Source organism: Sesamum indicum, linkage group LG8, assembly GCF_026168435.1.
Source record: "Sesamum indicum cultivar Baizhima isolate 11 linkage group LG8, ASM2616843v1, whole genome shotgun sequence".
Lineage (NCBI taxonomy): Eukaryota > Viridiplantae > Streptophyta > Magnoliopsida > Lamiales > Pedaliaceae > Sesamum > Sesamum indicum.
The window spans coordinates 1,179,571-1,323,749 of record NC_142664.1 but is presented as its reverse complement, the minus strand read 5'-3'; the positions used below and the strand labels follow the sequence as shown (position 1 = coordinate 1,323,749).

The window sequence follows — 144,179 nt, the reverse complement described above, 5'->3', positions numbered from 1 at the left end:
TTTTTAAAGTCTTAGCACATTATTTTAAATTAATCACATCGCATCACTAACATCTTATAAGTTTTATAATTTTATTTTATTTAAATACTTTATAAACTTATTTTTAAAATAAGAAATAATATCGTATAAACTCTAGAAATATTTTATAAGATATATGACCCTATAAATTTTTGTAATTAACATTTTTTCGAGGGTAAATTACATTTTTTATCCCATAAGTGGACCTGTTTTTAATTTGGTCTCACACTCAGGCCAATTCGTACATTAAGTTCCATATGTGGTTTTTTTTTTTTTCAATTTGAGGACTATTGAGGAATTTTCATCCAATTAATAACGGCAGTTGCTCTCTCCGTTAGTCAATACAATCAAAATAAGAGTAAATTATATTTTTTATCTCATAAGTGGATCTGTTTTCAATTTTGGTCCCACATGTAAATATGCAAATTGACCTGAGTGTGGGTCCAAAACTGAAAACAGGTCCACTTATGAGACCAAAATTGAAAACAAATCCACTTATGGGACCAAAAATACAATTTACCCTTTTTTTTTACGCCATGAGTATTTTTTGTGGGTTTCAGATCCTAATAAAACAGTATTAGCCTGAGTGTGGGTCCAAAATTGAAAACAGCGGCCTGAGTGCATGACCAAAATTGAAAACATGTCCACTTATAGGACCAATATTGGAAATTGGTCTCTTTCCACTTATGGGAACAAAAATGCAATTTACCCTTTTTTTGACGCCATGAGTATTTTTCGTGGGTTTCAAATCCTAATAAAACAGTACAACTGTAAATACAGTATTTTGAAAAAGGATTTACGTATAATTTATAAAACTTGAGGGAGTAAAATATAATTACATTATCTCATAGGAGGTTTAATTAAGCCTAAAATAGAACACAAAATGAAATATCATTGTCAAATAATTCACTTTGACTGCCAGAAAATGGCGACCCATACACATACTTCATTTCCCTGTCAACCAACTCTTGCAAGAGGTTTTATTACTGAGAAACAACCAACCATCACAAATATTTAATGCAGAAAGCTGTATACCCTTTTAATGTTCCCACTGCCCTACTACTCCAGCAAACTTGAAAGCAAGTGTACATATATGCCTTCAAACGGAAACAGGTGAAGAGATTGATGATGAGTTTCCAGCTCTCACATGTTCTTGCATTAAATGCAAGGTAAATTTATATTTATGGATTAATTTTTTTATAATAAAAATACCTTACTATTTACGTCTCCGAAAATATGTCGATTACAATCATTCTCTTAAATATAATTTGAATTATTATAAATTTTTACTTAAAATGAATATTACTCAAAATTTATGATTTTTATACTGAGAATAGGATCTGTATAAACTCAAAATTTTATACCTTTGATAGTTTTTACATAACTGGTAAAAAAATTTATATAATTTTTGCTTGTATTGTTATATATATTGAATTTTTTTAAAAAATAAATTATCAATAAAATTTTAAAATATTACATCGAACACGCATATATATACCCTGTAAAATATACAAATCTATAATTTAATTTATCTATAATAATCTATAATTTTTTTAGAAATGATGAGATATAATTTATTACCATTATACCTTAAAGGGTGAATGCAACTATATATATATATAGAGTTCAAGTGTGCAAAATGTATTTAACCCTTATATTTACTCCCCGAAAAGGCCTAATTACAAACAGAAAAAATAGTATTTTTTCTCCCATAAGTTAGGCCCATTTCACTTTTGGTCCGATTTATTACGGGATTAACATTTTCAGTCCTGTAGTTTATAAAAATTCAGCACTTTTGATCCTCTTCTACTTTTTTATCTATAATTTAATGGTTTAGGTCATGTGGGCAACACTTTTTTAGGACAAGATAAACCACAAGAGAGAAATCCCACTTTTTATGTCTTAATTTCTTTCAAAATTTATTTTTTTCCTCCAAAATCTGATTATATTTTTCCACCAAAAAAGATTCCAAGCTGGAATACGCGTCAAATTTTCTTCCAGCTAAAAGAATACATAGCTCCACATGTTGGGCACATGACTTACACTGTTAAATTATAAACAAAAAAATAAATGAGGATCAAAAGTGCAAATATTTATAAGTTACAGGACGGAAAATGTTAATCCCATAATAAAGGGGACAAAAAGCAAAACGAACTTAATTTATCTGCACCCGAGGTTAAATCTAATTATAAAAACAACATATCATTTATAAAATTACACTATCAAAGATTATAATCTATAATTTAAATCGACACTATTTTAGTGACCATAAATTTATATAGCCGCTTTTTCAAATAAATTGGAATATTTGTGTGATTAAACCTATTGTGGCGACTGTCAATGTGAGTTGCTCTCAATGGCTGCTGGAGCATGTGACCTTTGTCATGAAAATGGAGCAATTGAAGTTAATATTTGTGTTGGTGCAAAAAAAGAGTGTTTGGTAATTCATTTTCATTGTGCTTTTCAAGTTTGCTCCGACATGGAAATATTACACAAAGCTACTCAACTTTCTTGAGACCATGTTGTTTGCATGAAATGTCTGAATCAGTTGCCTAAATATATAGCTTTTCCCACTTGTTTTTCAACACTAAAATTCAAAAACAACATTAAAATATATATAGACTTATCTTATTTTTTCTGGAAAAAGCCTAACTATGTAACTTTTTTTCTAGAGAAGTGAGTACATATCAGATATATAGATGATTAAATACCATGAAAATTGTTTCTTCTGTAGGATAGTAGCTGCCATAGCACCTTATCCCTACGTGCATATAATAAATAATTTTTTTTTATTTTTTAAAAATATATTATAAATAAAAATAAAATATATAAACCAACACATCACGTTTCAAGAAAGAAAGAAAGAAAGAAAAATCAATTTAGGGTATGATCGATACACCTGAAAAAATTGATGTAGTTGTGTCACAAATAGACATTTAAGAGTAAAATAAATATTTTTTTTGTTTTTTATACTAGCAGTCGTGGCACACTGTTCCTGTATACATATAGTAAATAATATTTCACGTTGTAAAATATATTACAAATAAGAATAAATATATAAACCAATAAATCACATTTCAAAAAAAAAAAAAAAAGGAACCAAAATAAAATCAACTTAATGTATTATTGACACGACAAAAAAAATTGATGAAGCTGTTAAAATGACGTGGAGTGACTTTTGTTTAGAAAAAAAGGTAATTATAATTAATTTTTAAAATTATCTAATTAGGAATGTAATTGTCACATTTAAAAGTTGGTGTTGTGGCGTCATTAACTACTGTTTGTGACTGTAGATGGTCTTCTTTTTTTATAGACTAGCCGTCATAACACAACGTCCCCACATGCATATAATAAATAATATTTTATATTTTAAAATAAATTATGAATAAGAAAAAATATATATAAACTGATACATCATATTTCTAGAAAAGGAAAAAAAGAAAGAAAGAAAGCAACAAACAAAAAAAAAAAAAATCAACTTAAGGGTATTATTGGCATAACAATAAAATTGGTGTTGCGGTGTCATAACCGTCATTTGTTATAGAAAAATGCATTTTCTTTTTATACAATATAGATAGAGATTAGTTTGATATGTAATAGTTTGCATATAGACTTTGTAATTTACATATCACTACTTTTCAATATCGCCATTTACGGAAAGTGTAGTACAATTATTGTGTGATTGGTCAAGGTAAGTGACCTATTGTATAACAAATATATTATACTTATTGTGTGATTGATTTGATTCGAGTAAATCTGATTTGGATCAGAATTCCCCATAACATGGCAAAATTCGTGCTCCTTTTCTTTGGGTTGATTTAAGGGTGAATAACAATTTACCCCCCTGTGATATTGAAAATGAGTACATTACCCCCTCTATGAAAAAAAATATAGCAATTTACCTCCTTATACAGGGAGGTAAACTGCTTTATTTAAAAAATCATAGGGGGTAAATTATTGTATTTTAAAAAATATAAGGATGTAAATCACTATTTATTTTTTCATAAGGAGGTAATTTGCTCATTTGCGATATCGCAAGGGGATTGTTTACATTTTTCCCGTTGATTTATTCCGAACTTGATCCAATCATATATATTGATCTCTACGATAGTTTGATCAAATTGGATCGGTTTTCCGTAATGAGTCATACAACTTAGTCATTCCTATAGATATATAGTTCTTATATGTCAATTATATTTTTTAGACTATATTTAATACTCCCAATGTTCACATCGTGTCGGCCTTGCTTATTTAGGCATCAAAAAATTGTAATTGAAGTTTATTTAATGTCAAACTATACGACTCGATTCACATTCGATCTAACTAATATTGGTCTTATAAGTTCATATTCATATTAATCAAACCAAAATTGTAGAAATTCGATAGTGATTCAAACAAATTTAAATAATAATGCATTCAACTTAATTCGATTTGTTTGCAGCCCTATAAATACTCCCTAAATGAATGTACATAATTTTGTAAAAAAAAATATTGATATTTTGGTAATTAAGTCTAATTTAAGGAGTGCCAATATAATTTAGGATAAATTACAATAAGTTTTCTGAACTTTAACATAATTATAAATATTCCCTCACTATTTCAAAAGTTTCTAATATACTCCCCTGATCTTAATGGTTTCTACTAAATTTTTTTTGATAAACTGACCAAAATGCCCTTATGAACTATGATTTATAAATTTATTTATTTTTTAAAAAGTTTTAATTCTTGTATGAACTAAGTGGATAATTTTTTTATATTTTTCTAAATTCTTTCATTCACCTCGTCCCGATTCTTTTGAAAATTTTAAATCTTTAAAAAAAATTACAACAAGGGCAAAATCGATAATTTCATATCACCATCCAAAAATTATATAATTTTACTCATCATCAAGAAGACATTTATAATTTTTTGAAAAATGAAAATATATTTATAATTTATCCTATAATTTATTAAGAATTTAATCCCAAATTGGAACCCAGATCAGATCAGGGCTGGACGATTCCGTAGGATTGAAGCTATTCGTTCAAAACCACTCCCTTCAATTATCCTAAATTAATTGGTTGGACCATTAAATATTTTCTCTGTGAAATGGAACAGTTGGAGCATTCAAATTTCATGCATTTAATTTACTTACCTAAACGTCTCAACCACCCAATGCCTACAATCAGAAATTTATTGAGGACGATTAAAGAACTTAATTAAACCTTGGGTCAAAATGTTTGACTACATATCAATTTTCATTTATTTTTTTTTATTTTTTTGTTAATATCAGTAAATTCGATAATTTTGACAACTTCGGAGGTGCTAATGTAAATTTCTCAAACCACAGGGAGTTACGTGTAATTACAGCAAATTTGAGGAGATGAAAGTTTAATTATCCCTTTACATAAACTATTTTTATTTTTTTGCTACTAGTGTCGGTTTATATAATTGTGCAAAAAATAAGAATAATTTTGTATAAATACATCATAGATGAGAGATGTAAATATAATTATTTTAGTTAATTCTTTTACATAAATTTATGTTAATCTTTTGCACCCTTCATTTTAATCGGGGTAAATTACATCGTTATCCCCTGAAATTAATCTGATTAACACAAATACATTATTTCTTTTGAAAAATTATATATACACCCCTCAAAAGATTGTAATTGAACTTTGCACCCACACCTCATCAAGAAATTTACTTCTAATTTTGGAAAAAAAGGTGCCTATGCAATTAGATCTAATTTTGTAATTAATTCAACTTTAATCTTTTATATTATTAATGTAGAAGGCTGGAAATTAATTAATGTACCTTATGCTACCAACTAGATGTCCCTCTATTTAAAAAATTGAAAGCAATTACATCTTATTTAAAAATAAATTAATTAATAAATATATTCAATTTTAAATAAAACAAGCAATGGAAAAATGAAATTACCATCACATTACATTCAAACTTTTTGCACCCCTTCTTTTATCTTTGAAAACGCTCTCGAGTTTTGATTTTATTATAAAATTATAAATTATTTGTATAATTTTTTAACGATTTAAAAACACACTAGAAAAAGTTTGAGTTTTCTTTACATTATAAATAATCCCTATTTAATAACCGTGGCAAATCAATATTATTAATAATAATTAAACAAAATCAAAGCAAAAACTTCAAATTTTTACCAAGAGTAATCACTATTTGCTATGGTTTCCGGCCATAATCAAAATATTTACTATAGCTTTAGCTATGACTCATGTTTTTGGCACACTTCTAGAAACAACGGCTAATAGCTGTTGTGAAGCTGTGGTTGGTTTGTATTTATCACGTTTTCTTTTTTTACTATAATAATTAACCGTGGCGAAAAATTATATTTTTTCTAAAGATATTAGCCCCTATTAAATTAAATATTGCAAAAAATTACATAGATATATGGAGAGAGAGAGAGAGAGGGGGGGGGGGGGGGGAGAGAGTTAATCTTCTTCAACTTTATACATGCACCTACAAATGAAGTTAGTACAACATCGAAAATCTCCTTATTACTCCCCTAATACAAAATAACCTAAAGTTAATATTAATAATCTCACTAATAAAAGCCAAAATAAAAAATAAAGAATTAAGAAAAAAGAGGGGGGAAAAAATAAAAACCCACTTCTGCCCTTCCCCTCCACTAATGAAGTTACCGATATGACCTCAAAATGGCACCACAGAAAGTGCAGATAATAGCCCTCCAGTTCTTCCAGTAGAAGGGCACATAGCAGAACCTGGTGGCAGTCTTCATGTCCGCCACGCTAGCTCCGCCGCCGCACCGGGAGCATATTCCGGCCGCCGGCTTGCTCTGCCTTACCTTCCTTGTTTGATCAACCAGGAAACAGAAGAACACCATTTTCTTGTTTTGGTTGTATGAAGAAGCTGAGTAAAAGGGTTTAGAGGTGGTGAGGTTTTCACAATGTTTGTTGGAGTTACAAAGAGAAGAGAGATGTGAAGCGTATTTATAGGCACGAGGAGGGGTTGTGTGTGTGTACTGAATACTGCTGGTTTCTTGATGACATTTTTCCAATATTAATTTTTTATTAAAATATTTGAACCCTACGTACCATATATAATATTGTTTGGTGTTGAATATTTTAATTGAATAGCTTTCTTGAAAATGAAAAGTCAACACCAATGTAAAAACTTTGACTATATATTATTTATTTTTTTAAAAAATGACATTATATTTAAACTCTATTTGTAAATATATATATATATATATATATACCGAAAAACAAACACTATTAAGAGAATATGTTGTAAGCCTTCAAAATATTTTATAGAGATAATTGCACTTTTTTTTTTTAAGATTTGGTATAATTATACGTAGATTTCTTGTGGTTGGAGAAATTACATCTAACACACCTAAGGATTGCTTTGGTCTAACAAATAAGTCCCTTCGTTAATCAAAATTTAGTGCATTTGCTAGTATTAACAAAAAAAACTGAATGAAAATTGATATTTACCCTCAATTGACTTCTGACTCATAGCAAGTTAAACAATTTTTTTCTGACTAATAACTATCTTTATTACAGTGAAGATTTACCTCCTCATGTGCATTAATGAGTGAAGACGTATGAGGGTAATTTAATTATAAGAAAATTTATTTGATCTGTAATAAATCAGTAATAAGTCAATTATTTGATTGCCGTCGCCTCCCCACACCTTCCCCCCCGTCCCCGTTGCTGTTTCTTTCTCTCTCTCTATATATATACACACACACAACTATTAATTATATATAATATATATTCTGATATATATTTGATTTATATTGTATAAGATTATATATTTGTTTAAATATTAACCGTTAATTGAAATAAATCAAAATATGGACCTCAGATTTACTAGTTCAATTTGGACCTTATATTCAAATTAGATCCAATGGTTATTAAATAAGGCTAAAAATATAATTTCATAATAAAAAATAAAAAACGAATACATGAATTACACGATCTCGTGTGAGGGGTATAATTGCTCTATTTTTCTTTTTACAAGGAGGTAATTTACTATTTTTTTTCACAAAGGAATAATTTGCTCTTTTTTCTCTAAAAGGGTAATTTGTTCATTTGTTATAACATATCGTGGTAATTTGAATTTAACTCTTTTAAATTCTATTGTGTATGTGATTCTAAGAAAAAGTTTCATAACTTACAAAAATTTCTTTAGAAAATTCAAGGAAAAAACCCACTTACAAATCATGTAGCGGTTACATTTTCTAGGCTTGGCAGCATGCATGAGTAAGACGAGTTGGAGTGGACCCAAGATCCACCCGATCAAAGACCCGTTAGGGTGTGTCTGACCCAATTTTTTTTTACTTTATTTTATTTTTTGTTTGTTACTAGCGTTAAATGAGCCCTAAGCTAATTACCATAATTTCTCAATTTAAGAACAAATTTATATGCATCAAAAGAGTAACTAAGTCAGACACCTCTAGGTAATGCCGCGGAAAGAACAAAGGTGCGAGGGAGCTGAAACAGGTGGGCACTGGCGCTGCAGTTTGATTGACCGAGAGAGAGGGAAGTGCTGGGGGAATTTGGTTGGGAGAGAGAGAGACAGGGTAGCCAGGATTTAGGTAGGGCACCAGGGAAGGAACTCAAGGGAAACAATATAATTTTTCTACTACTATTTCGTATTATCGATGAACATATTTATAAAAAAATAGAATTTGTATGCGGTCTTGGGGCGGATATGCATGAACCCAAGACCCGTTTCGATTCAGGGCGAATTTTATTAGTCAGGATTTCCTACCTATTTTGTTACCCAATTTTTGGATTCAAATGTAACCGAGATCTGGAAAAATTGGATTCATTGCCAAGCTTTATTCTTTTAAAATAGAAGAAAACAATTATATATGTGATGTGCATAAAAAATAGGTTTGTCCATAAAGCTCCAAGCGATCCAAAAAGATAGAAGAAAAATAAGAGACTCATAACATCCTACAAGGCCCAAGTCATGAAAGGCCCAAATCATGAGAAGCCCAAGAATGCTTAATAGGCGGTCTTGGCGGGTGCCCATCAAAAAATAGATTGGCAGACGGTCGTGGGGGGAATCCCCCAGAAAACAGATTGACAAAGGGAGGAGGCTGAAGCATCCCTCGGACTATGTTCAAAGCCCAACAAATATTTGGCCCAAAAGGCCCACACACGGGGCAGCCTATTCTCCTACGTGGCATCTCGTCCACAGCCACATCGAACCACACTCCCTAGGAGGAACCCCCCTGGTGGCTGAGATTCCTCACATGTGAAGGGTCTCCCAAGACAAAGCAAGTAAGGAAAGACTCCTTGATGGCTGGGACTTCTCACAGATAAAGGAAGACCCTCCAAAGCCCTGGACTCCTTAACAATTTGGACTCCCTAACGGTTAGGAGTTCTTGCTAATAAAGAATACCCCCAAACTCGGAGTAAAGGATTCAAAAGCACTTCTACAGAACATATGATCAAATTGTGGCATATCCAAATGGCCTTCATCCACTTTTCCCGAAAATGGATGAAACGTGCACAACCCTATCAAAAGAGGGCACCCCCTTATAAAAACAGGTTTACTCTTTCAAATACCTTCATGAGACACTCTAACGTCTCTCACACCTCTTTTATTCTCTAAATCATCTCTCTCATTCTCTAAACACTTTTCTAACACTTTCTAAACATTTTCTATGCACTCCACAAAAATAATATAAAGTGTTCTTAAACTTTTCACCGACTTCATTTATCATATCTTGATTCCACTTACATTTATTTACATTTTTGGCATTATTCAATCTCACATCAGTTAGTAACTTGGGCTTTGGAGTGCTAATGCCCTTTTTGTAGGTCCCCCCTTCAGGATTCACGTTCGCTTCGGTCCAAGTTTTGATAAGAGTCCATATCAATTGGACTCATGTATTTTTTGAACACGTCATTGGAACTATCTGTGTAAAACTTGAGTTAAAGACGTGAGTTACCATATAAACCCTCAACAATCTAGCAAGCAAACAAAGGGTTGTGGAGTCACCTGACAACAATCAAACTTTGCAAGTTATTGCAAGAACACCCCTGCCCCCCACCAGTAGGGTAGCCCCCGCCAGTAGAGTGATAGTCCTAGGACCCCCAAAACCTGCTGACCCGTTAACTAAGTCTCCACACCGCAGTCCCTCCTCAGATACCTCCTTGGGGGGTTCCCCCCGGGACTCCTTGCACCATATAACAAATGATTACGATGGCCATACGGGAGCAAATGACTACACTAGTCCCAGCCCTTGCAGTAACTCCATCAAACGTGGATATCCCTAAGGAAGAAAGTCAAAGGGTATGCCCTACCCCTGTACTGCCGATAGCAAGAGACCAGGGAAACCCCTTGTAAATCCAATTGGACGTCCCTCCTTAGTAGCTCGCATGTCTAGAATGCCTGCAAAAAGGCCTCCAAGATGTCCAATACTAAATTATGGGAACGCCCTTGGAGAAGAAGCAATGTATCCCCTTTAGTGAAGAGATCATGGCAGACGAACTCCCCCTCAACTGAAAGGAGCCTAACCTGCCAAAGTATGGCGGAACCACGGATCTGCAGGAGCACCTCTCATACTTTGACATCGAAGGAGCCCAACCTACCGTTACACTACTAGGTTAAATACCGTGTGTTCGTAACCACCTTCACACGGTCGGTCCAACAGTGGTTCAATCAATTGCCCTCTGGATCCGTCTGATTATTCGGAGAATTTCATTCTCTCTTTCTTCATCAATTTGCCAGCTGTAAACGATGTTAAAAGACAATTATGAGCCTTTTCTCTTTACAACAAAGAGAAGGGAGACCACTAAGGGAGTATGTTCAATGCTTTAGAGGTCCTTACTAAAACATCCAATACACTAATTTGTGCTTTTACGCAGGGATTACAAGATGGAGATTTCTTCAAGTCCTTACTAAGAAGCCCCCTCGCAATTTGTACAATCTCCCAGCAGTAGTTGAACAATGCATCAACTTGGAAGAGGCTAGAGAGTACAAGAATGCTATCCTCAGTGAAAGAAAACAAGGAACAAAAGGACGAGGACTTACTCCACCCAAATGCCTTCTAAGAATAAGCCCTGCCCCGAGGCCCCATTCACCTAAAAGAAAAAAAACATCATACAGCAAGGAGGCATCCACCTCAGAAGATAAGCACTGATTCAAGGGGGCATCCCCACTCACCGAATAAATCTTTACATACAACCTTCCCTCAAGGAGTATCTTTAATATTTTAATTTCATAATTTTGAAGGTTTATTTTACCACCTTAGATATGTTAACATGTGCTCCTAGGGGTTTCACGAGGAAGGCATCCAATAAAAAGCCCTTGTCTTCCACACAGGCACAGAGTCCCTTCTTCAGGCAGGTACTTAGGTTCTGCTTTGGGGGACTTGTAAAGTCTTGTCTCGTGTAGGCACATAAGCCCTCCTCCGTGGAGGCATCTAAGCCTGCTTCTGGTGGATACCTTATTCTTCTTCCGGTGAGGTTCCTAAGTTTTGCTCCAAGAAGAGCCCCCCTCTCCCTCCTAAATAAGCCCTCCTCCAAAGAGGCACAATAATTTTGCTCCGTGCAAGATCTATTCGTAATATATACATGTCTTTGTTATTTAATAATTTTTGGAGAAAAATAAAGCCCTAAAACGAAGTAGGCACAAAAGGAGCCCGTTAAGCCCTCCTCCATGAAGGCACTCTCCTAAAAAGTCCTGCTCCATACAGGCACGAAGTAAGCTCTCTTTTTATTCTAAACATGCTTATGCTACTAACAATTTTTGCAAGAATTCGCAAAAAAAAAAGGAGAAAAGAAAAGTTCATTCTTCAGACCCCATCTTTGAAGACTTCTACTCTAATAAATATCTAAATCTCCACTTATTAGTGTGGGGGGGGGGGGTTTGATGTGCATAAAAATTGGCTGGCCCACAGAGGCTCAAACGATCCAAAAAGAAGAAAGAAATGAGAGATCCGTAACATCCTAGCAGGCCCAAGTCATGAAAGGCCAAAATCATGAGAGGCCCAAGAACGCTTGATCGGTGGTCTTAGCGAATGCCCCAAGAAAACAGATTGGCAGGCGATCGTGGAGGGTGTCCCTTAGAAGATTAGCAAAGGGAGGAGGCTGAAGGCATCCCCTTACTCGGACCATGATCAAATCCCGAAAAATATTTATCCTAGAAAGCACACACACGTGACAACCCATTCTCCTAGGTGGCATCTCGTCAACAGCCACATTGGATCACATCAGCCCTAGGAGGACCCCTCTGGCGATTGAGACTCATCATAGGTGAGGGGTCTCCCAAGACAAAGTAAGTAAGGAAAGACTCCCTAACGGCTAGGACTCCTCACAGACAAAAGACTGGACTCCTTGGCAACTTGGACTCCCTAGCGGTTAGGAGTCCTTGCTGATGAAAAGTCCCCTCAAACTCAGAGATAAGATTCAAAAGCACTTCTAACAGAAGATAAGATCAAATTTTGACTTATCGAAACGACCTTCATCCACTTTTCCCGAAAATGGTGGAAACGTGCACAATCCTATTTGGAAGAGGGTAAATTCCTATAAATACAGGTTTACTTTTCCATATTGAGAACACTTCCAAACTTTTTCGTGAGACCCTCTAACGTCTCTCACACCTCTCTTACTCTCTAAATCATCTCTTTCGCTCTCTAAACACTTTTTAAACACTTTCTAAACATTATTTGAGCACTCCACAAATACATTATCAAGTGTTCTTATACTTTTCATCTACTTCATTCAACATATCTTGATTTCACTTACATTTGTTTACTTTTTTTAACTTTATTCAATCTTAAATCAGTTATTGATTTGGCGGTCGGAGAGGTAACGCCTTTTTTGCAGGCCCCCCTTTAGAATTTGCATTCGCTTCTACCCAAATTTTAAGCATAATTCATATCAATTAGATACATGTATTTTTTGAACGGATCAATAGGTAACTTGCATGTAATTTTTTCTATCAATTTTATAATAGAAACTAACAATTCCAAAGAACTATAAATAAATTTGTATCAATTTTTAATGTCGCACCTAATTTTTCGTAACAATATTATTTTCTTTACATCGTGACAATCCCAATAAGTATAGCTATATCCATACTGAATCATGTTTTTTTCATCCTATTCGTATCCGTACATCATCGATTACTTCTCTGCTCTTTATTTTTATCTTATTTCTTCTATTTTTGTTTTTAGAAAACAATTGATCAAAGCTGATTCCGTATCCTCCATGAAAACCCATGTCCTATCTTTTACATATTTTCTTAACAATTGAGTGAATAAAAAAGAAAGAAAGAAATGAAAAGAAGGCAAGAACCAAGTAAAATTCATTTTAGTCCCCAAACACTTTTGATTGCAACATAGTCCTCATGTTTTCATTTCACTTCAAATTAATCCTTTTAGTAGGTAATTTTTTCATATTATCCTTGTAAAATAATTATTTATTTTTAATAGAAAAATAGTTTAGTCCCTCAATATTCATTTTCAATTTGATTCGTCGCACATAAATTTAGAAAAATAACCATTTTAATTAGAATAATTTACTATTGAGCAATTATTTAGAGAATAACTTGATAAATGATATAAATATACGAGTTAATTACACTTAAATTCCCTTCGAAAATATGAAATTATACTTTTCTCAAAAGAAGTTTAAAAATAACGCTTACATCCCCTCCAAAAACTCATTGTTCACACATGACTCTTTCTTCAGGATTTGGATGAAAATATTGACTTTTTAGCAAAAAGAAAAAATACATAAATTGTTAATTTCATCCAAATACTAACAAAAGGGTGTCGGGTGTAGAGAAAAAAAAATTTTGGGTGGGGAGGCGGGGAGTATAGTTCTAAAACTTTTTTGAGAGAAAATTTAATTTCATATTTTAAGAAGAGATCTAAGTATAATTAACCCTAAATATAATTTATGCATATGGCCCAAAGAAATTCGACCCAAGAAAGAAGAAAGGAGCCCTTAGCAGCCCAATAAGGCCCACAATGGTAGAAGAAGGAAGAAGGCTTGCAACACTTATGAAGGCGGCCCAAAAAATGATCCAGCAAGAAAGAGTCGACCCAAAAGAACCATATCCGGGCACCCCGTGGCATACACTTGGATCACCAAACTTACCTCTCAGCCAACTTGGAAGGACGTGAGTCAGAGGAGGTTCCCTCGAGACCCTGGACTCTTGAATGAGAAGGACGCCTCGTTGATTAAGAACTCCTCTTCCATGCAGAATCCCCCTCAATGTGGAGATAAGCTTTCATCAACAGAATTAATAGAGGATAAGAGTCGATTACGTCTTATATATACAACTTTTATCAACTTTTTTCAAAAAATAGAGGAAACGTGCAGAATTCCACCGAAGAGGACACCCCTCTATAAATAAAGGTTGGGTCCCCTAGTGAGGACACCTTCCAAACTCTATATATTGCTGTCAAACTTTTATTTTGCACTCTAATCGCAGTCTTATCACGAATTTGATCACCATATCACGACTTTTTATTTCCATTTACTTCGTACGGTTATTTTCTCTTAAATCCAATATTGACTTGAGGGTTGGAGTGCTAACATGTTGTTTTTGTAGGTTTTGTTTCTCAAGTTCTTTGATGTCTCGGCCAAGGTCTAAATCCAAAATTCAAGCTTATTGGACTCGTGTTATTTTCGTACGCATCAATCGTAGTCATCTGTGGGAATAAAAATTTAAAGATGTGAGTTATAATGGAGACTCCTAGTAACACCGAGAACAAGCAAAAGGCTATCGAGGCACCTGGAAACATTCAGGCTTTGCAAGATGTTGCAGGGACATCCCTGGCACCAACATGTAGAGGATCCGCCCCAGCAACTCTAGCATCAGTGCCACCTCCCCCAAGACCTGTAGGTCCTGTTGCTGACACCCCAAGACGTAACACTTCCTCAGATACCTCCTCGGGTTATCCCCAGCCCTGTTGGGAGCCATTAAGCAAATAGTTTCAGCAGCTATTTGAGAACAGGTGGTAGCACTGGTCCCCACACACACAACCACTCCGTCCAATGTGGACGTCCCTAAAGAAGAAGCTGAGAGAGGCATCCTTGTACCTACGCTTGCTCCATCAATGGTTGAAAGACAAGGGACTCCCCATTTGGATCCTCAGGAGGTCCCCTGTAGGGGCTTGCGTGTTTGGAATACTTTTAGAAGGGCTGTCCAGTACCATATTATAGCCCCCCCCCCGAAGATTTGCAGCAAGGTGGACCTTCACGAATACGGTGATGGCGGACGAACTCCTATCAAATTGTCGTACCCCAATGATTGCTGAATACAATGGCACTACTGACCTGTAGGAGCATCTATCGCACTTTGAGAATGCAGCCTCTCCTCCACAGGTACATAGATGGGATCAAGTGTCGTGTTTTTTTCACTACCTTCGCCAGGGCAACACAACAGTGGTTTAACCAACTGCAAGCGGTGCGAGAGGAAGTTTTCAAGAGTTTTAGTCTATCTTTTGCATCAGTTTGCTTAATAACCGAAAGTTTCGAAAGATGGAACTTATTAGAGCCTTTGAAGGAGTACCTCCAAAGATTCAATTCGGCTACCTTGGACATGCCTCTGCTACCGAAGAATAACGCTAGTGTTTTTTCATAGGGGCTCTTGGATGGAGATTTCTTTAAGTCCCTAACCAAGAATCTCGTATCTAAGTTTAATGTCTTTCTAGTTCGTGCTGCAAAATACATCAATATGGAGGATGCCCAAGCCTCCAAGAGGGAGAGCCGTGGAGAAAAGAGGAAAGAAACGAAGGAGAAGATCTCCTCCAAGAAATTGCAAACTGGTTTCAAGATAAAAAGCCATCATTCGAAGAAATGAATGCGGTGTACACCCTGTTCACTATACCAATCACCTAAGTTCTCATGGCACTGGAAGAAAAAGGTTTATTGGCTTGTCCTAAATCATGGGAAGGGTGGCCCCAATCACCCCAAACCTGACAAATTCTGCAGTTTTCACAATGATTATTGTCACAACACTAAAAACTGTTGACACCTCAAAAATATAATAGAGAGACTTATCCAAAATGGATACTTGCAGGAATATGTGTGTTGGGAAAAGGCTCGGGGAACAGGACCCTACCAAAATCAAGAAACTGATAAATCAAAGAAGGCAAAAATTTCCATCCCAGAACCCCTCCCTAAGGAAGGATCCAGACATGCTCCTGGAAACAGATTTGAGGTTAGTGACCCCCCTTACATGGATATATTTCATAACATAACATGAAAATTAACCTTGTTCTTGAGAACACAAAATGCAGGAAGTTAAAAGGAGTGACCTTCACGAAGGGTATCCCTCATAACAGGCCAAACGGCCCCTTCAAGCAAGGCACAAGTACTCTATGAGTTAGAAAAGGTAGAGAAACAACATGACACAGATTCCACGGTAGATATCAAGCATGAAGTAAAGCAGAAAATGAGGATCATCACATTATGACCCCCGATCTAAAACATGGCAAGGGACAAATTAAAAACAACATCTAACAAAAAGAGTAAATTGTTTCATCCCCATTTCTAATGGGGGAAAGAAGACCCGAATTAACAAGTAAATTATTTCAAAAACAGGAGGGAGGAGTCAAGTACATTTTCATTTTTTCTCCCCACAAGCAGGGTCTTCCTTCTCTTTTTCAGCCTAGTTCTCAGGAGCAGGGGTAACAGGGGGTCCTTCGTTCGTGGTCAGAGGGGTATCTCCTTCCTTTGGCTCTGGGGTTCTTTCACTTGGTATGTCCCTACTATAGGATCAGTTTCTGCTTCAAGAAAGGAACTCTTCACCTCAACCTCGACGTCCCCCAACAGGCTATCCAAATCTTCTTCTGCAAAATTTTCTTCAGATCAGCTTGGAACAAAGCATACTTATAATCAACCAATGGAAAGAAAGAAATAACCTAATTCAGGAGAGAGGTTTTCGCTTATAGGAATTGAAGGTCCAGCAAAGGGGTCTGGTTCATTACCCATGGTAGCCCTAAGATTAAGAAAAGAAGGCTCCTCCCCAACTGGGGGTGCCCCTAAGCAAGGAATTGTTCCTTGCAAGCCACAAACCCATATTCGAAATAGGGTTCGACAATCTTTGCCACCTCCTGCTAATAATCTATATATGTTTTGAAATCATCAAGGTGGCTAGCCCAATACTCTTAAGTAACATTGACCTCATCGGTATTGGGAAAGTCAAGCATAGCTTTCTCAATAGCTTTCGCAAGTGCCCCTTCATGACCAACAATCTCTTTATGTAATCTCTTCAAATGTTTCTCTAATTCCTAGAAGTAGTTAGTGGCCTCTTTCTTCCCCTCCTTGAGCTTAGCATTCTCGGCGCTCAAGTGCTTCACCTTCTCCTCCCATTTTCGCCTCTAAGTTTCACTTTGGGGAAGGGGGGGTTCGCCTTAGGATCAGGATAAGAGCTCCTCACATATGAAAATTGCCTGCAGACAGAGGAGATATCAAAAAACACTTTAAGAGAAAGGAAAATTTGACAATCCAAAAGGTGTACCTCGACCATGTATGAAGAAACTATCCCCTCCAACTCTTCCTCAGGCATGGAGGCCAAGAGGTGTTTATCCCCTGGGGACAGCACCCCCTCATGTTTCCAGCCACTGATGGGGAGTTATTCCCCCTCTCTTGCTATAAATATTGGCGTGTGTACAAGTTGGAAGAAGCGTGAGAAAACTTCAGAGGGACACCTCTCTCATCCTTAAGAAGGAGGGAGGGGGGAGGTCCAAAGGAAAGCTTTGTGGAGTTGGTCGGGGGAGTGCCAAAGGAACTATTCTAACTTTTTGAATGAACCTCCAGATATAACCACTGGTGAAGGAGAGACTGACCGTTTTCCTTTAGACTTACTGGATGTAGGGGTCCCCATAGGAGATCTGGAAGGAGGGGTCCCCCCAATATGGTTCCCAGTAGCATGATCACGCATCAACTTACTGAACATTATATTTTCTATCAAGAAAAAAAAATACAATATGCGAGACGATTGAATAAAATGATGAAACAAAAAGAGAAATATAAGGGAACCAAGGAGTCCTCCAAAGGCTCCACCCAAGGACACAAGCCAAAGTGTCGCAGAAGTCTTTAATCAATTAGGGACCTACAATCATAAAGGCTCGCATTCAAAATGGTCAGCAAAGAAGACAAGGGAGCAGGCCTTGTTTCGTCATCCATAGAAAGAAGAGCCTCATGTATCCAATAATCTGGGAAGATCTAAGGAGAAGAGGGCAAGACAAAAAAGAAACTATTTTTTCAATGCTTTGTGGGTTGGTGGCAGGCAGGAAGGATGCCCCCAATGGGGCATAAAATGAAAAAAAAACCCATCTCAGCACGTTTCAGACGGAAACATTGGGCAAATGTGCTAACCACAATAGGGAACCCATGTAAGCAAAAAATCATGTAAAAACTATCTAACATCCTAAAAGAGGTAGGGACTAGTTGATTCAAAGGCACGTAAGAAAGATGAATAACGTCGGAATAAAAAAGAAGAATGGGAAAATCTAAACACGATTGCATTTGAGCAGAGAAAAAACACAAATAGTTCTGGTGAAGGGAATGGGGGCGACTAATAGGGGAAGACGTAGAAATAGCCAAAGAACGAGGAGCGTGGAATTCACTTATCAACTAATTAACACCGAAGGTTTTGAGACTGGAGGATCCCCAATCCACTGGCAATTGGGGGAGGAAGATCCTTCCCCTTCACTCCCTTCTACCCCCTCCTCCTCATCTTTCTCATCTATTAAATAGAGAGCAGCAGCCGCCGCCTGCCGTAGACTTTGCTTCTGGCCACTCGGGGGCCTAGAATAGCCAGGGCCTGTTCCTCTTGAAGTGGTCTTCGAGATTGTCTGGGACGGTTTCCTTAATGAAACGGACAAATTCATGTGAGGATGCCATGAGAAGATGCCTAGAAAAAAGATCGTAAAAAGTTATGAAGTAAAAAGAGGGGATACTTACTGAGTCTTTAAGAAGAAACCTTTAGTTCTTCAAAGAAGGAATGAGGAAAGAAGATGAAAGGAAAGGAAGCTATAATATGATTAAGAACATGAGGAAAGAAGTTAACTCATGTTCCCGTCTTAGCCACCCTTGATTGGACGGTAACTTTGCACTTTGGGCGCGTGGGAAGGGGCGGTTATCAAATACCCCCCTTGCAGCAGTAATCATGCTGGCTAGGCATAACCCTAACCGTCATTTCTTCACTGACAGGCAATCGGGCGCAAGATCACAGATCCCAAAAAAAAAACAAACAAACAAACAAACAAAAGGCAAGAAAAGGAGCAAGAGTAAATGGAAGAGGGGCGCCTCGAACCAATGGTCACACCGAGATACCCCCCCCCCCCAAGACGTAGCAAGGACTCCTACTCTAAAGAGGAGGGGTGTCTAAGAAGGAGTTGGGGACACCCCTCCTCCTTAGAATGGCGGACTGAATGATGCATATGGCTCAAAGATATTCGCCCCAAGGTAGAATAAAGGAGCCGTTAGTAGCCCAATAAGACCCACAACGGTAGAAGAATGAAGAAGCCCTGCAACACTTATGAAGGCGACCCCAAAAATGATCCAGCAAGAAGGGGTCGACCAAATGCGCATTTTCGAGTACCGGAACGTGGCATACCTGGATCACCAAACTTACCTCTCAGCCAACACGGAAGGACGCGAGTCAAGGGAGGTTCCCTCAACACCCTGCACTTTTGAACAGAAAGACTCCTTGCTGATTAAGGAGTCCCCATCAATAAAAATCCCCCTTAATGTGGAGATAGACTTTCGTCAACAGAATTAATAGCGAATAAGAGTCGTTTACGTCTTATCTAAACAAATTTTATCCATTTTTTCCTAAAACGGAGGAAACATGCAGACTCGCACCCAAAGGAGGATACCCCTCTATAAATACAGGTTTAGTTCCCCGGTCGGGACACCTTCCAGACTCTGAATATTGCTGTCAAACTTTCATTTTGCACTCTAATCGCATTCTAATCACAATTCCTCTCATGAATATGATCAACATATCACGATTTTTCATTACCATTTACTTCTTATGATTATTTTCTCTTAAATCCAATACTAACTTGAGCGTTGAGGTGCTAACGTGTTGCTTTGCAGGTTACATTTTTCAAGTTCTTTTATTTCTCGGCCCAAGTCCAAATGCAAAGTCCAAGATTATTGGCCCCGTGCTAATATCACACTCATCAATAATTATTAGAAATTTAATAAATTTGAATTTTTCAAAATAAGGAGCACTTGAATAAATACGGTAGAGAAAAAAGTTTAAATAAAAAAATACAGCACATATATTTAAACAAAAAATCTTCTTAAATAGAACATAAATAAAAAAATAAAGATGTCAGTTAAAATATGAAGAATGAGGCATAATTTCAAAGAAGATTTTTGGTTAAAAAAATTTACTCTAGTTTTTATTTAAACTTCTTTTCTCCATCTTTCTTCAGGTGTTTTCTTTTTTTTAAAAAAAATTAAAAATTGCAAGAAGTTCCTTATATTTATAAAGGTTATGTTTATATATATTATCAATCAAGTTCTCATTTGAAATAATTTTCAAATTATAAATACTTCCAACTAAAAACGATTCATATTTTTTAAAATTATGCTTAAGGGATCAAGTTGCAATTAGAAATGAAAAATGAGGATTCAAATTATTTTTTGTAAAAATAAAATGTTTTATTAGGATAATAATATGAAAAAATTATTCACTAAAGGGACTAATTTGAAATATAAAAATATAAAATTATTTTAAAAATAAAACTCAAATATCGAGAACTAAATGAATATTAAAAGTGTCGAAAATCAGCAATACTATGACCTGCATTAATGTCTTGTTTTCCCTAATGGATAGGTTATTTTAGTATTATAAGTGGGAGAAAGTCGGCCAACAGCTTTTCATATTTAAGAATACAAATACCGTTGGAAGTTGACAACGTTTGTGCAACGGACCATTGACCATACACTTGTCTAAATATTATTAATTAGCACACCTTTTCTCTAGTTTTCTTCTTATTTTTTATTTTTAAGTTCCATGAAGAAAATAATGTCGTATTCACGAATTCATACAACTAATTCAAACCCCACTTCAATAAAAATAGAGAAAAATGCATACAAGCCTTGTAAATAAATAAATTATTTTTTTTTTTGAAAAGGATAGTAATATACCTCTTTATTCTTTTAAAAAAATTAAATGTAATTTATCCTATGTGGTATTTGAAATAAACAAATACTCCCTATAAAAAAAGAACTAGTATTTGTATTTAAAAAAATGAAGCAAATTACCCCTATTAATTTATGAAAGCAAAACTGTATTTCAACCACAAATCTAGTTTAAATCTGTCTTTTCGTTTTCTTTTTCTTTCTTTCTTTCTTCCTTTTTTTTTGCTAAGATATATTTTACCCATCTGTATTGCTGAAAAAGCTAACAATCTCTCTCTGTTTTTGAAGAAATAGGTTAAAACCCCCCATGTATTTTATAAAACGCAGCAAAAAAATCCCTTCCATTAGTAATTAGCGGAAGGTGCATTATACACACTCTTTGTCCATTTGGGAATATTTTTTTTTAATTATTCTTGGCCTTTTCTGTGGGTAGTTTTTTTTTACTAAACTATCCTTATGGTATTTATATATTTCAAATGTATATTTTTTACTTATTTTGAGTTTTTTTTTTTTTTGTACTTTCATCTATTACTTAAAAATATAATATATATATATATATATATAATAAATTTGAGCTATTTAACTAATTCAAATGGATATAAGCCCTTGATTTGTATATCAAATATACACTGTTGATTTAAATCAAAAAAATATAGACCATCGATTTATTTATTAGATCTAGACCATTGATATATACAAACAAGATCTAACGGTTTATGAAAGGTATAACAGTCATTTTTATAGCTAAAAATGAAGCAAAATCGCACGCCACGCGTGTGACATATGCTGCCTACGTGAAGGGGGTATTTTGCACCTTTTCTTAAAATTTAGGATGGTAAATTGCTATTTTACTTTTCAAAGGGGAGTTAATTGCCTATTTTTTATATCATAGGTAGGTAAACTGAAATTTATCCCTTTTTAAAATTATAAATACATTCGATAAGAAATGTCTATGTAATGTACTCCAAAAGGTATTTGTGTAATTTTTTTTTTCAGTAGCTGGTAAATGTAAATTATAATTACAACCTCAAAGGTTGTATTCATAATTTTGCAAAGAACATAAAATACTATTTGTATAATTACCTAGTTTTAGAGTATCGATGTAATTTACTCTTATAAAAATACTAACACAAATGTGCAATTACGACGCCTGGTGGGGCTCGGGCTCCTCCAATCAACACTATATAAATTCGTCATGGATCGAAGAATGCCTAATTCATTTTTTATATCTGGTTAATTATTCTCACAGATACAATTATTTTAAAAAAAAACTACTTTATAAATATATATACATATATAATAAATATGTATATTCTCAAAAATAAATAAATATCTTGGCATCCTAATAATCAATAATGTAGTGCTAAAATACAAAAACAGTTGGGAGTTAAGAGCCGTGTCGAAGTGATGGGGGAATACAGGTAACATTGGCCACACACTTTGCATAACATTTCTATGTGTTGCAATCAACAGATGTTTGCATGCTGTTTTTGTTGAACTGGAATTTGGTGTCAATATGGGCCCAAGAGTGTCTTTATATATAATTTCATTGCATGGTCACTTTCTTATTCACCTAATCCTATAACTTGTTTGATATATGAAGACCTGTCCGGGTAATATTTAAAATTTAAATTCATTATAATAGTTACCCAGATTTAAACCAAATTAAGTATTTGGGTATTGGTAGGCCCTAAAATACCCGCGAGTATGAGTATTAAATGGGTAAAAATTAATAGGGAAAAATGCAAGCAACCCCCTTGTGATATTGCAAACGAGCAAATTATTCCCTTATGAAAAAATAAATAGCGATTTACCTCCTTATATTTATTAAAATACGACAATTTACCCCCTATGATTTTTAAAATGAAGCAATTTACCTTCCTATATAAGAAGGTAAATTGCTTCATTTTAAAAAGTACAAGGGGGTAAATTGTTATATTTTTTTCATAGGAGGATAATGTGTTCATTTTCAATATCACAGGGGGATAAATTGCTATTCACCCAAAACTAATACGCTAAATATTCATATTTCTCCATTAACTTAAAAAGTCGTATTTATGATTTTTGATAAATCAATTGACTCGATTTATTTATGATCTAAAATATTTAATTTTTTTATATAGAGTATTATTTTTCTTTAGTAATGATATTTGAAAAGATCTGTTAGAGATTTTTATTTTTATTTTGGGAGTAACAATTCCAAATTAAGTTTACAATAGGATTAATTTAAATGTCAAGTGATAGTTTAGAAAAATAAAAAGTACATAAAAGAATTAGATTAGTTAACTCGATTAATATATAGAATTAAAAATTTGTTTGAATTTCAAGTTTTAATTCTTTTATCGATCGCAAGTTCATAAAATATTTTTAATAAATAAATATAGTAATATGTTATGATAATATCACTATAAAAAAAATATATAATTTTTTTATTAATTTTAACATGAGTAAGGCTCAAATCGTAAGACCCAAACTGAACCTAATTATTTTAGGTATAATATAGGCAAAACCTAAATCAGACCAAATTAAACTAGGTATAACAAGGATAAGACCCAACGGATATTTTACAAATAGGGTCCGAATAGAATATATATGTAACAATCGAGTATCAATTGGGGTTGGGGCAGGATAGGGTAATATCCACCCATTTATAGATCTACATACATCATTCAAAGTATCAGACATTGCCCAAATGGTTGATTGATTAGTTGTATACACCTTTAATGGCTATGGATTAAAAGCGTCATAAATAATTATTATTTATAGTTAGATAAAATTAATATAAAAACTTAGATTATTCACTATGAAAAAATACTTTTTGCCATAATTATGAGTTGTGACAAATATTTCTGTAATTGTGATTATAATTATTTCTGTAATTATTACACATATATACCTTGTTTGATAATTAAGAATGTTTCTTAATGCATTCTATTATCTACAAGGTATATTTATCTTTATTCCAAATAAAGAATTTTCTAAAATGACTAGAATTGCAGCTTCCAAAATATAATTTACTAGCCATTATTTCCTTTCGTGGATTCTCCATGGGCTCAAAATTAGTGGGCTTGCCCGATTTTTACCTTTAAAAAAAATCGCAAGCCCAATGAATTTTTATTTAAATCTAATTTAATAAAAATTCATTTAATTGAGCCCAACTTGTATTTAATTTAATTAAACACATAAGCTCAAATTATCCTTATTTTTTGGTAAGATCTAACTTATTAAATTATAAGGACAAGTCCAATATAAATTAATGCCATTAATTTATTCTTGTAATTTTTTTCATCCAATGGATCTCTCTTTATAAGTAATCTAATTACAGTGCTTCTAAATTAATTCCTTGTTCCTTTTCGTATTTGTGTGTGACTCTTTAGGTTCACCTTTCAGCTAGACTTGGGCTAGTGTCTAACACTATTATTAATTAAATTTAATTTAATTAATCCACAATCAAGAAAGCACTTCACCATGGATGGCCGTTTAGCAATGGTCTATGGCACTAGAGACTAGCTGAATTACCATATGAACATTTAGGTTCTCGAGTCTATACGGGTGCGGTCCTTCCATCTACTGTCTCTAATCATAGTTTAGGGCATGGAATTAGGTGTCGTTTCACATCCTGGACTAGTCGGCTATGCTTAATACTTGAGATCGCATCACGATAAGTTTCTCGACATGGGAACCTCTTTTTCCTATTCGATCAACGATTGTGGCCGCAGATTCATCAAGCATAAACACATCTCCAAGTGCATAGGAGAAACCTTTGTCACATACTAATAGGGGACGAATCCTCTTCTTAGAACTCATCGTCCTTGCTACATACTCCAACTGCACTGAACAAAGCTTATAATGATCATGTCTGTGACACAATCACCTCTCGCACATATCCAAGATACAGTCATTGTATGCACGTGACTGCCGTGATTCCTCAAGTCTGAGGACTATTTTCTTACTATTGAAGTCGGGGACTCAAGTCATATCGACCAAGCCTCTAAGGTTCCATATTATGGTCCCTGCAAGTTAGTTTAGTTAGTTGACCATCTTGTTAACTAACCAACTCCAGGGTCTGTCACCAATGAAATGCGGTATTCATTCAATGAATGTCAATACTCAGTGCAAGTTTCAGTAAGACCCTCGATGCCTAGTCTCGAGATCCTCGACTTGGAACATTTCAGACCAACCCTCAGAAGTTGGTTTCATAGCCACAATCTAATGCGCAGCCCAACTACATGGGTTATAAAGTGGTCTGTGGGCATTTATTGTGATGTCAAAGTAATGCTTGACTTAATTTGGTAAGCACAACAGATACATGTATTAGAGACAAATACTTACCATATTCATTGAGACAATATTACTTAAATAAAGATTGCTTGAATGGTTCTCAAAACCGTCAATTTAATTGACTTTTGGTCACCTATTCCAACAAATTGAGTCTAAACTGCATGTTACTCCTGGCCCGCATGAGTATAAACTGTGCACGGCACCCCACTTGTAATAAAGAAGAAAAAAAAATCCATTCTTTGAACTATGTTTTGACTTGATCCCTTCACGGAGTACGTAGGTAGGTTGGGTATATTCTCTCAAGTTCAGTCATATCTTGAAAGGAAACTGGGCCCTCTCTCTTTTTTGAATGAGAAAAGAGCGATGCAAATTAGGTAGTTTTGCCCAAATTAAACAAGTGTTTGAGTTTTGATTGATTGTGCAATGTGCGTAGCAATTATTCCCGGCTTAGACAACATAAATTGAAAACAAGATGCTACACGGGATTCCAGAAAAGAAAGTAAAGTTAATGATTATATTAAGATTGTCACTTTTTTTTGTTGCTGATCTTTTAAATTTTTATAATGAGAGTCATGTCATGTGGGGAAAATCTGAGTGATTTGAGATGGCATTATGCAAAATTTGTATAGCAGGGACGACAAACATCTAACAAAAAAAAAATGTGGCAAAGGGTAAAAAAATGTATAGTTGGAATGACAAAGTTATTTTTTTTCCTTTAATTTATCAAATATCAATTAACATCCTTCTTACCATCAATAAAATATTCCGTAATTATTTCAATTGTCTAATCTTTTGAAATTGTAATAGTTCTTTTTTATATCTCATTTTTAATTATAGTCTTTAATATATATAATTAGAAACTTAATATTTTTTTAAAAAAAAACTACTGATTTTAATTAATAATTTTCCGTCATAATTATGTTAATATAATTAAACTTTTTATATTTTAAAGGAATAATTACATTCCTCTTCTGGATTTGGTGTGATTACATATAGACTTCCTATGGCTTGAAAAATTATATTTAGTGCCCCTGAGGTCTGCTCCGTCCAACAAATAGGTTCCTCCATTAAATAAAATTCACTGAATTTATTGATATTAACAAAAAAAAAATTGAATAAAAAATTATATTTATTCTCGATTGACTTATTACGGAATTATTACAGGTTAAACCATTTTTTTGTGACCATACCACCCTTATAACGGTGAAAAATACCTCTTCACCGTATGAATTTTTATCTTGATCTTTTGTTACTATCATGAAATTCGATAAATTTTAACTAACAAGAAATTTATCTGTTAAACTAAAATAAATCTCAATAGTACTAAATATAATTTTTTAAACAAAAATTATATATAATTACATCAAAATTGAGAAAAGGAGAATACAATTACCCCTATTTTAAACAAACATGGACTGCCGAATATAACAAATCCACTTTATTAGTGTTAGCCTCCAATTTGACGAAGACATCTCATGGGCTCACTTAGTTGGGTAAGGACTCCTTTTCTTCTTTAACTTGGGTCAGCATGCAAATGGGCCTATTCACTTGGAATCCATAAACCGGGTTTTTTTTATATTAATCCAATCTAAATCATGTACTTTTAATTTTTTTTTCTTATATTTTATACATATATGAAAAAATATGTATATTTTATTTATACTTTGATATAATAAATTAGTATTTTATGAAGTAAACTAATGATATAAAATGGTTTATGGAAGTTTTAATGCATATATAAGTTACTTATATTTTTAAAACTTCTAATGTTTTAAAAAAAAATTAACCTTTCGATAATATTATTTGTCTCCCGTGGTAATATTATTTTTTAAAGAATATATCTATATTTAATGTTTTAAAATTTTTAAATTGATTGAATCTCACGTCTTAGAATTGGGGTCGGGGCAGGTCTTGGAATTCTGCAACCCCCCCCCCCCTGCACACACTCGATTCATTGCAATCCCTACATGTATTAGTCAAAATCTCTATAGCTAACATACTTATGTGTCGAAAAGGATCCCTATAACTAATATACTTGTGTATTAAGCAAAGTCTCTATACCTGATTTATTAAAGAATATATTTATATTTAATGTTTTAAAATTTTAAAATTGATTAAGTGTCATGTCTTAGGATCCGGGTCGGGGCAAGTCCCGGAATTCTGCAAACCCGCCCCACACCCAATCATTGTCATTTTTACACGTATTAGTCAAAATCTCTATACCTAACATACTCACGAACTAGCATACTTGTGTATGTGCATGCGCCTTGTTTATCTGTTCAGTATTTATAGCTGACGTACTGTAGTTAAGAATCAAAATGTAACTACGTGAAAATTAAAACATAAACCAAACATACATTTTGACAGAAATTTGAACTCCTACCATAGTCGTGATAATATTGAATCTTAATTATTAGATCACAACAATTCATGATGAACAAATATAATATTTACATGTCGAAAGACTAATTAAAATTAGACTGTTTATCAATGGAAATGGTATATCCTCAACATATACTGTTTTTCAATAAAGACATTATTCATTTCAACCTCATACTTCTTACAATTGACAAAAACAAAACATTAAGAAGGAAACTTCTTACCACAATTGACACACACGCAACTTGAATTTCATCTACTCAAGCAACTTGCCTTTGCGTGGAGTGTTCTATCTCACCATTGAATCAACATTCCCAGAATGGGAATTTTAACGCAATTTTAGTTGCAACTACACATTATGTTATTACATATACGGGGAAATAATATTTTTGGTCCCTTAAATTAGGTTTGTTTTACTTTTGGTATTATTCGTTACAGGATTAGTATTTTTAGTCCTATAACTTATAAAAATTAGCACTTTTGGTCATCATCCACTTTTTTGTCTACAATTTAACTATGTAGCGCATGTGATCGTTAAGCATTTTTGGTTGGAGAGAAAATTGGTCTGTTTTCCACCTTGAGACCATTTCTTAGGAAAAATATAACTATATTTGAGGGGGAAAAATAAATCTTGAAGAAAATTAGGGAAAAAAACATAGCGATTACTCTCTTCTCTCACAAAAATTGAATCTTATCTTCCCATATATCTATAAGTTGAAGCCAAATAGAAGCAACACAAAAAATCATGTCTTCCACAAGTGGATCAAGTAGGCCAAAGATGCTACTATTGAAAAAAGGATCAAGTTTTTCTCCAATAAAAAATACTTAACTGCAACGTGCCAGGCACGTGACCTATATCGTTAAATTATAGATGGAGAAGTGCATGAGGACCAAAAGTGCTAATTTTTTTAAGTTATAGAACTAAAAGTGATAATCTCCGTAATAAATAGAACCAAAAGTGACTTGACATTGCCTAACTTATGGGACTAAAAATACTATTTTCCTTTACGTATATATATACATTGAGAGAAGAAAATCATTTATAATAAACAATTAACAAAGCATATATTAATACTAAGGATCGTGTGGTAAGTAGTACTTGTGACCTATGACCAATTTACTCTATCTTCTTTGTAGCCAGAAACATACAGACAAGTTTCCAATCGTATCTTTTGTCGCTAGCTCCTTTTCTCCTTAAGATGTGAGTTTCTCTTGCGGAGGCTTTTGGGTCCTCAGGATTGGTCAAAATCTTGATTTAAGCTAGAGTTTAAGGGCGACTATCCTAAGCATATAACCGAGTAGATACTAAACAGATTTTAAAAAATAAAAATTAATATACAATTAAAATAGAGCTGGTTATACGTGAGAGCAGAGGATAAACATGATAGCATAATAGCAGCTATGCTATGAATACACGAAAATATTAGCTACTGAGTCTTGATGTGAAAAACTGAACCTACTAATGAGGTCTTGACTTGATGGTCGAGGTTGATGTTTTATAAACTAAAATGAGGTCATGGGTTTTCGACTCTTACTGCATATGACTATATTAGTAGTCACAGTCGATTTGTGTTTTCTAAAGTTTGTTATTCTCTTCTTGGGGGGTGTTTTGGAGAGTTTATAAGATGTTTGAAACCTTATAAAACGTTGAAAAGTATTTAACAAAAGCTTTATAAAATCTAAAAATAATATGTTAGAAACTTATAAGCTCGTCTAGAAATATAAAGAGTTTCAACTTCAGAGGGTATTTCGCTGAACTCATTTACAATATCTTATAAGTTCATACCTTTTATTTTCAAATATGAACTCTTAAAATATTTCGATATTAAGTAATATTATAGAGTATATAAGGTTTTACTAATGGCAATTTTGTAATTAATACAATAAAAATAGAACGAGTCCATTAAAACATTAAAAATAAATCAGAAATTCCATACTTTTTTTTTTAAAAAACAAAAAGAGTTATAAGCCCCTACAACTTATTTTTCGATTTTATAAGCTCCATGTCTAAAATTTTCTACCGAACTATTTTCCAAACATCATATAACCTCGCAAACATCTCAAACAATACAGTGAATTATCACTAGATCGTCACGATACATATGTAACCAATTATTTTTAGCGTAATTTTATACATAATTTTTTATATTAATTTATACTAATAACAATTATTTAAAAAAAAAAACAGTAACCATTCAAACTATAGAATTTATTACAATCACAAAAACAAAAATTCTTATCACTAAACATATATAAGCACAGTTTGTTTTGCAGAGTATATCAGCAATTGTTTGATAGTTATGCATCAAATGTTATTACATACATACAAATGAAGCAAAGGGCTCCACTACAATACCCCACCAAACGTTGTCACAGATTTAAGCATTAGGACAATTTTCTGTTATTGGGTGCAGTTCGGATTGGCTCAGAACTTTATTAAGGTTTCTCAGCTGCTTAAGGGTTAAGCTTTTGAAAATGATCCAATGAATATGACCTAAGTCTATATATCTCAATCAATTAATTATTTGTTTTGGCAAAAGGGTTCTTTTCTCTTTCCTGAATTGACGGAAATGCCCTTCCAGATTTCCTATCTTCTCCAACTTCTCTCACTCCACCTTTAGACACTCGTGCAACCATAAAGCGCACTACAACAAAAGATAATATTAAAAGACAATTGCATCTTTTTCTTATTAGATTTTGTGTAATTATACATAAATTATTTATAATTTGAAAAGTTATATATAATATTTTTGAAGTTTTATTTTCGTTCAACAAATAGATCCTTTATTAGTTAGAATTCATCAAATTTATTGATATTAATTAGCACAAAAGATAAATGAAAATTCCATATTTAGTTTTGGTTAACTTGTTACTGACTTATTGCAGGTAAATAAATTTTTTTCGATCAAACTATCCTTATACATCTTTCACGCGCTAACGAGGAGGTACATCTTCACCCTTAAAGGATAGTTTGGTCAAAACAAAAATTTATTTGACCTGCAATAAGTCAATCGGGGGTAGATTTGAATTTTATTCAAGTTTTTGCTAATATCAACAAATTTTGTGAATTTTTTACTAATAGAGATATCTATTTTTTGGACGAAAACACATGCTGAAGTCTCAAACAATAGGAAATCTACATGTAATCACACCAAACCTCAAGGGAGCGGAGCGTAATTATCCCTAATATTAAAGACAAAATATATATCATATGATAATTTTTGAAGTTCCCACCTCAAGTTATATATTATTTTGAACATAATTTTGATCTTATCACAACGTAGTTATTAGTGACAAGAATTCACTGTAAAAGACAGAAAGAAAAAAAAAAAAAAAAAGATTAGCAACAAAAAATACAAAATGACAATTTAAATACTATCACTAATATATATCTATTTTAGTGATAAAATTTTTTGTTTCATCTTAATAATGAATTTTATAATTTTAATAGTGACTATTATTTTACAAATATTACTATAGCAAGAATTAATTATAGAAAAATATGCATTAAGTTGTCACTAGAAACAATCAATAACACGTATATAGTGACAATAATTATTTGCTTCATTATATTGTGTTATCACTGTAGATGTGTCATTAATTATTTATTGTAATACCTTTGTGCACGATCTTTGTTACTAATAATCATACAGTGACAAGATTAAAATTATTGTCACTTAATATATAATTTATTTGATAATCGTAAAATTATCACTTGATATTTAATCACTAATATTATACTGTATTGTAGTGATTTGGATAAATTATTATTATAAATAATTAGTAACATATTTAGAATAATTGGTTGTCCTTAATTATTTTTTGTGATAATTTATACATAATTTTGTGTGACTAATTTCTACTAATAATAATTGCTACTAAAATTATAAAATTCATTATTAGGATAAATAATTTTTATCATTTATACATATAACTAACAATAATTTTGAAATTATAACTTATTTTATCATGATTATTTATTATTATTATTATTTCTTTCTTTAGGTAGTATCTTTGGTTCAAATAATAGTTAGTGTTGTCCCATGCGTGAATAGCAATTTACCGCTTTGTGATATTGAAAATAAGTACATTACCTTTTCATGAAAAAAATATAACAATTTATTCCCCTGTAATTTTTAAAATAAAGCAATTTATCTTCTATACAGGAAGGTAAATTGCTTCATTTTAACATCATAGGAGGTAGATTTGTTGTATTTTTTAAAAAATACAGGTAGGTAATTCGCTATTTATTTTTTTATAAGAAGGTAATTTACTCATTTATAATATCATAAGGAGATTGCTTGCATTTTTTGCGTTGTCACCATATAAGATTGTTGGTCTTGGAATAGATGGTCACTAAGTCAAAGGACAATTGAAAAAGGGGGTCATGAACAAGAAAGGGATAAACACAATGTTAACATCATTTTAGTCAAAACAATTTTTTTTTATTTTTTTTAAAATATTGATATGATTGGTCATATCACCATGACATTATTAAAAAATCTATGGGTGTTTATTTGGAAAAATCAAATAAAAATTTCAGTAGACTAAAAATTTGTATGTAAAATTGATACCGAATACTGAATTAAATTTATCGATTTTGGTTTTGGTACCTGTCGATTTTTTTTTGTTGAGTAATTAAAAGTTAAATACTAAAATTATAATTATACATTTTACTTGTGTTTTTTTTATTTTGATAAGTAAAAAAATAAAAATAATTAATTAATATAATAATTATTATTGAAGGGGACTAATTTAAAATTAATTAAAAAATTGAAATAATTTTGAAATCGATTTGAAAAGTTGGGCATGAAAATAAATTTTTACCCATAATTTTATAAGGGGAAAAATGCAAGCAACCCTCTTATGATATTACAAATGAGCAACTTACTCCCTTATAAAAAATATAAATAGCGATTACATTTTTGTATTTTTTAAAATACTACAATTTAACGCTCTATGATTTTTAAAATGAAGCAATCTACATTCTATACAGGGAAGTAAATTGTTTTATTTTAAAAAAGTACAAGGGGAATAAAATTGCTATATTTTTTTTATAAGGGGTTATATGCTCATTTTCAATATCACATGAGGATAAATTATTGTTCACCCAATTTTATAGTATACAGCTAAGATAAAGACAAGACCAAAGATGGAACACTGCACTGGATTCCCACATGCAATGGCCCTACAAGAATCAATTCCTCTTTGAAAATTCATCTACTTTGTCTTTTTTTTATTTATTTATTTAGATTGATTTTTTCTGTGTTGTACCCAATATTCCTCGTCCTATGGACCTATTGAATAAAATTAAAAAAAATAGAAAAAATAATATTGTATATATTTATATAATTTAAGACACTAAAAGTATTTTTCTTGATATTTGTTTCGTTTTTTTCTATTAATTAAAAACTATATACCGAAGAATAAATTACTAAATCGAGTCAAAATAGAAAGAGTAGAAAAGGTGAGACTGTTGGGAAAATGCAATAAATTATACGGTAAATTATATTGGCAATATTTGATGTTAGGTCAAAATACATAAATATTTATTATTTTTTATAAAATTATAAATATACCCCTTGAAGTTATAGTTGTAATCACATATATATTCTCTATTCAGAGGAAAGACTTACGTAAATACCTTTGAAAATATTACCGCTACAAAGAATATGATATTAGTGATAAAATATTAAGTGATAATTTTAAAATTTATCACTATATATATATATATATATTAAGTGACAATAATTTTTATCATGTCGCTATATAATTATTAGTGACAAAAATCGTGCACAAAGTTGTCACTAAATGCAATTAGTGATACATTTATAGAGACAACTATTATTTTTTGTCACTAGGTCGTCACCATAGATGTGTCATTAATAATATTTAGTGACGATTTTGTGCATATTTTTTGTCACCGATTCTTGCTAATAATAATTTTTACAAAATAATAGTAATTATTAAAATCATGAAATACATTACTGTGTCAAAATAAATATTCTTCGTCACTTGATTTTTTTATTTTTCTTTTGCCACTAATTTTCTATTTTTTTTTTTGTAGTGTACACTAACACTTCTCATGGGTATAGTTGTAATTTCACAAAAAGGCAGAGATTGATTATATTATTTATCTAAATTATATTAACAGCTCACGAGGTTGGGTCGAATTATACAAATATTATAAGTACACTCGTAAAGGAGATCGAAATGATGTACCTAAGAATTTTTTGTGCATTTTTTTCTTGATAGTATGTTTGTCAATTACAATAATACCCTTAAAAACCGTAATTGTAATTATATAAAATATAATAAATATTTATATAATTAAATTTAAACTCAAGGAAGACCAATGCAATTTACCCTTACTTCTAAAAGTGGAACAGACAGACAATTAGCAGTAGGTTTACTGTATGGCTATGGCAGCTCCATATTTCTTAAAATGGGCTCAAACAGCATTAAATTCTGATTGGGTATATATTCAAATTAAAATTTTTATTTGTTTCAGAAATTGTAACAACCAGATAAAAGTTTGTAAAAAAATTAGTATTTTTTTTTATTTTCTATTAAAAAAATCCAATGAACTATGAATGAAAAATTCTGTGAATTCGAGAATTGAATGAAGAATGAAGCATGAAGATAGATTTAAGTTTAGGGGCTAGGGCTTATAATAAAAAAATAAATTTTAATTTTTCTATAAATAAATCTGTATTTAATAATGAATATTTTAATTACTTATTTCTATATATAATATACTTTTTATCGAAATTTCAATTTTGATTTTAGTTCTGTTTGGTGGGTAAAATTAAATCGTAATCGCTGGTAAATATAGGTAAAGAGTTCACGCCTTTCATTATCAATAGAGTCGGCCCAATCCTTCCGATCCACTAGCAACTTAACAGTCCAGATGGTTCGACACGTGAACAATAGATGCGACTAATCAAAGCTTATAAACACTGATGTATAAATGATTTTCAGGTCGGAGTGTTTTCGTTACGAGCTCGCTCAACACCTCTAAAGTCTATGTTGATTTCAAATCTTACTTCTTGCATGTCTTGCACGACTACACGACTTCAGTCGATATCGTACCATATCATATTTGCATATTAATATATTTTTTTAAAGTGAAAGAGATGAACTATTATTTATTGAACAAATCGATTACGATCATCAATATAAAAAATTTATATCTAACAACAACTCACACATAACAATCATATACTAAGCATAAATATCAAAAAACTATTAATAAAGTAGAACGAGATCAACTATTAAAGTAGAACTACATTCCCATACGTTGGTGGGGTTTAAACCCATTTTTAAAATTATGAAGCCTAAAATTTACCAATTAAAATAGGAAAAACTGCAATTTACCCCCCCCCCCCCCCCCCCGCGGCGCCCATGAGATGAGAAATGAGTAAAAAACCTCCTGAGTTGACTACATACTAGGATGAACTTGTGGAAACCCAACGCTCTATTAGGGTGAATGTCTTAGTTTAAGTGTTTATCCTTATGTGGGACGTTTAAATTAACCTGAAAAAACTTTCTCTAGAAAATAAAATAGCATATCATCCTCTGTGTTTTGGAAAATGAAGCAAATTACCCCCTATCCAAATCATTGATAGGAGGCAATTTGCTTCATTTTGTTGAAACACAGGGAATAATAGGAGTAATTTGCTTCATTTTTCAAAACATATGAGAATAATTTGCTAATTTTTTTTTTTTTACAGGAGATATTTACTTATTTTACATGTTACAGGAGTAAATTGTATTTAACCCAATTAAAATAGGCATTTGTATTTATACATCATGAGCCAATGAAGAAAAAGCTGGTGAGATTTGGCTCATTGTGCATCCAATATCAAATAGATTCATGAAGGATAGAGTGTTAGTTAAAAGAGATTCTCTTCAGTCTTTTGAAAAGAGAGTCGTCTTCTTTGCTTTTAGAAAGTATCCTTTTTAACCATAAATAAAAGGGATAATTATACTTCCCTCCCTGGAGATTTGGCTAATTATACGTAGATCTTTTGTGGTTTAGAAAATTATATTTAGCACTCCTAAAGTTTGCTTCCGTCTAACAAATAAGTCCTTTTGTTAGTTAAAATTCACCAAATTTGCTGATATTAAGAAAAATATTGAAAGAAAATTGATATCTACCCTTAATTGACTTAAAATTGACTAATTATAGGTTAAACAATTCTTTTCGGATGATACTACTCTTATAACTGAAGATATATCTCTTCACCTGCATTAATATGTGAAGATGTATGAGGGTAATTTGGTCATAAAAATAATTTATTTGACCTACTATAGGTTAGTAATAAGTTAATCGGAATTAAATATATTTTTTTTTTCATTTTTTTTTGTTAATATCAGCAAATTCGGTGAATTTTGACTAACGTTGGACTTATTTGTTAGACAAAAACAAACCTCAGGGTGCTAGATGTAATTTCTCAAACCACGAGTCTACGTATAATTATGTAAAATCTGGGAAGAAAAGTGTACTTATCCCTAAATAAAATAAGTTAGGAAGAGGTCATACTTATTGCCTTAATTATAAATAATTATTATATATATTTGAGTAATTACACTTAAACTCCTCTAACATTGTAAAATTACACTTTTTTTCTAAAATAATTTTGAAATTACACTTACGCCAGTAGAAAAATTCTCCATTCACACCTGACTCCCTTCCTTTTAAACTTCAGACTTTGAAAACCTTGATATTAGCAAAAAGAAAATTTAATAAATTTTTAATTTTATCCTTTATCTGATATTCCCACGTATATTTTTGTACTTATAAAGGGATAAACGTAATATATCTATATACAGAGTAAGGTTAACATCACTACATTTTTCTCCTTTTTAGTAAAAAATTACTACATGAGAACGTCAATTAAGGGTTAAAATTAAAAATTTATATAATTCTTTTGCTAGTGTCAATATTTTTTTTTCAAACCCTGATAAAAAAAGAGGACCAAGTGCAAATAGTGAATTTTTAAAGGGCCCATAAATATAATTTTATTTTTTTTAAAAAAAATATAACTTTATATTTTTAAAGAAGGTCAGAGTATAATTAACCCAATATCAATATATACTGAGAAATGAGGGTTGTCCTTAGGGGTGTCCAAATCGGTTAACCGAATCGAAAATTCGGTTCGGAGTTTTGAAAAATCGAAAACCGAACCGAATTTCATTGGTTCGGTTTGGTTAAAACCGACCCAAATTCGGTTTTTCGGTTTAAAAACCGAAAAAAAATTGTATTTTTTTTAAATAATATATTTTGATATTTTAAGGCGAAATTGTAATATTTTTTTAATTTTATCCAAAAATACAAATACCAAAATCCCAAAATTAAATTCTAATTTAATAGTACAGGTCACAAGTGTATATATTAATAATATAATATTAATATATAATTATATAATATTAATATGTGTAAAAATATATTTTATTGATTTTATTATTTAAAAGTTCGGTTGTTCGGTTCGGTTCGGTCACCGAAACGGTGACCAAAAACCGAATTTTTTTCAAAGAAAAACCGAAAATCGAACCAAAAATTTTGGTTCGATTATCGATCCGAACCGAAGTTTTTGTTCGATTCAATTCGGCCGATTTTTCAATTTTCTGCACACCCCTATCTGTCCTCCTCATTGATAAATAACCGGTCAACTCCAAGTCCTTGTTTTTTCTTTTTGTTCCCAGTTGAGTTTATATCACCACTGCTTGCGCGAGTGTCAGTCACTCAAATAGGGATGTTTGGTGGCTAAATCCAATCCAATCAAAATTTGATAAATTTAAAATTCGATACATCAAAATGTTAAATCAAATTAATTGGTTCCGTTAGATAATTATCATTCTTTTTATATTTTAATCCGTACTCGATAAATTGAATTTTTTGTTAAAATATATTAAATTAATAAGTATATATTATTTATTTATTATTGTTTATAACTAAAAAAATTAAAATATATATATATATATATAAATAGATTATAGTATTACTGAGACGATTCAATAAATCAAAATTAAAGATCAAAACAGAATTGAATACTGAATTTTCATAAAAATAAAAACCAAATGGCGAATCAAAATTTACGGGTTCGATTTTGGTATATATTGAATTTTCATTTTTTTTATTTCATTTAATTTATCGAATTGTCAACACCTCCACACTCAAATACCGATCAAAATTGCTCGGCTACAATCTAAATTAATGAACATGGCATAAGAAAAGGATCATATCTTAATAGTGACAATTTTAGTGGAAAAAAAAAATGTGCATAAAATTATCGCTAAAAATAATTAGTAATTCATGCATAATGATGATTTAATAATAACAAATAATATATATAATTATATTCTATTGTCGTTATGGACGTGTCGTAAATTATTTATAATAATTATTTATATACAATTTCCATCATTAATAATTATATTGACGATAGTATTAAAATTATTATAATTCAATATATATATATATTTAATAACAAATTTCAAATTTTCATGTAGTACATCTTTTTGTTATACTTTTAATAGTATTATGGATGGAAGCTTTGGTATATTAACTTGATGAGGATATGTCTGGAAAAGTAATAGAAAGACTAAACTACCCCTCTTCCCTATAAGTGCAATTACCCCAACAGGACAAGGATCTATTGATTTTAGAGTATCCACACGGATAGACGGATTCTATCCGTAAATTTGGAATTATGACCATCAATCGCTCCATACTTGAAGGCTAAGATCACGCCATGTGAATTTGTATTCGTATGGATAATTAGCCCTATAAATATTCAAAGCTATTTCAGACCAATATAGTCATTTTAGCTTAAAGAATACTGTCCACCTTTCAAATGCATCTCGCACTCAACTGACTTAAATATCGAAGGTTTTTAGTTGGAAACCTCCTAAAAAATTTTATTGATCTGATCGTCTTTCGTAGGTCCCAAGCATGTTGGAATCAAACTACCTAAGGGTAATCTCAACCACCGACCCCAATCAAAAATTTTTGTGCAAAATAATTTTTAAAATACATAATTGATGCATAATTTATAAGCATAATATATATAAGTATATAATACATATATAAGAATGTAATATATTAAGTAAAAAACCATTTAATAATTAAAATTAATGTATTAATTTTTTTTTGGATCTTTTTAAAATGTGAATTTCCTTCCCATTTTATTAAATATTTTTTTTATTATCTCAATAAAAGAAATATTGCAATATTAATAGTTTCCGACCATTATTTTAAGGATGAAAATAATATATAATTGAAATTAAACTTTCAAATACCAGATATATTTTATTGCACAAAAAATTACACGGTTGAGGCTGGGATCACACTCAAACATCCTAAAATGGCATAAATGTTCTTACATTGCTACTTAGTATTTAAAATCGCCTAGGATTCGTGCCGCTCTTACTTGATTCGTACCGATCCGGTCTTGAACATGACTACCTAGTTAATTATGTCGTAATAGTCCATTTATAATTGTATCGACCCGATCTTGAACATGGCTGCACAATTGATTCTGTAGCAACAGTCCATTTATAGTTGTACCGACCCGGTCCTGAACATGGCTACACAGTCAGTTCTGTAGCAGTAGTCCATTTATAATTGTACCTACTTAGTCCTGAACATGGCTACACAGTTGGTTCTGTAGCAGTAGTCCATCTATAATTGTACCGACCTAGTCCTGAACATGGCTACACAGTCGATTCTGTCATATTTATAAATACTTCTTCAATTTGGTGCATTTTTTGCTGCGTTTACCTATTTCTTACAAGCTCACTATGTCCTTTACAATTATACTGACTTAAATATCAGAGGGGTATAATTGGAATTCTCAGTATTGTCCTGACGAGCTCCTCCTTGCACATAATTCAAGTGAATCTATGGACGTGCCTAAGTATTTAGAATCTCTCCTCATACATAATTAACCTATTAAACCATTCATAAATTCAAAAACAGAACAACCTTCAGATCTCTACAATATACAAATATATTATCAAATTTTTTATTTTTTTCTGTGTTATTTTTTCAATTTTGATATAGTAAAATTTTCCAAAATCGTCATCTTTACGAAATAGTTTAATGTTATTGAAATACTTACATAGATTTTACTTAATTGCGGAGTCAAGATTTACGTCTTTCACATTTGGATCGTATCGATTTGGCCTGACGGTTCGAACCCGCATGTATAAATTTATGATGACTATCCGATTTAATCTTTCATTCATATAAACTGCAACTCAAGAAATTTACAAAATACTAATCCCCGTATTAAAAGTGCAACTTTTGATAACTCATAGTTGCTTCGATTTTGATTATTACTTATTTACGATTTCATATTGAAAGGTTACAATCAAGATTTTTCTGACGTGATTCTTACCATTTCTTTACTTATAGCTTACGTTTTTTAAAATTCAGACTTATAAAGTATATTTATCTCTTTTTCTATGCAAATTTGACATAGATAAAACTTTCTAAATTTGGGACACTCATAAAGTCTAAAGAAAAAAGGTGTGTAATTGGTTAGTAGATAGGAAGATGGGATTTTCTTTTATAATAATATTAAAAAAATAAAAAGAAAGACTTAGGGAAATTGTAAGAATAATAAAACAAAAGCTGCACACAGAAAATCACAGCATATGGGTCTTTGCGTATGCTTTAGGCAGTATATGCCAATACGAATTCCCCGTTTTACCCCCCACAAATCCCCAAATTTGTAACAGTGGCGGCTATTTTTTACTCATTGTTGTCCGTAAAATTCCAAAATTCAATAAACACATGAACTTACGCGCCGTGCGGCCGACTCAAATACACGCTCTCTAAAACTGACCGTTAACGACTAACGACAGGAGCATAATCTGTCAGTGCAATTAAAAATGAAACCCACGCGCAAGTATGTGCGCGTGGTATTTAAGATTCACCTCAAGCATATAGCTGTGTATGACTTCCACTCACTCTCACTCACATTTGCTCGAGCTTTTTCAGAGAGAGAAAGTGAAGAGAGAGAGAGAGAGAGAGAGAGAGAGAGTTCCATCACAGCTTCTCTCTCTGCAACTTTCTACATTTCTAGCTTTTTTCCTTATTTCCAGCTAAGTGTAAAGGTCTGGTCTTTCTTTTCGTTCCCTCTCTCTTGATTTGCTCTCAGAGTTCTTGAATTACTGGTACTTCAAACCTTCATTAAAAGCCCACATGCATTATTTATCAAGACTTTTCTTGTTATCTTGGATTAACTGCCATAATTGAAATCATTGCTTTACTGGGTGTCAATTTCTCCATGAATGCTATTTTCCATTCTTGGGATGCCATCATTTTCTCATGATTTTCTCTTAATGTTTGGTAACTCTTTAAGTGGTGAAGTTCTTTTCTTTACTAAACATTAGAAAACTGTTTAAGTTCCGTTTTCTTTTTCTCCAAAGAATTGTTCTAATTGTGGGTAATAATGGTGGTCTCGGGAAGCTACATTTATTTCACTCAATTATTGGTTTCGCAGAGATCATTCTGATTCTGGGTTTTTCCTTTTCTTTTTTTGAATCTAATTTTTGTGTGCTTTTGCTCTTTCCCTTTTGCAGATTGGAGGGTGTTTTATGTATTGGCTATGCAGAGTGTTTGTCCAAAGAAAGAGTAGATTGAAGAAGCGGGTGGTGTTTTGGACCAATGGTTGGGAACAGATCTGCAGTGAATTTCTTCAGTTTGGAGATCCTCTTGGGATTCGCTTTAGTTTTCACAATCAGAATTTCCCTGGGATACACAAATCCTAGTGATGGTGAGTCCAAATAAAAGTAATTTATGTTTCTCCCATGTTTTGTTTGCTAAATTGTTAGACTGAGACAAGGAGAGTAAGCTAATTTCTTGTTTTGCTGTATCTTATTTGCCAGTGAAACTCAACGCATTACTTATATGGCTAGTTTTCTGAAATAGTAGATTAATCTAGTGTTAACTGCTGTGAATTTTTACTGTATACTTATCGAGAAAGTGTATTGACGGAGTATTTATTTCTTGATGTACGTATTTGCTAACTAACATTTCTACTTAAATTAAATGTTCGCGAGCAACGTTGCTATAAATTGCATTCTCACGAGGGTTGTTTAAATTTTCACTTATTTAGACTTTAAGAGATTACTTGATGAATAAGCTGTTGCATAGCTTCTTCATTTGTGGCACCATTATTTCATCCTGCTTTGCTGGATGAACCTATCATAAGCTGAGTTAGATGCTGAATGTTTATTTTGTTTTTAATGTTCAATTACTTTCTATGTGCATGTTCTCATTCCACAGTGTGAATTCTTTCTATTGGTTAGTCTGACAATAGTTCTCCCCACCTATCTGCTTTTGTTTTTACTGGACTAGTTGCTGCTATCAATAGCTTATACGTTGCATTGGGTTCGCCGTCTCTTCCGGGATGGGTAGCCAGTGGTGGAGATCCCTGTGGTGAACTTTGGCAGGGAATTGTATGTGAAGATTCATCCATAAGTTCAATGTATGGACCTTTTCTTGAAACTGAACTGTCATGGATGTTTGTTTGCAATTAAACGCTTACGGTAATCTTACCTTGTAGAACATTGATTGGCGCTAATTTGGGCGGGGAATTGGGTGACAATCTTGGAGGATTTTCTTCTATCAAATCGATGTGAGTACCACTCTGATAATCAGCATCTGTTGTTCATTAAAATGAGTAATTACATGCAGTAGGTTTGCCCCAATGGATTATGTTTGCGTTTTCTCTCTTTTGAGCTAACCATGACTTTATTTGTGGCAGAACACTGAGCAACAACCTTATTGGGGGTAGCATTCCGACCGATTTACCAGCGACATTAGTCAACTTGTACGTTCCAAACACTTCCTTAATGAAACCAAACTAAAATAAAAACAGGATATGGGCTTGTGTAGCTTATTTGTGATGCTTACTAAACTGAGACATGTGATAGTGTTTCTTTACCTTTGGCAGTTTTCTTTCAGATAACAAACTGACAGGAAGTATACCTAGTTCCTTATCGTCTCTAAGTCAATTATCAGCTATGTAAGTATTTACAGCCACAAACCTGTATTAGCTCGTGATTGCTCTGTTATTGTTTTCCTTGACTGTTGACTATTCTCTTCAGGTCCCTTAACAAAAACGAATTAACTGGAGAAATTCCTGATGCTTTTGAAGGGCTTCCAGCTTTGATTAATTTGTATGAATTCAATACTGAAGCATTTTTAATTGCTAAAAGTCATACTATCCTCTAGTCAATAACTTCTAGGGGCATTTATCTTTTTTGCAGAGATTTGTCCAGTAACAATTTGAGTGGGCAGTTGCCACCGTCCATGCAAAACTTGTCAGGTCTCACTACCCTGTGAGTATTTACATACATGTTTTACTTAAAAATCTTTCTTCTTATCCATATAAAGGCAACTAATAGTCTGATTGACAGTCATTTGCAGAATAATCAGCTATCTGGAACTCTTGATGTTTTGCAAGATCTTCCTCTTATAGATTTGTACTAATCTTACCCATATTATATTCTGATATATTCATGTTTTCAAAGGATTGAGCCACTATTTTATATGACACCTCTCTCTCTCTCTCTCTTTGCCAGGGATATAAGAAACAACCTATTCTCTGGACCAATACCTCCAAAGATTTTGAGCATACCCAATTTCCGGTTGGTCTTAATTGCTCAAATTCTTGTTTTAGTCCTTACTTTGGATGATGAATATGTATGACTTTTGCTCTTTTCAGTATTTACTATTGCTGATCTCTGCGCGTTCGTGTTACGTTTGTGCACAATTCTTTTGATTTTTGGAAGATATGTGACTGACATAGGTCATTGTATAGTTTGCTGTTAAATCTTATGTGATGGATGGAAAAATTGTAAGTCATAGTTATTTGTAAACATGCTGGTGCTGATGTGTGTGTAGGCACAGATGTACTAAGCAGTTCAAGCAATTGGTCTTATCTGCAATTTGATATTCTATGGACCAGCAAACCATAGCCTTCAAAACTGTATTGTTTTTATCTTTCACCTTCAACTTTAAAAGTAACACAACCTCCACTAATAGAGCTTGAGCTGTTAGAAAATTGCAAACATAGATTATGAAACACTCTCAAAACTAGAATGGTCTATTTACATGGCCGCTCAAGTTTCTCTTACTGGGATAGAGTATTTGTACAAGTACAGTAGATTTACACTCATGAATTATATATAATTTGGGCCCTTGAATACATTGCAAATTTACGAATTTGCCTCTGGAACTAGAATGCGTGCCAAAAAATAAAAAAAATTCCTAACTGGACCCTAGAGATCAGTGGAGAAGATCTACAGTACCCTTGATTACGCACCAAATTTCTCTCTGTTTGTGACCTAACACATTACATTCAATAATTCCAGCTGCTCACTTTTCCTACCACAAAAGAACCTTGTTCACTCAAGTACTTGATGTCTAAATGCATATCTCACCACTTAGGCCGTATCAAAATTGAATATGGAAACTAAGGTAAATGAGTATTTGTAATTTTACTACCGTATGGTAGTTCTAATGTCTGTGGATTGCTATTTCTTTCTCCCTTCCTCACAAACAAGAGTACTTCAAGAACCTTGAAATATCTCTGCCTTGAGCTCTATACTTAAATAAATTTGGGGTCAACCTACTAGCACAATCACGTCCCTTTTAGTTCCGTATCACACCAAGATTCTGAATACCTTGTAACTATTGTATCCTTGAAGAATAAAGGGTAACACTTCCGACTTTAAGAAAAGATATATTGACAAAAATTTATATAATATGCTTGCTAATTTTCATGTCTGACATGTAGGAGAGATGGGAATCCGTTCAACTCTAGTGCTGCTCCCTTACCTCCACCAACGTCCTCGGGAACACCGCCACCTGGATTGCCATTTTTTCCAGGACCAGCTTCTGAACAAAGACCGCCACCGCCTGGACGAAGACCGTCAAGACAGGCTGATGGACCATCAACAACAGAAGAATCAAACCCTGAAAGATCAAGGAAGTCCTCGAATACAAAGAGAATTGTATGGATATCAATTGCAGCAGTGCTGTCTTTCATAATATTGCTATTAGCAATCCTACTTTTCATGCCAAGATGTCTTAGGGAAAGAAGAGAAACATACAGAACACCAAAACGGCATGAAATAGCCCCATACATGGGCGCTAGGGAAAATCCTAGAGATGGTGGTTCCTTGGTCCTACCAAGCCATGATGAAGAGAAAGGTATTGGAAGTTTCTACAGTTTCTTCGAAATCACTTCCTTCCTTCTAGGACCCCTTTTTTCCCCGATGATTAATGTAATGTTCTTCTTAATTTTGTAAACAGCTCCTCCAGTGGCTGTTGTGAGGACTAAGGAAGAGAATCGACAAAGAACAGCAGGTTCAATACCCAAACCACGAAATGAAGAGGAGATAAATAAGCAGCCAATGAGTGGAGCACCTAGGAGGAATCAATACGAGATAGACATGAGCAGATTCGATATAGATATGATGCCACCACCTCCACCACCACCTCCACCACCGCCTCCTCCTCCACCCCCTCCTCCACCACCGCCTCCGCTTCTATCAGAGAAGGTTATTGTGAATCCAATTGTAGCACCTGAAGCAACTTCAACCAGACCTTTGATGGGACATATTCCAAAAACTTCTGTGAAAGCTTACTCAATAGCATCTCTTCAGCAGTATACAAATAGCTTTTCACAAGAAAATCTTGTTGGCGGTGGAATGCTTGGAAATGTGTACAGAGCAGAGCTTCCTGATGGACGGGTATGATTTTGAAATCTATTTAAATTGACTAATTGATAAATTGATCTTAGATCCCCATACTGCGATTTCTTATTCTCCGTTTCCCATCATCGTTGTTCCTTTTGAATTTGTATTTGCTGGTACTTTGAAGTCCAGGGACCTATATCTCTGCTTTTTTCCCTCTTCATATACAGAAAATTGAAAAAAGATCTTAATACATGCTGAAAAGTTTTGTCTGATTTCTTAAATCCAGAAATTTCACTTGTTTTCTTCTGCGTCATTAATCATGTTACCACTGATTTCTCTCAGGATAGAGATGTCTGGCAGATGTTATATGTCTATTGTATAGAAGTGTTAAATCTTACTCCTTTTTGTTACAAGAGTGAGAACTGCTTAGAGATCCAATTTTGTAATGTAGGTATACCTTAGCAGCTCGGATAAGGAAGTTCAATCTTTGAACTTGTAATGTTTGTACTAACAAGAATATCCATCCCCCACCCCCTCTCTTTCTCTTTCTAACAAAAGATAAGTAAATCCCTTTTTTTGCCTAGTATGTATGAAAGCATTTCGATCCTGACAATGTTCCACATGCATCTGTCACTGCCATTTGGAAGAATACTGAATTCCAGGTAATAAGAAGATTTTATTCTGACATTTAGTCCTTTTTTATGGTTCTGTAGTTACTTGCAGTCAAGAAATTGGACAAGAGAGTGTCAAACCAACTGAAGGATGACCAGTTTATTGAGCTTGTTAATAGTCTTGATCAAATTCGCCATGCTAATGTGGTTGAGCTCATGGGTTATTGCTCTGAGCATGGCCAGAAGCTTCTCATATATGAGTATTGTACTAATGGAACCCTGCAAGATGCCCTGCACTCTGATGATGAATTTAAGAAAAAACTCTCATGGAATACTCGTATCAGGATGGCGCTTGGAGCTGCTAGAGCACTAGAGTAAGTCAAATTTATGCATGTACTGTTGCTGACCAGATTTTGATTTTGCCTCTTAATGTATGCAAGTACTGTTGCTCCCAAGGCTGTAGGATACTTCTGCTTATGTTGTGCTGAGACTCCTCGTTCGGTGTCTGTTGCTATAGCCTGAGTGCGAACTTTCTAATCAAAGCTTAGAAAATGCATGCATCAAGTTTCTAACTTTGTCAAAACTGTTTTTTGTCAGGTATCTGCATGAGGTCTGTGAACCGCCTATAATCCACAGGAATTTCAAGTCAGCTAATGTTCTCCTCGATGATGATCTTTCTGTCCTTGTCTCTGACTGTGGTTTGGCTCCGTTGATATTGTCAGGGGCTGTAAGTCAGGTAATTATAATTCTACTATTGCCAAAATTAAAGTTTCTAATTGCCTTGATACTGCAAATTTGGTGGATGCAAGGACCTTGGGTTTTAAGCTTTCCTCTGTATCTAGATAGATTTTGTTAAGCTTTCCTCTGTATGTAGATAGATTTTGTTAAGCTTTTTTTAAAAATCCTTAATGGTTGTCTAGTTTTCAATTGTTACAACACGTAATACTATTACATTCTTAAACATATGCTAAATAAGAATGTTTCAGGTATGTACTGTAAGAAAGATAAGTTTTAGCTACCCTGCCCTCGTCATAGTTGATTATGTGCTTTACCCTTTCTGTGAGTTCGTACAGTGCAGGAATCAGTTTTCATGGTTCACACGAGTCTTGTTGAATGTATAAGTTGGATGCTCTTCCTAATGATTTTCATTTTTTATCTTCGTATCTCCTTAAAATTGGTTGTGTGATCCTACCTGTGTGATCTAATTTTAACAGATGACATTCTCACATGCCGAAAATTTCTACATTTCTGAGTTGTTAATTAAGGTCTTGGAAATTGTTGTTTGCAAGCCTTTGATGGTTTTTTGTTTTTATCCTACAAATGATCTACCTTATAGCTCGATATTAACTAGTAGTCGATATTAAAATTATCAGTACACAGATTATTATAGAAGTTGATTGTCATTTCATCTATGAAACTGTGATGGGCCAGAAAAATAATACTTCCTTTGATCCTTCAATAGCAGATGGCAAATGTTTTTACCAATGCTTTAGGTAGATAACAGATGTTTCTTCCAAAGCTTTGAGGACAAAGCAATTTAAGATTTTGCATAACCAGCTAGCACATACGCTCCAGCTTGCGGCGGGTTGTTCCATATATTTGTCCAGATATTATTGCATACTATGTTTGTACTCTAACCTAGTATCATAACTACTACATAAATGATGGCCTATTGCTATCTCACCAATATAATGAAAATCGGTGACATGTTGAACGAAGTTTTCTTTCCAGCGTCTCAATTGGTTGTCACATTATGACTTCTTCTTAAGCATAACCACTTTTTGGAGGATACTTAGATCAATTTATATACATAATTTAGGAATGGCACGTGGAGACTCGTGAACAATAGTATTTGCTGTACTTTAGTTCAAGTACTAAAAAAATACGAAGTGAAATCAACCATGGTGTGGAGGGTGTTTGGCCAAGCTTATTCAAAACATCTTATAAGCTTATATATTTTATAAGATGTTTTTTAAACTTATAAGATATATCTTATTTTAAAAATAAGCTTTTGAAGTGTTTGGATAAAATAAAATTATGGAGATTATAGAATGTTAGTAATGACAATTTTGTAAATAATATGATAAGAATTGGAGGAGTTTGTTTAGATTTTAAATTAAGTTAAGAACTCCTTACTTTTCTTAAAAGAAGCTGTAATTTCATAACATCTTATTTTCTTATAAGCTCCTTCTTGGAAAAAATTACCAAACACTTTTGAACATTTTATAAGTTCTCAAACATCTTTTAAGATGCTTTGAAAAGCTTATAAGTTCACCCAAACACCCCCTTACATTCCATTTCCTTTTTAATGTCAGCATGCGTCATTACAGGTTGTAAGCTGTCTCTGTGATTCTGTGTATCCATTGTACGAATTAATATGATAGGATAATACTATTTCTTTTTATTATTCAGTTGTCGGGACAGCTTCTCACAACCTATGGCTACGGTGCCCCTGAATTTGAGTCGGGAGTATATACTCCCAAGAGCGATGTCTACAGTTTCGGAGTGGTGATGTTGGAACTCTTAACGGGAAGAATGTCATACGACAGGTAGTACATCATGATATAACTGTAACTTTCTGACGGTATCTTTGTCAACCATCTTCCTCTTATTCTTAAAGTAATGTTTAGGACACGGAGTCGAGGAGAGCAATTTCTGGTCAGATGGGCAATCCCTCAGCTTCATGACATTGATGCCTTGTCGAGAATGGTTGATCCTGCGCTGGATGGAAACTATCCTGTTAAATCATTATCACACTTTGCTGACATTATTTCCAGATGTGTCCTGGTAAGTCTATGCTGCTATTCTCATTCATTGGTTGCGCTTAAGATCCACGTTTTGTAGCATAATTCAAGGTTCGGTATCAGTCATATAAGATGCTAAAATAATTTAGAAAAATTAGTGCAATTATAATATATAGGGTAAATTACGATGAGCTCCTATGAAGTTTGACATAATTACAAATACCCTCTTGTTGTTCGGAAAATTACAAATACCTCTCAGATGTGATGAAATTATATAATTTTTGGATGGAGGTTTGGAATTGTCAATCCCCTATTGTTAGATTTCCTTTTTGTTTTTTTTAAAATTTAAAAAATTGTAAAAATAAATCAGACGAGGTAGATGGAAAATTTTGAAAAATTGTATAAAAAATTTATCCACTTAGTCTATAAAAAAATTTTATTTTTTAAAAGTAAATAAAATTATAATTCAAGTCCACATGGGTTTTTGGTTAGTTGACCCGAAAATTGGATGGAACCCCAATGGAGACTAAAGGATTTGGATGGTTGTTAGATGTCCGTTAAAATTAGTGGAACGAGGGGGTGTTTGTAATCATGCCAAGCTTTTAGTGTTGTTCGTTGTAATTTACCTTAAATATATATAACATAAATTACTACTCATTACTGTGTAGAAGTTTTAAAACAAAATTAAATAAATCACTATTGTGAAACTTGAATTTGTGACAGAAAATTTTATTAGCAATAGAAGTAAGAAAATAGTCATTGTATATAGTAATAATACATCAAATAGATCACATACAAAGTGTCTCCAGAAATGAAGTGTTAAAATTCATTAATGAACGTAGCATTTGCAATTAAACGGGTGTTATTAGATATTATCACCGGTAATATCATGTTATTGGTATGTAATAGATATCGACGGATATTTTCAGCTACATCCAGATACATATTAGCCGACATTATCGAACATTGGTGAACACTTTGAACCACGGCTGTATCTGTAAATTGCTCCCCTAATATACATACATGTTGTGTGGATTTTATGCCCGTAATATGTATACATGAAGTGGAGAGAATACAAGATAAACACCAATTTTAAGTAAATGTTTCAGAATCCTCGGGTTATGACAGTGGAGAGGGGCCACTTATCAACTCTGGCAACGAAATGTTTTGCCAATTTTGGACCTTTTTGGGAACAACCTATTTTGTTTTGTACCTTGAGGATGGCGACAGGCCGACATTTTTCCAACATGAAAACATGTTAAATCTAAATCTAAATTGGTCGGCGGTGACAATTTTTCTATTTTACATTGGAGAAATTGCTCACGTTACTGCATTTTGCTTATGCAGGCGGAGCCTGAATTCAGGCCACCGATGTCCGAAGTCGTGCAGGACCTCATGCAGCTGATACGGAGGGAATCTCCAAGTAGATCAGACAGGGACTAACTTAGCATACAGTACTCACAAGCGGTGAAAAACAGGTCACTAGGAGCAAGAATCATGGGATACACAACATGAGCACAAAAACCAAACAAGCTGCGGAGCTGATGCTTTCCTTGCACTAACCTGACTCGGATTCAGATGTTTTCTCGTGTACAAGGTCGTACGTGCTCAAGAAGAGGTTTATATGGCAATCGATTCACGACCCTTTTGAGATGTGATCGTCCCAGGTTCTTGTCCGGTGCTCATTGTTTGTGCAATTCTAATATTGACTTAAACTGTTTGGAGGCACGCTAACCCGATTATTGGATGGTTATCGATTCTTGGTCTTGAAGTGTTTGTGTTTCTATTCATGATTCTTTCTTTTAAGGACCTGTTTATGGCTTGAGCATAACTGGATCATGCTAGGCGAAGATGAACTAATGTTGGGTGCATAGTTACATTTTTATTCTTACAATTTCCACCTTTTTGGGTCGTTGCTGCTCTCTGTCCTAACCACCTATTTAACATGAGTTAAAATATGATGGAATATTCTAAAATAAATGTGTAGCAGTAATATGGTCTTGAACTAAAATGTCTCATAATTTCCTATTTAGTATTACTGTTGTATAAGGCTACTTTACTTCCACGATACGATAGACATAATAATAGATAAAATTATGATTAAAATGGTGACAACTCGGGTTGAGATCAGCTAACAATACCTTTACTACTTCAGGACAAATGGTATGACAGCCTTTGAGTTTTATGACAGCAATGTTGAACGTGCGTGCACATGTAAGTAAATGTATACCAGTTACTGAGGCTGAATGTCTTAAGGGTTCGTTTGTTCAAATAAGAGGATAAGAGGAAAAGAGGAAAGAGGAGAGGAAGTGAAAGAATAATATGTTTTTGTTAATTTGTTTGGTATCATTGGAAGGACAATAAATTTTAAATACGCTTCCATATTTGGTACTAGTAAAATAGATTGACAATTAATATAAGGTATTTTTTATGCTATTTCCCCCATCTTTATATATTTAACACCTTTTTTTTTCCTGGGATATTACATTTGCATCTTCTAATTTGTGATTTATTTATATAAATTATTAATATTTTTTGAAAAGTTATATATATACCCATAAAAAACATCGATACAGTTTACTATATTTTTTTAAAAGAATTTATACACACTCTTCGAAAATGTCAACAACATTAAACAAATTATAATTGCTTTTTGGTTACCAATGATGGTTTTTGTAAATTCACAAAAGACGGTGGTTTGTATAAATAGTTCATAAAGCAGGGTACTTATTATTATTATTTTTAACTTCCTCCAATTTCTTTTATCAATTATTGAATTGTAAGAACTTTGAAGTATTTTATAAAATGTAGTAGCACACATGGAAAAAAAAAGATTATTAATATTTAAGAAATTATTATCCACAATCCAATAAGTTTTACTGTATTCTGTATTTATTTATTTTTCTTAGTCAATAATCTAAAATGCTCATCAAACACAGAACAGAAAAGAATTGTTTAATTCTGATAGAAATTTATGACGGACAATCCGTCGAAAATAAATAAAATATTGTGTTGAAATTTCAATCGAGAAGGAAAATAAATAAAAGTTTGTGACGAAAAATATTTCAATTAAAAAAGAACAACGTCACGGATGAGTTTGGTTGCAAATGATTTTGCGACGAAATTGTATATCGTCCGAACTAATTGAGACGGTCAATTCTTCATAAATGTAGTCAAATTTTATTTAGAACAAAATCAATAGTTTTATGATAAACTTTGCATTGCATATGATTGAGGAACATGTACTATTGTGATGGAATTTTCATCGTATTTTACCTTTTTACCATAAACATCGTATTTTCATCGTAGTTTTATCCCTCACCTATCCCTATTACATGGCTAGGATTAAATGATCAAAACTATTTCAATAATTTGCTACATTAGAGTCGATTTGGTAAGTCAGTCTTTTCTTTTTCTTTTTCTTTTGATTTTTTTTTATCTTTCAAGACCTTCCTTTTTCGAGAGTGTTATGTTTACTTCTTCAACAACTTCATTTTCTGGGGATGTAAACTTTTTCTTTCTTTATTGATTTTTTCCTCCATCAGCAGCCCCCCCAATTCCTGAATTTTCTTAGGATATTTAGGAATTCAGTCGGATCATGGCTCTTCCATAGGCCTGTTCTATCTTAAAGCACCAAATGAGAATAATTTCAAAATAAGTTTGCTTGATCATCGTAACTAAATCCATTATAAAATAATAGTCATAAAAAAATATTGCTTCCTTAGAAGACAATTTTATTAATTTGATTTTAGCGAGACCACAATTGCAAGGCTTAGCCTCATTCGCCGAGGGTCGAGAAAATGTCTCTTAATGGTAATTTTATATGAATAAAAATTTTGTCGCTACTTTTGTGTTGATTATCTTTTGGATTGAACTTTAATGTTCATGGGCTTTTTGTATTCTTATTGCATGCTTTATTATTTTAGTTTTTTTGACTTCGTATGCTTATTTTTTGTACGAGAGTTTCTCAGGAGTGCTCATATTTATTCCTTGATTTGGGGCTTTCTATTATGCGCCTTAAGGAAGCTTGATTGCCATTTGGTTTCGGAGCATTTCATTCTGCACCTCAAGAAAGCTCGATTATCATTGGCTTCGAGATACTCTATTATTCGCCTCAAGGGCGCTTGATTGTCATTGACTTCGGGGCATTCTATTATGCACCTCAAGGAAGCTGATTGTCATTTGGCTTTAGGGAGTTCTTTTGTGGACCGTTGGATCTTTTGATGGGTTTTCTTCCAAATGTTACCACGTGGAGCCTTCTCATATGATAGAGAAAACTATAAATATTGCCAATCATAAGCATTTATGGCATGTGCATTTAATATCATTTTGACCATATTCAGCCTTCCAGATCGTATTTGACCCCATTTTTTCTAACTTAAGAATGGGAGACTTTAGCTGGGGGCTTCCTAGTAATTTTCTGTTCTTAGGATCCACTTACACGGAGCTTTGAGAGAGCCGCGACCCGACTAGCATCTGTCAAAGGTCACGATCTGACCAATCATTTTAGCAACCTGAATCATGCAGAATGGCTATCGAGGGTGTTTATGTGCTGCAGGGGGGTGTTTACCAAGACCCAATAAATCTATTGCAGGTGCCCATGGCGTTCTTGACAAAGTATCAGAAGGTGAGAGTTAAAATGAGGGTTGGTTTGCTAGTTCGTATACTGAAGGATAGTGGATGAGAGGGTTGTCACGGATTAACTTTTATTCTGAAATGTTTGATTATTTGCAGTTGCTTTCTTTCTTCGATTTGAGTTATGTACATTGTTGGAAAATAAAAGACTGCGCCGTGGAAAACTACTGCATTGAAAGCGAAATTTCGGTACTACTGTGGTGCAAATAGTATAAATCGATCGCTCCCCAAGGTTAACACATCTATAACTCTCTTACATGTGCACTCGTGGAAGAAATCTTGAAACAACGAACAAAATAACACTCAGAAAAGAAGGAGATAAAGCAGAGAAAGAAAGCAGAAAAGGTGCTCTCGAAATTTGGTGTGTTCAAATAAAAGAAGCTTGAGTCTTTTTATAGATGCATAGGTTGGTGGTGAAAAAACAAGGACTCTATACCATCCAGACATTTATCAACAATTATATCAATATTAGGAGCAAAAATTGGCTATTTAGGAAGGTGATTTAGGAGTCCAAAATGATAGAAATTAGTCATTCCCAACAATCCCCACAAATGACTAATGTAGATGAAGAATATGATTTCTGAGTGAACGAAGAAATATACTTAAGCATTAATATCTTTTGATTGAGTTAATGCGTAGTGAAGTGAGGCAATCCAATTGGCCAACGAGAGTGATATGACTCTTGAACTTTCGACAGCTCAAATTGAGACTCTCACAATTACGTATGAATTCCTTAGTGTTTGTTGTTCCGCGATAAAGTTCCGAGCGCTATTAATGGCCATGTGCTTATACCTTAGGTTCTAATGAGTGCTCTAAAGAACTTTCATTTTCCTCTCTAGAAGGCGGCCTACCTCCACACTCATCCAGATAGCTTCATCAAGTCTTATAGACCAGTCAACAACTGAGCTATGAGGCTATTTTTCTGAACAAAGTCAGGGTTATCCATCAAGTCCTTACTAGGACCACCCAAACACAGGTCTATGGGTTTATATGGTCATTACCATATTCCATCAATTAAGGGGTTTTAGCCCTATGCTCTCGAAAACTCAAAAATAATTCTCTGGTAAGTCCTTTCATGAGAGGATTTGCCAAGTTCCTCTCAGGCCTCACATAATCCAAGGAGATTATCCCATTCTTTAGAAGTTCTTTTACTGCTTCATGTCTGATACGAATATGTCTCCATTTGCCATTGTAAGCATAATTTTAGAAAAATCATCAATGAAGGTAGACATAATATTTTTTACCACCCTTGCTTAATGTGTTTTTGAAGTCAGCTAGATCCGAGTGGATTAATTCTAGCAATTCAGTACTTCTAGAAGTGATGGGTTTAAAAGGTTTCTTTATGTATTTTGCCTCTACACAGACTCCACATTTATAGCATTAATTTGTGTCAAAAAATTTATAAGATTCATAGTTTTCAATCTTTTAATAGAGGAATAGTTCACATGTCGTAATCTACAATGCCAAATATCAATGGATTCCATTAAATAAGTGTTCATAGAAATTTTATTAATGGAAGTAGAAACAGTGTTCATGACAAATAAAACCATCAGATAAGTATCCCTTTCCTACAAAGTCATTATTCCTAGTGATTATAACCTTATTAGATTCTAACACAATTTTCAACCCAACTTTATTCAACAAACTAGCAGAAATCAGATTTCTATGTAAAGAAGGCACATATAATTCGTCATTCAAAGCAAGTGTTTTGCCAGAAGTAAATTTAAGGAAAATCTTTCCTTTACTCAAGACTCCGGCAGTTGTAGAGTTCCCCATGAAGACACACTCGTTGTCCGTTGCATCACTAAATTCATGGAATAGGGATTTGTTGGAGCAGAAATGCCTGGATGAGCCAGTGTCTAGTATCCAATCTTCTTTGTTCTCTACCAGGTTGGCTTCTACAACCACTGCAACGATGATCTCGTCATTTTTCAGGCAGGTTGACTTGTGGAGTAGATTCAGTAGTTGGTTTTTTGGTTTGCCATCTGTTGATCTTTTCTTTGGTAGCACTGGTATGCTTTGTAACCTAGTTTCCCACAGCAGTAGCACGATATTTTGTTCTTTTGGATCTTGCCGTCAGGTCCTTTGAACGTCTTGTGGTGATTGTTCTTTTGGAAAACTTTTCCTTTATTCTGGTGAAACATGTTTTTAGATCTAGCAGACTCAACAAGGTTAGCTTTAACTAAAAGAGAAGAGAGAGAAGTTTCCTTATCTTTTAGGCGATTTGTTTCATTTGTTCTCATATGGCTGATTAATTCTTGGAGGGTTAGATCCATTTTCTTGTATTTCAAGTGGTTGCTATATTCATTCCAAGTAGGAGGAAATTTTTCCAGTAGTACATTGGCTTGTAACATTTCACATATTTTCATGCCCTCGCTCAGCACTTCAGTCACTAGGTTCTCGTACTCATGGAATTAGTCCATTATACTTCTTATCGACCATTTGAAATTGAAGTCATTTACCAATGACGTACTTTTTTCCTTCCAATGTCATCACCTCCGTATCTTGCCTCCATTGTAGTCCAGATTTCTTTGGCACTCGTTGACGAATAAATCAAACAGAGAATTATTCATATGATTAAGCAGGTGATCTCTCACCCTCTTATTGTCTCTATCATATTTCAATTTTGCCTCATCCTCAAATTTTGTGGTCGTTCCTCTTGCGGGGATCGCTGCTGTAGTAGTGGCAAGGATGGAGATTTCTATTGGATTTTTCGGAGGATTCTGGAACAACACATAGTCCACGTCCAATTGTTCGAAAAATATGAGCAACTTTTGTGACCATCGTTTGTAGTTGGTCCCGTCAAGTGGCTCTAGCTTGGAGAAGTCAGACAGTGTTTTAGCAATTGGAACAACCATTATAAGAATAATTTTGCTTTCAATTGTTGGAAAATAAAAGACTATGCTATGAAAAACCACTGCCTTGAAAGCGAAATTTCGGTACTACTGTGGTGCAACGAGTATAAACAGATCGCTCGTCAAGGTTAACACAACTATAACTCTCTTACACGTGCACTCATGGAAAAAAGCTTGAAACAATGAACAAAACAACACTCAAAAGAGAAGGAGAGAAAGTAGAGAAATAAAGCAGAAAGGGTGTTCAAATGAAAGGAACTTGAGCCTATTTATAGATGCATATGTTGGTAGCTAAAAAAAAAAAGGACTCTATACCAGCCACACATTTATCAACGAATATATTAAAATTAGGAGCAAAAACCAGCTATTTAGGAGGGTGATTTAGGAGTCCAAAATGATAGAAATTAGTCATTCCCAACATACATAATCTATAATCAATTTTATGATCATTTTTTTAAAATTAAATTCAAGCATTCAAGCGGGGCTAACATTAAAATTATTAATTAATTCTAAATTTGGTAATGCTAAATTATATTAGATTCTATTTTAGATTTTGTTATATTTATGATCTATTTAATAAGTATATGTCGCGTATATAAAATTATTTTTAAATTAATCAGATAATTTCGTATATATACGTATATATTAAATGCAATAAAAATATAATAGATTTTGAATAAAAAATAATAACAATTTATCGCCCTATGATATTGAAAATGATCACATTGTCCCTCTATGAAAAAAATATGGCAATTTATTCTTTTATACTTTTTAAAATGAAGATTCATTTTAAAAATTATAAGAGGATAAATTGTTGTATTTTAAAAAATAGAGGAAGGTAGATCGCTATTTATTTTTCGATAAGGAGGTAATCTGTTAATTAGAAATATTATAAGGGGTTGCTTGTATTTTTCCAGAAATAATGTCCCATGGTAAAGTCATTGGTTGGCTGCAAAGCTAAATGAATCCACCTATATCCCCCAAGCTATCACGTGTAGGCACGTTAACATCATTCTCATGTATATTCCTAAAATCTATATATATAAACTCTCCCATGCAATCAATTCAATGTAGTTTCGCAATCTCATTAATTATTATTAGGTTTTTGGAGGAAACAAATCAATCCTTCATTTTTGTTGGAAAGAAAATCGATCTTGCCTGAATAATATAAATTTCCCGGCAAAATCCAGGTAGCAGATCATCCCCGGAATTTTCACGAGAACAATTTTAAAACCCTAATTTGTGGTACAATTTTCGTATAGATTTCCCAGATCTGCGTGTATTGTTTCTGGCTCGCTCATAAAATTTTGATTTTCCATTGAAGAGAGGCTGCTAATGCTATCATGGCCGGTCGTCGCGATGTCAATCCATTTGACGAGGAAGAAGTGAACCCTTTTGCGGTAATTATTGATTTTTCACGCAATTTCATGTTTTTGATACCGGGCGTTGTTATCTTGTATTTGATATTGCGAATTTATGTAATGTTCCTTGGTTTTGTGGACAATGTGATCGGAACAGTGTTTGTGATGGTTTGTGCCACTTGCAATGTCGGATCCTTTTCCTTTGCTTGCAATTTGATTATGTTATCATTTATTATAAGTTTGATGCTCTGAACCATTCAGAACAATATGTGAACTGTGAGCGTAGAGAAGCAGGATTGATGTATTTAGTTGTTAATTTTATCTTATGGCGGTTTACCTGCTAATTTGAATTAGCAATGAGCCTGTCCTCTCAATGTAAATGTAGTTTATATGTCCCCTTGCATGTATTTACAATATGGAATCTTGCTGTGGGTTATTGGCGCTTATGAGGACATTGGATTTTTGTGGGATGGCAGATTTTAGGTGCATGTTTGTTGTTTCTTAAAAGTGGTTCACTATATTGTTCTTGTTTTTGGGAAATAGTTAGGTGAAAGGGAGATTTAAAATTGCCCGTCCTTCAATTTATGGAGAAGCAACTAGAATGTGAACTTTTTATTTTTTTAATATCTAAATTTTCAATTGTATGAGTTCAAGTCTTAAGCTTGAATCTAATTGTGTCAGAAGGAAATGTGTTAAAATATGGAAATAAATACCCAATTAACTAGATTTTCAGTTATGTGCATAAACTCCATGAACTAGACCTCAGCTTAACCTAAAGAACCTTTATGATTCTTAAATGAAGCCATGGAGTGAAATCTGGTGTAAGATATTTAACCCTGGTTACGCTTCTGGTTATGTATCTTCTGCATGTAATTTGTTGGGATTTGGATACACAGATGTATATGCTCTCACAGTAAGCAAAACTAAATTAATCTGATCTGGCGTCTATTATATATTTGCTGATCTAATAGTTCTCTGTTCCATTGTTTAAAATGGCATAAATAATAACAGTTACAAGTTCAATTTGGTTGAGAATTTCCATTTTACTTTTCCTCTATTATTTTTTTCCTGTGATTGCAGGACCAGGGTCGTGGGGGAGGCGAATCAAATTATGGCGCGGGTGCATTTTACATGACAGTAAGTTTCTTTTCTTTCTGAAACTTGCATGTTGTATATTCTGTAACTTTGTAAGATCTGACACTATGTTGGGCTCTTCTTGCTCCTGCATCTCTCCATCTGATTACCGCTTGCTGATTCGGCATGTGAATCAGAACTACACATCCTAACAGTATTTGCTTCATTGAAAAAAACAACATATTGGTTTTTCATTTCAGTTTGTAGGGTTGTCCCTCCTAGTCCATGGCATTTCCTGGCCTGACATTGTCATTTCCATTGTCCGCCTAATTTTTATTCCTTGAAAAAAATGTGTAACAGTTTTATCTTTTTCCTTGAAGCGGGAGGTGGGGAGTTCCTGAAATGCTTACTTTTTAAACTCTCTTTGATGCTCTCACTCATCTGATACCAGTGTATGAATCTTGAAGTTATGCAGTTACAGCAGTTTCCTTTCTAGTTCTCATGCACTAGTTTTCTCCACTAAATTTTTCAGAATTCTGCAAATTCAAGGCTTACACCTCTTCCTCCTGAACCAGTGGACTATGATCGTGGGGCTACGGTTGATATTCCTCTTGATAGTTCCAAGGTATACCAACAACTGTAAAGCTTTTATGAAGTTTGAGAGGTGGAGATGATGATTTTATTTAAACCTTGTATAGGATTTGAAGAAGAGGGAGAGAGAACTCCAAGCTAAAGAGGCTGAATTGAAAAAGAGGGAAGAGGTGAGCTCTATCTATTGCCTTGTTGTCTCTTAGTTTGATTCAAGTAAGTAATGTGCATTAAGGTCTGTGTTTTCTAGTTCAGAAGTTTCTTTGTTAAAATTTTATTTTTCTAAACTTTTTTGCAATTTTCATACAACACTTTTGTGCTGACAATGAAATTCTTGAGTCAAGGAAGTGGGTGATCGTAGCCATCGAATTAGGCCTCTTTTGCTTTTTGTTGTTTTGAAATATCTTGTCTGACATAATCTCTCTTTTTTCTGATGCTTTTAATCTGCCTATGTATATGGACAGTCACTGAGGTCTTTCTTGATGTTTTGTTTTTTTGTGTTTGCCTGCTACGGTTTTTTGTGGCTCTAGGCTTAGGTTTGCATTATCTGCTGAATCTCAAAGATTATATTCTTCTTTAACAGATTCATTCAATTTTTAATCAGTTTACTTTTGTGTTGCCCTGTAGGAACTGAAAAGGCGAGAAGATGCCATCAGACGAAGTAATCTGCAATATGTGATTTTATATTTGATATAGCTCATGCTCTATCATTTTATCATGCAACGATAAACACTTTGCTCTATGTTTTCCTTTGTCAGCTGGAGTTATCATCGAGGATAAAAATTGGCCGCCATTCTTCCCTATTATTCATAATGACATTGCAAACGATATCCCAATCCATCTACAGAGAGTGCAGTATGTTGCGTTCACATCGTTGTTGGGTATGATTAAGTTAAACTTCCTTTATGATATGTTATTATGGGTTGCTTCATGTTTTCCAGTTGTGAGGTTTTACATTTTCTTTTTGCCGTATCAGCTGCTAGAGGAAGCTAGTGACATTGTACATATAGTTGCTGATTAAGTGTTTTGTGTATACTTGCCCCAATTTGGATTTTCTAGAAATGACCAACACCTGGTTCTCAATCATATTATTAAAGCATAAAAATATGATACATTAAGAAAAAAAACCAAGCCAGTTCTTTGAGATTACAGGGTGTGAGAGCTAGAAACTTTATATGCTGCATAGGAAGTTTTCGCGAGTGCCTTAGAAAAGCGCTTTTCAGTTTCTGACTGCAAAAAAATACTTTTAAAGTGTTTGAGATGTCAAGTTCTGCTACTGAAACATCTAAGAAAAGCGCTTTTATGCTAAAAGTTAGTAGCACCCTGCATTGGCTTTTTTGTAAATAAATCCAACTTTATTTTTGACTACTTTACTCTTATTATAATAATCTTAATTCAACTTTATTGTTTTTAATTTATTTTTAAAATTATATATTTAAAGTTGACATTGGATTTTTCAAATAACTTGAATAATTTAACTATAAATAAATTTACACTTCACGTATTTAATATTTTAATACTTTTATATTTTATTTGCTATGTCACATAATTATATTATTTCGTTCACATATTATTATTTGATTAATTAATACATTGATATTTTTTTGACAGTCATGCAAGCTTAATTATTGTGTATGAATCAATAAATATATTACTTAGTGGGAGAATTATTAAATCATATACATTTTTTAATGGTTTTTAGAAAATAATATGAAATATACTCATCGAAATAAAATTTATTATTTTTTGTGGAAAAATAATTATTATTGACCATCAACAAGTAAAATAATAAGCAAAAAATAGTATATCTTGAACACAGAGGGACAAAATGGTCTGTAATCAATTAAGTATATTTTAGAAGTGATTTTTCTCCAAATACTATCCAATTTAGTTTCTTTCTACTTTCATTTTTTTTACAAACATTACCCACTTTTGATTCTACCACAACTTTCAATTTTTTTTATACAAAAATCACTTCTCTACAAACATAACTTTTTGCAAACACTCCCATAATCCTAAACATAATTTGTTGTCTGGATGGGGCAAAGTATTAGTTTTGATCCTCCCTAATGTCTTGTGTGCAAATAGTAGTTCTCATGGTAACTGCCAGAAGGAGACTCTCAGAAGGCGGCTTGAGCATGGAGTTTAAAGATTTGAGTTGTATCGTTGCTATTAGCTATAGCTTTTTTAGTATACACTAGGACCTAGGTCCCACAGTTGGTATTAGAGCCATGTCATGGTTTCAACTTTAAGAGTAATTTTTAGAGACGGAGTTGTTAGTAGCAAGGCTTTAGTGAAAGCTGACACTTAGACAGCTATACATACAAAGTTTGAGTTGCACCATTGTTATTGGCAATAGCTTTTAGCATAGCCCAGACTCTCATCCTACATTAAAGTCCTTATGCATGTACTTTATTGCTTTGTTCGCTTGTTACATGTTCAATATGAGCTCTAAGCTTAGCGGGGTGTCAACGAAAAGAATAGAAAATATCATAAAATCTTAAAATAAGTGAAAAATGTTGTTCTTGTGTAGGGATAGTAAATGGGCTGGTTAGAAGCAGGGCTGGTCCCGAATAGGGCGAGTTTGGGTCCAAATAGAGTTCATGTTTAGTGGTGGGTTTTAATTTTGTGGACCCGCCACAAGCCATCTCCGGGCAATATTTATAAATCTATATAATTTTTTTTAACTCTTATTCAATATATATATATGTACAATAAATTATAGTCTTTTTCATTATAATGGCTTATTAGATACTTAAATAACTTCAAAATATCACATGAAATGCACATAAAGAAATATATATGTGGATGTGAATATATCACTTATTAGCTATTAAAAAATATTAAGTTCATAATTTTATTTATATTTCTATCATTGAATGATCATACTTTTTTTAATTGATGAGGAAACCATATAATTCTGTGACATGTAATTTACTTTCTAAATTCAATTGATATTATTAAATAAAATATTTCATCCCTAAAATTGAATTCTGCATCTTGTATTCACTAATTATTACATTTCGTGATCTTGTATTAAAACCAATTTACTGCGAATGAAAAATAATAATATATAAAAAAATTCAATACTAAAATAATATTAAGTCGAAGTTCCTTATTTTGGATTTTTTTCTAAGAAATTTCAATTTATTAAGATTGATCATTTTTTATTTGTAGTTCTTTTTTATGACTATTTTCTGTTTTTTTTTTTAATTTTGTTTTATCTTTTGTTAAATTATCTCTGTGTATGTTATATCTTTTCTTTTACTAAAATGTCTCGAATGTCTTTTATTTTTAAATTTATTGATATTAAATGATTTTAAAGTAATTAATATTTATTAGCTATTGTTAATCCAAATTTAATGACATATCGTAGTATCAAGGTCTTATAACTCTGATAATTATGTTTTACTATTAGTGCTATATATATATATATGTAATATTCAAATTTTAGTCGATTTCTTGATTTTATTCATATGAATTTCGGTATTATCTATTTCTTATTCAACAGTATATTATGTTACAACTTAATCTCTTATGTCATATTTGTTGCTATTATGCTTTGCTACTATTATATAAAACGTAATTGTCACAAATGTAAAAGTAATATTTGTCTTTGTTTATATATTTATTAGTTTATTTATTTCTATTTTAACATCGTTAACTCATTTGATATGTATTATTTATTGTTAACTAAGTGTATTCCACAAAATATGTTAACTATCAATATGTAAACATAATTATACAATTGAAATTAGTTTATAATTAATTATATTAGTATACTGTTAGTTTAAAGTTTTACTTTTAGTTGTTACGGTTTGAATGTTACGCAACTTCATAGAGCTTTTCCTTATTTTTGTTAATATTAATTATGCATCATTATATTTTCTCTTTTGATTTTTTTGTTCAATTATAATTTATTTCTAAACATTTTGAAACTGATTGTTTTACTAGTTGTTAGTTATTTTTAAAAACACATAATCGAAATTAAATAAACCCTTAATATCAAAATAATTATATCTTGTATCTTGAAGCCCAATAGTTATGTTAATTATCTTTCAACAACAACTACTGTATTAGATTTTTTATTTTAGTTGTTTATTGTAATATTATCTAAACTATTGTTCGACGCCTCTAACTTTAACCATTTCAATTGCATTTATTATTATTTTACATCCATTATATTGTAAAAGTATGAAATTATTTTTTATATACTTCATATGAGAGAAAGTACTTCACTAAATTTATTCTGTAGTTCCCTATGCAATTTATTTTAAAAATTAATACATACATGACTGAAGAAAAAATAATAAAAAAATTAATTTTGAATTTGACCTTGATTAGGCTTACTATATATATATAAATATTTTGAAGCACTGTATAAAATTCATATATGGTTTACATGCTTTTTTGGTTTCAAATTACAACTTTGTATTTCATGTTTTTTGATATTCTCTGAATAGTATTTTATTCAATTTGATCAATTGATACTATTTTTTCTATTAAAAAACATTTATTGTCCTTACAATTTAATCATTAAATTCCATGCATTAGTATTATTTTACCCCCATTATAGTATGGAACAAAACAACAGTAAAAAGCACAATAAGACAACTCATCTATTAATATTAGAATAAAATTTCAGCAGCATTTGTAGTTTAAGAAGATTATGGATCGGCATTTGTATGTTTTAAATATTTATTCTTTAGTATATATGTTCCTTTTTTAAAGTTAGATTAGTATTTTACATATTATTTACATATGCTAAGGTCTTAACATATTTAAGATGTCTTCAGAAAATTAATGGCGTTTAGATATTATTTGCATATTTATTTTTTATAGTTGGATATATTCAATTTTTAAGTAGTTTAGAGGGATCATATTGTTTTCTTCTTTGATAGAATTTTGTTTTTTTATAACTAATTCTTATTTATTATTAAAAAGAGTACTTAAGTAAGGGTAGGATTGTCTTTTTATAATAGGAATGAACACTTACGAAATTCACACATTTTACCCTTAATAGCATTTATTTATCTCCAATATATTATGGAGAAAAACAAAGGGTAAATTACAACGAGCTAAGTTGAAATTTGACATAGTTACAAATATTCTTTTATTTTTTAAGAAATTACTAATACCCATTGATTTTAATGGTTGTCCAATAATTAGCCCAATCCATTAGTCTTCGTTAGCTTTCCATCCATTTTTTGCAATGAACTGGCCAAAATGCCTTGTGGACTATATGGACTAAGTGGACAATTTTTTTTACAATTCTTAAATTTTTCCATCCACCTCAACTATTTCCTTTTTACTATTTTTTTATTATTTTTTAAATAAATACAGTAAGGGCAAAGTTGATAGTTTCAAGCCTTTATCCAATAGTTATGTAATTTCTTCCAACTTCGGAGGATACTGGCAATTTCAGAGGAGCTTGTTGTAATTTACCAAAAAACAAAAGTAAAATTACAATTTAAAAAGAACTATATAATATTAATATTAAAATAAAATCAATTCCCAAGAAGTCACTTGTTTTTAATTTTGCAGAAGTAGTTCCAATTTAATAATTGGGGATTTTTATTTGTAATTTTCTGATATTTATTCTTTAATATATTTTTTTATTTTTGAAGTTTCAATAGTATATTGCATATTCCTCTTCCAATTTACTCTGCTTAGTAAATTAATTTTATCCAAATACTTAAGATCTCTTCCAGCAAATCGCGGTGAAACATTATTAGCCTAATTATCTTTGTGGTGGGATTTATTATTCATTCTATAAGTAGTTTAGAGGAATTAGGACTACTAGTATTGTTCTTTTTTATATTGTTTGGTTTTTTTATAACTAATTTTTATTTATTATTAGAACGCCTTTTGATTATAGGAACAAAGACTTATGAAATTCACACTTTTATATATAATATAAGATAATTTTAACTTTTTACAAAATTATATTGAGTGATTGAAGAAATAGGAAAAACCAACTTTAAGGGTTAGACCTGTTGGGTCAAGAGTCAGGGTGGGTTTTGGGTCTTGCTAAAATTAAGCGGGGTGGGTCCTGGGTCTGTAAAAACCCACCAGCGACCTGTATCATTCTCTCTATTCTTGTCAAACATGTTTCCTCAAGACTTTTTCGAACACAAACATAGATTAAAAGTTTAAAAGTATCAAAGAGCTCAAAATTAGTTGTTATCAAATAATAAATAAGTATAATTTCTAAAGCCAACTCCAATGTCCTGTAATTTAATGAATCAACCCTACTTTTTAGAATTGTCTTAGCTCACAACTTGCTCAGATTAATTTCGTATGGTTAGCTCAAACAAAAATAGGCCTCATATGTGAGATTCCAGCATGCTTGACTCAACTGACAGACACTTCAGTTATATATTGGCCATCTGCAAGCTCTTTTTTAGAATCCGAGTAGCACTCTTGATGCCATTTCGCAGTCGCCTGCATAAAATTTTCAAATAATAATGGGATGATTAGATTGATGATTTATTATATGGACACCGAAGGTTTCCCCATGCAAATGTTGCTTAGAGTGCCATCAACTTTACATGACCTTCTTTCAGTCAATTTGCTTTTCATTGACCTGTTTTGTGATTTATGTTGTAACTTCTATTGTAGTTGGTGCAAGGTTATTTGGAAAAATCCATAAAACTCGATTATGACGTGTGTGTAAAAGCATTTGATGAATAATATGCTAGGCATGATAATTTGAGTGAGAACAAATGACATTAGGATTCGAAAATGTGATCTGTGAAAAGTCCTTAAAACATGAAACAAGAGAACAATTAGAAAGACCATAGATTTATGTGAACTTTCCTATAATAGTTTATTGTACTATCGATTTCTTGATTTAGTTGTCGGCGTGACACTGTGCAAGTGGTGAGTTGCAGGTCTGGTTGGATGCCTTACATGGAACATTATAGCAGTTACTGTTGCATGGATCAAGGGGGAAGGTTTGTAGGGAAATACGTTTTACTGCCTTGTTGAGCTCAAGGATGTTAACAGATTTCAGGTTTGTCTTTGTGTAGGTCCAATAATCTGGTTTCTCGCTATCATCTACTTCATGTCTGGTGTTCCAGGAGCCTATGTGTTATGGTACCGTCCTCTTTATCGTGCAACGAGGTACCTAAAAATATAGCTTCCTTCTCCTTTATGCTCTCATTTCATTTATATTTTGGGAGGGTGACTTGGTCCAAAGTTTCTTAGCTAGTATCAAAGTCGTGGTGTCCTTAAAGGACTACTATGTGAACAAGGTATTCTTTTTTGTTACTCTTTTGCAATCACACATTCTAAATTTGATTACAGCTACTGTATTTGCATTATTTCGATCTACATATGTCATTTACAGGACTGATAGTGCTCTTAACTTTGGGTGGTTCTTCTTGACTTACTCGGTAAGCATATGAGGACTTAATTTCTTCTGATTGTCCTCAACATTTAAGGTGTTTGACGAATTTGCTTCTGTATTTTGCTTGTGCAGTTTCATATTGGTTTCTGCGTCTTCGCGACTATTGCTCCTCCAATAATTTTTAAGGGGAACTCTTTGACGTGAGTTTTTTATTTTTATGTTTGCTTGAACAGGATCTTGCTTAACTGTTATCACTGTGTTTACTTAATTATCAATAAGACAAAGAATAGAAACATGAAAAATGTGCACGAGGAAAGAACATATATTCATTGAGGGCCACAGTTATTAAGAAAAGGAAATGTGAAAAGATTGATGTTATCCTTGACACTGTGATATTGTTTTACTGATGCTTGGTCAATTTGTTTGATTGGCAGTGGAATCTTGCCCGCAATTGACCTATTAACTGGAAAGGCTATGGTTGGGGTAAGGCTGTCAAGATTCATGTAGTATTTGACCTTTTCGTTGGTTCATTGGACATGTTGAACTAGTGAAACTTGCTCTTATTACTTCTGATTGGCATATGCACTATTAACTCTTTTTGGAATGAAAAAATGCAAAAGAAATGATAAATATAAAAAGAGATAATTAAAGTACCCTCCCCTAAGGTTTGTTACTGTTATACAAAGGTCCACTATTGTTTGGGAAGTTACAACTAGTACTCCTGATCGATGTTTTCTTCCAACAAATAGTACTCATAATGTCTGCTTCCATCCAATAAATAGATCCATCCATTAATTCACAGAAGTTGCTGACATAAATAAAAAAAAATGGAAATCTATATTTTTTTCTAATTGACTTGTTGTAGATCAAACAAATATTTTTTTGACTAAACCACTCTTATACATTTTCACCCTTATAAAGATAGTTTGATCTACAATTATACCGAAAGTCCTGGGTTGGGGGGGAGGGTAATTTATCCCAAATAAAAATGGTAGTGCTAGTTTTGGAATCAATAAAGATGATAACGCATGCAAGATATGTTTGACAGAGTTCACCTTCTCTTGGTGTCTACTTGAAACTCTTGTTTCACAGCACAGTAGTAACATTCTTATAGATCAGTAAGCCTGGATTTTACACTCTTACTCCTTGGTGTGTTATACATGCTTATCTTTATCATTGTTTCGGATGATTTAGACCTTTGCGATGTTCTTGTCTTCGTTGCAGATATTTTATCTTATTGGATTTGCGTTATTCTGCATAGAATCATTGATTAGCATATGGGTGATTCAGGTTAAATACTCACTGATACTTGTTATTTCATATTATAGGTGTTTCACTTTATTTAAATGTCTCTTTCCCATTTTAAATGATTTGCAGCAAGTTTACATGTACTTCAGAGGAAGCGGAAAAGCTGCAGAAATGAAGAGAGAGGCAACAAGACAAACTATGATGGCAGCATTATGACACGACGATGCTGAAACCTATATGTTTGTTGAATTCATTGCTTATTCTTTTCTTCATTTATTACATGTGTAATACCATAATCGATCTTGGTGAATATATAATCAGAACATTATGGTTTTGAGTTGGAGACGACTCGGTTTCCTTGAATTTTTGGGCATTGATTTTTGCTTGTTAACTTATAACTTTTCTCATGCTCGAATTCCATCACAAGTTTCCTCCCTCAATCTTGAACATGATTCCGTTGTCCACGCCAGGGAGATTTAAATCGAAATATCACTACATATTGTTGCATTTGTTCTTCTGCTTAATTACTGTGTAAATAACTTCACTCTCTTATTATTTAGGAAAGGGATAATTACATTAACACCTTGGTTTATTTACACAAATTATTTTTTGGGGGTGGATGTGTAATTTATTAAAAAGTTATGGATACTTTGGATAAATGATGATATTTCTGATGTGTGTATAATTTTTAAACGGCAAGGGTAATTTATATAAATAATCCATACGTCAGGAATTTAGGTGTAATTATTCCTTTAGAAAATATCAAGATGGTGGTTTTTGCTCCTTTTGATTATGTAGTTTCTGTACTTCTTTGTTTTTTTTTTAATTTAATTTTTCGTTGGTTCGCACAGATGATATTTTATTTAGGCACGTGCTTTAAGCTTGAGGCTTGTTACCATTGGCGGACTGTTAGCTAGTGTATATCATCTTAGCAATTGGGTGTGGTGGATTTTGGTGAGATAGATGCAGGGAAAGCAATATATATGAAATACAAAACAAAAAGTTCAAATCTGTAAAGTATGTCATTTCCTTTAAGTAGTTCTTCTATTTAAATTCCAAGATGTAAACATAGTGTAAATGTCCACGGAAAAAACCCATAAGTCTTGTGAATTCTTATCAAGAAAATTGCCTTTCAAAGCATATGAATTTATCCATCTTTTATTGAAAATTCTATTGTATTTTGTATTATACTTATTAAATGCATAGTACGCACACATAAACTATATTATCTATTTATTTAAAGAAAGATCTTATACAATGATGTATATACATTATTTTTCTCTTTGATCTTCCATTAAGCTTTTGATGAGACTAAACATAGAATTACAAGTAAGGGAAGTTTTGTGCGGATTTTCCAAATTCAACAACAAAAATTTCTTCAGATCTTAAGATTATTTTAATAATTTATTCGTCCAGAAAAGAGAGAAAAAAAAATAAAAGAACAATCTATCAAGGTTGAATACACTTTGCAGACTCAATTGTTGTTGAGGTTGCATTCTCCCTCTAAACTAACTCGTGTAATATTAAGTCCTCTACTACTAAATATTTGGATAAAATTGCCCTTATATTCTATATAACTGTAGTACAAAGAGTTTTTCTTTTTATTATTTGCATCTTAAATATAATTAATTTTTTTCTTATTCGGAAGAAACACATTTAGTGACATCAATTTCATTACAAAAATCAATATGAATCATTAGGAATATCATATTTATTGTGAATCTATTATATTAATATATTACTTTACTTTTGATATAATTTTATCAAATATTTTTCTGTACTAAAGTATAATAAGAACTATATAACTATTCATGGCATGGAAAGCAACTGTCCAATTAATCAATTTAAGGGAGGTAGTGCTATACTATTAGTTTATGGAGTAAATGTTACCTCAATAATAATTGAGACGGGGCAATGTGTATTTAATCCAATTCAATGTGAACGGATAAAACTGTCCACTACTTTTACAAAATCCAGCAGTTGTAACTTAATGATTAAGGCGCAGTTTGGCTGAGTGGTTACATTACTGATTATGAAATTATTAATTATACCATAATTTATTTAAAAAGTATTATAACGTTTGGATTCTCAATTTCATAATTAGTTAGAAAAAAATGCAGGCAACCCCTTCGTGATATCGCAAATGAGCAAATTACACCTTTATGAAAAAATATATAGCGATTTACCTACATATATTTTTTAAAATAGAAGAATTTACTCTCTTATGATTTTTAAAATGAAGCAATTTACCTCCCTGTATAAGGAGGTAAATTGCTTCATTTTAAAAAGTAGAGGGAGATAAATTTAATTGAAGGTGAACCTAAAGAGTCATACACAAATCATTATGAAAGTGATAAAATTAAATTTATTATAATTATTTGAAATGCATTTGGATAACATCCTTTTTCGATTGGATATGGCTTCGACTATTCCCACAGCCTGCCAAATAGTTAATCATAGACATATTTTAGTGAATGGTTTTCTAAACGAAAATCTGACAAAAAATTGTATTTGACGTACCAATTTGAACCGAGTTGGAACGACATAAATTATATTAAAATTGAATCCAATATTGATGAATGAATAGAATTTTACGGGCTAAGCCATTAAAATCTCGATTTCAATAAAATCTGAGGAAGAAAAAGAAAAGAAGAAACACTTTATTCTCTTTGCAGCTCTTGGCTATATTTCATACTCGCAATCGAGCAGACTCCAAACTGTTTCCCCTCGATAAAAAGCAGGTATTAGAGACTGAGAGCAATGATGAATATTCTTTGAAAGCTAGGGCTTCATTTGCAGCTTTCGCATTTCCCGCAGTTGGAGGGATTGAAGTATAGAGAAGTTCTAGCTTCTTCAGTATCTCAGGTATAAGTGAAAGCCACCGTTTCTGCAACTAATTCATTCCTCTGTGAGAGAAGTTCCGCTGCCAGTATTAGAATAAAAAATAAGACTTAAAAATGATGTTGCAGACCTGCGTTGGTTCTTCCACAGAGCTCAGATTTGCAGCTCGAGCTTACATCGGTTCACCTTCATCATGTAAGCATCAAACCCTTTCCTCTATTTCTAATTCTAAGCTTTTTCTGGGGTTCAAGTCACGCAGTAATCCCCTGGCTTTGGATAGTTTTAAAAAACACACGACAAATTCACATGCCCAGAAGAAAAGTCCCAGCAAAGATGGGTATTCTGTGGGGTTTAAGCTTCATTGTCATTCAAAGATTGTAACTTTACCCAGTAAGAACGTGAATAAGGGTAAAAAAAAGAAGTATGGAGGCATTTTGCCTTCGGTTTTGCGTGCTTTGGAGGCGGAGAAGGATGTTGAGAAGGCTCTTGATGTGTACTATGGGAAGCTCAGTCCCAAAGAGCAGACAGTGATTCTCAAAGAGCAACGTAAGTGGGATAAGGTTGTGAGGGTTTTTGAGTGGTTCAAGTCACAGAAAGATTATGTACCCAATGTCATACACTATAATGTTGTGCTTCGGGCACTGGGTAGAGCTTGGAGATGGGATGAGTTGAGGCTCTGTTGGATTGAAATGGCAAAAAAGGGGGTCTTGCCCACAAATAACACGTATTCAATGCTAGTAGATGTTTATGGAAAAGCGGGGCTGGTGAAGGAGGCGCTTTTGTGGATTAAACATATGAAGTTGAGAGGGATTTTTCCGGATGAAGTCACAATGTCTACCGTTGTTAAGGTCTTGAAGGATGCAGGGGAATATGATAGGGCTGACAGGTTCTATAAGGATTGGTGTTTTGGGAAAATTGAACTGGAAGATCTTGATTTGGATAACATGGGTGATGAACAAGCTATTAGTTTTAAACAGTTTTTGTTGAGTGAGCTTTTTCGAACTGGGGTAAGGTCACATTCTTTGGCGGATTTCAGGCATATGGAAAGTTCCGTGAGAAAACCACATCTCACTGCTACTTATAATACTCTTATAGACTTGTATGGAAAAGCAGGTCGCTTGAAGGATGCTGCAGATGTTTTTGCTGATATGTTGAAGGCTGGTGTGGCACTGGATACCTTTACATTCAATACCATGATTTTTATTTGTGGTAGTCAGGGTTATTTGTCTGAGGCTGAGGCTTTGCTTAACAAAATGGAGGAAAGGGGGATTCCTCCTGATACAAAGACTTACAACATTTTTCTTTCACTATATGCTGATATGGGGAAGATGGATGAAGTTCTTCAGTGCTATAGGAATATTAGAGAGGCAGGTCTTTTTCCCGATGATGTAACCTATAGAACTGTCCTTAAAATACTGAGTGAAAGAAATATGGTTGAGGAGGTGGAGGTTGTGATTCAAGAAATGGAGAAGTTGGAGAAGCACATTGATGAAAGCTCTCTTCCATTACTTGCTAAGATGTATGTTACTGCAGGATTGTCTGAACGGGCAAAGCTCCTGGTTGAGAAGTTGCAATCATATGGTGGGTTTTCATCACAGACATATGCTGCTATGATAGATGTATATGCAGAGAAGGGACTTTGGGCTGAAGCTGAAGCTTTATTCTACACTAACAGGGATGCCTGTGAACAGAAAAAGGATGTTTTGGAGTACAATGTCATGATCAAAGCTTATGGTAAGGCTGCACTATATGACAAAGCTGTCTCACTCTTCAGGGGTATGAGGAATCAAGGGACATGGCCAGACAAGTGCACATATAACTCCCTTATCCAAATGTTGGCTGGAGGCAATTTAGCAGATAATGCAGGACACCTTTTGGCTGAAATGCAGGAAGCAGGGTTTAAACCTTCATGTTCAACCTTCTCAGCTGTTATTGCTAGTTTTGCAAAGACAAAGAGGCTCTCTGATGCAGTTGATGTGTTCCAAGAAATGTTACAAGCAGATGTAAAGCCAAATGAATTTGTTTATGGGTTGTTAATTGATGCGTTTGCAGAGGATGGCAAACTTGAAGAAGCAAAGCACTATTTCCATGTCATGGAAGATTCTGGGATTTCGGCAAACCAGATAATTTTAACTTCCATGATTAAGGCATATGGTAAAATTGGGTCGGTGGAAGGAGCAAAGCAACTATATGAGAAGATGAAGACGTTGGACGGCGGTCCTGATGTTGTGGCATCCAATAGTATGCTTAATATATATGCTGAATTCGGAATGTTGTCTGAAGCAAAAGCCATATTTGATTCTTTGAGACAGAAAGATTGCGCTGATGGGGTTACATTTGCAACCATGATGTATGTTTATAAGAACATGGGCATGCTTGATGAGGCGATTGAAGTTGCAGAAGAGATGAAACAGTCTGGTTTAGTGAGAGATTGTGTAACTTATAATAAAGTGATGGCATGCTATGCCACCAATGGGCAACTAGTTGAGTGTGGTGAATTGCTGCATGAAATGGTAGTTAAGAAGAAGCTTTCGCCAGATGGGGGGACCTTTAAAGTACTATTTACTGTGTTAAAGAAGGGAGGCATAGCAGCTGAAGCCGTACGACAGCTACAATCATCTTTCCAGGATGGGAGACCCTTTGCTATGCAAGCAGTGATAACCTCTGTTTTCTCCATAGTAGGCCTGCATGCATATGCCCTTGAATCTTGTGGAACCTTCAGAAAGGAAGATGTAGGGTTTAGTTCCTTTGCTTATAATGCTGCAATTCGCGCTTACGTAGCTTATGGCAAGATTGATGAGGCGTTGAACATGTTCATGAAAATGCAAGATGAAGGGCTTGAGCCTGATATTGTTACCTTAATCAATCTTGTAAATTGTTATGGAAAGGCTGGCATGGTTGAAGGGGTGAAGCGCATACACAGCCAATTAAAATATGGAGCAGTTGAGCCAAATGAATCATTGTATAAGGCTGTCATTGAAGCTTATAAGAATGCGAACAGGCATGAACTTGCTGAATTGGTCAGTCAAGAGATGAAATTTGCTTCTGAAGCACAACAGTTTACAGATTCTGAAACTGAAGATCCTGATGAAACCTCTCTACCTCAATGAATAACCATCATGTAGGCATAGAAGTAACTCGAAGTGCAAAATCACATTACGGGTGAAGGTTCGTCGGTCTTCAGCAAATACAGACTACTGTACATTGAGAAAGAAGTTCACGTTATTGTGACATTGTAGAAGATTCTTATGCAAATATTAAGTCTCTCCAACTGATTTTAATAAACAAAGAGAATACTGTAGATTGACAAGAAAAGCAAACAATTTCGTAACAGTAAAGACAACAAATTTGCAATCATTTGTGTTTGTTGTGTATCCTATTAATTTTCATGTGCTGGACCTCTAGATGTAAATTCATGAGGTAAAAAAGGATCTTGGTTTGATAAATAAAGAAACAAGAAAAAAGCTTGTAAATTCAGGAATCTTGCTATTCATTGTTTTTCATTCAAGTTCTAATGCTAGTGTTCCATTCCCATATCCTGTGGTGTTCAACTCTCAAGGTAGCCACCTCTTTCAGATTATAAGCTCATCTTCCATCTCACCTTTTTGGGTCAGTGATATAAAAAGATGACTCCATGTGAAATCTGAATGCTGCAACAGACTGTTCTCCACAAAGCAGGGCAGGTGCAGAACCACTTCGAACTCATTTCATTTGTGACAACAAAGAAGTAATTGGATGAGATTCATTACAATGTTGTTTCTTTCAGTGCTTTGGTTGGGCCACAAACTTGAGCATATGTTGGACAGGAGACATGAATGATGGAGATTGGAGGGAGAGGAGGAAATTGGATCATGGAAAGGATGAAAACACAAAAGTTCAGGTACTAAGGCCAGGTCAAACCAAGGATAATCATGACAGCTTAATGGAAATTTCTAAAGTTACCATAACAATATGATAAAACAGAAATCCATGTTTCAAACTTAATGATGACATGGCCTCTGATGATGAATCTCCTTAGGACGATAAAGTGACAAGTTTTTGGCAGGATTGAGCTGTCAAAAGATTGAACTCAAGGTAAGTGATCTAAATTCTGAGTTTTATTCTCCTTTTCCCTATGCTTACTTTAAAATTAGTGGTACATGTAAATCATGAAGTTTGGTATTCCAGATCCTGGAAATATATGTACTGTCTGAAACAACTCCATTTTGAATTGCTTTCATCATTCATCGAGTAGATAAATACACGCTTATTTTCTTAAAAATTAACCAACTTTCAATAATCTGCTCTTGTTTCTGGTCAAATGTGGAATAGGATGAAATCTTCCAGAGATTTAAATGAAAATGTGAAAATGCAACATATGTAGCTAGGTTTTGTAAACACTTTCGTGAAAAAAGTGAAAAATAAATAAAAGCTAAATTGGGGAATGGCTAGAAAATTTCCCAAATCTTGTTCAATAAAGAGTCAAATGCAATTTCTAGCTCAATAAAAAAACTTAAATGAAGTTTAAACAGTACTTGTTCGGCTCTGCTCGTTGTTTACACCCCAGATATAAATAACAAACTAGTGGGAGTTTCAAAAGAGCTACAAATATAAGAAAGTGAAGAAAGAAACAACAAATAAAAGTAAAGGTTCTGAAGCACAATTAACACAACACAACAAACCTGCTCAATTCACATTTTCTCCATGCCATCACCATAAAGAATTTGCCACAGAAGGGGTCTATCCAGCAACATATTTCCATATATGATAAATATGGCAAATGCAGGCAGTTGTTCTCCTTCATAACATTACCAATATCTTGATATCAACAAGGAGAACCAAATAATAAAGCATCCTGCAGCATGAGTGAGTCTGCCAGGTGCCAGCCAACAGAAGTTGATAACTCAAACATCACAAAAGCACTTTTTCAGAGCCAAAAACTAAAAATTACTTTTCAAAGGCTCTCCCATATTTCAGGTGGGACAATCACAGAACATTTTTCTGATACAACAAATTTTCCACAGAATTATGTATTCCAAGCTTTTTCTTGATCCTGGATCCAAACAAGCAAAGTTGCCAACCAAGTTGGAGATTTATTCTACAGGACATTCTTTTGCATCTGCACAGGAGTGGAACCAAAGATTACAATCCCTTATTCCCAGATAGTACACCGACAAGATCGGCAACAAGGTAAGAAAAAGCTAGAATTTGCAAACCCCAAATTGAAGTTCATAGAAGAAAGACAATATATATCAGAGGGAGAAGAATATTCAATAAGAAATTAGTAATACTGACGAGGATCTGCATTCCGATTGGAAGGCCAGTCCTTGGCGTTTGCAGATTCGTTGTGAGCTACCCAGCCATGGCTACGAAGGCACTTCCAGACCAGCTGACTCTTCAGCAGAGCATCTGTAACTCTGGAATCACAGTTGAAATCATTATTAGTTAAAGTTTGATATCTCTGAACTTGTTGAAAGATATTAGTTCTACAGTATGTAAAGATAAGATAATCAAGATCAATAAACTGACGCCTACACTGACCCGTTGCATGGCAAATGTGCCATTTGAGTGCTGTGAATATTGATAGATCATATATCTAGAAAGCGCATACATAAAACAGGTGTTCCCAACTCAGTGCGAATGTCATGAGCAGATCAGGTGATCCCAACTCAGTGCGAATGTCATGAGCAGATCGTTATTATAACTTAAGAGCAGCTAACTGAATTGCAGCTGAGTAATGTAAATAAAAAATGCATGCATCAATCTGACTAAATCATCTTATCTAGAGAAAATTTCAGCGAGCTTTGATCCTTTTCCAAAGACGTAGTCCACAGAGAAATGTTTTTCAACAACATTCTACTGTAGAGTAAAGACTTCCAGGTGTCAATTGTCACGTACGTTACTGTCTACGACCTTATATCAGTCAAACTGAAGACAAGCTTGCCAATCATGGAAGTAACAAATGTTGAGAGGGGGAGAAACCAACCAGAACATTAGGAAAAATCTGCCAAAAAATCAAACTCAAAATGATAAATCATAAGCAAAGAGCAGCAGGGATCTTTTCCTCACATTTAACAAGCTTCTTCTGTGATGAAAACGGAATCTCTTTATCTCCCCTTCGTACACATGGAAAAGGAACTAAGAAAAAGAGCAAGCAACAAAGGTAGATAACATGTTTAAAGTTAATAAACAAAAACCTGTATAACACCTTCGTTTCTCCAGGTTAGTGAGAAAAGTATAACACAAATAAGATCATTTTTAAGGCATGTATTTGACCCGCTTAAGAATCACACTAGCATCTCGGCATACCTGTAATTGAAGAGCAAAAGAGAAGAATTTTGTTTAACACTTGTATTAATTTGGCGGCCGCAGGGAAAAAATGTCCTGGCAGATTCAATAGCAGCAACAAGAGACAACAGGTATGCTATGCCTTATCTCCATTGTAGATCATAGCACTGCTATTCCTCAATCGATATGCCTGGCTCTCTCTAAAAGAATTCAGTTACATGAGAAAAATAAAAACAAAAGCCTAAGGCTACTATCATAATATAGAAAGCAATAGAAAAATATAAATTTAGCAAATTGTTTACTCACCATTCATACATCTCTGTAGGAGTATCTGGAGAATTCACACAAAGCAAAGGTTCAAGTTGCTATTATCAATCCAGCTCTTTCCAGGCAGCTTTTTCACCCCTCTCTTCTGCATTTGGTTCCAAATTTTATGAGAATCTTTCCACCGTCCAACTGCTCTATACACGTTAGCTAGAAGTACATAACTTAAGTGATAATCAGGTTTCAGTTCTATCATTTTCTTAGCAATGCGTTCAGCAACAGTAGGATTGGTAGTGGTGGCACAAGCACCAAGCAGAGCAGCCCAAAGAGAAGGATTATTTCTGAATTCTGATTTGACAATCAAGTCTTCAGCTTCTTCTATCTTGCCAGCCCGACCTAGAAGATCAACCATACAACTGTAATGTTCACTTCCAGCTTTTAATCCATAGTCATTGTACATCGAGATGAAGTACTTTCGCCCCTGGTCAACCAAACCACTGTGGCTACAAGCAAAGAGAACTTCAATAAAACTTATATAGTCAGGTTTAACTCTCTCTTGAATCATCTGATCGAAAATCCTAACAGCTTCTCTGCCTCTTCCATTCTGAGCAAATCCACCAATCATTGAGTTCCAAGTAATCAAGTTTTTAACAGGCATCTTCAAGAAAATCCTGTAAGCGAAATCAACACAGCCACATTTGGCATATAAATCAACCAAGGCTGATTCCACCACAACATCCCTCCAACTACCTCTCTTCAAGTATTGGCAGTGTACCTCCTTTCCAAGTTTCTCTGCAGCCAAACCAGCACAGGCCCGTAGAACAGTCCCAAAACTGTAAAGGTCCTTCTCAATATTTCTGAATAACTCAATAACCACTTGAAATTCACCCTTCCGACAATAGCCACCAAGCAAAGCACACCATGAAACTGAGTTCTTCCTCTCCATTCTATCAAAAACACGTTGCGACTCCTCTACCATTCCAAACTTGGCGTACATATCCACTAAACTACTATCAACGAACACATTCCCATGAAACCCCCCAGTAACTACCTGAGCGTGCACTTCTTTTCCTTGCTTCAACCTTTCTAAATTTCCCAAAGCCGTCAAAGCACTCCCAAATGTGAACCAATCCGGGAAAAACCCATGCTTCCTACACATCAAATAGAACATCCCAAGAGCATGCCGGTACAAATCACACCTCGTGAGCGCAGAAATCACAGAGGTACAGCAAACAGCATCTGGTTCAAGCATCTCATCGAACAGCTGGCGGCATTCGCTCGGCGCACTACTCCTCCCGTACATATCAATCAGAGCAGCCACAATCACCTCATTAGACTCAAATCCACATCTCACGACAACTCCATGTAAGCATTTCCCTATTTTGAACTCCCCAACCTCCGAACACGCCTTGATCACCGCAGACAAAGTAAACGCATTCGGCTCAATGTCAAATCCCAACATCTCAAGATACAATTCAATCGCGTTCCGGGGTCTTCCCACCCGAATGTACCCAGATATTATCGAGCTCCAAGAAACTACATCCTTATAACGCAACCCGTCAAACAATTTCCGAGTGTCATTAAAATCTGAGCCCAGCTTGAAGTACAGCGCTAAAAGGCTGTTGCCCACGAAACGGTCGGTTTCCAGGCCGGACTTAACGAGGTGACAGTGGAGCTGGAGGCCGACGGTGAAGTGAAGTGATTTCGTGCAGGCATGCACAACGGTGGCATATATAATTGGCTTCGAAACGGCATTTCGTGTGGAGTTTATGGAGCTGAGGAGCAAGATGGCGTCGGAGACTGAGCCTGCTCTGCAGAGCTGAATGATCTGGGATGCTGTGGAGTGATAGTGTTTGCAATGTGTTTGTGAGAGAGATGTGTAATTGCGTTTGAAGAAGAGCTTCATCATAACTGTCAACAAGATTTCTTCCTTTTGGATTTTAGCGACTTTATAGCTTTTCCGTTTGTTTCTTTTTTGTTAAATCTCAAAATATTTTTATTCCAAATTCGTTTTTATTTTTTATTCTAACTAACATATAAAAAAAACTTTTCTTAATTAAAATAAATAAATATAATCATACACATAATGATTAATGAAATAGAGAATGATGAGCATGGCCCAAAATGGATTGGCCCAAGACGCTAGGCCCAGACACATGCCCGCCAGCCCAAGAAAGGGTCAGCCCGCTTAGGTCGATAGGCTTGATCCAAGGAGGGGGCACCTTACGATTTGGTTTGACCTAAGGGAGATACCCGCTAGGGTCTGCCCAAAGGGGGGCCCTTGGCCCAAGAAATCAGCCTAGTACGAAAGCCCTCAAAGCTAGCTCGAAAAAATGTTGGTGCCCTCAAGAAGTTGTACTCTTCATCTTAAAAGGACTCCTAACCAAACTAGGAGTCTGCACGAAGGAGTTCCTCTTCATTCGAAAACTTACTGCTTAGGAAACGGATAAGGAGGAAACTTAGCCACGAACCCTGCCTCTCTCATTGGCTATCTGGATCCCCCTCAACAAGACTCCTAAAACAAGGGAATCCTCCTTTATAGATAAGAGAGGTACCCCTCACAGAGAGCCCCCCTCCCTTTTTCTCTCACACTCGAGAATATCTCTTGCCATTACTCTGCTACTTTTCGTGCTCTTACATACGAAATTCTCACTTTTATCATAATTTCTCTCATAATTCATTTTTGTATTTATCTATTCTTAAATTTGGGACTAACTTAAGTACCAGAGTGCTAATTTTTTATTTTGCAAGTCCTCTTTCTCAAAAGCTTTCACTAATTTGGCCCAAATCCGATATCAAGACCCAAAGTTTGTGGAAAATTGAGTTAAAGGCGTGAGACATCATGGAGACCCTAGCAATTCGGCTAACAAGTAGAACACCGTGGAGGCACCCAACAACAATCAGCTTCTGCATGTTGTTGCAGTCTAACACTGATGGGAGGGTCCACCCTATTCTTCCCAGCTCCATTGCTGTCTCCTAAAGTGACCGAGTCGTTGGCTGATCCTCCAAGGCGAAGTACCTCCTCTGACACCACATCAGGCGAACCTTTCGCAGCCTTGTTGGGCGCGATCCAACAGGTTGTTGCAGCAGCCGTGCTGGAGCAGATAAGGATACTAGCCCCTGCTCATCCAACCCCCACGCTGGAAGTAAGCACCCTTTAAGAAGGAATAGAAGAAACTCCCCCAAGAGAAGGCGTCGCTGTAGTAGGAGCCCCCCTTACTGGGTAATAGGGGTTCCCTCCAGCAAATCCACCAAAGGTCCCCCAATAATGGCTGGCCTATTTGGAGTGTCTTCAAAAAGACCTCCAAGACGTGTAGCATTAGATAGTGGAAATTCCAGGAGAAGAATTGCAAGGTGTCCCCTTCACAGACGTTTTGATGGCGGACGAGCTCTCTGTCAATTATCGTACTCCTGTTATTGCTGAGTACGATGGGTCAATTGACTCCCAGGATCACTTTTCGCGTTTTGAGAACACAGCCAAAAAGAAAGTAAATTATTGCATCCCTATTTCCAATGGGGAAAAATAGAGCAAAACCAGAAAGTAAATTGTTTTAAAGACAGGAGGAAGGGGTCAAATTACGTCTTTGTTTTTTCTTCCCCACAAGCAGGGTCTTCCTTCTCATTCTCAGCCTAGTTTTCCAGGGCGGGGGCATTTGTGTAGCTTTTAGGGGGTCCTACACCGGCGGCCAGGGGGGTGTCTCTTTCCTTCGGCTCCTCACTTGGGATGTCCCTACTATAGGAACAATTGCTGCTTCGGGGGAGGGGACTCCTCACTTCAGCCTCGACCTCCCCCAACATGTGGTTTGAGTCTTCTTCTGTAAAGTCCTCCACGAGTCAGTTCAAGGTAAAGAATAATTGAGATTTACCATATGATGAAAAAGAAACAACTTGATTCAGGGGGAGGCTTCCGCTTATTGGGACTGGAGATTCAGCGAAGGGGTGTGGGGCATTATCCATGGCGGTCCCAAGACCAAGAAAAGAAGGCTCTTCCCTAGTTGGGGGGTACCCTTGATCTAAGAATTGTTCTTTGCAAGCTACAAATGCATGCTCAAAATAGGACCCCGCTATTTTTCCACCTTTTGCTGGTACTCCATGGACTTCTTAAAATCACCAAGGCGGCTCGCCCAGTAAGCCTCCCAATAATGTTGACCTTCCTCAATATCAGGAAAATCTAGCACAGCCTTTTGTCAGCAACTTTTTGATGACCCCCTCATGACCAACAACTTCTTTTTGCAGTCTCTTCAGATTTTTCTCCAATTGCTGGCAACAGCTGGTGGTCTTGTTCTTTGCCTCCTTTAATTTGACATTCTCAATACCCAAGTGTCCACCCTCTCCTCTAATTTTCGTCTCTGAGCCTCACTTTGGGGATGGGAGGGGTCTCCTAGGATCGGGAAAATAATTCATCACATACGGAGACTGCCTGCAAATGAATAAAACATCAAGAAGTATTTCAAAGAGAGAAAAATAACCAAATCACGAGGACGTATCTTAATCAAATATGAAAAGACTATCCCCTCAAGCACCTCCCAAGACATGGGGGCCAAGAGGTGTCTATCCCCAAAAGTCAATACCCTCCTCATAATTTCGGCCACCAAAAAGGAGTTCCTTCCTCTCTCCTACTCTAAAGATTGGTGAATATGCAGGCCGTTCGAGGAAGCTTGAGAAGACTTGAGGGGAACACCCCTCTTATCCTTGAAAGAAAGAAGGGGGGAGGTCCAAAAGAAGGCTTTGTGGAGCTAATAGGGTAAGTACCTAAGGAACTCATTCTAGCTTTTTCAGAAGAACCTCCAGGCATAACCCCAGGAGAAGGAGAGGCGAGTTGATTTCCCTTAGACTCGCTAGATGCAGGGGTCCCCCTAGGAGATCTGGAGGGAGGGGTCCCTCCAGTGCGACCCCCGAAAGCGTGATCATGCATCAGTTTGCTATACATGATGTTCTCTGCCAAGAATGAAGAATACAGTTATCATCATGAATAAACAAAATAGTTAAGCACAAAAAGAAATATAAAATACCCAAGGAGTCCTCCAAAGGGTACACCCAAGGACTCAAGCCAAAATGCTCCAGAAGTCTTTCATCAATCATGAACCAACAATCATAAGGGCTCTCGTTCAGACTTGACAACAAGGAAGATAGGGCAACGATCCTTGGCCCCACATTCACAAAAGGAGGAGCCTCTTGTGTCCAACGATCTCGAAAGGTCCAGGGCTGAGGGGCAAGACAAAAAAGAAGCTATTCTTCCAATGCTTTAGAGCATTGGGGGCAAGCAAGAAGGACACCTCCAGCTGGGACATGAATTGAAAAAACCCATATTGGCACGTTTTAACTGGAAGCACCGAGTAAAAATACTAGCAGTAATAGGGGCACCATAGAATCAGAAAATCATATAAAAACTAGCCAAAATCCTAAACGAGTTGGGGACCAATTGGTTCAAGAGCACTTGGAAAAAGCGAGCTACATCAGCATAAAAAGAAGAAATGGGAAAATGCAAATCTGACCTCAATTGAATAAAAAAAAACACAAGCAATTCGAAGGGGGAGAATGGGGGCGACTAGTGGGGGAGGGAGTATAAATAGTGAAAGAGGGGGAATATGAAATTCGCCTATCACTTGATCAACGACGGAAGTCTTAAAACTGGAGGACCCCCAATCCACTAGCGATTAAGGCACATCCTTCTCCTCTTCCTTGGGAGAAGGCCCTTCCCCTTCATTCCCCCTTATCTCCTCTTCTTTGGCTTTCTCATCTATTAAATGGAGAGTAGCCGCTGCCACCGCCTACCACAGACTCCACCTCAGGCCACTTGGGAACTTAGACGAGCTAGGGCCCATTCTCCTTGAAGTGGCCTCTGAGGGGTTATCGCCTGGGAAGGTCTCCCCGAGAAAGCAGATAGATTCATCCGAACAAGCCATCAAAGGAAATCCAAAAGAAAAATATGTAAAAGAAGGGAATACTTATAGTATTTTAAACGAAACCCTTGTTCTTCAACATAACCGCTCCTTATTGGGTGGTTATTTGATAGCTCAGGCATTGGAGGAGGCGGTTATCAAACGCCCCCTTGCAACAAGCAATCATGATGGCTCGGAGTAGTCCTAGCCATCATTCCCTCATTGACAAGAGGACAGACTCAAAGCCCCAGACTTCAAACAAAAGCAGGAGGGGGGAACAAAGTTCGAGAATTGAGGAAGGAGGAGCCCCCATCAGATACAACAAGGACTCTTACTCTAAAAAGGAGTTGGAGAAACACTTCCTCAATTGGGGTTGGGGGGGGGGGGTGAATAATGCATATGGCCCAAAGAAGTCTGCCCCAAGGAAGAATAAGATAGCCTAAGAGTCTCCCCCCATCAACCCGACAACCTATGAAGGGGACAACAATTCAAGAGATCTGCAGATTTGGCCCAAGAATATGGCCCAAACAAGAGATGATCGGCCCAAGGCCCATGTTCAGTCATCCCACGTAGCATACACTTGGATCGCCAAGTGTGCCTCTTAACCAACATGGGGTACACGAGGCAAGAAAGGTTTCCTCAAAGCCTTGGACTCCTAGCTTAGAAGGACTCATTGCTGGTTAGGAGCCCTCGTTGGTGAAGAATTCTCCTCAGATTGGAGATAGACTTTCATCAACAAGATTAGAAGAGGATAAGAACAAATTAAGGTTTATCTACACAACCTTTATTCATTATTTCTGAAGATAGAGGAAACATGCATAATCCCACCGAAGGGAGACACTTCCTTATAAATGTGGTCCCTGGGCAGGGGACACCTTCCAAACTCTGAAATATTGCTGTCAATTTTTACGTTGCACTCCAATTGCACTCTTAACATGAATTCTCTCGCGGAGTTGATAATCATATCTTAATTTCTCATTGTGATTTACTTTTTGCAATTATTTTCTCTTAAAATTGATACTAACTTGAGCGTCAGAGTGCTAATATATTTTTTGCAGGTTCCGTTTCTCAAGTGCTTTTACTTATTAATCCGAGTCCATCACCAAAGTACAAACTTGTTAGACTCGTGCTATTTTCACAAGCATCACTATCAATAAATAAAAGATAAATTAAAACACACATATTATATGTTTTCATAAAATATAAATAAATATTTAAATATATAACGATAAAAAAAAAAAGAAAGCCACTCCATTTGAAATGGATTCAAATCTATTCCTACAACCAAAAAATGAAACAAACAAAACAACTCCATTTTTCTAATAATTTATTTTGTTATTTTTTTTATCCAATTTATATATATATATATAAATTAGTAATTAATTTTTAAAAATTTAATATTAATTGTGCAGCACTTTTGAGCGTCAACGAAATAATTACCCTTCGTGAATTCAAACCCGCTCCATTAGGGATGAGTTCGGATCTTTGGCATCTCTCCAGGCGCCACGTTCACGTACTCATAGTTCTCTTGATTCTCACGTGTCAGTTTGTTACATCTTTTTCTCTTCCCTCTGTTCGTCGACCGCCCTCTCATCAATTACTCGATCCCTTCAACTTTTCATTCCCCCTGAAAATATATACTACGATTAATAAATACGGAAAAGATCAAGAACGGGCAATGGCGGACCGTTGCTTCCCAAATGTGATGCCGGATTTTGTACCCGAAAGTCCGAAAATAAGCGATGAAGAAGCCAAAGAAAAACATGAGGGAGATGAAATTCTACCGCAAGGCACTCAGGATTCACTGTTGAAGCTCCTCTCTCTGCCTCACTCCGCTCTCTCTCAGAAGCTCCAACGGGCGGCCCTCGACCTCAAAGAAACTGTAATATTGCCATTTGCTGCCCCTCCCCCCAATTATTTTGCTTTAGTTTAGCAAAGGGTATGATGCGAAAGTGTTTTTTAGTGCTTGTTAATGATGTTTTCTGCATGTAAGTGTGTATTGTTTATAATTCACTCTGTTCTTCCAAAATGTGGTAGGTGGTGTTATTAGAATAATCACAATTAGGAACCCTCGTTTAACCATATTGATGATTGCGAATGTATTTAGACACAAATCCCGAAAACTTTATAAGGATAATCCCTAGGGTACAAATTCATACTGCGTAATATTTGGCATTAGATTATTTGCTCATGTAGATTATAGAACTTTACAAAGTTGTAATATTCGTTATGGTGTTTATAGCTCTAAGTTTATATACTTGAGATAAATTCAAATTGTTGGATTGACAGTTGCTCTGATTGGATTACTTTTTGGTGCATGATCGTGTATAGAAGTTGCCCTCAGAGAAAACCAAGTCATAGTGAATTGTGAGAAAATCTTTTCTTAATATTAGTTTGGTATGAAATTGTGTTGTTTCTGTGAATAGATTGTGGTGGAGACGTGGGGGGCTACAGGGCAACGTGTGGAAGATTTTACTCTATATACCGGTACACTGGGCACTGCTTTCATACTCTTTAAATCTTTTCAAGTGGCGGGCAACAAGAATGATTTGAGCCTTTGCTTGGAGATTGTTAAGGCCTGTGACTCATCTTCTGCTTCATCCAGGTCTTGCCGTGTCTCTTCTTCACATATATCAAGTACACATTGAGTCTTTGTAAACTTCCATTTTCGAGTGCTCTTGGTTTTAATTTAGCAATGCGATTGTGTGTTGTATTGAGTTTAATGTTCTATTTAAGTTTTATTGTATATTTCCAAAAGACTAGGGAATTGAAGCCTTGCACAAATTTGAATACATATAATACTATGCTTCGGACTGCAAATGAAAGTTATCTGTTTCGGAGTTACTAGTGACGAGGGAAATCTGTGCACAGTTGTTACTAGTTAGAGTACAAACATACAAGTAAGTATTCTCAGCATGTAGTATGAGTTCCTGTAGTACTTTTTAACTTTTCTGTCCTTGAAGAAACTAAAAAAATCTAAGATCGAATAGAAGTGAGAAAATGAGATGCAATTAGGACATTGCACATTATGCTAACAAGTTTTGAGTTTTTGGGATTTCCTATGCTCACTTAAGAGTTTATGAATGAGCATACTGCATAACTAATAAATGAATAGAACTGGATCATAGAGTATGAACTGGTGATTCATGTAATTGTCAAGTATAGTTGGAATTCGGCATCTTATAGATAGAAGCTGATGTCAGGGATGTGACTTTTATATGTGGGAGAGCTGGGGTATGTGCACTGGGAGCTGTGGTTGCAAAGTATATCGGTGATGATAATTTGCTTCAGCATTATTTGGCCCAATTTAAAGAGGTAAAATTTCCCTATGCACTCACTAGATTTTTAAATTGTGATACCGCTACAACTAAATGAAAGAACTTGCTTTTGGAAATAGATAAGGCTGTCAAAGGATCATCCGGATGAGTTATTATATGGTAGAGCTGGATACCTGTGGACTTGTTTATTTCTGAACAAGCATCTGGGGAAGGAGACAATTCCCTCAACCTCCACGGTACGCATGTCTTGAAAAAAAAAAAAAAAGCCTTTTTAGTGTATATAGATTCAAAAAGCTTATTTTTCTAAATCAAATTCCACATGGTTCTCAGGGTGCTATTGTGAGAGAAGTTATTTCTAAAGGAAGAAAACTAGGTGAAGCCGGAGGAAGCCCCTTGATGTTTGAATGGTATGGTGAGAGGTACTGGGGTGCAGCCCATGGGTTGGCTGGAATTTCCCATGTTCTGATGGAGTTTGAACTGACATCAGACGAGCGTGAAGATGTCAAGGGAACTCTTAGATACATGATGAAAAATCGTTTCCCCAGCGGGAATTACCCTGCGAGTGAAGAAGATAAGAAAAGAGATGTTCTTGTGCACTGGTGTCATGGTGCTCCTGGAATTGCCCTCACACTCATCAAAGCTGCTGAGGTGATTTCTTTAACTGCTGCCCTCCTCATGTTGTCCATTGTACTCTTTTATTGTGACTGGAAATTTAACCATAAAGCTCTGGGACTTCAGACTTATTTGAAATTATGGATGTGTGGGAATTTGTGTATGTACATTTCCTTGGATCTTTGAACTCCTTAGTCAACTTGTCACATCATTTATGCGGTTCATTTTTTCCCTCACGTTGTAAAGATAATGGTAATTGAACAGACGGAAAATAAATAAATTGCAAATTTAGAAGCTCTTAATTTTGTCAGCTTCTGCTCATTACACTGGTTAAGAGCGAATTAGAGTAAACTGAACATTGTTAAAATCTGCTTTTTGGATTTTGTCTTCAGCATCTATCTCATTAATTGTCTCACCAACATCATTTACTGTTTTGGCTGACAAATTCTCCAAAAAAATCACCAAATTCAGGTATTTGGAGATAAAGAGTTTCTAGAAGCTGCTATGGATGCGGCAGAGGTAGTTTGGAACCGTGGACTTCTGAAACGAGTCGGGATTTGTCATGGCATCAGTGGAAATGCCTACGTCTTCCTCTCTCTTTATCGACTAACTGGCATCGTCGAGTATTTATATAGAGCAAAGGCTTTTGCATGCTTTTTGCTTGATAGAGCTCACATGCTTATGTCAACAGGAGACCTGCATGGAGGAGATAACCCTTCTTCCCTGTTTGAAGGCATTGGGGGAATGGCACATCTTTTTCTTGACATGGTTCAACCGAAGAACGCTAGATTTCCTGCTTATGAACTCTAATCTATGCATAGACATGTAAAATTTGTAAAGATGTCTCTTTCGTTTAGGTTCTGGGTGTATTTAAGTACAATTACTTTGAAAATCTGATATCTCTTGTGTTTTCGCGACCATTATATCTTCGTTTTGCTTTGCTGTTCAGCAGAAGTGTTGCAGCACCCTTCTGCAATAGAATAAGTCAGATAACAAAGTTGAGCATTGAGGTATTTCCTGTTCTTCTACTGTTGTTGTTGTTGTTTGCATTAGAGTTGAAGAATCTTGCATGATTAGTACAAACATGACTACAGAAACTTGTAAAAGCAGCAAGATAGAGGAAAAAAACGTAGCAGATGAACTGTCGAAACGTCCGGTTGACACGCAGAATAACTTGGCTCTGGGGCTCTTTCAACCCCTGTCCAGAACTTCGAGATGGTCATTGTGCAGCTACTTCCTCTTCAGCTGACAAGTGCTTATGGAGCTGGTTGCAAAAGTAAATCAAGGTGATTCCACAAGATAATTAATGCAAGCACATGTAGATTGACTAATAACTCTGTTAGAGTCGGAAGCTATAGCCATTGGAATTATGCTCGGGGCACTTGGTTTTGCTCGGAACTCTCTGAGGACAGCTCTTTCTTGTTCAGCATCGATGATGCTTCACCATGTTCGATTTCCGGAGAAGTCTGTGCCAAGAACCTGGAAATGGTTCTAGATGTCAGCCGACGACACAATATTCAATAGAATATCAATTGGATTGAGAATGTCTCAGGAGACAAGAATACATGAAAAAACTTCAAGATAACAACTTTACTAGTTCAGAATGTAGCCCGAGTCCAGCTCACCAATCTCCTCCTTTTCCCACGACGTTAAAAAGAGGTTTCATTGCATACTAGAATAGTCCTCAAGGGAGAAAGTGAAATGTCTGATCTTAACAGACTATTTCGTTTATCACAAAACACCAGGGGTGCCCATGGTTCCAATTGAATTTATCTAGTTTTAAGTTGAATTGGATTTAATATTGTTTACTGTGTACTGTAGTCAATATGATTTTGTTTAAATAAATTTAAATAGATTATAGGTTCTAAATGAAATCTAATGGGTGCTATCCCAGTTTTTCATGTTTAATTTTTTATTACTGAATCAAAAATTACTTTTAATAATATAATAAAATTAATAAAAGGTATCAGTAAAATTATGAGTTCAGTACAAGTTGTATTTTATTAAATTAGCTGAATTTAATTAAATTCTATTCCACTATGAGTTTTTAGGTGGGTTAGTGATTGATGGGTTTTAAACGGATCCAATTCATTGTATATTAATTTAATGTTATGTTATTGCTGATCAAGGTTTTTTTTTAAGATAAAAGGTAAATTTCATTAAAATGTTCAACGTAATGTACAACAAGAGCACAGGCTACCAAGGAACTTTTCACAATCTAAAGACAGAGATAACTTCTAAATGGATTTATGATGGTTCTTAAATGGATTTAATTGCTTAAATAATTGTTGATTTAGCTGTACTATATATCACTAACTACTTCTACATTTTTAACTTTTAATTATTTTTGGAGAAACGAAAGGAGAGTAAAGATTTTATAAAATAGAAAAAACTTGCAATTCATATGTGACCATGTAAAATTCTTTTTCTTTTTCTTTAATAAGTCGACAGATACAACTATTTTATGAATTTCAATCAACATATCAAATATAGCTGATAATAATTTATAATGAACTAGCGTGTATGATTAATATAGACTGAACAGAGAAAAATTGCACGAAGTCGTTGGACCTAAAGCTTTTGGGCCGAATTTTTTGCAAGCCTAAGAAAGGGTACTTGTAAAAATTAGATTAGCACTCCGACAATCAAGTCAGTAAATGATTATGTTGAGTTACAAATTTAGCGTATTGAATTCGTCTGCTTTTCTTTTTGTATGCCCCTAAGGTGACTGTGGTGCTGGGGGACATGTCTTCCCATCCTCAAGTTACACCAGAGTTAATTATTTTTTTATTATAAAAAAAAAATTATTTTATCATAATTATTTTTAAATATATAACAAAAACATGACGAGTCGCGATTTGAAATCGCGACTCGTCATTAAATTAATGGCAAATAATGCAGAAGTCCCCAAGTCGGGAAACAAAATCCCGACTGCAAGTCGGGATTTTGAATCCCGACTTGGAGTCGGGATTTTGTTTCCCGACTTGGGAATTTTGCTTTTTTTTTTTTCGTTTTCCTTAATTATTATATAATTTAATTTATATATAATTAAGTTTAACAATATACTAAAATCCAAAATTAATAAAATTAACATTGCATTAACTTAAAAAATTACAATTAAGGGTACAAATGTAATAGTTATTTATTTTGTACAATTGTAAAAAATTACATTAAATTATACAATTACAAATATCAAAAATGTCCATCCGTTCCACAATGTCGTCTGTGGCGTTGACGTCGAGGTCTTCTAATTTCCTCGCCCACATTTTGAACTGGCTCATTTTGCGCCTCATTTTCTTCACCAACAAACCGACTTGATGTTTCAGAACTTGACTCCACATTGTCACGATATGCACCAAATGATGGAAATGGAATTGGTGAAATATTATATCCTTGTGTATATGGTTGATTAAAACCAAGACCAAGGTCAAGAGAAAAATCTTGTGTTTGATTTGACATATATGGAGTCGATTGAAACCAATCACCTTGAGATGGTTGAGGCATATAATAATCTTGAGGCGGTTGAGGTACGTAATAATCTTGAGGTGGATATACTTTAGAAGGACCAGCTATATCCACCCCAAAATCACGACGTTCAACTGAACCAGTTGACATTCGGCTAGAACTTCTTCTTTACCTGTGGGATGTTGTGGGAGCATCATCGGATGGAGAAGCAATTTGTTGTGGCTGTTGGGTTATAGCCTCCCTGATAATATGTAACCCATGTTCAAATCTATCCACCAATTGACTATATCCTTCGATATTTGGTGGTCTAGATCGACATAAAGTTTCAAGGGCATTCACCTCATTTGCCTGAAAAGTGTAGAAAAATAATTAGCCTTGTGTTGTTAAAAATATATATAAAATAAAACATGTAATATTATATAATAACGTACCACAACTTGCAACATAGGTGCTTCTCCAGGTTGGTACCCGCTTTCCACACGTCTATCAGTAGATGACGACACGAAATTTCTTGTTATGTTGTAGTACCACTCCCAATAACCTCGTTCTGTTTCCCTTCTATTAGAGATGAGTGGCCTATGTACAACCGTGTCATATCGTCTTTGCCATCTTTTGATGTATTATATGTGTTGCAGAGACCAATCTGCGCCCGCGTGATTTTTACGGGAAATCTGATGGAGGCTCATATCACGGGTATCCGTCGATTCTGGTACATTCTGCCTCATCCCGAATTGGCGAACAACTCGTTCGGGACGATACATTTCAACTATTGCGTAGAATATCAACGGAACAGATGACCTCCACAACTGGGGGTTCAATTCATCGGCGTAAGCCATAATGACATCCGAGTCCATGTCATACGGCTGCCATATGAACTGTAATAAAAACAAAAATGTAAATTAATATGAATTTAATTCACGGTATAAATATACGAATAATATTAAAATTTAGTTACCTGATCCGCCTGCATCTCATCCAAAATTTCTCGTATGACTCGTACAGTTCCCCGAACTGTAATGGTGAAAGTGTGCTTACAATTCCAAGTAGCACCATATGGTGCTGCTGGGAGCCAGCGATTGTTGTCCATTTGCACTTGGCCCATAAATAGCCGTTGGGCACCAAGTCCAGGACAAAGTGGCGTAATCCGTGACCACGCCCAAATCTACACGAACAATACAAATATATGTTATTAATGAATATCAATAGCAAAAAAAAAAAAGAATGTGTAAGACTTTTTAAGTCAATTTTACCTGTAGCAATTGCAGCGCTCCACCAATTGCCGCTTTGCCTTTTGTGCTGGCATTGCACAATTCGCGATATAAAAATGCCAGCACAACACTCCCCCAACTATAGTTCCTCGCGGTTTCTATATCTTCTAATTTTGAAAGATATAGTAATGAGACATAGTTACCTGAGGAATCTGGGCACATCAATCCCCCAAATAAAAGTAATGCAACGGCACGTGCGTACTGGACGACGACAGCCTGGGGAGTATTATAAGTAATTTCGACCGCCGCCAAATGAGATGTAATTGCCGATGTCTGTAATCTCGAGCCCTTCAACACATTTGCATCCGGGCTAAAGCCTATGTAAGTAAGGCAATATTCTTGCCATTGTTGTGTTGTGCGGTCGAAATCAATTCCAGTCACCTGCTCGCCGTCTATTGGGAGTGCCCAAATTATTTGTACATCTTGTAGGGTAATTGTGGCTTCCCCTACACGAAAATGAAAAGTGTGCGTCTCCGATCGCCACCTCTCCACTAATGCAGTGATGAGGTGTTGATTTAATTGAAGGCGTCCGTACCTGTAAACTCCATAAAATCCTATTTGGTGTAGGATTTCTTGTACACGCTCGGACATATTATTTATATATTATATATGTATATATTATTATAATATATTTATATATTATATATTATAATATATTTATATATTATTTCGTATATTGTATATCTATTATTATATATATAATATATATTATATTTATATAATAAATATTTATATATTATTTATTATTATATATTTATTATTATATAAATATATTTATTATATATTATTATAATATATTTATATATTATATATTTATATGTATATTTATATACACATCTATCCCATCACGGTGATGGGATAGATGGCTGGCATGTACCAGCCTTTATTAAAGGCTGGTACATTCGCCAGCCTTTAATAAAGGCTGGTAGGTCGCCTACCAGCCTTTAAGGCTGGTAGGCGACCTACCATAATAAATGTCGAGCCTATAAATATGCGTGATCAGCTTGTTTTCGTCATATTGTTTCAAGCAGCATAATCCCTCGTCCATCCCATATCAAATACGAAGAGTAATTTTACGTAGAAACTTGCAAAAAAAAATGTCAACTTCATCTTCTCGCATTGAGATTTTTTTGTATTTTGGTGGTGAATTATCGAGTGATGGATGGTCTGTTACATATGATCAGACGCCCATTGCAGCGATGAGGATCCCCCGTTCATCCAGTTATGCAAAATTTTATGACAAAAACGAAGGCAGACTTGATGTGGGAATGCTTTTCAAAAATAAAGAAGCTTTAATCGAGGCGGTGAAAGATCACTCAATACGATATGCCCGACGCGAGTATTGGGTACCTGAGAGTTCAAAGACCAAGTGGAAAGTATTGTGTAGGCATACCACCGAAGGTATATATATATATATATATTTTTGTCGTATATGTCTAAACATACAAAATTATTCGACTGATTCGTGTTTATTTTTTGCAGCTATGCGGTGTAGATGGGAGCTGCGAGGCATTTACAAACCAAAAATGGGAAGGTGGACAATAACAAAATACGGAGGGGACCATACATGTATATTGATTCAAATGTCCCTCGAACACGGTAATTTAGATAGAGTATATGTTGCTTCTTTATTGTTAGGACATGTAAAATGCAACCCGTCGTACGGAATCAAGCATGTCATCCAGACTGTGAAAGACCATACCGGATACGATATAGCATATCAAAAGGCATGGTACATTTGAAAATGGCACGTGAGATGGTTTATGGCACATGGGAGAGCTCCGTTCAAAAGCTACCCAAATACTTGGGAGCTCTCCAAAAATATAATCCAGGAACGATTGTTGAATGGCAACATAAAGCCCGCGACACATCAACCGGTGCATATGTGATAGGGTACGTATTCTGGGCGTTCAAGTCGTGCATTGAAGGGTTCCAACACTGTCGCAACCTTATCAGTGTAGATGGGACCCATCTATACACAAAGTACAAGCACAAGATGTTGATTGCTGCTGCCATGGATGGAAATCAACAGGTACTTCCTCTTGCTTTTGCTGTTGTCGATGAAGAATCACTTTTATCTTGGAAGTGGTTTCTTAGACAATTGAGCAGACACATTATACGAGGGCGACGGGGTATCTGCCTTATTTCTGACCGCCATGCTGGTATCACAAGAGCTGTACGTGAATGTCCGGATTTCGTGCCACCTAACGGCGTGCACCGGTATTGCTTGCGGCACGTGTGTTCCAATTTCAACAGTAAATACAAAAATGTTGTGTTGAAGGATCTTTGTTGGAGAGCTGGCTCTGAATATCAGATCAGAAAATTCAATCGCACTATGGAGGAGATAAAGAAACAGTCCCTCGAGGCGTTTCAGTGGTTAGATAGGATCGACAAGGAAAAATGGACAGGACAGCATCACATGACGGTGGATGGCAATGCGGAATTCTGACGACAAATATGTCGGAATGCATAAATGGAGTATTGAAAGGGGCTCGCCGCCTACCGTTGACAGCAATTGCTGAGATGACGTTTCAGCAAAGTGTCCATTATTTCCGTGAGAGGTTAGCAAGAAGTACTGTAATGTTGACCAACAACCAACTGTGGACGGATTTTGCATATAAGATGTTCACACGTTGGCATCAAAATTCTGTTGAACATACCGTCACCAAATACCATCAGTTCCAACAGTCCGCCTCGGTTGTTACAAGACGTCACGGTGGACATGGAGTCAACACCCATGTTGTCAAAATTGCGAACCGAGAATGTTCTTGCGGCAAATGGACTCAATTTGGTATACCTTGCAGTCACGCTCAAAAGGTATGCGCTGCATTCATGATTAATGCTGCATCAATGGTGAAGGATTATTACGATATAATGACTTATAAGAATACATATTCTAAGTCATTTTGAACCTGTACATTCCGAAGATTATTGGGATGTACCGGGATTTGAGTTGGTCCACGATCCTACTATTCGCATCTCGTCGCGCCCTGGTCGAAATCAAACAACACGTATTCACAACGAGATGGATTGGGCGCAAAGGCGTGCACGACAACAAGCACAACAAAGAAATTCTTCAACACAATCGGATGTGCCAGTACCGGGTAGCCAGGATTAATTGTATATTTTTTGTATTTTTTACAATTGTACAAAAATATACACTTTTACATTTATACATTTAATGTAATTTTTTACAATTGTACAAAATAAATAACTATTACATTTGTACCCTTAATTGTAATTTTTTAAGTTAATGCAATGTTAATTTTATTAATTTTGGATTTTAGTATATTGTTAAAATTAATTATATATAAATTAAATTATATAATAATAATTTAAACGAAAAAAAAAAAAGGAAGAATTCCCAAGTCGGGAAACAAAATCCCGACTTCAAGTCGGGATTCAGGATCCCGACTTGGAGTCGGGTTTCAGAATCCCGACTCCAAGTCGGGATTCAAAATCCCGACTTGAAGTCGGGATTTTGTCTCCCGACTTGGGGAATTCTGCATTTTTCCCCCTTTATTTAATGACGAGTCGCGATTTCAAATCGCGACTCGTCATATTTGTGTTATTATTTTAAAAATAATTATGATAAAATAATTTTTTTTTTATAATAAAAAAATAATTAACTCAGTTACACCATGTCCTCCTCCCTAAGATGGGCAAAGAAAGAGGTTAGAGGATCGAGTGGAGCACTTGCTAGTAGAGACGGCATGACTGAAGGAGGACAAACTAGAGACCCTAAGGAAGAGCCAACTTGCTGAGAAGGAAAATGGTGGCTGCAACAACAACTCTTCGACATGACCTAAAGTCAGTCTGAGGCACTGATGATGGTGAGCCAAAACAATTCTCCTGGACTTCCCAACTTTGACGAGGGCCTACGATTTCTCGAATCCTACTAGTAGAGCCGTTTGCTGGAGTACCAGAAATTGGAAGATTTCTAGCGGGAGGTAGGCAGGATAGCTTTGTCATTCCTTAGGTATGGCTTTGAGGCTTGCTGGGAGCAATTTGTGGTATGGGGGTATCCTCCCCAAGGGTAAAAAGCAACATTTCAAGATTTTGATGCAGGCTTGGATGGTCCCCTAGACCCTTTCGCAGCCCCTCCTCCACCCATTGTTGAGTCACCTCCAATGGATTCAAGTAACATGGATGCTCCACTCTTATCCCTCTTTACTGAGATTTTCAAATCACTAAATGACATAGTTGGGAAGTTCCTTTTATATGAGGATCTGGACCACCTTCTGAGGACTATTATGGAAGAGGTGAAGGCTCCTCTCCCTAGCAATGCCCCAATAGCTATGTATGTGGATGCTCCTAAAGATTAGCCCTTAGAGGCTTTCTCTGAACAGGCCGCCCCCACAGCCCTCTTGGAAGAGCCAGCCTCCGGACAAGCTCCCCCCTCCTCCCCAGAGTTGGAGTTGAGAAGGAGGAAGAGAAGGCCCCAGCCGTGAGGTAGGAAGAATGATTTGTTATCTCCGCCCCCCCCCCCCAGAATGATCTAGTTGTTGTACCCCCTTTTATTGGGGATGTTGTTAGAATAATTGACCTGAAAGCTAATTAGATTGACATACTTTTAATCCATTTTGGCAATAACTCGATTCCATGTAATATTATTCAATCAATAAAATGAGTCTTCGCTAATGGGACTTCATTTGTTGAGCTCATTATATATATATATGTTTGCATTTCTTTTAAACATCACAACAAAGTCAACAAACCATTTTAACAACCGTGCAACAGTTGGATTGGGCATTGATGGCTGTCATGAAATCAACTACTAAGGGTTATGTCTGAAATGTTCCAAGTCGAATACTTCAAGAATGCGTATCGAGTGTCTTATAGAAACTTGCATAAGAATCACATTCATTTGATGAGTGCCGTGTTTCATCGGCGCAGGCATGGGATGTCTATGTGGTCTTAAAGGGTTGATTGACTAAGTATCGAATCGATTGAACTAACTCGCGGGGATCGTCATATGGAAGCCTAGGAGGCTTGGTCGGTATGACTCGAATACCCAGCTCCTATAGTACGGGAGTAGTCCTCAAACTTGAGATCACGGTAGACACGTGCATACGATGACTGCATCTTGGGTCTGATTTGTGCCAGAGGTGATTGTGTCACAGACACGATCATCATAAGCCTTCTCCAGTGCAATCTGAGTATGTAGCGATGATGGTGAGTTCTAAGAAGAGGACACGTCCCCTTTCAATATATGATAGAGATATTTCCTATGCACTTGCAGATACGTTCACGCTCTATAAACTTGTGGCCACAGTCATTGGTCGAATAGAAAAAGAGGTTCCTATGCCGAGCAATTTAGCATAACGCGATCTCAAGTATTAAGCATAGACGCCTAATCCGGGATAGGAGCCGGCACCTAATTCCATACCCTAGACTAAGACCGAAAGATGGTAGACGAAAAGATTGTACCCGTATGGACTTGAGAGCCTAAAATTTCACATGGATATTCGCCTAGTCTCTAGTGCCATGGACTGTTGCTATACAGCCACCCATGGTGATGGGCTTTCTTGATTAAGGGTTGATCGAGAATTATTACTTAAATTAGATTTAATTAATAATAGTGTTTGACGCTAGACCAAATCTAGTTGAAAGATGAACCTAAACAGTCACACACAAATCACCAAAAAGGGATGAGGAACTAATTAGGGATTAATTCCATAAGTAATTGGATTATTTACAAATGAGAGAGATCCATTGGATGGAGGAGCCCAAGGATAAATTAACAGAATTCATTTATATTGGGCTTCCCCTTATTATTTAATAAGTTAGACTTATTAATTAATAAAGACTTATTGGGCTCGTGTGTTTAATTGGATTAAATATATGACGAATTTAATTAGGTGAATTTTAATTAAATTAGATTTAATATAATACATATTTAGCCGTGTCATGTTACAAGTTATATTAAAAATATTGTCATCTTATTATTATCCAAATTTTTGAATTTTTTAAACACAAATATAAGAAAACGAATACCACTAACCTAACCCGACCTGTCCCATCCCTTTTTCCTGTGAAGAACACTGTCTCTGCTTCTATGTATCCGATGGTCTTAAATGGACAAAGCGCATGGCGTACGGTCCATCACAGAGCTCCATGATGGAACAACTAACAGCAACCACCAAAGTAGCTTGCGTTTCTGCGCACTCATGTTGTCCATCACAGAGTTGTGCGAGGAACGACTAACAGTAACCACCTTAGTAACTCGCATTTCTGATTACTGCTAACATTGAGAAAACCACAAATCGTCTGTGCAAGATTTCAGTGCAACACAGTCCACCTCTAATCAAACTTGTGATTATATGAAGAAGGTTCTCTTGCGGAAGGGAGATATGAGCAATGGAGACCGATCATTATTAGACTGGTGTATGATCAAGAACCAGAACATAGCATTTAACTAGTAATGTCTCAGCATCAGTATAAAAGCACATCTGCAGCATTACAGACATCTGGTGTAATCGGGTACAAAGAATAGATAGCCATTTGTGATCACTGCTGATGATATTTAAAGCAGTGGAAAAGCAAAAGGTTTCTAGAAATACAATATGCAGTAGAATAGGCCAAAAATCATTCTTTCTGCACCAAATGTTCGACGTCGCTGAGCTGAACTTCACTTCCTTGAAGCTCATATCCATCTTGAAACAGTAATTCAATCTGTTCTAGTGATTTACCTTTTGTTTCTGGAACACATTTGTAAACAAAAGCCACAGAAAGTGCGGAAAGAGCTGAAAAGATAAAGAAAGTTCCACCCACGGTGATAGCATGGGTAAGTGAGAGGAACGACATGGCCACAAAGCCACTGCATACTCTATTACCTACGGCACCAAGTGCAGATGCCTGAGCACGAACCTTTAATGGGAATATTTCGGACGTCAAAACCCAGCAAACAGGACCGATTCCCACGGAAAAGAAAGCCACATTTCCACAAACTGACAAGATTGCTAATGTAACTCCAACTGATCCTTCTCCAATGAAAGAGAGAGTTGAGCCCAAGCTAAACAAGCATATAGTCATCCCGATTGTGCTTACGTAGAGGAGAGGTTTTCTCCCTACTTTGTCTATAAGAAAAATGGCTGTTAGTATAAATGCTGTCTTTGTCACTCCCACAGCAACAGTTGCGGCAAGAAGCTTTGAGTTATCCACTATACCAGCGGCTTTGAAGATCTCGGGACTGTAATATACAGTTGCATCGATGCCGGTAATTTGTTGGAAGCACTGAATCCCAAAACCTGTGATTAGCATTCTGGAAAGTGCTGGAGAAGGGTTCAGCAGTTCACGCCATACGGCTTTCTCTTCAAGTTTGCCACTGTTACCTATTCCAGCAGCTAACTCTATTTCAGCAAGTCTCTCCTCCACCTCTGCTTCATTTTCATTTGTCTTCAGAAGCACATTCCTTGCTTCTTCTACTCTCTTCTGCAATACCAACCACCTTGGTGACTCAGGAATTATGCACAAGGCAAATGCAATAAAGACTGATGGTAGAATTCCGACGGCAAGCATAATTCTCCAGTTAGTGTGTGCAGGAAGGCCTGAAAATGCATAGTTGGAGACATAACCAAGAAGTATCCCGAGATTTATGAAGATTTCAGGAAATGACGTAAGTGAGCCTCTTGCAACACTTGGAGATATCTCGGCAATGTAAACTGGGGCGATCATGACCCCGAATCCAATTCCGACACCGGCCAAGATTCTTCCTATCATTAGTACTTCAAATGATGGGGCCAGGGTCATTACAGCTGCACCAGCTTGGAAGACGATGGCAGCCAAGCCCATCGTCCATTTTCTACCAATAGCATCCGATGTTCTTCCTCCACCTAAACTACCCAAAAGGGACATCACACTCAAAATGCCGACAAGAATCTCTTGCTGAACCTCTGTTATCTTCAAATCTTCTTGAATGAATAGGATTGCTCCACTCATGACTCCCACATCTGTAACTTGAAAAAGCGGCCTTATTCCATAGCACAAGCAAACAATCATAGAGTAGGAAAAAAAGAGCAGTTATTAGTTATGAACAATGAGTCAACTGCATGATAGCAATCTTTTCATTCCTTAGCTATTGCAACTTTCTTTTTGGTTGAATATGTATAAATAATATATCAGAGAACCCAAGGAGCTTATATGCATTTCTGCAGTTCTAAGGATGAGTTCCACATTAAACTATTAGTCCAAACTCAACTTTTTAGTGAAATGAATTGGAAAAAATGAAACAAAAATCCAGTCTTCAGGTAACAAGAAAGAAAATTGTATTTACAAGGTACACGGTCCATCTTTACCACAAGAATCAGCAATTACCATTTACACATTTTAGAAGTGACTTCTTCCTCACAGCAGTCTTTTAACAGTTCCCATCTATGATCGTTAATGTTATATCGCTCTTCCCATACATGACCGTTTCCCCGGATGACCACGATGTATACACTCGGAAATGAAAGCACAAACAGCCCCATCAAATCCTATCAAATGTCGAGGCTCCAAAACTTGAGCAAGTTATCTCTAATGAGGATAGGTCGTATCAAGAATCATGCTAGCTCTGCCACACAGTTTATCTCAAATTATCAAACTCTGACTTCTTCATTCCCATTTCTACTTCTTTGTCCTAACCCAAGGAAGCTAAAAGTACAGGATCATTCTTGCAGAAAACAGAAAGGGGCAAAGATTAAAAACACAACAACAGCACGTAACAAACCCAAATGTGGATCCAAGAACCAGACTTTTTACCATATCCAAGGAGAACATTGTTCAGAGATGCAAAAACAGAACAGGCAAAGACATATCTCCTAGTAGTCCTCCTCCTCTCCAGCTGATGGCTATGGCGTGAACCATCATAATCATCATCAAAACCATCATCAGGTGTCACCTGAGAATCCATTCTTTTGTACTTGTTCTTGGCTCCCAAAGACAACCCCATCTCTGTATTCCCATTTTCTTGGACACCCATCTCATCAAACCACCTATCTTCCCCGAGTTCTAACTGGGAAAAAAAAAATAGCAAGAAATGAAGGAATTTCTAGCAAACTCTGTTCTTATGGTTTGGCGGTGATTTAGATCTGAAAGGGAAGAGAACGAAGACTTGTGTGAGCAAGTGGGACATTTTTTAGTAAACACCATTTCTTTAAACTTACTAATACATCACGCGGCCTTGACCCTTTACTTGTCTAAGGTTTGATGGATCTTTCCAAGTAACAGCTGTTGGACTATATTCTTCTTTAATCTCATCCCATGAATTGTATTAAATTGTTGGCGAATTTTTGAATGAGTCACGATAAAAAAAATATTATTTAATAAGAGGTTTGTTGAGACTTTATTTATGTTTTACGGGGGCAATATATAGACCTATCTAACTTTAATTATTATTATTACTACTATTGTAGTAACGTATTTGGTGGCGAGAAAAAGTATCATAATGTTTGGATTTATTTTTCAAGTGTTTTGTTGTATTTTGTGAAGATAGAGAGAGAAAAAAAATATAAATAAGTGTGTGTTAGAGATAGTATAATCTAAAATAAGTATTATATGTTTAGTTGTGTTTTGGGAGACAAAAATTACTATTGATTGTCAAATCATGTATTTTTTATACATATTTATGTATATGTGTGTATATATATGTATGTATTTATGCTAAAACAGTTAAAAACACCTAAATAAGATGTTTTGAATGATGGCAAACATTGAGTATGTGTTGACTTGTTTCGAAAATAACTTGAAAATGAAAACAAACATAGTGTATCTATTTTGCAAGGTTGAAATAAGAGGGTATTTGATTAAATTTATTTGAAAGATGTAATAAATTCTTACATGTTATAAAATATTTTAAAAGTTTAAAGATGTTGAATTTTATTTTATAATAAACTCTTTTAATGTTTAGATAAATAAAATGTTAGAGTGTCTGGTACAATAAGATCTTTATAGTCTAACTGAAAAAGACCATCAAATTATTACATCATATATGTATATGTTTTTGCTTTGATAGGAAAAACGTCTGTTATATGAAAAGTAAAAGGGAAATACAAGTAAAATTATGAGAGCTATTTTGTCAATTGAATGTAAATAAACTTAAAAAATCTTTATAACAAAATGAGTTGAGCTTAGTTTTTTTTTTTTTTTTTTGGTATAAAGTTTATAAGATTGTAAATGTGCTATTCAAGATCTTATAAGTTTTTTTTAAAAAGAAATTATCAAACAAATTTGTAATGCTTATATATGAACTTTTCAGAACATGTCATAAGTACATATGATAGTCGGAAGAGTTTATGTTTGTCTAACTCTTTTTATCTATATTATATAATAATCTAAAGATAAAATGAAAATTATTAGTATAAAGCTAATAGCAAGATTTTTCAATTATGACTAAAATAAATGTTATATTATATTATGCATCATCTCCTACGACACTATGTTGTAATAAAACTAATTGTAATACACTTTATATAATTATAACTCGTTTTATAAGGAATTTTCATTTATAATATATCGGCCTCAAGTAATGGTAGTCATCGTTAAAATGTTTGTATTAATATTTCAACTTAAGCTGTCATGGACACAACTAAAAGGAGATAAGTGAAGTTTTCTAGCTACTACAAAATTTGAAATGCACAATCAGGAAAAGACAAGTATCTCCTATAATCATATAGTTAGAATTCTCAACTTAAAATGTCACTGCTGACTCACCCAATAAGATTAACAACACGGCTTATAATCTAATTCGATTAGTCACTGTTGACTAATCTCTTAAGAATATGTAATAGAAAATGAGTTGTTTACTCAATAAGTATAGTTAATTAGCTTATATATATAAATACATATACGTATATGCACCAGGAGAAATTCCATATAATTGACACCAACTAAGAATTCTTCATCATATAATTGCCACAGGATCATGAAATAACCAATATCAACAATCATCATCAATCCATAGTATAGTGCATTCGAAGTTTTTGCTTATCTTTTCAATGATTTTCTCTAATTATTATCATCTCAATTAATATAGTATTATATACAATACATGATATTCCCTGCTATCTGAAATACCTCAATACCCTATAGCCATGATCCCTATCAATATATCTCTTTTTCGATATCACATAGCATAAAATTTCACTATAAAAAGTGTGAGATTTGCACCGGATTGAGGAATGATTTTTTTAATTTTTGGAACGCAAAATTATTAAGAGAATTACTTCGGATCGATTTTTGAAACGCTCAAGGAACGAAAGGCTTTCCGTCCTATTAGACGGTTGTTCCTGATAATTAAGAACGGCTTGGCAGTGACCGTTACTAATGTGTAATACTATTTATACACATGTAAAGTGACCGATACTAATTGCATATGACGGGCCTAAGAAAATATAATTTCTTTATTTGGAACACTTTCTTACATTTTCAAATGGTTTGTCCATAAAGTTTTTGGAAGTTTGGGAATGGTTGTTGCAATGCTATTAATGTAAAATTGGGATGATTGTAGTGTACGCAGGTTATGTCTTTTGGAAACGGTCTTTGAAATTAAAGTTTAAGCATATTTTGGAATACTCTTAGAAACAATTTTAATTTATTTGAATACATTGTTTTAACTGTTGTTGGATTACGGTATGGAATGGAACAATGAATATGTACTCATTTGTTTTGGAATATGCTTAGAAACAATTTGTTCTTTATTAGGAATACATTTTTGGAACTGTTGTAGTAATTACATTTGGAATGCTTGGCTGTGAACGTGTGTAAACAATGGTTGATCGACTGTTCCTAACACCATTTCAAAATTAAATATTTTTAAACATGAATTATTATTAAATAATAATTTAATATTTATAATCAATTATTAAATTTAATAATTTGTATTAAAATTTAATTAATTAAATAAATATTGAATAATGGAATGTAATGAAAATTAAAACATAAATAATTATGAAGAAATGTCATATTAATATAAAAATTATTGGATTACGAATATTTCAAAAAAAACACCTAATCTATAGCCCCGTCATCCACCAAGGTCCATTTCGTCATTGTTAGGGGCAGGGGAATCTTGTTGGAGGCGTGTCAGGGCATTAGTCAAGGTAGAAAGCTGTGACTGTCCGGTAGTCAAGGCTCTGGCCTGCATGGACTTCATCATGGCCCATCATGTTGACCATCATCCTCTCCAGTCGGACCATCTGATCCTCTATGTCCAAGCGTGGTGGTAGGGGTGGCGGTGGCAATGGTGACGTGTAGGTCCAGTTGGACACGTTGGCCTCAGAATCAAAACCTAATGAATAATCTTTGTTCTTGCCCCTGACCACTGTTAGCCACAATTGCTGCTCGGTCATCGCCACCAAGGCCTCCAATTCGGCCGGAGTATCATGGTCATCGATCGTGGCCTGAGAGTTGATGAACCTCTATTAGCTTCTGGAGCGTCTTCTGTAAAACAAACAAAAATATTACAAATATACCCAAAAATTATATTAACCAAAAATTAAATTAGTACTATTCTGTCGGGTTTCTTTTTGTAGCATCTGAGAAATAATTCCATTTGCTTGACAGGTCGACTGAGTGCTACCACCTAAACAAGAATCGAACAATTAGCATAATATTTCTAAAATCATGATAAACTTTAAAAAAATATATAAATTACTTACCAGTTTTCTCTTGTGAATGCCGATAAAGGAAGATCCCCTGTGGTACACAATAGATGACGCCACTGGGTTAGCCGATCGGTTGGCCTTATTCTTGGCAGACTCATCCTGGAAGTCTGCATTGGCCTAGAATAGTTGGAGCTCGTGCCAGACCTCGTTGGCCAGCCAAAGTGGCTTGATCAGCTGACTGCGGGCGATGACAAAACGTTTTTGTATGAATTTGCCCGTCCACATGTGGAAGAACCAAAACACAGACTCATCATCACAATCCCACCAGTAGGTCATCTACACAATATCACATAAAAGAATTAGTAAAATAAGAAAATATTTAAATTATACGATAACATAATTTTTTTTAAAAAAAACATTACCTTCAAGTTCTCAAACCAAAACTGTTGCTGCTCTAGGTGAACTTGCCACAAATATCCCCAAGGTGGGGATAGTGCCCTCGCACCACCGTATTGATGCACTCGTGAAATTTGCGATCAGACCTGAAATAACATGTTAATTAGTGATTTTCAAAGTAAAATAATGCAAAAAAATAACAAAATTAAAAAAAATTACCTTGCGTCATTAAAACTGATAAATGGCTCGCTAATAGTGGGGAGACTGTTGGTGGTACTGGTGGAATAACCCACAGACGGGCAGGATCTGCCAATGGGGGGGTAGACGGCTATCCGACCTCCTCAGTTACCAGTGCAGCAGATGTACATGGGAATGTTGTCACCTCAGTGATAGGAACCCAACAATGCAGCATCAATAGTTCGTTGTCTGTGTAGTTTAATTCAGGTTTCACCTGCAATTGACATGATAGAGAGGATTGACGACTCATCATTTCACAGTTATAACACAATTGATAAGGTTCAACACTTACACAACGTTTGAACCAATTCTTGAATTCAGTTGCAACTAATAGATCAATGTTGGGTTCCTCCAAATGGTATTGCTCGTAGAGATCATTCAAAAATGACCTGTATTTGAAAAAAATGCAATACATATAAATATATACGTTAAAACTCTCAATAAGAATTGAAAAAACTATTGACATCTATACACTTAATTACTCATAGTATGGCGTGACTACTTCATAGTTGCACAAGATGTACGTATTGATTATGTGACATTCTGAACTGCTGAGTCACCTCTTCTTTGAGGCACCACTTGCTAGGCCATGATGGCTGAAAATAGACTGTTGGTTACGACTGTCATTAATTGTGAGGTCTTCGTTTCTACGAGGTCTACTTCTCTTGCAAAGAATTTGTAGCTTGAAAAAGTGAGAAGTGAATAGCCCACTTTCTTCTACAAGGTATGCCTCTATAATTGACGCCTCAATGCGTGTTTTGTTTTTCACCTTCTTCTTCAAGTCGAGGAGAAATATATTCGTATGAATATTTATTAGAAAACAGATGACATTGGAACTATTTAATAAAACTATATTTTCTCGTGTAGTTGAAGAAGATAGAGCTGTTGGTGTTCAGAATTCTCATGTTCAAATTGGAACAGAGTTGCAGAAGGAAGAGATGGAGCCTTTTGGAGAAGACGATCAACAGTGGAATTTCAGATTTTAAAGTTGCTGTTTCAATTTTACGTTTTCTTTTATTCGAAGTCGTGTCTTTTATAGCACCCTGTATTAACGCGACTTTATTAGTGAAATGACGCCTTTGGTTATTTCTCATACTAGCCGTTAATTAATTGCCATGTTCACTGTGTATATTAACACAGAGCAGCTGTATGTATTGGACTGTAACTTGAAATTCCTTATTGAAATGAAACTCCCACTCTTGATTCTTGTTTTATCTTCTTGACATGGTACCAGAGCCATTGATTAGTGGTTCTGCAATTTTCTTGTTCACACTTGAAGAATCTTAGCTTCAGAAATAAAGAATTAACTCATGCCTGAAACAGAAAACAAAATTGCCAAGCAAAGGAGACTGACTGATGACACAAATATAGCCAGAATGCAGATAACGCAGAATCCAGGAATAAGCCTAGTTTCATCATTGTTAAATGGAAAGAATTATCTATCCTAGAGCAGGTCCATACGGATAGCATTGGGGGCAAAAACAAAGCTTGATTTCATCAATGGAAAGGCCTCAAAACCAGATGAACAATCTGAGGAATATGAACAATGGATAAGAAATGATTGTCTAGTTACATCTTGGATTTTAAATTCCATATTCGAAGACATTGTTGAGAGTTTTTTATATACTAATTCTGCGAGAGAGTTGTCGGTAGAACTTGAGACACATTTTGGGAAAAGTAACGGGCCAATGATTTATCAAATACAAAAAGAAATAGCTTCTATATCACAAGGGAATTCATCAGTTTCTGCGTATTACACAAGATTGAAGAAATTGTGGGATGAACTTACCTGTTTAATGCCTATACCACAATGTGAATGTAAAGCTTCCATGAACCTTGCAGAAATCAATTTTTCAAATCAGCTCATGCAATTCTTGATGGGATTGCATGGTAGCTTTGATCATGTTAGGAATCAAATCCTTTTTATGGAGCCATTACCTAGTGTTAATAAAGCTCATTCTATGGTTTTAAGGGTAGAAAAACAAAGGGAAATAAATTCTGAAAACACTAGTATAACCCAAAGCATGGCTATGCAAGTTAGAGAAGGACGAAGGAACCCACCCTTTGTACCCAATCTTGCACAGAAAAGAAAAACACAGATGAAAAAATAGAAAATAATTTGTCAAGAATGTGGCAAAACAGGCCATTTAAAGAATACCTGTTTTGAGATATATGACTTCCCCGATTGGTATAAGGCTTTAATGAAAAAGAAGAAAGGATCAACAAATAATGGTCAAGCTTAAAACACTAATTTGAGTGATAGACAAGCACTCAGTATTGGTGGAAATGACAGGCATCAAGCTGCAGCAACTAAAGACTCAATGGACAAGAAGATGATATAGAGATCATTAGAACTGAACTGCAGAGGATGATAACAGAGAACAGCCATGCACAGACAATTCTTGATCAATTTTCAGGTAACCTCTGCCTAATACTTCAAGGAATGATCTGAGTATTGATAGTTGGGTAGTGGACAGTGGTGCATCCATTCACATGTCGAAACATAAAACTGTTTGATTCCTTTTCTAGAGTTATGACTCAGTCCTTCATTCACTTGGCAAATGGATCTATACAACAAATTAAGGGAATAGGAGACATAATTCTAAATAACAGACTTAAACTTTCATCTATTCTTTTTGTGCCTAGCCTTAGATGTAACCTATTATCTGTCAACAAAGTTTGTGATTCCAATTCAATTCTCTTACATTTTCTAACACTTGTTGTGTCATGCAGGATCACATGTTTAAAGAGACTATTGCAGTAGGCAGAATTATAGGAAAACTATATGTCTTTGACAGATCATCATTTCAAACAGAAACTATTAACATGTTGGATCACAAATTAGATCATCATACATGCTATTCCATTACCTCTAATTTCAATGTATGGCACAAAAGGCTGGGGCATGTATATGAAAATGTACTCAAGCAGGTTCATTTTTTGCATGATAGATAGGGTAAAACGCATAATTGTGAGATCTGTCCATTAGCAAAACAGTAGAGGTTACCCTTTTTTGATAGTGAATCAAAATCTGACACTATGTTTGACCTTGTTCATATAGATTTATGGGGGCCTTATAATCATGATACATTATCTAATTGCACCTATATGATGACTTTGGTGGATGATTACCGTAGATGTACTTGGACATTTCTAATGAGACACAAATCTGATACAACCTCATTACTAATGTCATTTCAAAAAATGATCTTCACTCAGTTTAATAAGAAAATTAAAACCATTAGGACTGACAATGGAGGTGAATTTTTAAGTAAAGAATGTCAAGAATTCATTAAGAATGAAGGCATTATCCATCACAAGACATGTGCTTACACACCCCAACAAAATGGAGTAGTAGAAAGAAAGCACAAACACCTCTTGCAAATAGCAGGGCCACTTATGTTTCAATCCTCACTTCCTCAAATATTTTGGACAGAGGCTATCCTTACAGCCACATATATAGTTAATAGGCTTCTATCTGCACTTTTAAAATGGGAAACCCCCTATGAAAGACTTCATAAAAAAACCTGATAATTATTTGCACATTTGGGTGTTTATGTTTTGCAACAAGCACACATCCTTTCAAGGAAAAATTTGACCCTAAAGAATCTAAATGTATCTTCATTGGCTATGCTTATGGACATAAAGGTTATAAATTGTTTGATATTGAAAAGAAGACAACACTCATAAGTAGGGATTTCATTTTTCATGAAGATGTTTTTCCGTACAAAGGTGAAGTTATGGATCCTCACTTGTCCAATACCATTACCTTTGGATATCCCAAACACAGAAACCTTTAAAGGCACTAATGATTCAAATCAAGAAGAAGAAACTGTTACTACAGAACCAATTCTTAGGAGGTCCACTAGAAGGACTTCCAAACTACTTGGATGACAGACTTTGTCTGTAATTATTCTAATGATCACAACTCACCTACTGTTACTGCTATATCCTCTGTATATACTGGTTTTGCTGCCTCTATATCAAATTTGCAGGAATCTCAAACTTATTTGCAAGCAGCCACAAAAAAAAAAAAAAATGGGTTGAAGCTATGAAACATGAAATCAAAGCATTGGGAATCAACCAAAGTTGGGAAGCAACTCCTTTACCCCCCAACAAACAAGCAATTCGATGCAGGTGAATTTTTAAACTTAAATTCAATTCAGATGGATCATTAGATAGACATAAAGCAAGATTAGTAGCCAAAGGCTACAACAAAATTGAAGGCATTGATTACTTTGAGCGTTTTTCACCCGTGGCTGAAGTAGTCACAGTAAGAACTCTCATAGCTGCAGCTGTTGCAGGTAGATGGGAATTACAGCAATTATATATAAATAATGCATTTCTTCATGATTTCTTGGATGAAGAAATCTACATGACACCTCCAGAAGGCTATAATGTTCCTTCAGGACATGTGTGTAAGCTGAAAAAGTCCCTATATGGACTTAAACAAGCTTCTAGGCAATGAAATTGTGAGATTACTTCCAAGCTGGAAAAGTTTAGCAATCAAAAAGTGATTACTGCTTGTTCACCAAAACTTCCCCAACTGGATTTCTTGCTTTATTGGTGTATGTTGATGATATTCTCCTTGCAGGTACATCTACTTTCCAAATTACAGAAGTTAAGCACTATCTTGACAGCCTATTTACAATTAAAGACCTAGGTCTAGCAAGATATTTTCTTTGATTGGAGATTGCTAGAGTTGCAGATCGAGTGATTCTCACACAGTAAATATTTCCAAGATATCATATCAGACATGAAGCTCACTGAAGCTCGGACAACTAACACACCATTACATGCTAGAATTAAACTAATTTGATGTTTAGATCACATTCTTCCACAACCAGCTACCTACAGAAGATTGGTAGGAGGCTTCTCTACTTAAATTTCACTAGGCCTGATATATCTCATGCTGTGCAGCAACTGAGCCAGTTTATTCAAAGGCCTTGCAATGAATATTTGGATGTTACAGTTCATGTAGTGAAATACCTTAAAGGGACTGCACATAAAGGCTTGTTCTTTCCTACAGATACAGAATTGAGGCTCAGGGCATACTGTGATGCTGACTGGGCTTTCTGTCCAGATAGTAGAGGTCTCTAACCGGTTATTGTGTCTTCCTAGGAAAAGCATTGATTTCATGGAAAAGAAAGAAACAAACTACCGTTTCTCGCTCCACAGAAGAAACAGAGTATAGAGCCATGGGATCCACTGTGTGCGAACTGGTTTGGATTACTTCACTTCTACAAGACCTTGGAATTTCAGTTCCTCGTCCCATTCCATTTTTTGTGACAACAGGGCTGCTTTACACACAATAAGCAACCCAGTATTTCATGAACGAACGAAGCACTTGAAATTTGACTGTCACCTCATTCATGATGACTACAAATCAGGTTTTCTAGCACCTACTTATGTTCGCTCCAAAGATCAACTTGCTGATAGTTTCACCAAACCACTTACTGGCCCATTTTTCATTCCTTTTTTAGCAAGCTTGGACTTCTTGATTTTCTCGTAAGTCCATCTTAAGGGGGATGAAGAAGATAGAGCTGTTGGTGTTCAGAATTCTCATGTTCAAATTGGAACAAAGTTGCAGAAGGAAGAGATGGAGCCTTTTGGAGAAGACAATCAACAGTGGAATTTCAGACTTTAAAGTTGTTGTTTCAATTTAACGTTTTCTTTTAATTGAAGTCGTGTCTTTTATAGGACCCTCTATTAATGCGACTTTATTAGTGAAATGACGCCTTTGGTTATTTCTCATCTTAGCCGTTAGGAAGACAGTTCATTAAATGCCATGTTCATAGTATATATTAACACAGAGCAGCTGTACGTATTAGACTGTAACTTGAAATTCCTTATTGAAATGAAACTTCCACTCTTCATTCTTGCTTTATCTTCTTGACAGTAGTTACCTCTCAAATTGGTGGATTTGGTACATCCACTTGTATTGCACGGGTCTTCCCACGTGTGTCTCATATGGCAAGTGAATAATTAGGTGCTCCATTGAGTTGAATGGGAAATCCCATAGATTTTTTGCGGGCTCACGAGGGTTGAGGCAAGGTGATCCCGTGTCGCCTTACCTATTTGTTCTTGTGATTGAGGCGTTACATCTTTTATTCCTACAGTTGATTGAACAGGATGGGTGTTTTTCATTTCATTTGAAATGTGCTCTTGCTCGACTTTTTCAGCTTGGTTTTGCAGATGATCTGCTGCTATTTTGTAAAGCTGATATGGATTCTATATGGGTCTTCAAGCAGGGCCTAGAGATGTTCGCATCTTGGTCGAGTCTACGGCTTAATGCACATAAGAGCAACCTTATTATCTCTCGCTCGGCACAAGGGATTTGAGAAGAGTTGTTGGCAATGCTGCGATTCTAGGAAGGACAATTACCGATGAGATACTTGGGACTTTCGCTCCTCTCTCTCTCGATTATTGATAATAGATTGTCAGCCATTGTTATTGAAAATTGACCAACGCATTAAAGGATAGGAAGATCTGGCGTTTTGTCCTATGCTGGAAGGATTCAGATCATCAAATCTGTCCTTATAGCGTTGAACATTTACTGGTCCTCAACGAACCTATTGCCTAAAGGTGTTATAAGGGAGATTGAGAAGCGACTTCGAGCGTTCTTATGGAAAGGGGGGACGACTAGGGGCTATGCCAAGGTAGCATGGCAAGAAGTATGTAAGCCGTTATCGAAAGGTGGGCAGGACTTACGAGACATTGCTACCTTAAATCGGGTTTTAATGTGTAAGAAGCTCTGTGACGTTATAAGGTGTAATAAGACGTCTATTTGGGTGGAGTGGCTCTGTCATGGGCGGTTGCGAAATACAAATAGCGATTCCAGACCGAGGGGGTTCGTGGAGTTGGCGGAAACTACTTCATTTACGATCCCTTATTCGGCCAATGGTGGACTTTCGGGTTGGTGATGAGGCTACGTTCTATCTTTAGCAAGATCCTTGGCACCATCTTGACCCCTCATAGCCAGATTTTCCCATGGATCACCACTCCCTGAGCTTGCGATTTCTACCAAGCTCAGCAGCTTATTATGGCATTGCCCCTCATTATAGACATTGAGTGTTCGGAGGTTTTACAATCACTACTACGGATTCATGGCGGTGTTGATCGTATCATTTGGCGGTATGGAAATGTTAGTCCTACATCCACATCTCTATACCGATCACTCGACCCTCCAAGACCCAAGGTAAGTTGGTCTTCATTACTCTTGGGTTTCCTCAAGATCCCCATGCATAATTTTATTCTATGGCTTGCTATATTGGGAAAGCTTTCGATAATTGATAAACCATGGTTATTTTACTTAGGCACCTGTATTCTATGTGATGATGACGCGAATGAGACGCGCACTTATTCTTCCGATGCTGTTACGCCTAACGGTGCCTTATAGCTATTCGACGATCTGTTCGCTACAATTGACCGAACTGAGACTGGCCAATGGATATAGATTGGGCTACAAGAAAATGGTGAGGGCAACATATTATTAATCTGGTTTATCGTGCACTATTGGCTTCATGTGTGTATCATATTCGGAAGGAACGAAACTTGAAACGTTTTGAGTAGTTTGAGAAAGAACCGACCACACTTGCTGGACTCATTGTGGAAGAGGTTAGACAGATGATTCTTAGTACTTTTTTAGCTCACTCTGTTAGTTCTTGTACGTTATATAGACTTTGACATATCTCTTAGCCTATTTAGGAAGACGCCACTCATTGAGTACTATTGTACCGTACGATTGTATTATTTATTTAATAAAAATTACATTTACCAAAAAAAACATTTCGAATTTCAAGTGAAACGGAATAACAAGTTCTTTTCCGTGGTTCCCTAATAAAAAAAATTATTCTTTTTTCACTCGAACAATGAAGAGGTTAGAAAGATGATTCTTAGTACTTTTTTAGCTCACTCTGTTAGTTCTTGTGCGTTATATAGACTTTGACATATCTCTTAGCCTATTTAGGAAGACGCCACTCATTGAGCACTATTGTACCGTACGATTGTATTATTTATTTAATAAAAATTACATTTACCAAAAAAAACATTTCGAATTTCAAGTGAAACGGAATAACAAGTTCTTTTCCGTGGTTCCCTAATAAAAAAAATTATTCTTTTTTCACTCGTTTTAATATTTTTTCCCTATATCAAACCGACTTGGCGACTCGCATGTAGTAAGTCGGCGACCTTCCTTCCACTATAAACTCACTAATTTCCGCCGTCCCCGACTCATCGGCGTCACAGGTGAGACCTTCTTTCCCGATTTTAACACACTCACACACATACTCTGAGTTCTATAGATACGTATATACATACGAATTCCCACCACAAACGAAGTAGGATGGTGTTTGTGAAATCCCCTGAGAACAAAACCCTAATCTTGAATCTTAATCCTTCCATAACCACTCTAAGGTGGCTTAGTCTCCATATCCAGCGAAATTACCTCATACCCATTTCGCAACAGCGCCTCTACTTCTCCGCCCGCCTCCTCTCCAGCCCGGAGAACGAAGGCATCTTGCTTTCTCACCTCGGAGTTTCCCCAAATTCCACCCTGACATTACACGTACCATTCCTCGGCGGTATGCAAGCTCCTGTCCCTCCAAAGAGTAGGTTGGATTTTCTAAATACAAAACCGCCACCGAATTATGTCGCCGGGCTCGGCCGTGGTGCTACGGGCTTCACCACCCGTTCGGATATTGGTCCGGCGCGTGCCGCGCCTGACTTACCGGATAGATCAGCGGCGGCAGTTGGCGCTGGTGGAGCCGCTGGGGTTGGTCGTGGCCGTGGGAAGGGCCCTGGGGAGGAGGATGAGGAGGAGGAGAATGAGGAGAAGGGATACGATGAGAATCAGAAGTTTGATGAGTTTGAAGGGAATGATGCGGGGTTGTTTGCTTCTGCGGAGTATGACGATGAGGATAAGGAGGCTGATGCGGTGTGGGAGGCAATCGATAAGAGGATGGATTCGCGTAGGAAAGATAGGAGGGAGGCGAGGCTTAAGGAGGAAATTGAGAAGTATCGTGCCTCAAATCCAAAAATTACGGAACAGTTTGCCGACTTAAAGAGGAAATTGTACACATTGTCAACTGAAGAGTGGGATAGTATACCGGAGATAGGTGATTACTCTTTGAGGAATAAGAAAAAGAGGTTTGAGAGTTTTGTACCTGTTCCAGATACGCTTTTGGAAAAAGCTAGGCAGGAAAAAGAGCATGTCAGTGCCTTGGATCCGAAGACCAGGGCAGCTGGTGGGACTGAAACTCCGTGGGCGCAGACGCCGGTTACGGATTTGACTGCCGTAGGAGAAGGCAGAGGAACTGTTTTGTCACTGAAGTTAGACAGATTATCTGATTCTGTTTCTGGGTTGACAGTGGTGGATCCTAAGGGTTACTTGACAGATTTGAAGAGTATGAAGATTACTAGTGATGCAGAGGTATCTGATATCAATAAGGCCAGGCTGTTGCTGAAATCAGTCACACAGACGAATCCAAAGCATCCTCATGGTTGGATAGCAGCCGCTAGGTTGGAGGAGGTGGCAGGGAAGCCTCAGGTTGCCCAGCAGTTGATCAAGAAAGGATGTGAGGAATGTCCGAAAAGTGAGGATGTCTGGTTGGAGGCATGCCGTCTGGCATCTCATGTTGATGCTAAGGCTGTGATTGCAAGGGGTGTTAAGGCAATTCCGAATTCAGTGAAGTTGTGGATGCAAGCGGCGAAGCTTGAGCAGGATGATGTGAATAAGAGTAGGGTGTTAAGGAAAGGGCTTGAGCATATTCCAGACTCAGTCAGGCTTTGGAAGGCAGTTGTCGAGCTTGCCAATGAGGAAGATGCAAGACTTTTGCTGCAGAGAGCTGTTGAATGCTGCCCATTGCATGTGGAACTGTGGTTGGCTCTCGCTAGGTTGGAAACTTATGAGAATGCGAAGAAGGTGTTAAATAAAGCTAGGGAAAAGCTTCCTAAGGAGCCAGCTATATGGATCACTGCTGCCAAGTTGGAAGAAGCTAATGGGAATACGGCCATGGTTGGGAAGATTATTGAAAGGGGTATTCGAGCTTTACAGAGGGAAGGTGTAGAAATTGACAGGGAAATGTGGATGAAAGAAGCTGAGGCAGCTGAAAGAGCTGGGTCCGTTGCAACTTGTCAGGCTATAATTCATAACACTATTGAGGTTGGGGTGGAGGAAGAAGATAGGAAGAGGACATGGGTTGCTGATGCTGAGGAGTGTAAGAAGAGAGGTTCCATTGAGACAGCAAGGGCCATCTATGCTCATGCCCTTACTGTGTTCTTAACAAAGAAGAGCATATGGCTAAAAGCAGCTCAGCTTGAAAAGAGCCATGGCACCAGGGAATCTCTGGATGCTTTGCTGCGTAAGGCAGTTACTTACATACCGCATGCTGAAGTTTTGTGGCTAATGGGTGCCAAAGAAAAGTGGCTTGCTGGTGATGTGCCTGCTGCTAGGGCAATTCTTCAAGAAGCATATGCTGCAATCCCTAATTCTGAGGAGATTTGGCTTGCTGCATTCAAGCTTGAGTTTGAGAACCATGAACCTGAAAGAGCTAGAATGCTTCTTGCAAAGGCACGAGAAAGGGGAGGAACAGAGAGAGTTTGGATGAAATCTGCAATTGTTGAGAGAGAACTGGGAAACACTGCAGAGGAGAGGAGGTTGTTGGATGAAGGGCTGAAGCTCTTCCCTTCATTTTTCAAACTTTGGCTGATGCTTGGGCAGTTGGAGGAACGTCTTGGTAACTTGGAACAAGCCAAAGAAGCATATGAGTCGGGCTTGAAGCACTGCCCCAATTGTATTCCTTTATGGCTTTCGCTTGCTCAACTGGAGGAAAAAGTAAGTGGCCTAAGTAAAGCTCGCGCAGTTCTGACCATGGCTAGAAAGAAAAATCCTCAGAATCCTGAACTCTGGCTTGCTGCAGTGCGAGCTGAGTCGCGACATGGTTATAAGAAAGAAGCCGACATATTGATGGCAAAGGCATTGCAGGAATGCCCTACTAGTGGTATTCTCTGGGCTGCTTCCATTGAGATGGTTCCACGGCCTCAGCAAAAAACCAAAAGTAGGGATGCGTACAAAAGATGTGGGGATGACCCTCAAGTCCTTGCCGCTGTCGGGAAGATATTTTGGCATGACAGGAAGGTTGATAAAGCTAGGTCCTGGTTCAACAGGGCCGTCACTCTTGCTCCGGATATTGGGGATTTCTGGGCATTGTACTATAAATTTGAACTCCAACACGGCACTGAGGAGACCCAGAAGGATGTATTGAACAGATGTGTCGCAGCAGAGCCAAAGCACGGCGAGAAGTGGCAAGCCATATCCAAAGCTGTCGAGAATTCGCACCAGCCAACAGAATTCATCTTGAAGAAGGTGGTAGTAGCAATAGGAAAAGAGGAGCATGCAGCTGAGAATGGCAAAAACTAGTATTTCCACAGATATCCCAAGTTATTTGTTGCTTCTCATGATTGCTAAACTATTTGATGTATTTCTAAATTCCTTTACCTGTAGTGGCTGTCCCATGCACTTCTATTTTGTTGGTTGAGCCTCTTAAGATGGTTGGGGATGTGTTTGTGGATCTCAACATGTTGTCATACTCTGATACTGAAGTAACTTTTCTACGGTTCTATGTATTTTACATTGGTACTTGGTTAATTCTTGGCCTCACCTTGCAGAAAGATGGTAAGAATGTATGGCCTTCTTTGTATTGTCTGACTGTTGACGGTTGCCTGTAGAAGTCACATTCCTATCTGTTTAGCTCAACAAGATACGGTGCTCGTATTTGTAGATGGGCTGCTTCGTGCGGTTAGCAGTTGTTTCGTCTCGAGTGTCTTGGCTTGAAAGTTACTTTTGTGGATGGGCTGCCACTCTGATAGTTGTGTGCTGCTGCTGTTGGCAAATGCCCTTTGCTTTGTCTGTCTTCTCCATATAGTTGTTACTCCTTTATAATCATGTGTAGCAAAATGTGAATTTGTATTTAATTACACCAACTTTTTTTTTGTTGTTCATTTAGGAATACACCGGTTGGAAAGCGTGTGGTATAATTGACTCTATGAAATTCCAGACAAAATATTATAATTTTATTTCTAAAATGGCATCGTGTGCGTCTGTATTTAATTTTATCTACCATTTTATGTATACATTTGCAAAGATACGTGACAAAATCTATTAGGAAAATTGCACTTTTAGTCCACACGATAGGTGTGTTGTATTTTTTGTTCTACAAGTTTACTGATTTAGCATATTTCGTCCTATAGGATAAATATTGTAATATTTTTTGTTTCGAGATATAAATTTTAGCACATTTGATCCTATAAGGTAAAACCTATGGTGCATTCATCTCGTATGATATAAAGTTGTTTGTGTCCTATGGGTCCAAATGTACTACAATTTTTATCTATGGGACTAAAAATGTTATATCCCATGATATTAAATGTGTTAAATCCGTAAATTATGGGACGAAAAATACAACACACCCTATCTTGTGGAACTAAAAGTGCAATTTTTTCAATTCTATATACGCACTTATAATAGGAAAAGCGCACTTTGGGTTCCACCAAACAGTTTTGGTCTCACATATTACAGCTCAGGACGTTTAGTCTCACATAAAGAAAAGGTGTTGTACTTTTGGTCCCAACCCTGTTTAAATAGTTAAGTGAGAGATAGAAAGTCACTTTGAAAAGTCAAAGGTGCTTTTTATGATTTGAAAACCACTATAATGGCAATTTTTACACTACATTTTGCAAAAAAAATTAATAAGGTACACAGTTGTGATAGATTAAAAAAAATGTCTCACAGAAAAATAAGTTCCACACTTGCGTTAGATAAAAAAGGGTAAATTACATAAAACCTCCATTTATTTTTAAAATTTAACTAAAATCCCTATATTAAAAATATAGGCAAGAAATCTCGTATTTTTAAATGTTGCATACTTTCCCCTTCCATTAGGTAAGTCCTAACAACGTTAATTTTTGCTAAATTGGTCGTTGTATCCTTTCATTACAATCAATGATTTTTAATAATAAAAAATGAACGATTCAAATTTTAAGTAATTTAAATATATTTTTTATTTATATATATATTTATATATACACTATATATAATATACATATAAAATATATTATCACTATATATAATATATATATATATATGTATTGGTAGGTGGCCATGGCCGCGGCCTATGTGGGTGGCGGGCGACAGTGTGACCGCCTCCGGTAGAGGCCTTTCCGTCACCCTTGCTGCCCCCTTCTGGAATGGGTGGCGACTAGATGTGGGCGATGGTGGTTGCCCAAAGAAGAAGGGCGATCTTCGTCGCTGGCCCTATATGTCGGTGACGGAAAAGAAGGTAAAAAGAAATTCTATTTTTTAAAAGTAAAAAGTAAAACTAATTTAATTTTTTTAAATTTTAATATTTAATTTAAATATTATTTATAATAAATACTATAATTTAAAATAATTAATATTATTTTTTTTGTATTTTGATATTTAATTAGTATTAATTATAAATAAACAAAATATATTTATATTAATAAAAATTTAATTGAGATAATAATATATAATTATTATAGGTGACTTTAAACTTGTATTATGTTTTTTAAATTCCAAATTTTAATTTTTACAAAATTTATATACTGTTAGGTATTCTATATTATATAAATATATTTCATAAATAAATATAATTTATTGTATTATATTTGGACTAAATAAATAATTTAAATTAATTAAGTATATTTAAATAAAATAATAATATAAATAAATTAATTTCAAATATATTTAATGTAAAAGAAAGAGGCAAAATGGACATTATACACTTAAAATAATCCCAAAAAAATACTAAAAAATGAGATCCATTCGCAAAATAGATGAGTATCACACACTCTCCATTAATTTCTAACGGAGAGGGGTTTTTTACTATATTTTATAAAATACAAGGGGTTTTTTGCTTATTTTTCTAAGACATTGGGGTTTTAATTAAATTTTGAAAACACAAGAGTGAATGCTATGAAATTTACCCTGTTAAAAAACATATTATTATGAGGAAATGTTAAACTATAGGATTGCAAAATTATGACTTCAGAAGAAAGAAAAAAAAAAAAAAAAACGAACTAACTGCATTGAAGCCAAAATTCGCTGTTTGCAATATACAGATTTAGCCCTATTTTTCCCTTGCCAACTACGTAGAGATATCAACCAGTTTTGAAGTTTAAGAAATAAATGAGTTAAGGGGAAGGATACTTACAGATATAAACTCGTGACATTACAACATAGGAGCTGAAATGGTCCTTTTCCTTGCCTGAAAAAACAAGATATTTAAATTACATTCAGTTTTGAGTAAAACATGACATTAGAAGCATAAAGCAATTGAAATATATACTTACAGTCAGTTTTTCCTGGGGCTGATGTTGTCCACCTTTTGGTTATGGCCAGTACGTACCTCCACAATAGTGGCATTCCACTGTGTAAGACTGCCTCTTGAGCTTGATTGGCTTTCTCTAACCCCTTTTGCTACTTCTCCTCGGTTTGTTAGGTATTTCATTTGGCTCCATTCTCCTAGCTCTTAATTTTACTTGCCTTTCTCCTAGAGTTTGGTGGAAGAGGAGGAATATTTCCTATATGAGCCCACAATTTAGGGCCATTTACAGGCATGATTGTAGACTAGTACACCTTTTTAAAAGTTTGCATACTGTAGCATGGATTAACAAAATTCTCCGGATCAAGAACTTGACTGCATATTGCGCCCATGGCATGATTACATGGAATGCCAGTCGAGTCCTATTTCCTGCGACTACATGAAAAATTCTGCAAATTCACCACATACTTTGCCCCCATCATAACAAGATATTTCATAGTTATATTGGCCTGATTTTTTGGCAATGTAGTCAGCTGCTTTTGTCAAGTATCTTTCTTGTCTTTGGATAGATTTTTTCTTCTATACCACTTTTCTGAGGCTTATTTATATTTTCTGTCAGCCCCAATATGATAGTCCCTAATCCACTCAAGTATTCTTAAAAATGATTTCTCCCTTGCTTCCAGGATGCAACTGTTGCAGAACTCACAAACATTGTTCAATAACATATCACATATAGGAAAGGTATTTGATCCGTGTCGAAAAATAAGACTTCGAGCAGCGATCTCGATTGCACATCTTTTAATTTATTATCAACTAAGTTTATTATTAAGCTTGTTCATCAAATTATTATTTAAATTCATTATATAGTTTTAATTATTATTTTTTGGAAAAAGGTGAATTGCATCAAATTAAGTAAAGAGAGATTACAAACAAAGAGGAAAAAACATCCCCCCACCCAAGAAGCCTATCAAATTTATCAAACCCAAGGGATTTCCCAAGTCCTTTGTAATAAATTAGTGTTAACAGTTAACGGAAGTTTATCACTCATAATTCTCAAACGCAATTGCTCCAAAACTAACGTCACAATCCGATCAGGTTGTGAAACCACGCCTTGGAACCGCCGTGTGTTTCGCTCCCTCCATGGGTGGTACACCAATGAGGCCAATGTAGCTTCGCCCTGTAGTTAACTATTATTTCTTTCCAGTTATAATTTTTTGTATGATTTAATTCATTATTTATTTTATTTTATAATAAAATCATAAATTTAACAATTGGAACCTATTTAAAGGCTCAAGACTACCTCAAAACCAATCATGAACAGTTGTAAACTGATATTAGACAGGCTTTTTTGGGCCGGTTCTGAGACAGCCCAACCCAATCTGCACCTTGAGCTAGAGGTGGGGAATTTCTTGTCTAGGAGTTGAGGGGTCATATTGCCATTTTTTTTTATTTAGGTTTTCACAGACTTGATGAGTCTTTGGTTTAGCCAGTTTCTTGTTTGCTTTTTCCTCAATTTCTATGGTTTCATGTCACATATTTGCTTTAGCATTAATCTTCCATGCACAAAACTGTCAGGCTGTTCTTCAAATCACTAAACCAATTTTTCCGTCAAGTGATGCATACTAATTCTGAATGCATGAATTCTGGGTTTTTTTCTCTCTCGTTGCAGCGAATCGAAGAACAGTGACTTCATATAATAATTGCTTGCTCACCAGTAAACATTACGAGCGTTCGGGCGTATTCAAACTCATTAAGCCAATCCGACAAGCTTTTCACTGACCTCCCACAGCTTACGCGCTTTCTCTGCATCGCTGGCCTCTTTGGATAGCTGGTTCTCGAACGACGACGAGTTCTTATTCCAGCTCCAGTACACACCCGATTTTGACAGGCTTGGATCACTGACCACCTGTGCAAGTCGTTTTCCTGCTTCATCTTCGGAAACGTAGCCTTTTGTGATGTACTTCTGGAACGGTGGGAAGAGAAGCCTGAACAAGGGTATGTGCTCCCGGAACAGTCCCGTTTCGGCAATACAACCAGGGTAGAGGGACGCAAAGGAGACGCCCGTTTCTTCATGGAAACGTCTGTGGAATTCTTGCATGGTGAGCATATTGCAAACCTTGCTATCTTTGTAGGCCTTTGCACCATCAAATTCACCACCATCTATCATGGATGAGCTGCCCACTCCATTCAATCCTCCAGCAAGTCCCCTTAGATCACCGAGGTTGGCCTTCGGTGGCACATTCCCAGCCAAAGTATTTGTGTTCCCTGATAGAGCATAGATATCAAAATTGTGCTACTATTTCTGATAATGATTGTTGGAGCATAGACTCTGACCCAACGCTACACTTTTAACATACACTTTACAGTCAAGATCGCAATTATAATTTTACAATATTTTTCAGGCGTCCTACCATAAGTAGTCAACAAGTGGTCGTCATTTTAACTGTATGAATCTTTTCTTAGTTTTTGCAATCGTTCCACAATCTGTCTCACGATTTTCAAACAACTTCCTCTAGATAATGTAACATTTCAGATTAAAGCAGCTTTGATTACAGCAAACTGTCATATATCATTCAGAGATTTTCCATAGAGGTACTTCGAGAGCGATTTCCTAGTAACAGAATGAGGATGCTGTGAATATAGACTATTATTACCTGTTATGGAGCCAACAATGATGAGGCGCCTTTGCGGGTAGTCCGACTGCTTCAGATCATCGAGCAGCAGCCTCGAAAGGAGGAAATGCCCAAGATGATTGGTCCCGACACTAAGCTCAAACCCATCGGCAGTGAATGTGGGCTCTTTTGCAGTTGGCAAATAAACGGCAGCATTGCAAACCAGCACGTCCAGAGGCCTCCCTGAACGACGAAACGTGTCTACAAATTGGCGGACACTTTCAAGGGAAGCAAGGTCGAGATGCATAACAGTGTAGTTCTCCTTGGGAATGCCGGCTGATTTAGCAGCTTTTTCGGCCTTGAGGAAATTCCGGCAAGCCATGATTACATGCCATTTTCCAGTTTCAGCAAGTGATTTTGCTGTGGCAAGGCCTAATCCTGAGGAAGCTCCTGTGATGATCGCAGTGCCTTTGCGCAGAGTCTTCTTCTCTGAAGGCTGATTTACAGCTGGAGTTGTAGCTGCTGTCTGTGCCTTAATTGGTCCTATCGATAGCTTTTTCCTTAGTTCCTGCAACGCCAAAATCATCATACTGTAAATAACAAATATCTTCACTTACTAGACATTATTATTCATTGTGTTCCAATTTCCAACAAATTAAGTACGATCCATTACATTTATATATTAGACGCAAACAGACAGCGAAACGACTACGTAAAAAGACAAACACCCACAATAACGGGATTTGAACGAAACATCTCGTAAGTTCTCAATTTTTAGTTCTCGGATCAGTGATGAAACATTTATTTATACATATATAAGTTTTTCCCATCAATAACGTAATAAACTAATAATCTAGTTTCGATAATGCTTTGATAATTTTAATTCAATAAAAAATATAACTACGATCCAATAAAAAATATACTGGTTTTCCATCACCAACTACATAAAATATAATCTCATCAACTAATCCAAACAAATTATCATTTTCGCACAAAAATGTATAAAAAATTGAAACACACACACATTTTCCATTACAAACTGAAATTTGGTAATGAAAACAAAACCAAACATGGACTTAATCTTACATCTTCCTACGATCTTGTTTGCAATCTCGTAACTTATAACCACAGTTATCGAATATTATAACCTCAGTCTTCCCACGCTTAAATTGTAATAACATGGCAAAAACCAAAAACTCCAGAGATGTATAGTAAGAAACTACACTGCAGATCATGATATTGCATAAGAGAAGTGCTGAATCAATGCTACATTAGCAAGAATTGCACCAAATTGCAATGTAATTCACAAAAAGAAAGCAAACCCATCTCCACATTTACCTTGTGGAAACAAGGGCTGAATTCAGCTTTAAGACTTGTGGGCAGTGCAGCTCCAAAGAGGGATGTCTCTTTTATTGCAATTGCTTTGCTCTAACAACATTGTCAACAATCAAATTAAAATCTGAAAACCACAAATCAGCAAAAGGAAAAGAAAAAGAAACCGGGAAATGCTTGAGATTTTACAAAGTATAGCACCGGTGGGGTGCATACCTCTTTCTGAATGGAAAGAGTTGAGGGTAGCAAAGCAGCCATGATCTGAAGTTGGTTTGTTGTCTATGTGAATTTGCAGTTGGGGTTTCTCTGTTTCATGAGGAAATGTGTAAGAAGAGGTGCTGTGAAGAATTAAGGTGAAATGAGAGAGGATAAGGTGGTAATGGATTGAAGGATCCAACATCAGCTTATGTTGTCCAATCAGTGTTTGAGTTCGGATTCTCTTTGATATTTATTCACTTGATTTTTTGGATTTGTCTTGATGTTGCAAGAATTACAAACCTTTTTCTGATGATCATGGGCTGGGCTGCATTTGGGACAGTACTGACCTCCAAACAACAAATTCAAATTTGGGCTTTGGGATACCTAGCTATGAAATATAAATAAATAATGATTGTGATACTTTGTCTCTGCATGTATATAATAAATAATTTTTTATATTTTAAAATATATAAATAAAAATTAAATAAATAAATTAAGAAATTATATTTAAAAAAAACTAAAAAAAATTCAACTTAAGGTTTTATCGATAAAACGAAAGAATTAATTTGACAGTATTAAAATAACGTGAAGTTATTTTTATTAAAAAACAAAAGTTAATTACAATAAGTTGTTAAAATTATCTAACTAGGAGTATAATTGTCATACTTTTAAATTAGTGCAATAATACCATTTTCTGTCGTTTGTGAGTGTATAAGCTATTTCTTTTTCATAATAGTATAGATATATTAGTGTAGATAAAATTATTATAAATAAGAGTAAAATATTATATTTTAAAAAAATAAAGTATACCAACTTAAGGTATTATTGACACAACAAAAGAATTGATGTGGTGGTGAAAACATATTTGTTTATACGTATTTTTACACTAGGAAAAAAATTACTATTGGTTATAAATTTAATAGCTATGAATTAAAAATCGTGGTATATACTTTTTATCGACCACATTTTATCGACCACATACTAACTTATCTCTATTTTTCTCTCTCTATCTCCAAAACACCAAAACAAAAACACCCAAAACATTAATCCAAACATAAGCATAGGTTTTCCACCAAGAAAAAACTATTTGTCATGGCTAAGAGCCATGGTAAATATTTGTCATGACTAAATATTTTAGTCACCCTCGCATATATCACGACCAACAACCGTTGAATAGCCGTGGTCAATGACTATTTGCTACGACTATTTTGTTATTAACCATGACAATTAGTCAAGGTTAAATATTGTATTTTTTTATAGTGTATTAAATATATATTAATTTGACACTATCATTCAATATAAAATATAATTTGATTAGTTAATCCAAATATATTATTATTTTTACACGAATATATATATATATATATATATATATATATACAAAAAATTAAAAATGCATGTCTTCCACTAAATATAAAAACATAAACATACAGGCTTAATTATTTTCCGGGATATGTCCACAAATACCTATTGGGCCTGGATAGCTTTGTGTAAGGTTCTTTGGACGACATTGTAGATAATAAAGGTTGGGCTTTTTTTTTTTTTTTTTTACTATAATAAAGTTTGGGGTTAATTACACTAGACCCCCTCTAAAAGTATCATATTATACTTTTTTTTTAAAGAATTTTGAAATTATATTTATATCCCTTTAAAAAAAAATTATTTACATATGACCCCACTCTATTAGGGTTTAGACGAAAAATAGAGATGTTTACCAAAAAATTCATAAATATTTAATTTTTTTTCCTCATTTAATATTTTCATATATATTTTTATATTTATAAGGTGATAAACGTATCACATATATATAGAGTGAGGTTAAAACTTTTATATTTTTTTTCTTATAAGTACGAAACTATTACATGAAAGTTTAAATAAGAAGTAATACTGGAGATTTATGTAACTATTGTTGACGTCGTCATTTTTCTTCCAGACCACAACGACAGGGGTGTAAGCATAATTTCAGAACTTTCTTGGAGAAGTGCAGTTTGACATTTTTAAAGGAGTATAAGTGTAATTAACCCTAATTTCTAATTCGACCCACATTTCTAATTTAAGCATCGAAAGACCTTACTTAGGAGCCACGCAGCAAGACTAACGTGTTTTCTATTCTCAGGATCCACTTTCAAAAAATTTGAAAAGGGTTCAGCGATCCGACCTGAAGATATCCAAATTTAACGACCCGACCTCTATCTTGCGGCCCGCATCATATGAAGCTACAAAAACCTATACAAATAAATAAGCAATTAACATTGCCATTTAATCATATAATTTAATTAATTGGGCATTATTAATATATGTTAGGAAGATTGAAAAGGAAACTCCAACTAACAAAGTATGGACGGCACTGCCCATACAAATAGCCTTCAATTTAAAACGCAATTCCCTCCACAGAAAAGCACACCTCACTTTGACTTGTGTAATTAATTATTAATGTTGCGAACTCTATTAACAAACCTTCTTAATTTCATAAATGGGATTCATATATCCATTCCATACAACTCATGATTGAGACCCCCACAATGTTGACGCCAAATTATTAATTATAATATCTATAGGCTATTTGGTACGTCGTTTTTGGATGTATATAATAAATAATTTTTTATATTTTAAAAAATATTATAAATAAAATAAAATGTATAAACTAATAAATTATATATATTTTTTTAAAAAAAAAGTAACAAGAAAAAATTAACTTATCCACGTAACAAAGAATTGGTATAGTGATGCAAAAATGACGTGAAGTCATTTTTTAAAAAAGAAAATATATATATAATTATAGTTAATTTTTAAAATTATGTAATTAGAGGTATAATTGTCATATTTAAAAATTAGTGCGGTAGCGTCACTAACCGTTGTTTGTGAGTTTAGAGAGTCTTTCTTTATTATATTAGTAAAGATTATATAATTAGAGGTATTATTATCATATTTAAGAATTGGTACGACACTGTCTGTGCAATTTATAAGGGCTATACTTGTACAATTTAGTCCCTAAATCGGGGATGTATCTCTAATTACAACTTCAATCGCAAGGTTGTAGTTGCAATTTTACAAATGACAAGTGATGTTTGTGTAATTAGATCTAATTTTAAAAGTTATCAGTATAATATACTTTCAGAAAAAAGTACGTGACTTTTAAATTTTAAAAAAGAATAAATAAAAAAAAAATCATCACCTCTATCATCAAAGGATATCATACGGCCTTTTTAAAAAATAAAAAATAAAAAATAAAAATTATGAAATCGTATTGCTCTTTTTTCTTCTAAAAAAACCTTTACGTCTATTAATATTTTCACAGAGAACCCATTATATTTTAACCTTGGTTGCAGTTATTCTAAAGTGAAAAATTGTCCTTACACCCAAAAGTTTAGAGGAATTTTACATGCAACCTTAGCATATAAAATAGTCCTAGGTTGTTCTTCCACGTAAAATAATATGTTCCTTTTAAAATAATACTACATATATATATATATGTATATATATATATATATATATAAATATACACTCCACAAACTATGGGATAAGAATTTAATTTAAAAAAAGTGGCATGATATCAAATGTTGGGCGTGATTAGGTTCAAGTGATCAACACCACCATCCCTTTTACCACATACCAATCTTCACCACAACCTTATTACATATTTATTTTAAGACTTTCATTTTAAATTAATAATGTAATGATGTCGTCGTCATCTTCTGATTTTTATAGAAACGATGATTATATAATTATAGTTATATTTTAATAAAAAAATTCAATAACATATCAGTTCAATTAATATATCAATATATTTCTACAGTTCAATTAAATAAATAATCGTGGCAAATACAAATCAACTACAGATTTGAACCAGCCATTAATCGTTGTTTCTGCAGGGGTGGCCAAAGCATTAGTTTTGACCATAAAATCGTGGCGAATGTTCTGGATATGGCAAAAAATCATGGCGAATATTGATTAATCGTAGTAAAAATTTAAAAAAAAAATTCTCTCATTTTGTTTAACCGTGGTTAATAGTCATGATTATCATCCCGTGATCATTTACAATACAACAAAAACTCAATTTGTTTGTAGTGATTAAATAGTATTAAATATATAGTTTATAATAAACTCACGTAAAGTGGACAAGACAATCATACATTTAATAAGATTTGAAGCCATAACCTTAAATTTATTTAGGAAAAAGTATTATTTTAGTCCGCTAAGTATGCCTAATTTTAATTTTAGTCCGATAACTATGTTTATTTTTGTTTAGATCCAGTAACTTATAAAATTGCTTACTTTTAGTCCTCTAGCAGATTTTCGAACAATTTTACCCCTATGCAACTTTTGAAAGAAATTTTTAGTCTATATGCAATCATTGGGGTAAAATTATTCGAAAATCTGTCAGAGAACTAAAAGTAAACAATTTCGTAAGTTACTGGACCTAAACAAAAATATACATAATTATCAAATTAAAATTAAAATTAAATATACTTAACGGAATAAAATAATACTTTACCTTAAATTGGCCTAAGACATCATTGGCGATATTGTCGTTATCGTGATCATCCCAATTTACATGTCTTTGACGTCGCAATTAAGAAACTAAGATGATCTCATGGGCCGGTTAGTGGGCCCCACCCCGTTGCACACCCAATGACTTTTTATACCCAAAAAAATCCACGAGATTTTTACAAATTAAATTAACTTTAAAACGCATGCGTATTATGTTTGTTATCTTCTAGTTGTTTTTATTTTACTTTTTTTTTTAATTCCTCAGTGATGAATAAAGACGAAGTTTGTGACATTAACTAAGTTGGAACTTGCGTTGCTATCAAGTATCATCACATTTTATTCCTAATAAAGTTGAAATATTTTTACATGTTTTTTGGCTTTTCATCCGATAAATGATGGATCGAGTTACGTATGTTTCGGTTTTATTGTTTGGTCAGTTTTATTTTTGTAATTGCATTACAGAGAAGTTGATTGTTACTTATATTATGTGTTAAAATGCAATTTACCTTCCTGTGTTATATGAAATGTATAAATATCTCTTGTGAAAAAAGAATTAGCAAATTATCCACATTATTTTAAAAATTGGAGCAAATTACCCCTTATCAATGGTCTAGATGGGGGGTAATTTGTTTTTTTTTTTTTTTTCCAAATACAAAGGATAATTTGCTATTTTTTTTTTCACAGAGGTTTTTTTTATTCATTTCTCATATCACAAGGGGTAAATTGCATTTTTTCCTTACATTATAATGACTACAATTTAAAAAGCATTGCAGATGAATGCTACTTACCTACCATGGTCAAATAAAACTAATGAATTATGCCCGCTTTTACACCTGGTCATTTAAACTTTTTTTAGTGTCAACGTACCATCTTAATTTTGTGAAATTTGCACTTTGTCATGTATGGTCGTTTTCTTGTTGATTTTTTTTTTTTTTTTTTTTTATCGGGAAGATGCAATGTAGATGTGAAAAATATCATGTCATATTGTCCTTAAATATCATATATGCACTACATGTGATACTCTTTCGGCAAAAAAATCACCCATGAAAACGATCATATATAGCAAAGTGCAAATTTTTAAAAATTAAGATGGTAATTAGTTGACCCTCCCCCCTCCGAAAAAGGTTCAGATGACAAAATATAACTGCATTTTTTAAGTTAAAATTAATAGATCTATTCTAGGTTAAATTGTAAACTTTTTCTTTTATAAATATTACACATATTTGCAAAGATATATATCTGTCCTAAAATAAAAAAGAAATACTTTATATGCTCAGAAATTGCGGTTAATGTCACTGTTATATCTATTTTTCTAAAATAAAAAACACCCTTCAATTGATAAGATTACTAACTTATTAAATTTTTTAAATTTTAAAATCATATTTCTTTTCTTTGCTTTTTTTAAATATAATATATTGATTTATATTTTTTTTGTTTATAATATATTTTAAAGCGTGAAAGATTATTTATTATATATGTATATGCAGGAACGACGTATCAAATTGACTAATATTAATATATTGAAACACTACAAGAATTATGTTTTTATTATCTTTTTTAATATATTTTGTGCGCACGTTCATAATCTGACTTAAAATCATTCATAACAGACCAAGGCGCTTCTTCTTGCATATAAAATTTGGTTATTTTAGAAACGACTAATTAAATTACCATTTATGTATATTTATTATTTAAACTGGTAAATCTATGATATCGATTTATTGAAATATTGATGTTTATGACGGCGTATTTTTTCCAACATCAACAAGCAAAAATCAAGAAAAAGTTGTAATGTAACCATTACTATATTAAGTAAAAATAGACAAGTCAAGAAATGAAAGAGGGGACTATCAAGCAAAAAGAAAGAAAAGTTGCACAACTATCAAATATAGCGAACATCAAATTATACAAAAGTCTTCTTCTATTCCATCAGATCGGGAAAAACAAAAAGACAGATCGAGTGATGGATGTTCACTAAGAAGGAGAACACAAAACCGTCTCCGTCTGTGATGATCAAACTCCTACCTACATGTGATGATGATGAGGAGGATTCATGATATGCTGACAAACATCAAAGTAAAGCTAGTGATGTAATTACATGAAGTGAAGCTGTGAATTTCCATGCAGTTGGCCTAAAATATGCAGCCTTCTGCAGCTGATAAACTTCTCCCAAAGAAACTCAAAGGCTGATATCAGAAAAACGTGCAACCAATGAGGAATTCTAGAGAGATGAGAGAGAGAGGGAGGGAGGAAGACGGGCTGGAATTCCTATAAGAAGAAAACGAAATCAAAGTGAAAAAACCAAGAAACTAAGGACTTGCAGAGACATAGTGAAATGTCTGCTACCTGGAAAAGAATCTATGGTCGTGGGTTGTGGTCTGTAAGAGAGAGAGAGAGAGAGACAGTGTGTGTGTGTGTGTGTGTGAGAGAGAGAGAGAGAGAGAGAGAGAGAGTTTAATCCTGATGGAGCTTTCTTGCCGTTGAATCATTCAGTCCTGATCCTTCCAAAAGAAGGGTCTGCCATATGATGATGACGATGGTGAGCAATTATCGTTCTGCTTCTGAGAAGGAGAATCATGCTGCGAGTCTTGTTGATTAAAGGGAAGATTAGGGGGCAGCAACAAATTGTTGTTGGCATCCAAATCATCCCAAACAGGGCTCCCCGGACCCCAGCCTGCCGGTATCGCATTGAACCAGGCCTCCGACATATCACCCCACACCAATTCAGAAGATGGCGAAGCGCCTTCTCCTCCGCCCGAACTATCCACATTGCCTTGAACTTGATCAGTTTCCGTTGCCTCACTCGCCTCAAATCCTAAATTTGCATCAGGATTCTTATCAGAACCCGGCAAGTTCACGCTTTCTCCAGTAGCCGGGGGCTTAGGGACCGGCCCCGCGGAGGACTCTATGTTGTCCTGCGACATCGAAGGGGACGACGCCTTTGCCTCTTTGTCTTTACCAATGAAGACCTCGGGAAAATTCAGCCTTGCGTTCTCTCCTCTCAACTTGAACGCCTCGCGGTCGTAGGCCAGGGCAGCTTCTTCGGCAGTGTCGAAAGTGCCGAGCCAGAGACGGGTTCTGTTTCTAGGGAGACGAATCTCGGCGACCCATTTGCCCCAGTGTCTCTGTCGCACTCCTCTGTAAAGCTTTGTAGCCGAAAGAGGCGGTATCGAAGGCCTGAACCAGGGCTTCCCACTCTGCCCCAACTTGTTGATCATCATCATCCTACCTCTTGGGCTCAAGTTCAATGCGTCGCTCCAGTACTGAAGCAACTGCTGCTGCTGAAGCTGAGACGGCGGCGACGACGCTGCCTCCCCTGCAAAATACGGCGGGAAGGCAAAGTTCATGTGCTGGTTTGGGTAAGGTGGAGCGAAGGATATCATCTGCTGCTGATTCTGGTGCGGTGGTGGTCGAAGCAATGGAGCAGAGCTCGATGGATTTTCCAATGAGAATGGAAAAACAGGACCGGTATAAGGAGATGGAAAAGCCATTGGAGGCTGTGGAGCTGGCTGCTGAGGTAATGAAGAAGAGTTGAAGGGGTTGTCTTGGTTCCGTTCAGGGCTTTTGACTTTCTTGAGAGGCCTATTCGACATGGAAACTTCATCAAAAACAGGGTTCCATTGTTGCTGCCTCTCAAGCCACTCTTTCCCTTCATCTCTCTCCCAATCCATCTTTTCACCCGTCTTCTTCGATTTGCCTCGGTCCATGGACAGTAATCTCACCAAACAAATCGAAGAAAAACCAGTTTCTCCGCCGCTCGCTCCCTTAAATTTCAGGGAAGAGAAAAAAAACTAACAAACAAACAAAAGAAAAGAGAAAACGAAGCAAGAAAACAGGTGGTTCTAATTCGGGATGGATCAATCAAACACCAACTCAGTTAATCCAAGAAAAAAAACAACAAAAACCCAGTTCAAAACTCAGGCAAATTCCCAAAACCCAGAAGCTAAAACTCATTGGGAAATCACAAAACAAAGAAATCTCAAACTTGTTGAACAATCCATCCCAAATGTGAGAGAGCGAGCGGCTTTTTTCACAAACCCAAATGTCGAATTCCCACTGTGGATACTTGGGAAGATTAGGAGGAGAGAAAGTTATTAAGAAAAGAGGGAGATGATGATATTTGATTTGAGGAATGTGTGAGAGTGGGGGGAGAGGAAGGGGGGACGGAAGTAGGGTTTATAAGAGAAGAGAAAAAGATTTGGTGTGTGTGTAGAAGGATCGTGGTTGGTCTGTTGCTGCTGTGTTTGGTCCCACGCGGCTTTCGTCTTTTTTACTCTGCTGCTACTGTTCTTCTTCTGCTTCCGTTGCTTTTACTCCAACCTTCTTCTTCTTCTTTCCTTTTTTCCTTTTTGCCCCTAAAAGTTTTGGATTTTATCTTTTAGGCTTTGTTTGGACCGATGAATTTAAATAAAGAATTTCAAATAATATTAATTTAAAATTATTTCAACTTTATTAAAACTAAATTAAAATGAAAATACAATTATACTTTAATTTTTTGAAATATAAAATTATCCAAACAAGTATAGTGAATTTATTATTATAAATTTATTGTACTATGGAGGTTGCAGCTGAATTTCAAAATTAACCAGATTTTTAAGATTAATTGAAAAAAAATAAAAAATTACCTAATGGATATAATCGGTACTTGAGTTTAAAAAAAATGATGGGATTAAAAGCTACAAATAACTAGCAGCTCTTATCAAAACGTCGTCTCTGTAAAATTTAATTCTAAAAGTAATTATTAAAAAAAAGCCAAATAATATAAAAAATTATATTTACACTTGAAAATGCAAGTTTAATTTGCTCAATGACTAGCCAAACTGTCACTTCTTAATAGTGTAAGTAAATATAGAGTAAGGGCTAAGCATATATATACCTTTTAACAAATTACATGCACTTTTCTCTATTTTTCAAAAATAAAAAAAATGCTTTAAAAATATAACCAAACAATTTGGTATCTAAGTCTTACTTTTCTACTTGTTTAGAGAATATTGGATCTTTAGAAATATCTATTTTAATTGGTTTAGTTTTTAAACATTTCAAATAATATTGCATTTTTATCTTATTTAATATATATACATTGTGTATATATAATTTTTTTCCTAAATAAAACAACTTTTAGGTATATAAAGTTACTAGAAGAAATATAATATTTAATAATAACTAATTGTCATAGTTAAAAATAAATAGTTATAGTAAATAAGTATTAACTACAGCCACGTAATAGTTGGTAGGTGCGCTTTTTGCGTATGTTGTTAAAATATTTGTTATGGCTAAAAGCCATGACAAAAATATTCACCATAGCTCATAACTATGGCCAAAACAATTTATATATATGGATAAGCTAAGTTTTTACATCAGTTTTATTAACCATGATGTACCACGACTTTTAGTCTATATCTATTAAAAGTGTAGGCAATAGTATTTTGTTTTTCAAGTGCATGTACATATTAAATAAAATAAAAAAAATAGGGTTAAATGGATTTTTAGTCTGGTAACTTGGCGTTTTCGTGTTTTAACTTAATATGGTAACATTTTAGTCATACATATTTTCAACTTTCGTGACATCAGTCATTATTTTTTATTGGAGTTCACACTCCAGCAAAAAAATGGATTGAAATCGTGAAATTACTGGCAAAAATGAATCAACAGAAACAACAATCCTAATTTTAAGCGGTCACGTGAGATGCACATTTATTTTTCCAATAAGAAGGATGAACATTAAAGAGAAAAATGACTGAAATCACAAAAATAAAAATGATGCAAAAGCAAAATACTATTTTAAAAAATTAAAGCATAAAAATACTAAATAATCTAAGTTACGTGATTCAGGTTGCTAAAGATAGGTCGGGTCGTGACCTTGGGTAGATGTAGGTCGGGTCGCAACTCTCCTTAAGCTCCCTTAAGTGGATCCTGAGAATAGAAAACACGTTAGGAGCTCCCACCTAAGGCCCTGCGATGCTTAAATTAGATGAAATGGGGTCGAATACGATTTGGAAGGCTTAAAAAGGGTCGAAAAGCATTAAATACAATTCCCCTAAATGCTTATAATTGATGATATTTATAGTTTCCCATACCATATGAGATGGCTCCATGTGGCAGTATTTGGAAGCATGCCTGTCAAAAGATCCAACGATCTATAAGCTGGGTTTCTATTTTGGGTTGGATCGGGCGGATCGGGTCAATCGATCTGACCCGTAGACTTACACGCGGATCTTGTCATACTTTTGTAATTTTCCTTAGATTTTCGTGCTTCTGCTCGCTAGGGGGCTACTACCCCTATCATTACTCCCCTACTTCTTCTAGTATCATTAATTACATTAGTAGAAGTCGATCAGTCCTCTGTCAGATCACTGCGCCTCAGCCGTAGATCATGGCTGACGTGTCATCATCCTGTTACCCTGGAAAGGCGCGCTTTTTTTTTTTCATTTTGTCACTATATATAGTCCTTCTTTTGACCTCTTGACCGCCCCCTCTGTAATCACTTTCAAGGTGCTCTAACGATCATCCTCCTTAGCCTCCTTTTTTCTTTCAGGTACTTTAAATTATTTTCTGCTTTTAAAATATCTTCCTCTAGTTTAGAGTCTGAGTCTAGTTCGAGTTTGACCTCGGGGTCAATCGCGGCCTCTCCTAGGGAGGTCATTGGTACTTCATGCGACCCCGATTCCCCCATACACATTTCACAATCTCCTTCCCCTCCTCGTCGAAGGGTCCTGACCACTACTCAACTAGTGGAATTGGTCGACTTTGATGACGTCCCCATCCAACAAAAATACCAAAATATGATGACTGGGGATTCCTAGGCTGGGATCGTTAGTTCTGTCAAAACCCCCATTCAACAACTGAAAAAGAAATATTATATTCCAAATGATTATGAAATTTTAATTCCTTGTTCTTTTGATAGAATGCACCGCCCCCTCGAGAGGGTTTTTGTTCCCTTGCTATTCTTGTTAGGTTAGATCTATGCCCAATGCAGCTATCTCTCGATCAGTCACATATTACTCTTCCTTATAGTGATGTAGCATTTAGTTTTACCCTCTTCCTTTGTTAATAAAGTCCCTCTATTCATTCACGACCTCAAAGAAACCTGGTGAGAGGGGCTGGTTTTACCTTACTGCATGCAAGGACTGTAGATACTTAGACGATCTCAAGTCTAATGTCGGTCCTTGGTGTGAGAGATATATTTTCATTCGACCCCCGCCTGGTTAGGAATGGGCCTTTCGACTTAATTGGCATGACTCGAAGCCAGAACCCAAAACATATGGGGAGGGGCTGGATAGCGACTTTATAAATTACATTACCTTATATTGGTACATACCTAAACGCCTTTTGGCAGAGAAAGTTATGAAGCTCGCAAGCCTCTCCCCAGCACCCCTTCCTGTTAGGCGATCTCTAGGTGATTAACCTTACTTCATTTTTCTTTGTTTTCGATCTTTATTTCCATATACTTAATTTAATTTTTTGTTTTTACAGGATCTGAAATCATGCAGGCTAGGATTGCGAACAAGGTGAGGGTCAAGATGGGCACTCTTCCTCCCATCGTCCACAAGGAACTAACTCAAGTTCGACCCTCCACGACTGAGAATACTTCGCATGAGGCTTCAGGTAAGGGAAAAGGCCCAAGTGGGAGTAGGAGCAAAAGCCAGAGCAAGAACTCACACTCTTCTAAGTCTAGTCGGCAGAAAAGGCTAGAAGCTCGCATAGCCGCTGATCAAGCTAATGAAGCTGAGAACCGCGACAAGCTGCGGGTGCAGGAGGAGGTCTGGAGGCAAGCTAGGGAGGCATTGTGTAATGTCTTGGAATAATTTCAGTAATAAAACTAGAAAAGGGGGTGGGAAAACTTCAGAGAAACTAAAGAAGAAGAACTGATATTTCATTCATAATGATCCTTGATTCACAACCATTGAAATTACATATAATGAGGACAAAAATTCTTAACTAAAACGCTGGAAATACATTTAAAGATTATAGGAAAAAAAGAAACTGTAAATCGTCCTTGCTTCCCTCTCATTGGCACCTGTCTTCCTCTAAAGACAGCAGCTGTTTTCTTTCTCTTCCAGACAGGCGTACTCCTCAGCTTTACATGTGACACCCTCTAGCTCGCCAATACTCGTAACCCTCAAACAAAAAACCCAATTGCAATCTGTCTAGGTCGCTTTTTCTTGTTCTATCTCAACTTCGCGACTTACCCTTTGTCCCCTCTTATGATTGTTTTCTGTCTCGTTCTTCCTCTCAGCTATCAAGTCCTTGAAATATCCTTGTCGAATCAATCTCTTGATCTCGTATTTCAATTAATAGCATTCCTCTGTATCGTGGCTCTTATACTTGTGAATCCTGTAATATTTGTTCGAAAATCTTTTTGTAGGGGTGTTAGTCTTACCTGGCTACTGTAGGAGCCCATCCTTTTCTACCATAATCATAGCCCTCTCCCTTGTAGTACTTAATGGAGTGTACTTATGGTATCTGGGTTGGTACGACACCCTTTTTTCTCGATCTTTCTCAGATTGGTACCATCATTCCTTCGATCTCTCTCTACCTTTAGTGCGACCTTGATCCTTGGACCATTCGTTATCTTTTATAGCATTCTCTTCCTCGTCAATGTACTTCTAAGCCAACTCCATCAGCTGTTCCACCCCCTCTGGTGGATCGCGAGCTAGCGCGGATGCGAAAGGTTCTTTCTTAAGGCCATGGATTAGTATACTGACTATCATATCTATTTTGAGGTCTTGAACCTCTAGCATTTTGTTATTGAATCTTCCCATGAAGCTCTTCAACTTCTCCTCTTCCCTTTGGCGTATAGTGAATAGATAAGTTGTCGACCTCTTCGCTTTCCTCTTACTAGCGAAATGAAAAGAAAATTTCTGCACTAGTTGCTCAAATGAATCGATCGATCCAGTGGCCAAATTAGTAAACCATTCTTGAGCCTTTCCTTTTAATGTGGTCACGAATAGTTTAGCTTTGATCGAATCCGTCTCACCATACAGATTCATCACCAACTCAAATGCAGCCACGTGTTCTCGAGGATTTTTAGTTCCATCATACTTAGGCAGGTCAGGGGTCATGAAACCACTATCCACGACCTCTACCAATATTTTGTTGGTGAATGGTAAATTTTTATTCTGTGACACTATCTCTCCTCTTTTCTTTAATTCTTCGATTTGCTGGCCCAACTTCTCGATCTGTCTGCTAACACTATCAACCTCTGCTCTCGAAATGCCTAGTTGTCTCGAGATCACCCTCTTGCTAGTAAGCTCATTCGACAATGTTCTTTCAGGACCTTTCTCAGGTCTCTCGGTGTCACTCGATCATATTTAGCTTCAACTTTATTTCCCTTGAATAGTTGCCTCCTTGCTCCATCCTTGGCAGGTGTTACCCTTTTTTTTCTTATATTCCACTATGGCTTTCCTACTAGCTTCCTCGATCATACATTGAATATCAACTCGGGTTAAATGTAGGATTTGCTCTTCCTCCCACATAGGTGTCTCATCCTCATAGTGACAATCTCTCCTAGATGATCCCTCCATATCGTTCAACTTGTTCTCAGTTTTCCACAGACGGCGCTAATATGATTCAGGTCGCTAAAGATGGGTCGGGTCGTGTACTTGGGTAGATGTAGGTCGGGTCGCAACTCTCCTTGAGCTCCCCGCAAGTGGATCCTAAGAACAGAAAATACATTTGGCTTGCTGGGAAGCCCCTAGCTAAGGCCCTCCGATGCTTAAGTTAGATAAAATGGGGTCGATACAATCTAGAAGGCTTAAAAAGGGTCGAAATAACATTAAATACACGTCCCCTAAATGCTTATGATTGATGATATTTATAGTTTCCCATACCATATGAGATGGCTCCACGTGGCAGTATCTGGAAGCATGCCTGTCAGAAGATCCAATGGTCTATAAGCCGGGTTTCTATTTTTGAATGGAATTTACACGCGGATTGTGTCCTCCTTTTGTAATTTTTCTTAGATTGAGGGGTATTTTTGTTCTTCTGCTCGCTAGGGGCTACTACCCCTATCTTTACGAACGAAAAATATATTTAAATCAAAAGAAATATGATAAAATTTAAGTTAGAAAATTCAACTTCAACTGACATTTTTCTGTTCAGGTTCGTACGCTCACACCGACCTGACTCCAAATCTCTGCGACTTGTAAACCTTTTAAAATGTGATAGAACTCAAATGAAGGTGAAGTTTGTGACAAGATCAACAGTAAACCTTGTAAATGGCAACACCAACGCTTATGATTGATTTTTAAATTTAAATTTTAGTTAGTTGAATACTAAATCAATTTAAATATAAAGATATAATAGAAATATACATATTCTATTTACAAAGGGAAATAATATTTACACCCTCTTGGGTTAGATCTAAACACATAAATATTCATTAGTTTTTACAACATTATAAGTGCACTCTTTAATGTTGTAGTTGTAATTACAAGTACATCCCTATTTAATGACAAAAGTTTACACAAACACCATCTAAGGTACATATACTAACACCCCTTTAGGGAGTGTGTTAGTAATTTTACAAAATAAAAAAATAAAAAAAATAGGATAATTACACTCCCTTTTTCTGAGGTTTGGTGTAATTATATGTAGACCCTCTGTGGTTTGAAAAATTATATTTAGCACCCATGAGGTTTGCTTTCATTTAATAAATAAGTCTAAGTCCATCCGTTAGTCAAAATTCACGGAATTGGTGATATTAACAAAAAAAAGAAAATCTATATTTACCTCCAATTGACTTATTACTGACTTATTGCAGGTCACATTAGTTTTTTTATGACCATATTACCCTCATACATCTTCACGTATTAATGCATGTGATGAGGTATATATTCACTGTTACAAGGATAGTTTAGTCCAAAAAAAAAATATTTGAGTTGCAATAAGTCAATAATAAGTCAATCGATGATAAATATCAATTCTAATTCAATTTTTTCGATTAATATCAGTATATTCAGTAACCTTTGAGTAATGAAGAGAATTATTTGTTAGACGAAGCAAACATCAGAAATGCTAGATGTAATTTTCCAAACTACAGGGGATCTATGTGTAATAACCCCAAACCTCAGGAGAGGAGAGTGTAACTATCCTAAAAAAAATGAATGTTTGTGTATTTGGACCTAATTCAAAGAGGTTATCAGTGTGACTTACCTTATTTATAAATTGATGTGGTCGAGGTTTTTTTTGCTAAAGGATAAAATTGGGGATTTTACCTACGCACAATTGCACACCAGGTGAAATGCAATTTCCGCAAAATGTGTAATTTTCAAGAGAAAAGGTGTCTTGTCAATGAATAGTAACTTGGATTAAAAAATTTGTATTTTGGTATTTATAGTAGTATGGGAAATTATATGGTATGATGGGTTCTATTTGCTTAAAGTGTGTCTCCTACATATCCAATTATTTTTTTACCCTTACAATTTTATATATGTTTACTTCGGGTGTAGAAATCTGACTGTTTACTTCCTCTCGCCTCTGCTCCTCTTCCTCGGGAGCCGAGGATAGTTCTTGACTTCTGCGAGGGGAAGGAGGGGGCGGGTTCACTGGTTGTTGCGCCATAAATTGGGCCACGGCTTGAGCCGCAGCTCGTGTAGACGCGTCTCGTATCAAGGCTAGCAAGGCCTCCTGTTTCACCTGAATCATCAGTTCTTGGGATGGAGCATCCGGGGGGAGTACTCCGGTTGGGGGTACGGCCGGAGATTTTTGATGTGACGAGGGGACTCCCCCATTGAGGGGTGTCTGCTCGTGCGTTAGGGGGGTTACCTCCTGAAGAACTGACTGTTCACCAGGGGGGTTCTGTTCCATTCCGTTTGCTTGGGCTTCTCGGATTGCGTCTAGATCGGGTACGTCACGGGCTCGGGACCTGATCTGCATGCTCAACGTCGAGGTAAATTATTCCCACAGACGGCGCCAATGATGTGGTCGAAGTTTTTTTTGCTAAAGGATAAAATCGGGGATTTTACCTCGGCAAAATTGCACACCAGGTGAAATGCAATTTCCGCAAAATGTGTAATTTTCAAGAGAAAAGGTGTCTTGTCAATGAATAGTAGCTTGGATTAAAAAATTTGTATTCTGGTATTTATAGTGGTATGAAAAATTATATGGTATGATGGGTTCAATTTGCTTAATGTGTGTCTCCTACATATCCAATTACTTTTTTACCCTTACAATTTTATATATGTTTTTTTGCTAATGTATATCATAAATGAAGATGAGAAAATATTTGGGTAACTCACTAGAAAATATAACTTTTAGCTACATTTAATTACTAGTTAAAGAAAAAAAAAATCATGATGAACATAAATTAATCAGAGCTTCGGAACGACCATTAGTTATTATTTCTACAAGTGAGGCCAATATATTAGGGATGGCTAAAACCATAGATAATGTTTTGGCCAGAATTAAAACTCATACATGATAAATATTAATTAATCGTGGTAAAAATTTAAATTATTGAATTATTTTTATTTACTGTGGTTGATAGTATATATTAATTAACCATAATTTTTTAACCGTGGTCAATTTCATGCAGAGAAAAATTATTATTATTATTTTTTAGTGGTACATCTCCCTGTTGATAATTTGATAGTATTAGAACTAATTTAATGATCATTTTGAAAATAATTGACTTTCGATTCTTATATAAACAATTTACTATGCACATTGAACATCTAAATGCTACTGATCTATACTATATATAATTTATGATGGGTTTAGAAAACTATGATGATATATAATTTTTTTAATACAATGAGAAAATTAATCCACCTTATGTTTGAAAAAATAATATCAAATTAGTATTTATTTTTACATTAGTAGAAGTATGATTTTTTTTTATGGTTAATTACTATAATTAAAAATAAAAATTATAGCCTGTATGATTAACCACAGTTGTGTAATAGCTATTAGTTTTTTCTTTTTATTAAACCACCCGAAAGGGAGGAGCTTTTCAGAGTCCCCGATCCTTCTTTATTAAAATCAAAAAGCGAGCAAATTTACAATGAGGAGTACTAACTCCCTATCATTTGTGTAATAGCTTGTTGTTTTTGCTGGTATGGTAAAAATATTTACTATAGCTAAAAATCATGGCAAATCTTTGATATAGCTAAAATCATAGCAAATGTTAATAAATTGTAGTCAAAACTTGAGTTGTTGCATTGATCTTATATGATTGTGGTATATAGTATTGATTTGCCGCTGCCCTTTCTCTTTTTTTTCTTTTATCTTTATCTAAGACTATATTTGAATTCATGAATTTAGATTTGGATTTGAATTTAGAAAATTTTATTTTAAATGATTACCATTAAAAGAATTTAAAATTCATCAATATTATTCAACAAAATGTAGTTTAAATTTATAGTTGAAGAACTGAAATCCTTTTTAGAGTTGTCCAAATAAATTCAGATGATTTGTTATTAGGAATTTGGGATGAGATGGGCTCGTGTGAAATATTTGTTGAGAGCTCATACTTTTACAAGTATTTATAATGTTTCTAAGAGTAAACTACATTTCGCCCTCCGAATTATGACTCTTTTTACATTTTGATATTTAAACTTTTTTTTTTGTGTCAATTACCATATCAAATTTGCGACATTTTGCACGTTGTCATTTATAACTGTTTTTCCATCAATTTTTTGTCGAAAAACAATACATCACATGCACTGCATATGTAATATTTAAATGTTATGTGATGCAATATTTTTCACATATGCACAACATATGATGTTTTTTGGTAAAGTACAAATTTTTCAAAATTAAGATAATAAAATTGACACAAAAAAAAATTTAAACGTCAAAGTATAAAAAGAGACATAGTTTAAATTACAAAATATATTTTACCATATTTCTAATTTGCAATCTATTTTAATATTTCTTCCCTCGCCAATATCTTTTTGCTTTTTTGTGGCCATCTACTTTCAAAATGTCCCTCTTTGTAGTTAGCCCCCTCCCCCCCCCCCCCCCCATCCCCCACCCCACCTCCTCACTAGGTTATAGTTGAGGTAAGACCGTAAGACCGATAATATATATGTAGGTGGGAACTCTTATTTATTCCTCCTCTTTGTCTACTTTCTTATCCTCTTACATTCACTTTCCAACATATGCAATAACTAATATGCATGTGTGTGTATGTATATATATATATATATATGTATATATATGTCCACCATCTTTTAAATTTAGTTCATGCGCCGTTGACTTTAATATCATAATTTCAAAATATCAAAATCCCTTTCATATATATATATATATATATATCTAAAAGTACTTCATATATATATATATATATGTTATAAAAATTAATTTTAATGATAAAAAAGGGTTGACTAATTAATTGGGATAATTACGTCTATGCCCTCGTTCTCTATTGTCTATTTACACAAACTCTTATGTATTTTGAAGAATTCCATATACACCCACCAGAAACGTATATATTTTTTAGAAAATTTCCAAAAAACATCAATAATATTATATAATGTATCATTATTTTTTGTAATTACGCAAAAAATATGGGTGATTTGTGTGAATAAAGTACAGATCAGGATGTAAATATAATTATTTTTAATTAATTTTTAGTCGATTCCTAAGTACACTTATTTAAGATTATCTAAATTAAAAGTAGTGCTTGGAAGAGGAAGGTGGGTGGCACGAAAGAAGTGTTGGTATAGTCTATAGACACATAGTGGGAGTTGTGGTGTTGACATTAATTGTGAATAGAGCGGCACCAAACAACTACAAAGCTGGCCAATCACAAAGGAGCACCTCATGGTACTGTGGGCGGCACAATGCAGCATATACGACCTTCCTTCTTCGGACATCGTTTGCGTCCGTACGATGTGACGGCGCAAGGTGGGTCGTTTGTTGGTTCTTTTCTTGTCGTTTCTTGTGTTGTTATCTATCTCTATTAAAAAAAAAAAATCTCATTTTTACTAGTAAAGAACTAGTATTTACATCAAAATACTATTTTTTGTAAATTATTAAATATATTCTTTATGTGTTTATAACTCAATTTTATGTTTTCATCTATATATCTATACTAATATAAAAAAAATAATTTTTTCACTCACAAATAACGGTTTGTGACGCCGTGACACTAATTTTTTTGTGTCTAAAATATCCTAAAATTAATTTTCTTTATTTACTTATTTATTTCTTTTTTTATAAAATGTGATATTTCAATTTATATATTTTATTCTTATATATAATACATTTTAAAGATTAAAAAAATTATTTATTATATATAAGAACAATGTGTAATGATAGTTATTAATTAAATATCCAAACTGCGAATGAGAACTAACTCAATTACTGGATTTGAGGTCGCATGATTGCAAGGTCATGAATTTGAATTCCATCAATGTGTGGGATGTTATTCTATTTTTATAGTAGTTATCTTTCTACTTTAATAGTAATTACTAATTAGATGTCATTATTTAATATTAAAAATTAATATATAATTATCATAATTGTGGGTAATTTTTATAACTAAATATTTAATATTAATCATTATAATTAATTTACTTAAAAAGAAAAATACAAAGTCAAACCCAACCATTTCATTTTCCAAATTTTCTTTTTCTTCCTTAAATTCTAAATGAGAGGGGATGGGTCAAGCTCAAGGATGGTGTTTGAATGATTATATATATAAGTTTTTAAAATATATTATATGATATTTGTTGAATATTGGGTCGGATTTTTGAATTTTTGACCTAATATGTATCTATATTTGATATAGAGTTTGAATCTTCCAAATATATTGCGATAAAGAGCTCCTTTGGTATAAATCTTATTTATGATAGAGTTTGTAATATTTCAATTGTATATTGAGATATTGACTCCTTTTAGGTATTTGGTTGAGTACATGTATAAAAATTACAGTACAAAAACACAAGTGTAGATACAAATGAAATGATCACAATAATATCTCTCTCTCTCTAATTCTTATTATGTCTTCCTGAATTGATTACAATACTCTCTCTATATATTTTTTTTTTATATTCTTCCTTAGAACATCATCATAAACTCCATGGATTTGAGGTGTGTAAATGAGTAGGTTACTCTGATAGTAATCCACTGAGGCGAGGAAGGCGTGTTAGTGATTTTCATAATATTTGGAGCAAG

General features: G+C 34.9%; 11 protein-coding genes, 1 long non-coding RNA gene and 1 pseudogene across 22 annotated transcripts; 6 read left to right on the top strand and 7 right to left on the bottom strand.

Moving 5' to 3' along the window:
• Positions 1-6,464: 6,464 nt before the first annotated feature.
• On the bottom strand, positions 6,465-6,972 carry LOC105167371 (uncharacterized). Its single transcript, XM_011087059.3, has one exon. The coding sequence runs from the start codon at positions 6,875-6,877 to the stop codon at positions 6,671-6,673; it is 207 nt and encodes a 68-aa protein (XP_011085361.1). The 5' UTR covers positions 6,878-6,972; the 3' UTR covers positions 6,465-6,670.
• A 33,813-nt stretch (positions 6,973-40,785) lies between these two features.
• SRF3 (STRUBBELIG-receptor family 3) lies at positions 40,786-50,770 on the top strand. Of its 2 annotated transcripts, XM_011087057.3 has the most exons (17): positions 40,786-40,925; positions 41,394-41,587; positions 42,172-42,301; positions 42,380-42,451; positions 42,581-42,646; positions 42,770-42,841; positions 42,924-42,995; positions 43,086-43,157; positions 43,236-43,301; positions 43,401-43,466; positions 44,618-45,033; positions 45,136-45,575; positions 46,235-46,506; positions 46,730-46,868; positions 48,545-48,681; positions 48,763-48,919; positions 50,224-50,770. In XM_011087057.3, exons 2-17 carry the CDS (start codon positions 41,479-41,481, stop codon positions 50,317-50,319), a joined length of 2,382 nt encoding a protein of 793 aa, XP_011085359.2. In that variant the 5' UTR covers positions 40,786-40,925; positions 41,394-41,478; the 3' UTR covers positions 50,320-50,770. The 2 variants fall into 2 exon arrangements, with proteins under 2 accessions (XP_011085359.2, XP_088739866.1); XM_088883740.1 differs by lacking the exons at positions 40,786-40,925; positions 41,394-41,587; positions 42,172-42,301 and having other exon boundaries at positions 42,781-42,841.
• Positions 50,771-57,367: 6,597 nt separating this feature from the next.
• On the top strand, positions 57,368-68,351 carry LOC105167561 (secretory carrier-associated membrane protein 1). Of its 2 annotated transcripts, none has more exons than XM_088883908.1 (14): positions 57,368-57,556; positions 57,691-57,766; positions 58,808-58,864; positions 59,334-59,426; positions 59,500-59,562; positions 60,017-60,050; positions 60,148-60,270; positions 66,283-66,345; positions 66,421-66,514; positions 66,741-66,786; positions 66,873-66,940; positions 67,175-67,223; positions 67,965-68,030; positions 68,118-68,351. In XM_088883908.1, exons 2-14 carry the CDS (start codon positions 57,710-57,712, stop codon positions 68,202-68,204), a joined length of 900 nt encoding a protein of 299 aa, XP_088740034.1. In that variant the 5' UTR covers positions 57,368-57,556; positions 57,691-57,709; the 3' UTR covers positions 68,205-68,351. The 2 variants fall into 2 exon arrangements, with proteins under 2 accessions (XP_088740034.1, XP_088740035.1); XM_088883909.1 differs by having other exon boundaries at positions 57,368-57,611.
• A 2,053-nt stretch (positions 68,352-70,404) lies between these two features.
• LOC105167369 (Pentatricopeptide repeat (PPR) superfamily protein) lies at positions 70,405-74,310 on the top strand. The gene is made up of 3 exons (XM_088883142.1): positions 70,405-70,465; positions 70,774-70,853; positions 70,958-74,310. Exons 1-3 carry the CDS (start codon positions 70,405-70,407, stop codon positions 73,937-73,939), a joined length of 3,123 nt encoding a protein of 1,040 aa, XP_088739268.1. The 3' UTR covers positions 73,940-74,310.
• Positions 74,311-75,471: 1,161 nt separating this feature from the next.
• LOC105167368 (Pentatricopeptide repeat (PPR-like) superfamily protein) lies at positions 75,472-79,289 on the bottom strand. 6 transcript variants are annotated; one of them, XM_020695699.2, is made up of 5 exons: positions 77,403-79,289; positions 77,118-77,296; positions 76,878-76,946; positions 76,104-76,225; positions 75,472-75,927 (listed from the first exon to the last, which is right to left on the bottom strand). In XM_020695699.2, the coding sequence occupies exon 1, from the start codon at positions 79,267-79,269 to the stop codon at positions 77,437-77,439; it is 1,833 nt and encodes a 610-aa protein (XP_020551358.1). In that variant the 5' UTR covers positions 79,270-79,289; the 3' UTR covers positions 75,472-75,927; positions 76,104-76,225; positions 76,878-76,946; positions 77,118-77,296; positions 77,403-77,436. The 6 variants fall into 6 exon arrangements, with proteins under 6 accessions (XP_020551358.1, XP_020551360.1, XP_020551357.1 ...); XM_020695701.2 differs by having other exon boundaries at positions 76,878-76,924; XM_020695698.2 differs by having other exon boundaries at positions 76,878-77,296.
• Positions 79,290-84,730: 5,441 nt separating this feature from the next.
• LOC105167367 (lanC-like protein GCL2) lies at positions 84,731-88,052 on the top strand. Its single transcript, XM_011087053.3, has 6 exons — positions 84,731-85,124; positions 85,669-85,847; positions 86,446-86,557; positions 86,640-86,756; positions 86,851-87,168; positions 87,604-88,052. Exons 1-6 carry the CDS (start codon positions 84,921-84,923, stop codon positions 87,940-87,942), a joined length of 1,269 nt encoding a protein of 422 aa, XP_011085355.1. The 5' UTR covers positions 84,731-84,920; the 3' UTR covers positions 87,943-88,052.
• A 129-nt stretch (positions 88,053-88,181) lies between these two features.
• Positions 88,182-88,935, bottom strand: LOC148787081 (uncharacterized). The gene is made up of 2 exons (XR_016067065.1): positions 88,727-88,935; positions 88,182-88,611 (listed from the first exon to the last, which is right to left on the bottom strand). It is a non-coding gene; the product is annotated as an uncharacterized LOC148787081 (long non-coding RNA).
• Positions 88,936-91,217: 2,282 nt separating this feature from the next.
• On the bottom strand, positions 91,218-92,456 carry LOC148787080 (serine/threonine-protein phosphatase 7 long form homolog). The gene is made up of 3 exons (XM_088883140.1): positions 91,848-92,456; positions 91,553-91,759; positions 91,218-91,472 (listed from the first exon to the last, which is right to left on the bottom strand). The coding sequence occupies exons 1-3, from the start codon at positions 92,454-92,456 to the stop codon at positions 91,218-91,220; spliced, it is 1,071 nt and encodes a 356-aa protein (XP_088739266.1).
• Positions 92,457-93,022: 566 nt separating this feature from the next.
• LOC148787079 (uncharacterized) lies at positions 93,023-95,139 on the top strand (annotated as a pseudogene). Its single transcript, XR_016066953.1, has 2 exons — positions 93,023-93,266; positions 93,348-95,139. The product of XR_016066953.1 is annotated as an uncharacterized LOC148787079 (transcript).
• Positions 95,140-98,255: 3,116 nt separating this feature from the next.
• LOC105167366 (putative polyol transporter 4) lies at positions 98,256-101,013 on the bottom strand. Of its 3 annotated transcripts, none has more exons than XM_011087052.3 (2): positions 100,608-101,013; positions 98,256-99,817 (listed from the first exon to the last, which is right to left on the bottom strand). In XM_011087052.3, the coding sequence occupies exons 1-2, from the start codon at positions 100,825-100,827 to the stop codon at positions 98,454-98,456; spliced, it is 1,584 nt and encodes a 527-aa protein (XP_011085354.3). In that variant the 5' UTR covers positions 100,828-101,013; the 3' UTR covers positions 98,256-98,453. The 3 variants fall into 3 exon arrangements, with proteins under 3 accessions (XP_011085354.3, XP_088740332.1, XP_088740333.1); XM_088884206.1 differs by having other exon boundaries at positions 98,256-100,518; positions 100,608-100,747; XM_088884207.1 differs by having other exon boundaries at positions 98,256-99,837; positions 100,608-100,746.
• A 12,221-nt stretch (positions 101,014-113,234) lies between these two features.
• On the top strand, positions 113,235-116,729 carry EMB2770 (pre-mRNA splicing factor-like protein). Its single transcript, XM_011087051.3, has one exon. The coding sequence runs from the start codon at positions 113,427-113,429 to the stop codon at positions 116,499-116,501; it is 3,075 nt and encodes a 1,024-aa protein (XP_011085353.3). The 5' UTR covers positions 113,235-113,426; the 3' UTR covers positions 116,502-116,729.
• Positions 116,730-121,003: 4,274 nt separating this feature from the next.
• LOC105167364 (protochlorophyllide oxidoreductase C) lies at positions 121,004-123,745 on the bottom strand. Its single transcript, XM_011087050.3, has 4 exons — positions 123,585-123,745; positions 123,375-123,464; positions 122,079-122,604; positions 121,004-121,689 (listed from the first exon to the last, which is right to left on the bottom strand). The coding sequence occupies exons 1-4, from the start codon at positions 123,624-123,626 to the stop codon at positions 121,175-121,177; spliced, it is 1,173 nt and encodes a 390-aa protein (XP_011085352.1). The 5' UTR covers positions 123,627-123,745; the 3' UTR covers positions 121,004-121,174.
• A 6,160-nt stretch (positions 123,746-129,905) lies between these two features.
• On the bottom strand, positions 129,906-132,222 carry LOC105167362 (ethylene-responsive transcription factor ERF054-like). Its single transcript, XM_011087049.3, has one exon. It carries the CDS (start codon positions 131,762-131,764, stop codon positions 130,547-130,549), a length of 1,218 nt encoding a protein of 405 aa, XP_011085351.3. The 5' UTR covers positions 131,765-132,222; the 3' UTR covers positions 129,906-130,546.
• Between the last annotated feature and the right edge of the window lie 11,957 nt (positions 132,223-144,179).

Excerpts from the sequence above, each read along its gene's own strand:
- LOC105167364 (XM_011087050.3), bottom strand. The coding sequence starts at position 123,626 with ATGGCTGCTTTGCTACCCTCAACTCTTTCCATTCAGAAAGAG. Across the intron at positions 123,465-123,584 it reads CTCTTTCCATTCAGAAAGAG|AGCAAAGCAATTGCAATAAA; the intron begins GTATGCACCCCA and ends CAATGTTGTTAG. Across the intron at positions 121,690-122,078 it reads CATTGTTGGCTCCATAACAG|GGAACACAAATACTTTGGCT; the intron begins GTAATAATAGTC and ends ATGCTCTATCAG.
- LOC105167366 (XM_011087052.3), bottom strand. The coding sequence starts at position 100,827 with ATGGGTGTCCAAGAAAATGGGAATACAGAGATGGGGTTGTCTTTGGGA. Across the intron at positions 99,818-100,607 it reads CAATGTTCTCCTTGGATATG|ATGTGGGAGTCATGAGTGGA; the intron begins GTAAAAAGTCTG and ends TTCAAGTTACAG.
- LOC148787080 (XM_088883140.1), bottom strand. The coding sequence starts at position 92,456 with ATGTCCGAGCGTGTACAAGAAATCCTACACCAAATAGGATTTTATGGA. Across the intron at positions 91,760-91,847 it reads GAGCGCTGCAATTGCTACAG|ATTTGGGCGTGGTCACGGAT; the intron begins GTAAAATTGACT and ends TTGTTCGTGTAG. Across the intron at positions 91,473-91,552 it reads ATGAGATGCAGGCGGATCAG|TTCATATGGCAGCCGTATGA; the intron begins GTAACTAAATTT and ends TTTTTATTACAG.
- LOC105167367 (XM_011087053.3), top strand. The coding sequence starts at position 84,921 with ATGGCGGACCGTTGCTTCCCAAATGTGATGCCGGATTTTGTACCCGAA. Across the intron at positions 85,125-85,668 it reads CCCTCGACCTCAAAGAAACT|ATTGTGGTGGAGACGTGGGG; the intron begins GTAATATTGCCA and ends TTCTGTGAATAG. Across the intron at positions 85,848-86,445 it reads TCATCTTCTGCTTCATCCAG|GGATGTGACTTTTATATGTG; the intron begins GTCTTGCCGTGT and ends AGCTGATGTCAG.
- LOC105167362 (XM_011087049.3), bottom strand. The coding sequence starts at position 131,764 with ATGGACCGAGGCAAATCGAAGAAGACGGGTGAAAAGATGGATTGGGAG.
- EMB2770 (XM_011087051.3), top strand. The coding sequence starts at position 113,427 with ATGGTGTTTGTGAAATCCCCTGAGAACAAAACCCTAATCTTGAATCTT.
- LOC105167371 (XM_011087059.3), bottom strand. The coding sequence starts at position 6,877 with ATGGTGTTCTTCTGTTTCCTGGTTGATCAAACAAGGAAGGTAAGGCAG.
- LOC105167369 (XM_088883142.1), top strand. The coding sequence starts at position 70,405 with ATGGCTTCGACTATTCCCACAGCCTGCCAAATAGTTAATCATAGACAT. Across the intron at positions 70,466-70,773 it reads TAGACATATTTTAGTGAATG|GGCTTCATTTGCAGCTTTCG; the intron begins GTTTTCTAAACG and ends TTTGAAAGCTAG. Across the intron at positions 70,854-70,957 it reads TAGCTTCTTCAGTATCTCAG|ACCTGCGTTGGTTCTTCCAC; the intron begins GTATAAGTGAAA and ends ATGATGTTGCAG.
- LOC105167368 (XM_020695697.2), bottom strand. The coding sequence starts at position 79,269 with ATGATGAAGCTCTTCTTCAAACGCAATTACACATCTCTCTCACAAACA.
- SRF3 (XM_011087057.3), top strand. The coding sequence starts at position 41,479 with ATGGTTGGGAACAGATCTGCAGTGAATTTCTTCAGTTTGGAGATCCTC. Across the intron at positions 42,647-42,769 it reads CCAGCGACATTAGTCAACTT|TTTTCTTTCAGATAACAAAC; the intron begins GTACGTTCCAAA and ends TACCTTTGGCAG. Across the intron at positions 43,467-44,617 it reads TTGAGCATACCCAATTTCCG|GAGAGATGGGAATCCGTTCA; the intron begins GTTGGTCTTAAT and ends TCTGACATGTAG.
- LOC105167561 (XM_088883908.1), top strand. The coding sequence starts at position 57,710 with ATGGCCGGTCGTCGCGATGTCAATCCATTTGACGAGGAAGAAGTGAAC. Across the intron at positions 57,767-58,807 it reads AAGAAGTGAACCCTTTTGCG|GACCAGGGTCGTGGGGGAGG; the intron begins GTAATTATTGAT and ends CTGTGATTGCAG. Across the intron at positions 60,051-60,147 it reads AGAAGATGCCATCAGACGAA|CTGGAGTTATCATCGAGGAT; the intron begins GTAATCTGCAAT and ends TTCCTTTGTCAG.